The 120,954-nt window shown below is 43.3% G+C and overlaps 3 protein-coding genes and 1 pseudogene across 4 annotated transcripts; 2 read left to right on the top strand and 2 right to left on the bottom strand.

Annotated features, from left to right (window-relative positions):
• Positions 1–15,971: 15,971 nt before the first annotated feature.
• Positions 15,972–19,961, bottom strand: IFI6 (interferon alpha inducible protein 6). Of its 2 annotated transcripts, none has more exons than XM_047084770.1 (5): positions 19,881–19,961; positions 18,647–18,742; positions 18,220–18,306; positions 17,991–18,140; positions 15,972–16,193 (listed from the first exon to the last, which is right to left on the bottom strand). In XM_047084770.1, exons 2-5 carry the CDS (start codon positions 18,714–18,716, stop codon positions 16,078–16,080), a joined length of 423 nt encoding a protein of 140 aa, XP_046940726.1. In that variant the 5' UTR covers positions 18,717–18,742; positions 19,881–19,961; the 3' UTR covers positions 15,972–16,077. The 2 variants fall into 2 exon arrangements, with proteins under 2 accessions (XP_046940726.1, XP_046940727.1); XM_047084771.1 differs by lacking the exon at positions 19,881–19,961 and adding an exon at positions 19,028–19,205.
• Positions 19,962–25,542: 5,581 nt separating this feature from the next.
• LOC124514383 (60S ribosomal protein L27a-like) lies at positions 25,543–25,988 on the bottom strand (annotated as a pseudogene).
• Positions 25,989–44,836: 18,848 nt separating this feature from the next.
• FAM76A (family with sequence similarity 76 member A) lies at positions 44,837–67,684 on the top strand. Its single transcript, XM_047085108.1, has 9 exons — positions 44,837–44,990; positions 46,274–46,338; positions 49,634–49,688; positions 50,431–50,583; positions 53,212–53,369; positions 57,814–57,900; positions 63,361–63,496; positions 66,396–66,497; positions 67,485–67,684. Exons 1-9 carry the CDS (start codon positions 44,910–44,912, stop codon positions 67,569–67,571), a joined length of 924 nt encoding a protein of 307 aa, XP_046941064.1. The 5' UTR covers positions 44,837–44,909; the 3' UTR covers positions 67,572–67,684.
• Positions 67,685–77,697: 10,013 nt separating this feature from the next.
• STX12 (syntaxin 12) lies at positions 77,698–120,712 on the top strand. The gene is made up of 9 exons (XM_047083392.1): positions 77,698–77,908; positions 92,828–92,897; positions 94,408–94,507; positions 104,541–104,678; positions 110,400–110,443; positions 111,766–111,871; positions 116,540–116,612; positions 117,830–117,912; positions 119,200–120,712. Exons 1-9 carry the CDS (start codon positions 77,791–77,793, stop codon positions 119,290–119,292), a joined length of 825 nt encoding a protein of 274 aa, XP_046939348.1. The 5' UTR covers positions 77,698–77,790; the 3' UTR covers positions 119,293–120,712.
• The last annotated feature ends 242 nt before the right edge of the window (positions 120,713–120,954 follow it).

Raw genomic sequence — 120,954 nt, 5'->3', positions numbered from 1 at the left:
TGGTGCTATTTCTTGTGCACCTGCCCACCCAGCCCCCGGTACTGCCCTCGATTCCAGAAAGCTCTGGAGTAGTTTCCTACCATTGCCTTCTGGCTGCTTAAGTCCTTTTTATGTGACAAACCTTACCCTCAAAGTTGCCAGTTACTCCGTGAAACTCACCAGGTTGACCTGGGGTCAAGTATGGATGACCCGTGTAGAGTTACTTCCTGAAAGGCCACTCTCCCTGCTTTTGGATTTTGTAGTTTCTGCGTCAGTAGCACGATCCCCACCTCTCTGGTCTGTGATCACTGTGCTTTGTGAAACTGTGCATCCCTTCGTACGCAGCCTCTCTCAGTGTCCGTGGCATCTTTGTGGCTTCCCCACACTAGAGTCAGTTTTTCTGCCCAAACGAGTGAGACTCGGTGCCCTCTAGACTTTCCACACCTCCCAACGGTGGGAGAATTGTGAACCTTTCTGCAAGACTGCCTCCCTGGTCTCTCCATCCTGGTGTCAGTTTCTCTGGGTTTGACACAAGCCCATGAGATGTCCTCTAAAGCTTCTGATGGGCAACCCTATCTCCTCTCCAGCCCACTTTAGCTAGACTATGTCATTGTGAGGCCACCGGCCCTTTCGTCTGAATTCTGTGAATCTCCACCCGGCCTACCTTTGGGTGGAACCTGGACAGTACTGTCGCCTTCGTCTAACCTTCTTCCCTGCATCCCTGGCACTGGTTGTTTCCTGTGAAAGTGGCAGCGAGTTTTGAACTGGCCCTGAGGAAATGGGTCAGGGGTTGTGTGGCCAAAAGGGAAGGATGAGAGCCGTTGGGGAACTGAGAACGAATTTTTTTTTTCTTTTTAACATTTTTTTAATATTAGCAATAAATGCAGTGGGAAAAAAATATTTTTGAGAGTAAGAGTGTGAGTGGGGGACAGGAAGAGAGAGAGGGAGACAGAAGACCCGAAGTGGGCTCCACACTGACAGCAGCGAGCCCAACGTGGGGCTCAAACCCACCAACTGTGAGATCACGACCTGAGACGAAGTCAGTCGGTTCAACCAACTGAGTCACCCAGGTGCCCCAAATTTTTATTTATTTATTTATTTATTTATTTAGAGAGAACGAGCGGGGGAGGGGCTGAGAGAGAGAGAAAGAGAGAGACAAGCCCAAGCAGGCTCTACACTGTCAGTGCAGGGCCTGACGAGGGGCTCAAACTCACGAACCGTGAGATCAGGACCTGAGCCGAAATCAAGAGTCTGTTAAGTAACAGACTGGGCCACCCAGGTGCCCCTAGAGTTGCTCTTCCTTTTATAGGGATAGGGAAACCGAGGCCAGAGAGCTCCAGAGACTTGCCCAGGGTCATATAGCTAGTGAATGAGTAGAGCTGGGTTGGGCTCAGGGTCTACCCGAACTAACGCTGCCTTCTCTCCATAATCCTGATGTGGGCCACTAGACAAATCCTCATTTCGCCATCTATTGGCTGAATGACCTTGACCAAGTTGCTTAACCTCCTGAAGGCTCAGCCTCCTGATCTGTAAAATGGGGGTATTAACAAAATCTGTGTTCGATGATGAACTGAGATTAATGCATGTGAAGTGCCTGTTGTATTGTATTACCGTGCAGAGTAAAGGGTAGATAACGCCAACATTTGAAACATACGGAAGAGACATGGTCCAGCCCCGAGTTTGAAGGAAGAGACAAAGCAAAACGGCAGAAGTCACCCCATTTATAAGTTCTCCAGGTCCAGGGGAAGGGAGAAGACATTAACGCATATGGACCACAAGCTCCCAGCCCCGCCTTGCCCTTAAGCACTGCACTCAGTTACTTGAAGTGTATGTTATATATCAGCCTTTTCCACTGGACCCTTGAGAGCCTGGCCCAGAGCTGGCATCTCTCAGTGCTGGTTACACTGAAAAACGACATGTTTATTTATTGAGTATTTACAAGGAGCCAAGGGTGATGCTAAGGGCCTTCTGTGCATTAGCTCATTTAGATCTTCACAATGACCATGAAAGAGGGCACCCATTTTACAGAGAGGGAAAATGACATTAGAGAAGATAAGAGCTGGGTGTCTGGCACATAGCTGGTGCTCTTGACTTTTGCTCTGAAAGGCTGAACAAACGGATGGATGAATTAAGAAGGGGGAGGTGGGAGCAAGGAGGTCAAGGTCACAAGTGTTCATCTCTCCCCTCATCCATCTTTATTAGCTGCCACAACTGTGTCCACCACACCTTGTGCCTGGTCCCCCATCACCTGATGGACACAGTCCTAGGGAGCTGGCAGTTCTGCAGGGCCCGCTGAGATCCTCTGAGCCGAATAAAGGAGCAATCTCTCCTGCCAAGCATCTGGCCAGTGTGCCTCTGCCTGAGAACCTGACCTGGAAATTCCATGATGAGGGCCCATCTCCAAATCTCTGACAACCAACAAACAGTATAGGAAAACGTCGCCCAGCTGCTCTCTCAGAGGTCCCAGGGAACTAAGAGGAAATTCATTCTTTATTGTAGCAGGAGTGATTTCAGCTAGATTGCAGAAGGGACTTACCGACAGAGAGGGGGAGCAGATCTGGGATTCCTTACTAGAGTTAGAAAATGACACAGTGGTCCCTGTGGGTGGCTCCACAGGCTGAGCTGTGAACAAGGCAGACACAGTCTCTCCCGTCTTGGAACTTAGAAGGGGGAGGAGACAATCAACGCATATGTAATATCGAGGCTGATATATACTTTGAAGAAAGGTAAAGCAGGGAAGGGGACAGTGCATGGTGGCATTTGCGAGTCAGGGCTGCTTTTGATTTTATTTTTTTATTTTTTTAGGTGAGAGAAGGCCTCTGCAGAGGAGACTTGAAGCAGACATCTGAATGAAGTGAGGGAACAGCCAGTGCAAAGGCCCTGAGGTGGGAGTGTGCCTGGCAGGCTCTGGGAACAGCAGGCCGCCTGTCCGAGTGAATGAGGGGCACGAACCAGAGCTGAACGGAGAGATTTGCTTGCACTCTGGTGTGCACTGGTCAGCCATAGCATGATATGTGACTTTGTTATAAATGTGATAGGAAACCATTGGAGGGTTTTCAAGCAGGAGAGTAATGTGATTTGTGTTAAAAATAATTTTTAATGCTTTATTTTTGAGAGACAGAGAGAGAGACAGAGTGAGAGTGGGAGAGGGGCAGAGAGAGGGAGACACAGAATCTGAAATGGGCTGTAGGCTCTGAGCTGTCAGCACAGAGCCGGACGTGGGGCTTGAGCTCTTGAACCGCAAGATTATGACCTGAGCCAAAGTCAGATGTTTAAACTGACTGAGCCACCCAGGTGCCCCTAAAATAATCTTTTAAAAGATTTTATTTTTAAGAAATCTCTACACCCAGCATGGGGCTCAAACTCACAACCCCAAGATCAAGAGTTGCACACCCCACTGACTGAGCCAACCAGATGCCCCCAAAATAATTTTTGATTTAATTTTTTAAAGTAAGGTCTAGGCCCAACATGGGGCTTGCACTCGCAATCAAGAGTCACATGTTCTACTGACTGAGCCAGCCAGGCGCTCCTTAATTTATTTTTTAAACAGATAATACATTCATATGGTTCAAAGAGTAAAATATATTATGAGGCGCCTGGGTGGCTCAGTCGGTTGAGCGCCTGACTCTTGATTTCTTTGGCTCAGGACATGATCTTGGGGGCGTGGGATTGAGCTCCACGTCAGGCTCTGCACCGAGCGTGGAGCCTGCTTGAGAGTCTCCCTCTCTCTCCCTCTACCCTCTCTCTCTCCCCTTACTCTCTGTCGCTCCCTAAAAAAAATTAAAAAGCCCCCAAAATGCAAAATATTGTTCCCCTTCATGGCTTTATTCCCTTCCTTCCACCAACCACATGTGTTAGTTTCTTGATCGTCCAAGACTTCTTTACACAAACACAAGCATATATGTAATTAACATTTATGTGTTAACATTTATATGTGTCAGACCTTATTCTTATCTTTATTCTTTTTAATGTTTTATTTATTTTTGAGAGCAAGAGAGAGCATGAGCAGGGGAGGGGCAGAGAGAAATGGGGAGACACAGAATCCAAAACAGGCTCCAGGCTCTGAGCTGTCAGCACAGAGCCCAACGTGGGGCTCGAACTCACAGACCGTGAGCTCGTGACCTGAGCCGAAGTCGGACGCTTAACCGACTGGGCCACCCAGGTGTCGCTGACCTTATTCTTATCTTTAAAAGATTTAATCTCATTTAATCTTTATGACTCAACCCTATGACCTAAGTACTGTTAGCCCTACTTTACAGATGAGGAAACTAGGGCACAGAAAGGCTAAATTATTGCCCCAAATTGCACAGCTTTTGTAACCATATTAGTTCTCTAGGGCTGCTATAACCATAACAAATTACCATGAACTGGATGGCTTCAAACAACAGAAATTTTTTCTTTTTTTAGAAAAATATATTATTTATTTATTTATTGTATTTTTGAGAAAGAGAGAGAGAGAGTGCACAAGCAGGGGGGCGGGGGGACTGGGAGACAGGGAGACACAGAATCTGAAGCAGGTTCCTGGCTCTGAGCTGTCAGCACAGAGCCCAACATGGGGCTCAAACCCACAAACCGGGAGATCGTGACCTGAGCCAAAGTCAGACACTCAACTGAAGGAGCCACCCAGAAGCCCCCAGAAATTTGTTCTTTCATGGTTCTGGAGGTTAGAAATCCAAAATTGAGGTGCCAGCAGGGTTCATTGTTTTTAGAGGCTCTCAGGAGCATTTGTCCCATGCCTCTCTTCCAGCTTCAGGTACTTTCTTCCAATCCTTGGTTTGTAGATGCGTCTCTCCAATCTCTGCCTCTGTCTTCACACGGCATTTTCTACTGTGTGTCTGTCTCTGGGTCCAAATATTCCTCTCCTTATAAGGATACCTGTCATGATGGATGTAGGGCCCACCCTAATCAAGTATGACCTTAACTTGATCCGCAAAGGCTCTATTTCCAAATGAGGTCACATTCACACGTTCCAGGTGGACGTGAATTTCGTGAATTTCGGCGGGACGCTATTCAACCCACTACAGCACGGGAATGTGTATTTGAACTAAGGCAGTCTGGCTTCTGAGTCTGTGCTCTTAATCACTGGTTATGCTGCCACTCAGTAAGGTCACAAATATAGAGACATAAGAAAATATTAAAACTCTATTTCTACAGACAGTGGAATATCACATATGTTTCTCTGTACCTTGCTTTTTATTTTTCACTTTTTATTATTTTTTAGTAAGTAGAACTTACTAAAGTTCTACACCCAGTGTGAAGCTTGAACTCACAGCCCTGAGATCAAGAGTTGCATGCTCTACCCAGTGAGCCAGCCAGGTGCCACATACCTTGCTTTTTAAACGTAATGTCCCCTGCAAACTTGCCCTATGAGGACACACAGATCTCCTTCATTCTTTTTCATGGTTGCATAGTGTTCCAGTTAACGGGTGGACTGTCCTCTACCTAACCCAACACCTTACTAATGGACAATTGGGTTATTTTGAGTCTTTTGCTATTGTCAACAGTGCTGCAGTGAATAACGTTATACAAACTTCATTTCTCACTTGTGCAAGCGCATCTGAAGGATAAATTCCCAGAATCAGGACATCTGGATGCATTTAGAATTTTGATAGAATTTGCCAAAATGCCCTCTTGGGGGCCTGTACCGATTTATATTCACGTGCGTGAGAGCACTCTGTGACAGCACATACAAGAGTGTGGTTTCCTTACAGAAATAGCCACAGACTAGATTATTAAACTTCGGGATTTTTTTTTTTTAACAGAGAGAGAGAGAGAGAGAGCAGGAGAGAGGGGCAGAGGGAGGGAGAGGGAAAATCTTAAGCAGGCTCCGCACTCAGCACCAAGCCCAATGCTGGGCTCCATCCCAAGACCTGGGGATCATGACCTGAGCTGAAATCAAGACTCAGAGGCTCAACCGAGTGAGCCACCCAGGCAGCCCTAAACTTTGAGATTTTTTGCCAGACTGATAAGGAATGGTATCCCACTGTGGTTTCCCAGATTTTCATTTCTTCTGAGTTTGAGCTTCTTTTCACATGTTGAGAAGCCATTTCTATTTGCTTTTCTGGGAACTGTCAATTCATATCCTACGCCTGTTTCTATTAGGTTGTTGCTCCTTTTATTATTTTTTAATTATTTATTTATTTTTTTTAACATTTATTCATTTTTGCGAGACAGAGAAAGACAGAGCTAGAGTGGGGGAGGAGCAGAGAGAAGAAGACAGAATCTGAAGCAGGCTTCAGACTCCGAGCTGTCAGCACAGAGCCCGACGTGAGGCTCGAACTCACAGGCCGCAAGATCACGACCCGAGCAGAAGTCCCACGCTTAACCGACTGAGTCCGCCAGGTGCCCCTGTCCTTTTAACGAATTTCCAAAAATGCTTTATCAATTAGAGAGATGATCCTTTGTCTATGATCCGAGTTGCAAATATTTTCCTCTAGCTTGTCATTTGTCTCATGACTTGCTTTGTTGTGTTTTAGCTTGTGAAAGTTTTTGATTTTTATGTAGCTGACTTTAGCCAATCCTTTTTTATGACTTTTTGGGTTTGAGTCACGGTTAGACTTTTCCCACTATGAGATTATAGTGGGTTTTTTTTTTTTAACATTTAAATCTTTGATCCCTTTGGAAGTTATCCTCAGTGAGGTACTCAATGTGACATACAGATCTAATTTTTTTTTTCCAGTTGGCTACCTAGTTGTCCTAACACTGTTTACTAGTGTCCATTCTCCACTTTGAGACGCCGCCTCTATCAAATACTAAATAACTGTCCATTGAGTCTATTTCTGGACAGTCTACTTCAGTCCCTCGGTCTGCTTGTCTCCTCCTGCACCCAAATCAAATTGGTTTAATTACTGACGCTTTAAATATTACCTATAGTAGTTAAGTTAGTGGTGTCCTCTTCCCCCACACCCTGAAAAGTTTCTTGGTATTCTTTTCCCTTTTTTTTTTTTTTTCCTGAGGGTGGGGAACCTCAGGAGATCTCATAGGACTTATACTCTGTAGGGGAACAGACAATAAACAGTATTCATGTGTCGGGGTTCCCCGGGGGACTCAGTCAGTTAAGTGCCCGAGTTCGGCTCAGGTCATGATCTCGCGGTTCGTGGGTTCAAGCCCCGCATCGGGTTCTGTGCTGACAGCTTGGAGCCTGGAGCCTGCTTCAGATTCTGTGTCTCCCTCCCACTCTCTCTCTCTCTCTCTCTCTCTCTCTCTCTCTCAAAAACAAACAAACATTAAAAAAAAAACAATACTTACATGTCACGTGGTCGTGCCAAGAAAAACAACAAAGCAGATAAAAGGACAGAAGGCATGTAGGGAGTAGTATTTCGATGGGCAGCCAGGGAGGGCTCCCCCGGGGAGGTGGATACACCTTCGCGAGGGGATGGAGGCCACAGGGATACCTGGGGGGAGACAGTCCCAGCAGGACCAAGGACAAATGCAAAGGCCTGAGCCAGGAGCATGCTTGGCATGTTGAAAAACAACAAGGCAGCCGGTGCCCCTGGAATGGGGAGCTCGGAGGGGAGAGTGGGAGGCGATGAGGTAGATCGTGCAGAGGCCTTGCAGGTCACAGCAAGGACGCTGGCTTTTCCTTTGAGATGGGGAGCTATGGGAGGGGACTGAGCAGCATAGTGACATGTTCTGACCTCTCTTTTAACAGGATGGCTCAGGCTGCTGTGTGGAGAACAGACTGTACAGGTGAGGGCAGCAGCGGGGGGGGGGGGGCAATAGAATTTGGGATGGGTGAGTGGATTGTAACTCAATTTCCTTGTCCGTCTCCCCCACTAAACTGAGCTTTACAAGGACAGGCACGGAGCTTATTCAGTGATCTATGCACTGAGTAGGCATGGGTAAACATTTGTGGGAGGAAGAAGGCGGGGAGGATAGATTGGAGGAGGCAGGAGAGGCAGAGTCCCCTGGGGAATGGCTCTGCAAAGGCCACAGACAGTGGAGGGAGCAGATGTGATGACGGAGCCAGCTCCCCAGCAGGGTTGGAGGCTGAAGGGGGCAGAAGCCAGGAAAGCTAGTCCTCCCAAGCTGGTGTCCACCCAGCCCAGGATCTATGACCCCCATCAAGGACAGGCTATGTGCAGTTTATGCTCGAGTTTTGCTACCACAGGGACCCTGGAGGGGGGCTCTCTTTCTCAAGGTGAGAGGGTTCAAGGGTGAGGTAGCCTGGGAGAGAGAGCAGCTTTCCTTAATTCTAGCACACTGAGGCCCTGGGAAGGGATAATTTGTCCTCTTCACAGATGATAAATTGAGGCTTCGAGAAGGAAAGGAATTCACCCAAGGTCACACAGCAAATAAGTGGCTCAGCCCAGTTTCCGGGGCTTGGTGTCTATAAGACACCTCCTTGGCCACTGCCTAATTTTGGTCTGGGTTCCTCTGCAGTTTTGGGGAGTGACCAAGGGCAGAAGGAGGAGGTGACTCCTGGCATTCAGCCAGCCCCGAGCTGCTGCTCAGGCACAGCTACTGATGCCCCACTGGGGGTAGGACCCAGCTGTAGGGAACAGGAGAATGGGGCCCTTCAGGACTTTACGATGCTTTGAGCAGAATGGGCCTCAGAGCGCAGCAGGTAGATGAGAGGCACCAAACTAAGGGACGGAGGAAAGAGGTTGGGCTTTGAAATACATCTTGGCCTTGCCACTATCTCACTGTGTGACTTTAAGTAAATTGCATCTGTCCAGAAACCTCAGTTTGTGCATCTGTAAACTGAGGACAGCATCTCTCCCTTACAGGGCTGGCGTGCAGTTGAATGAAGCAATAGGGGTCCAATGCTACCTGAAAGTGCTTCCTTCCTGACCTTCCCCCACCCAGACCAGGGTGCTGGTGTCCCTGTCCCCAGGAGGGTGATCCACTGCTCCTAGGTGAAAGGGAACATGAGTTGTGACAGCATCTCAAGTCCCAGGCCTACAAATGGATCTAGACTATGTGGGACCTGGCCAGTGCTGATACCTATGTGCCCTGTTAGGGCCAGGTGAGCCCGCAAGAGCCCTTAGGACAGCTGGATCGTCCCTGGCTCTTCACCAAGTATCTCAAAGTACTTGTTCACTCTGGGCCTCAGTTCCAGGGAATCTCTTGAGCACTGGTTGGGGGTGGGCAGGAATTGGAGGCCTTCTATGGGGCAGATGGAGTAGGCGGCTTCAATCGTCGTGAGCTCCCTGTCTCTGAGGTATGTAAGCAGAGACTGGACAAGCACTGGGCAAGGAATCACTCATCAATGGACATTAGAGAGGGGCAAGAAAGTGGGTACTTGGTATGGTAGGGGCTGGCCAAGGACTTCTGAGAGCTGAAGGACAAATATGAGTAAAGTAGGGAAGAGAAGCATGTTTAGGTCTGAGAGAACAGCAGGTGCAATGCCTGAAGGCAGGCGAAAGCCCTGCATTTTCAAGGAGCTGAAAGTTTAGCATGACAGGAGGGTAGGAAGCGAAGGGCAGTGGCCGAGCTGGATGATGTCAGAAGTCACAAGTCCTCATCTAAAAGGGGACCCATCTTAGGGGTCAGGATCCACTCTGTCCCATGAGGGACATGAATGAGGAGTGAGCCAGGTGAAAGAAGATGGGGCAGAGAGGGAATCACCTGTGCAAACACCCAGAGAAGAGGAAAGACGGCTGAGAGGAGATCAATCTGACTACAGCCAGGCTGGGAGAGGGGGAGGAGGTGTGACTGAGACTAGAGACCCAGGTATGGCCTTGTGGGTCTTGCTGACTTGCCTGAAGGCCATCGGCAGTCCCCAAAGGGTTTTACATGGTGATTGGAGGGGGGTAGTGGTGGTGACCCAACCCCAGTCAGTAGAAACGTTGAGGAAGGTTGTCTGGGATGCCCTTTAAGGTCCCTGCAGACCCCCTAAGACCCCGCAGAAGCTCTGGGGAAGTCCAGCTCTCTTAGGCACGACCTCAGAGGCATCTCAAGGAGGATGAGGAAGTTCATTTGTCAGAGGAACCACCTAGAAAAGTGACACCTGGAGGTGAGTGAGGTCTGGTCTCAGCTCATCACTGATTCAATGACTCAGTAAATCTTAGCTCTCAGACCACAGGGGCTGGAAGGACAGTCTCTCATCACAAGATGCGGAAGTGAGGCCCCCCGGACGGAGGTTCAATGAAATCGCTCCAGACCACAGAGCAAAACTATGGCAAGGTCAGGGTCAGGGATAAGGAAGCTAGTATCTGCAAAGCACCTAGTATGTGCCAGTCCGGTGCTAGGCACCGCATACACCACATCACTGACTGCAAGCACAGCTTCATTTTGCAGATGAGCAGACTGAGGTGCAGATGGCATGACTCTTGTGCCAGGTCATGCAGAGCTAGGGCTGGAAACCTCGTCGTGCAGCACTTTCGGGTCTGCGTTTAAGGGGGGGGGGGCGTGTCCAGGAGAGTGAGAGGACGGCGGGGCTGTGTTTCTGGGACTTTCCTCTCTGAGGTCTGAGGCCTGAAATAGTTGCGCTCCAGTGGGCGCCCCTAGGCTTGGCCACACTATCTGCCCCGCCCGCTGCGGGGAGCGGTCTAGACACAGATCCCCTCTCCCCGCATAATGGCGCGAGCCTCGCCAAACGCTCGGAGCGACGTGAACGGGCCCCGGGGTACCCCGGCGCGCTGAAGCTGGCGCCGCTGCTGCGACGCAGCCTTGTGGCCGTCTACGGGGACGCCTCGGCTCACTCCTCCGCCTTCCTGCGCTCCCAGCGCAGCTACTCCCGACGGCAGCGGCGCAGAGGGTGGCTGCCGCCGCCCCGCGCCAACCAATCAGGAAGCAGAGGCGTACTCCGGGCACGCCTCCCCTATGACGTCACGCGGCTGCCCAGGAAGCCCCGCCCGGTGGCCTTACCTGGGAAAGGTCTTGGGAGCGGGCAGTGGTTGTGGGCTCTCGAAGGGTGAAAACAACCGCCATGTGAATCGCACACATTATACCTGCCCTGAGAAATACAGTCAGGGTAAACAGTTTCCTAATTTTAAAATGTGCTTATTCCCTGAATCGCTCTTCAACCACCCATCCATCCGTCTGTCCATCCATCTGGACCATCCACTCAACCATAGCTACTGGGCACCTCCTGGGTGCCAGGAGCTGAGCTGGGTGCTGGTGATAAATAACGAGGAACCTTGTGCTTGTGTTCACGGAGCTCGGAGGCTAGTGAAGAAGTCTGACAGTAACAAATGCTTATACCAATCATGCTTTTATTACAATCGTGATCCATTCTAGGAACATAAGGTACAGGCTGCTGGGATAACGGAGTGTTTAATTTAGATTGGGGGCTCGGGTCTCTGGAGAAGTTACGTTCGAGCTGACTCCTGAAGCAACAAAAGTGTTCCAGGCAGAGGGAAGAGCTTGTGGAAAGGCATTGAGGTTGGCAGGCACTTAGAGGGTTCTGGAAAGGAAAAAGAGGCCGGCATGGCTGGAAAAGAGTTGGGGGAGGGAAAGCGAGGTGAGAGAAGACTCTGGAGCTTTGGAGGAACAGATGATTCCAGACCTTGAAGACCAGAGTAAGAGAGTAGAATTGTATTTTAAGTGTGATGGGCTTAAAGCTGGAAGGGGCGGGGGGTGGGGGGGGTCACTTTTTCTCGCTTTGTTTTAAGATCTTCCTTGCTCTGTGTGGATAATAGACAAGAGTGGACACTGGGAGACCCATTAGGAAGACCTTGTAGGTGTCCTCTAGGCCTGAACTAGATGATGAGAGGGGGGCCATGTGGGTGGAGAGTCGTGAACAGACTCAAGAAATAATTAGGAGATAGGATCTACAGGCTGCCTGGTTGCTGGATTGAGTGCAGGCGGATGGGTGGGACCGAGGAAGATTAAGATTAAGTACCTTCATTGGACAATTATTTATACAGTCTTCTCTGGGTGCCAAGTACTGTTCTAGAGAGACTGTCGAGATTCAAATCCTGCCCCTGCCACTTGCTAGCTGTTTATTTTAGGGAAGTCATTTAACCTCTCTCTGCCTTGATTTCTTCATTTATAAAATGTGGATTCTAATAACACCCCAGAGGATTGTTGTCAGGATTAAATGAGTTATAAATGTAAAACCTTGGATCTGGAGGTCTGGGACTGGGCTCTGGGGCTCGGTTCTTGGACTTGGGGCTGAGTGCTTGGGCCTGCTTCTTGGAGTAATCAAGCCTCCATTTCTTTATTGGCCTTATACAAATGAACCTGCCCCTAACTTGACTCTCTTCTCAGTGGCTTCATAGCACATGATAAGGGTGTGACCCTACCTGTCTGCACTGTTTGCTCCACGGAGACCTCAGAAGGAAGGGAAATAGAAGGCTGCTCTGGGCCTCTTCATGGACCCTTTCTGGGGCCCCTATTTTTTTCTGCCTGAGCCAGGAAGCCCACACTCCCTTATCTTCTGCCCCTCCCCCACAGCCATCTGCTTAAAGGAAGTGGCTCTTTAGTTCTTCACAGGAAGCCACAGGCCTCCTCTGCTTCAGCTCCCTCCAGCTACCGCTGACCCAGGCCCTTTGCTGGCCCAGGCCCCCTTCAAGGCTGAGTCCAGAGATGCCCTGTACCTGGCATCATTCTCTGCTACCCAGTCAAGGAGACTGTTCTTTTCATTTCCTTGTGTGGACTGTTCTTTTCATTTCCTTTCAATCTCTGTGGCCCAGGTCTGGAAGCACAGGCTGTAGACCTGGAGGTGAGACCTGACTGTAGAGGGTCCTGAATGCTGTGCTCGGGAGTTTGGAGATCCCAGCCTTGGAGGACTAAGGGCCTGCAAGGGAGAGGAGAAGCAGGCCCTGCAGGGATCCTCAGGACTGACCATTCCCGTGAGCTTCAGGAGCTCCTTCTGTAAAGCAGGGGCAACGTCTGATTCACTTTGGTCTTCGGCATCCATGGTGCCGTCCGCCCCAGGGAGAGCTGTTGGTAATTGGGGAGCGGCTCAAGGATGATGCAGGCAGAGGGAGATTCAGGGTAGGACTGTACTGCCACCTGGTGGCCATAGCCGCACATAGCACCATGGGATGGTAGGAGGTCGGCTCCTACAGGGAGTGAGGGGACTTTCCAGGGTACCGACCGGGCCAGGAAAGCCCTTAACGAATAAAAGAAAGCCCTACGGATTTTATTAATTTATTAAAGAGAAAGACACCTCCAACTTGAGCGCTTGGGAAAGACATTCTAGGTCCAGATGAGAGTCTCACTGCTCCCCTCCTCCATTTCACAGACTATGACACTGAGGCCCAGAGAGAAATGATGAGGACAGAGGACCTCAATGCTGTTTTCCATAAAGTCAGCCACACAGATGGGATCTATTTTTGGACTTGCCTCAGGGTGTGGTCCCAGAGTGAGGATCTGCCCTGCTGGTTTCTAGTCACCCTCATTTGTGACCAAACATGGCATCCTCGACACCATCACCCACCTTAGTCACCAGAGTTGGCACCACAAGGTGGCTTTTGGCAGCTTCTAAAAATAAAATCCACTCTCAGAGGGCCTGGATCAGACAGGACCGAGAGGATTCCGAAGCATGTGCTTCAGACTCAGCAGTTTTAGGCCAGGAAGGACCTCAGAGATCATAATATCTGAGCCCCCTTGTTTTAAAAGCAAGGAAGCTAAGACTCAGAGAGGGCAAGTAAGCTGCCGGAGGCGCCCCCACCCTGTTGCTGGGCCGGGACTCAGCTTTTTGTCTCTCTGAAGGCCATTGCCAAGGAGGGGTCTAAAAGTGCATTAGCATCTCCTGACTTGCTGCCATTAATGAATTCGGGTTTGTGTTCATCATTCTGCCTCACACGTTGTAGACAGGATAATGGCGGTCCATGATGGCTAACAAGGGCCAGGATGGGTGAGAGGAGACAGGGGCAAGGAGGTGGTGACAGGGAGGGAGAAGGAGTCCATGGATACTTTGGGGGGGCTCCTAGTTTGTGCACTGTGGGCTCCAAGGAGGTAGGAACTGGGTCTCTTTCACCACAGTGTTCTCAGCAGCTGGCACAGTGCCTGATACAGACTGAGTGCCCAGGAAATGCCCGCAGAATGAAAGCAAGGAGTTATCCTGCACAGACCCGTGGGATCTTGTGGTAAGAAGAGTGTCCCCTTAGAGATGGGTAATTTTCAGTGTCATTCAGCCTGAGAAGTGCTGAGGCCTCAAATCTGAAATCCTGGGGGCAGAGCTGTCTCTCTCTGGCCTTGATGCTGTTCAAGGCAATAAGATGCCAAGGGAATAATTGTGTGTGTGTGTGTGTGTGTGTGTGTGTGTGTGTATGCTCCTGGGGGCAGGGCGCCAACACTTGGGAGAAAGGAAGAACAGGGTCTGTGAGTTCCAGAAAGTAAACCCTGACCCCCCAAAATCACATGATCTAGTTCCTGGTTGTTATTTGGCTATTTCCTCTCTGCTTTCTGCTCTAATCTTGCAAAGGAGGAAACTGAGTCGCACGATGTGACGGAACTCGTGTTAGGTCTGTAGGACTCCAGAGGGAATTCCTAGCTACTATGCTTCACTGCCTTATGTGAAAACCCCAGCCTCATCTATGCTGGAAAATGCTGAGTAAAAGGTTAGGGGCCTGGGTTTACTCAGACCACAGTGTTAAAAGGGGGTCAGGCCCCTCATCCCCAGGCCTCCATGGGAGTGACAGTGAGTATTATCAAGGGTCCCCAAGGGAAAGAACAAGAGGTCCAGTCATCCTCCCCATGAGATCTGGTGAGGGTGATGGGACAGACAGGCAGATGGAAGGACTGACCTCAGGTTCAATTCTACCCACATCTATTAGCACCTATACGAGGCCTGTCCCAGGCATTGGGGAGAAGAGACAAATTAGAGACAGCACTCTCCCCGAAAGTGTTGAGGGACACACATTCATGTCTCTGGGATATCAACCTTATAGACAAACTGGGGTGCAGGCTTCAGTAGAGTGTGATGCTTGAGACCCCGCCTTCCTCTGTAGGCAGAAGTCCGCTGTCTACCCGTCTGTGGACGGCCCCAGCCGAGGCGGGACTCCGCAGAGGTCCTATGGTAAGTATCAGGGGACCCAGCCCAGCTTTCGCTCTGGGACACAAACCACGGAGAGTGTGTGTGGAGCGGCTGGTGCCTCTACTACCTGTGTGCCTTTTCCACGAGCAGTGCTTCTCGGGGCCTGGGGCAAGCCAGCTGGGGCAGACAATTGCCATCTGCCCAGATGGCGTTAGATCTGGGGGCAGGAGCAGACAGGAGGGGACCTCTTCCCCGCCCACCCACACACATTGCTAATTGAAGATGAGTTTCTGGGTTATAAGTGGGGCGAGCTGGGGGAGGCCTGAGGACAGCCTACGTGGCCCTTTTGTGACAAGATGTCGTGGTTCGCACGTGACGGCTTCCCAGGGATGCGGACCTCCCAGGGAGGCCAGTCTGGCCTGGCAGCTGGTGTGCCCACTCATAAACCAGAACCAGGGCTGGGACCCTTCTGTCCTCACTGCCACTTGATTTCGAGGGCCTCTTTGGCCTCCCCCTACCTGGGTCCAGGCACCCAGGTTCCCCTGGACAGGACTCGCTAACTTCAGATCTCCCCCCTAGGTCTGGTCTGGCCTTCCTTTCCCACCCAGAGGGTGTAAAGCCTCCGTATGCCAACTGTCCACTTTATCCCACTTTATCTTGGAGGGAAGAAGACCTTGCCGAGGTCCCTCGAAAAGCTGCTGTCACACACTTCCCCGAGGCAAAGGTCTGGCCTATATTCTCCACCTAGCGCTTCTTCAGAGAATGGAGATCCAGCTTCTCCATCTCTGCCTCGTCAGAAAAGTAGCTGGAAGCTTCTCCCACTGAGAACAGACTGAGCTCTGCCTCCCCAGGCACCCTGTGAAATTGAGCCTGAGTGTTCACGCTGTGGCAGGAGGCTCTGCTGGGAAGGAATCCCAGAGGAGGGGATGTCTGAGCTGGGTTACGAGCTTCAGAAGGACATTCTAGGCAGAGAGAACAGCATGTGCTGAGGCCCGGAGACAAAGCCACCTGGTGGTGTTCCGGGAGCTGCGGTTGGCTTGAGGGGAGAAAGGGGTTTGGAGGTGTGCGGATGAGGCAAATTGGAGCCAGATCTTGTTGGGAGACTCACAGAACGACAGAGTGTTTTCTGACAGGATTTTATTCTGCTTTTCCACTTAGGTCATTGATGAGCGTGACAGAAAGCTCTCGACTACAATTGGAAGGAAGGGTTTCCTGGGAGCCTCCGCCTACTCCTCCTCCTCCACTTCCTCCTCCTTCTCCCGGCTGTTTTCAAGGAGTTTGTGGACAGTGTAGCCCAGAAAGGCACCAATCTTGCCCATGAGGGCACTGCCACCACTAGCCCCTGTAAAGCAAATATAGTCAGGTCACTTGGGGCCCAGGCACGAGGCCTGGGAATCCAAAGGTCTGGAAATCATTAGTTAAGCCCAACCTCTTTATTTCCAGTTAGAGAAACAGAGGCCCCGAGAGGGGACAGGAGTTCTGCAAAGTGAATCCTATTTCCCCCTTGACTTGCCGTCTCAAATCAGAGACGTGTTCCATAGAAGAAAAATACACAGGGGTGCCTGGGTGGCTCAGTCGGTTAAGCATCCACTCCTGGCTCAGGCCACGATCTCACGGTTCGTGAGTTCGAGCCCTCATTGGGCTCTCTGCTGTCAGTGCAGAGCCGGCTTCAGATCCTCTGCCTCCCTCTCTCTCCGCCCCTCCCCTGCTCGTGCTGTATCCCAAAAATAAATAAAAACGTTTAAAAACTAAAAATTAAAAAAAAGAAAGAAAAATACGCAGGTAACAGCTCATCTTTTCACGTCTGTGGTGAACACACAGTGTTATTAATAATGCTAATAACAGCCGCCTTTGTGGAGACCTCCCTGTGGGGGCTGGGGGTTCACAAGTAAGAGATTTCATCGTGGTCACAACCCTGTGATGTGCATGAGTGCGAGCACCTGACTGTTCCTAGCCTTGCCCCCACCCTACCTCCCCCACTGTTGGGGTGTGGCTTCCCTTCTGCCCCCTCTGAGAAGGGCTCTATTCTTCTGGGCTGGTTCTCTGAGCTTTTGTCATCCAGAATTGAGAGCAGATGGAAGGTTCAGGAAGGCAGAGGGGAGTCAGGGTCAGGGGCAACTTTTCTCCAAGATTTTGAGGCCTCAGAGAGAGAGAGAGAGAGAGAGAGATGGAAGGAAGCAATGAAAAAGAAAGGAGTGGAGGAGAGAAAGAGAGAAGTAAATGCACATGTTTTTTAATTTAAAAAAATTTTTGATGATCTCTATACCCAACGTGGGCCTCAAACTCACGACCCGAGATCAAGAGTCTCATGATCCCTTGACTGAGCCAGCCAGGCACCCCAATGCACATTCTTTCAGAAGGGTCATTCTGAACTCTAGCTTTTCCTTTCATGGTGTTCAGGAAATACAGTTCAAGACCAGGGTTGGTATGAGATTGAATTGAGTGGGTCACTCCACCTTTCTTTCCTCTTTTCTTTTCTCTTTTTTTAATGTTTATTTATTTTTAAAAGAGAGAGATTGAGCATGAGCAGGAGAGGAGCAGAGAGAGAGGGAGACACAGAATCCGAAGCAGGCTCCAGGCTCCGAGCTGTCAGGACAGAGCCCCACAGGCGCGGCTGGAACCAACTAATGGTCAGATGGTGACCTGAGCCGAAGCCCCACACTTAACCGACTGAGCCACCCAGGCGCCCCTAAGATTTATTTTATTTTTAGGTAATCTCTACACCCAGTGTGGGGCTGGAACTCACAACCCCGGATCAAGAGATGCATATCCACCGACCGCGCCCGGCCAGGCGCCCCTCTCTGCCACCTCTCTTTGCCACTCTGGCTCTCTGAGTTTGAGCAGATTCGTAAAATGTTACACTGAGGATGGTCATCCCCGTTAACAGATGAGGAAGCTGAGGCTTGTTGTGATCTGGCCAAAGCATCAGTGAGGCACCCCGCTTTGGTGGCGAAGAGCGAGGAGCCCGACTAGGTTCGAATCCCGGCTTTGGTGCCAACTGACGGGGAGCATTTGAGTAAATTACGTAATCCCTCGTTGCCTCGGTTTCCCCACTGCATGACGGAGATGGTAAGGACACCCGGCTCATGGAGTCACCTGGCCCTGGCATCCCCGCCCGCGGGCCCGGTCGCCCACTCACCGAGGCTCTGCAGCACGGCCACCAGCCCCCCCGCGGGCACACCGCCCCCGTTCGCCACCGCGGAGCAGCTCATCAACCAGGCGGCCACAGAGTTGGCGGCGATGCCCGTGCTCGTGAAGCCCAGAACGGGCAGCCCCGCGGCCAGGAGCCCTGGAGGAAGGCGAGGCGGTGAGGGAGCGCCCGCAGCAGGGGCCCCCACCTTCCGGAGCTTTCCGCCCTCTGGACCCACCTCCTCCGACAGCCATGTAGGTCAGGGCGCCCCAGACCCCGGAGCCGCCGTCCTCCGAGCGCTCTTCTTTTGCCTGTCTTCTTTTGCCTATCGGGAGGGGACAGAGTGGAACGCGGAGCAGGGTTCCCTGTACTGTGCCTGGTGCTCAGCACCACCCCATCCTTCCATTTCGGGGAGCCTCGCCGAAGGGAAGAGACTTCATCCAAGGCGCGGTGCCTGGCACATAACTGGCACTGAGCACACTTGGGTGGAATGGAGGAATTGATACGTAAGGAGTCGAACCTGGGACTCTGGCTACAGTGACCTGGAGCTGTCCACTGTCACAGCCCTTCTCGTCCCGGAGCCAGGGTTCCCGAAAGTCTACGCCGGGCTTCCGAAACTCTCGGTGTGTTTATCTCACAGCCCTCCCTTGCGCCAGGATGCTTACCTGCCTCCACCCCGCCGCAGGCGAAGAGTAGCAGGTGGCACAAGAAGAGCGATACCGCCTTCCGCCGCATGGTGGCGCCGCGCGCAGGCTTTGTCACTGGCCCAGAGAAGGGGGTGGGGAGATGAGTCTCCAGAGTCCTTTTGGACCCGCGTGGTTGTTTTCCCTTTCTATTCGTGGAGGAGTCCATAAAAAGCAGCAAGGTGCTCTGGACTGAGCCCAGGACCCCCTTGAGGAGCCGCGGGCTTTCGGTTTCCTCCTGCCAACAACAGTCACGCAGCAAATAGTTGCCGCCTAGACAAGCACTCAAGACTGTCGAGTTCAAACCTCATGCTCTTTCCATCGTAGCACAGAATAGGAAAAGGCGTATGCCCCCAAACTCACCTCCAATGTGATCTTTGTCCGTTCAGTGCCTTTTCCTCGAATTAAGAACAACCTCCCATATATTGAGGACTTCCCACTTTATGGCACGAGGTCAATTACACCCGTAAGAATCCCTTGAAATACATGCCATTGTTCTCAACCATGTGTTATAGATAAGGAAGTTGAAACCGGGTGAAGTCAAGTAACATTCCTAAGTCTGACCAGCTAGGAAGTGGCAGTCAGGATTCAAACCCACACTTGACTAATGCCCAAACCCACACTTTTTAAAAATGTTTATTTTTGAGAAAAAGGGGAGGGAAGGGGCAGACAGAGGGAGACAGGATGGCAAGCAGGCTCTGCGTTGACAGCCGAGAGCCTAATGCGGGGCTCGAACTCACTAACCTGAGCCGAAGTCTGAGCTTAAGTGACTGAGCCACCCAAGTGCCCCCCCAAACCCACGCTTTTAACAACCACTCCAGATACCTTCATCTGCCCTCAAAGATAAACTCACTGTCACGTTAGATCCTGCGTTAAAGGGGTTTCAGACACAGTCCCGTCCTTTGGGCAGGCAAGGTAGCTTGATCTCCATTTTACAGATGACAAGCTAAAGCCCAAAGAAGTGAAGTGCCAGGGTTAAGGCCGTAGACTGCTGCCTTGGTGCCTATAACCTAAGTCTGGGGTTTGGCACCCCAACCCCCTAAAAGCCCCAACCCACCTCCTCAGACCAGTCTTAGCCCAGGGCACTACAAGGGACCCAGGGGTATAGCCTCCCTGAAGAATGGGTATCGTGGCTCTCGGGGCATAAGGCTCACAGGCAGACAGCCTGGCAGAGGTTTGGCATCTGACATCCATACTTCCTGGCTTTTGGGTTTACCTTGGAGGAGGGGAGAGGAGGAATCTTCCTTCCCGGAGCCTGATGGTAGATGGGAACAGCAGTGAGGTTATAGCTCTGGGGCTGAAGGCTGGCTCTTTATAATCACATTTGGACTGCCTCCTCTCCTCCCCAGGCAACCAACCAATCCTTGTCAGACTTTCCATTTCCTGCACTCATTCTGTAGTTTCTTTTCTCTTTTCCTCCAGCTCTGCTCAGTGACAGAATCTCTACCGTATCCATTAACAGAAACATGTAATTCAAGCCAGGGATTTTCTGAATAGCTGAGAGTATTCAAAGCAGATCATGCTAGAGCGGAATCCATGGTCCTGCTGGGCTTAGTGAAGCCGGAACACCAGCTCCTCTTGGGGCGCAGAAGCCTTTCACAATTCAATTCAATTCAATTCATAATTATGCCTACCATTTATTGGGAACTTTCTGCATGCCAGGGCCTGTGTAAAATGCTCTATATACGTGATCTTTTTCCTATGCCACAACAATCCTGTGAAGTATCTATTGTTTATAATCCTCATTCTGCAGAGGAAGAGATTAAAGCTTGTGGAAATGAAATCACTCGATTCCGTGTATTCTTTGAACCTTTGGTTAGTAATGCCTGTAGAAGCACTATGGGTAACAAATACAACCTATGGTTGGAGTACATAACAATTCTAAAAATTTTCTTAACGTTTTATTTATTTTTGAGAGACAGAGACAGAGCATGAGCTGGGAAGGGGACAGAGAGAGAGGGGGAGTCACAGATTCCAAAGCAGGCTCCAGGCACCGAACCATCAGCACAGAGCCCGACGCAGGGCTCGAACCCAGGAACCATGAGATCATGACCTAAGCCGAAGTCAGCCACCCAACCGACTGAGCCACCCAAGCACTCCAAGTACATAACAGTTCTAGTAAGGATGAACCATTGCCTTCCCCAAAGTGGAACGGGTCGGGGTGCTGATATAACTGACCTGCCACCAGATGGCTAGCTGTTCTCCCTGACTTTTGTTGCTACACTGCTCCCTACCGTTGGCTATTTGCTGGTAGTTGCTAGATTAACTTCGCTGAGAGGGAGCCCAAGTTGGAGGGTCCAATCATAACCTCCATCTTTGCCACCATGGCCATTCTTTTACGAGTCTTTTGCAAAGCAATAGAGTTGCTAAATTTAGAGACTGGCTGACATCCACAATACGGGACATATGACCATCTGGCTGGACAGCCTCCTTTGCAGTAGATGGTCTCTGGTGAGCATTAATATGAGACACAAAGATCTGCATGTCTCGTGCCTGCTTGTATGAGTCCATCTGTATGCCCCTTACCCAGACCTGTTTTCCTTCGAAATTCTAATCTTGCTTTTTCCATGCCCTTGACCAACTAGCTAAGCCATTTGCCACTTGTTAGGAATTAGTGTCTGTCTGCACCTCAGTCCACCTCTTCCTCCATACAAAAGGGGGACTACAGAGTATGCTGCTCATAGTTTGGCCCCTGAGAGGATTTGCCACCGTCCAAGGCTACCCCAAATGGGGCTGTAACAGAGTAGTCCATTCCCAGCTGGTGCTAAAATATCATACTGACCTATCTGTGAAATGGGTTTGACTTCTTTCCTCTTTTTTAAAAAATTTTTTTAAATGTTTTATTTACTTTTAAGACAGAGAGAGACAGAACACGAGTGGGACTGGGGCAGAGAGAGAGGGGGACACAGAGTCTGAAGCAGGCTCCAGGCTCTGAGCTGTGAGCACAGAGCCCGACGCGGGGCTGGAACTCAGGAACTATGAGATCATGATCTGAGCTGAAGTTGGACGCTTAACCAATTGAGCCACCCAGGCGCCCCTTTCCTCTTTTTTTTTATTAAAAAGATTTTTTTAAGGTTTATTCATTTATCGAGAGAGAGAGAGAGAGAGAGAGAGAGAGAGCGTAAACGGGGGAAGGGGCAGAGAGAGAGAGAGAGGGAGAGAGAATCCCAAGCAGGCTCTGAGCTGCACAGAACCCTATGTGGGGCTTGAACTCACATATCGTGAGATCATGACCTGAGCTGAAACCAGAGGTCAGGCGCTCAACCAACTGAGCCACCCAGGTGCCCGACTTCTTTCCTCTTTTATAAATTGGTTGCAGGGAACCCTTCACGAGACCATAGGTATGGGTTAAAAGAGAGGTGTCAGATCAACAGAGTTAGATGCCATGGGAGTCTGAGCTGTCTATTCATTTGATTTACTTGTGTCTTCTGAACCCTATGAGCCCAGCCCTGAATTTACCACCTTCATCATACGGGATTGCTGCTCTGCCTGTCTGATAACATCTAGCTGAAGACATACAGCTACCCGGCATCCAGAGATCACATTGGGGCCCAGTGTGATCAGGACCTTTTTGTTCATTATGTTAACTGACTTGGATGTAAATTAAAAAAAAAAAGTAAATAATAGAAAAAAGTGGGGGAGGGGCGCCTGGGTGGCTTAGTCGCTTAAAGGTCCAACTTCGGCTCAGGTCATGATCTCATGGTTCGGTTTGTGAATTCGAGCCCTGAGTCGGGCTCTGTTCTGACAGCTCAGAGCCTGGAACCTGCTTTGGATTCTGTGTCTCCCTCTCTCTCTGCCCCTCACCCATCATGGTCTGTCTCTTTATCTCTCTCAAAAATAGATATAAAAAAAAGTGGGGGGAAAATGGACCTTTTTGTTCAAATGGACCATGGTGAGTAGTATGTCCTTACTCCAGAACCTCAGGAGTCCTCACTGCAGCTCTCCTTTTTGAACTCCCATAAACTCCCTATGGAAACGTTTTCTACCACAGGTGCCTCCAGCCACATTGTACCTGCAGGATCGTGTAATCTACTGGATGTAAGCTAAACTCCATCTATCACCTGGCCTCTCTTCGTTCCTACTCTAGCCAGAAAGCTATGTTGGTGCTCTGTGTCTCCTAGTTTCTGTGTCAGCGCAGACTCCGTGTCTTTAACGATCTTTGAAAATTCTGAACATTCTTCTTCTCCTAACGCACAATCACCCTGGCAAGTGGAAGCAGATCCCTTTGAGGAAGGATTGGAGGAACATTTACTATATGTAACTATGGTATGACTCACTTCAGAGTTGTTCCTTAATGGGGCAAGGCCTCTTCTATAGTCAAGGGGTTCTGATGCTGTGAACTTAGATCTAGGATCTGGATGAGGGACCGTGATTTTCCATTGTGGAATTAATGTCAGTCTTCTGCTTATCAGGTCTTGATTGCTCTCGATTTTTTTTTACTATTCCTTTTTTTTTTTTTTTTTTTTTTTTTAGAGAGAGAGAGAGAGAGCACAAACAGGGGAGGGGGGTAGAGAGAGAAGGAGAGAGAAAATCTTAAGAAGTTTCATGCTTAGGAGGGAGCCAGACGCAGGGCTCAAGCCCATGACCCCGGGACCATGACCTGAACCGGTTAAGAGTCGCATGCTCAACCTGAATGAGCCATCCAGGCGCCTCAGCTCTTGATTTTTTTTAAATTAATTAATTTATTTTGAGAGAGAGAGAGAGAGAGTGCACACATCAGGGAGAGGCAGAGAGAGGGAGAGAGAGAATCCCAAGCAGGCTCTGCACTGTGAGTATAGAGCCCAACGTGGGACTTGATCTCACGAATCACGAGATCATGACCTGAGCTGAAATCAAGAGCTGGACACGTAACCAGGTGAGCCATCTAGGCTCCCCAGGTCTTGATTTTTTTTTTTTTAATGAAAAATTGACATCTCTCTGGCTCAGTCGGTAGAGCATGCGACTCTTGATCTTGGGGTTGTAAGTTCAAGCCCCATGTTGGATGTAGAGATTACTTAAAAATTAGATATAAATAGAAAGATAGATAGATACTGAGAATTACCCAGTCTGTACAGATTACTTAAAAATAAAATCGAAGGAGGGGTGCCTGGGTGTCTCAGTCAGTTAAAGCGTCTAACTTTGGCTCAGGTCATGATCTCACGGTTTGTGAGTTCAAGCTCCATATCAGGCTCTGCACTGACATTGCAGAGCCTGCTTGGGATTGTCTCTCTTTCCCTCTCTCTGTCCCTCCCCTGCTCTCTCTCTCTCAAATAAATAAATAAATAAACAAACAAATAAATAAACTTAAAAAAATAAAATCGAAAGGGGGCACCTGGGTGGCTCAGTTGGTTGAGTGTCCAACTTCAGCTCAGGTCACGATCTCATGGCTTATGAGTTCGAGCCCCACATCGGGCTTGCTGCTGTCAGTGCAGAGTCTACTTTGGATCCTCTGTCCCTCTCTCTCTGCCCCTCCCCCGCTTGTGCTCTCTCAAAAATAAACATGTAAACAAAACAAATAAATAAACAAAACAAAATAGAAGGGCGCCTGGGTGGCTCAGTCAGTTGAGTATCTGACTCTTGATTTCAGCTCAGGTCATGATCCCAGGGTTGTGGGATCGAGCTCTGTGTCCAGCTCCATGCTGAGCATGGAGCCTGCTTGAGATTCTTTCCTCTCTGCCCCTCCCCTACTTTCTCTCTCTCTCTCTCAAAAAATAAAACAAAATCATATATATGTATGTGTATACACATATATGTGTGTGTGTGTGTGTGTGTGTAGAGAGAGAGAGAGAGGGCTACCCAGTCAGCTGTCCATCCCTCCATCCCTCCCCATAGTCAATTTGCCATAGGTCCCTGCAGATCAGGGCACCCTCATTGTCACTTTGAGCTTGCTGCATGATAGAAATCATATTGACCTGGCCTTGGATGCCACATTTGCCATTCTGGAATCCCAACATGACTATTGATACTAGGGATCCCAGTTCCACGGCATCATCTCCTACTCTTCTTCTCAGCCTACTGAAGACAGACACCACTGAGCTACTCAGAGATGCTGCTGTCCCCTTTCTCAGTGAACCCCTTATTGCCTTAGTAAAGAGAGTGTCCTCTGGGCCCTTCTAGAGAACATAGTCAGGTGCTGAGCTCTTAGATCTTTCATTCCCACCTCCTTGAAATTTCTTTCTTTCTTTTTTTTAAGTTTTATTTGTCTAAGTAATCTCTACATCCAACGTAGGGCTTGAACTCATGCTCAAGAGTAGCATGCTCTTCTGACTGAGCCAGCCAGGCACCCCTCTCCCTGAACTTTCTGACCTCTTCTTAAGCACTCTACCATGGAAGTCCTAGCATCTTGACCTCATTTGTTGTAAGCCATCATCCTGCTTTATGGAACAGCCCTTGCAAAGTATTAAACCATATTTCAATTATTTCTTGCTGAATAACAACCCCCCCCAAAAACCCCTTAAAGACGTAGAACAACAGCAATTTATCATTTCTCACAATTCTGCAGTCTGGGTTAGGCTTAGTTGGGTGTCCATATGCTTCATGTGGTGTTTGCAGGTCTTTGTGGGAGAAGAAATATCCAAGGTGTCCTTTTCACTTACACAAATAGCACTTCAACTGGAATGGATGGAACACCCAGGGACTGGTCAGTTATCTCTCTTAATATGGTGTCTCCACATGGCTGGCTTGTACTCCCTCACAGTATGAGGGTCTCAGTGTGGTTGGACTTCTTACATACATGGTGGCTGGCTTCTAAGAGGGAGGAAATGGGAACTGCTGATCTTCTTAAACCTTAGGTCTGGAACGAGAACAGTGTCACTTCTACCATATTCTCTCTCTCTCGCTCTCTCTCTCTCTTTGAAAAGCACTTGTTAGTATTTAATGAACCTCCCTCTGTTGTGGCTTTAAGTTCCCAGGACACAGGTGCCCTCCACACCTTTAATCTTCTCCTTGGCTCTTCTACTGAAGAATTTGGCCTTCACGAAGACGGGCTGTTTGGGGAGCTTGTCCTTTCCCAAAACTCTGTAGTAGCCCGATCGCACCACATCGATGCAAGGACCAGCTCCTGTCTTGTTTTTGGCAGACATGGGTATGTCTGCTCAAGGACCAAGGTCCACAGTTTATCAAGGTTGACAGTTGGGCGGAAGCTCTGGTTCCTCTCTAAGTGGTGAAGCCTCCTACCAACTTTTCCAAAGTAGCCTGGGTGATATTTGTCAAGGTTGATCCTGTCATGATGCATGCCACCAGCATGACCCTGGCCTCCTGGGTGTTTCTGGTGCTTGCTGATGTGGCCATGGCCATGGCTCACATGGCCCCGAAGTTTCCGGGTCTTCCTCAGTCTGGATGGCATATTGGCAGCCCAGACGAATGAGCTGCCATATTCTGTTAGTTAAGGCAGGTTACAAGGCCAATCCAAGTTCAAGGAGAAGAGGAAAACAGACTCCGTCTCTTGATGTGAGGAGTGGCGTGTATATTGAGGAAGGGAAGGAATTGATGGTGACCATCTTTGGAAACTATCTACCAGAGACCAGGTCTAGCTATCCTTGCAAGATTATTGAAGGCTGAGGGGCACTGGTTGGCTCAGTTGGTGGAACATGTAACTCTTGAACTCACCCTTACGGGTTTAAGCCCCATATTGGTTGTAGAGATTACTTCAAAATAAAATCTTTAAAAAATATATTGAAGCCTGAGTTACGGGACAGTGGTCCATGATGATGTGTTCCTTATTAGCCAGTCTTCTATTCTGCCATGCTGCCCCTCACTGCCATGTCCAAAACCCCCAAGATCCCTCCTACATATATTAGCTAGGTCTTTCGATTCCTCTGATGTGCAGCTTATTTTTCCCAGGTCTGGACTTAAGTTTTCCCACTCAGGATTTGCCAGGAACTGACCCTAGTTATTTGAGGAGGTAATGGGAGCAGGTTTTGAGGAGAATAAATGTCATCTTATGAGGTACCTGCTTCATGTGAAATTATTGCATAGTCTCAAGGAAAGGGGAAATTGTTCTTCCTTGGCAAGAGGGCAGGGGTGGCTCTCCCACCCAGGAAAACTCAGGAGAATTTACGAGATAAAGGCTCTTAGATTTGTCTACCCTAATGTCCCTATCCCGGGTGTCAGGGTCCTACTCTTTCCTTGTCAGGACCTTGACTCTGACATAGGAGGTGGGCTAAAGTTGCACATTTAGACTTCTTTGCAACCATGCCACTTATCACCTGCCTGATCCTGGATGTAGTTTTCTACCTACTCTTTCCTTCACCACAAGAGAAAGCTTTCATAACTGTGATGCCCACTGAAAGCCAAGGTTAGTACCACTGCACATGCTACCAGCAATGAGATCCCTACTGCCTTCACATAAGTGAGAAGAACCACCACAGACTCACACTCTGAAGGCCTTTTTTCTAGGACCTCTTCTGGTACTAAATGTCAGCCTATGTTCCCTAGAAAATGAATTGAAGCCTGAATTGAAGGTTGTATGCTAATGCTTTCTTGGGAGTTGCAATCCCCAAAGCCAGGGGAAAGGAGAAGTGAAACGGAGAAGGAAGGAAAGAAATACAAGCTAGCGCATCACTTCGCTGGCCAGGGTCCCACAAAAATCAAAGCCAGTTGTTCAGTCACGTGGGATCTCTTCAAAGAGGTCACACAGAGCCACCATGTCTTAGAATAGTCCATAAGAAGGAAGGATAGGGAGGAATTCACCTCTCAGCAATTTTTCATTTTTCATTGTCTAGTCTCATGGTCATGAACAGGGTCCTAACAGTCTGAGCTTTGGAATCGTGTGAACTCATTCCACTGGGCTGTTTCTGGGCAAGCCAGAGCCTTTATGGGTCCAGATGGGTCAGACGTGAATGCCAAAGCTTCTCTGATTCCACTATAGCAGGCTTACTTGAGTTCATGCCAAAGGCTAGCATTTGCCTCCTGATGATGCTGAGGCATCCGGTAACGCCTGGAGATGGGGCAAGGATATTGACCGCTGGGAGACATCTAAACTGAGTCTGGGACAGTTAGAATAAAGACTAGCATTTACTTAGAATGAGATGGGAAGGATTTGAACAGAGTGACATGTCTGGCAAATTTTAACAGGTTGACTGGCTGCCCAGGAAGGCACGGACAGAGTCAACTGCAAAAAGTCCAGGTATATTGACCAGGGTTGTATCAGAGAAGCAGAACCATTAGGAGCGATATAAAATTGAGGTTTTATTATAGGTATTTAACCTTACACAATTATGAGGGTTGGTTAAGCGGTTTCCACACAGTTGTTACTTGTGTATCCGGTGTTGAGCTAGAAATCAATAAGGTGGTTCTGAAAGATGGACACGAAGTCGTGGATGTCAAGGTCCAACTGGACCCCTGAAGATGAACTGGAACCCACAAGGACAAGCTAGGCCTCCTATTGGTCTCTCCTCACCTTCAAGCCTCCATTTTGATGACCAGTGATAGAAGCTGATGCCCTTCATAGACACACACAGTTAACCCTGGAGCTGGAGAAGCGGAAGGTAGAGAACCAGGGGTTGCTAGAGGACATGTGGGCCTGGCTGCTGCCTTACACTGACCAGGGGAGCCAGCAGATCGGAGAAAACGTTCATGAGCTACAGCAGCATCTGACCCTGTACCAGCCTTCCAAGAGTAAGCTTGGCCGCAGCCTCACTTCTGCCTCCAAATCCTGCCTAAATCTCTCTCTCGGGGGCAAATTCTCACCCAAAACTACACAAGAAAGGGAATTCTGGGAAACACAGTTCCGGCTCAGCCAAGCTGACAAAAACAAATTCCACCACACCAGGCAAGCAATTAGGATGGCTTGAACCCTAGAGTATTGGGAACAGGGGTGTGAGAAGTGCTTGAATTCTGGAGGTATCTTGGATATCCTCACTATTCTGAATCCATTTGCTTTCTGAGCTGGGGTGGTGAGTTCCGAGGGAAAATTAGCATGTGTTGAGTGAAAAGGAAATGTCCACCATTCACATCTACAGAGCCTGGGACAAAGGTGTAAATGCACCTGTTACAGGTCTAAATATTAAAAAATTCCAAATGAAGACACAACCTATCATTTGAAATATATTCCATCTTTATAGCTTAATAGACCTTCATAATGACAAAATAAGAAATATGTGTAGACCTATAATTTTTATATGAGTGAAAATCTATCAAAATAAACGCCTTTCATTATCATACCACCTATCTGGGTGTTCTCGTGATGGACTGGAAATATTTGGACAAGGAATAAAGAAAACATACACATAATTAATAAATTATTTTATATTTATTCCATATAAAAGAGAGAAAGGGCTGGCCTGTAGCTCACAGCTAGACCTTATTGAACATGAATGATCTCACAGAATACCAATCTCAGATGTTAGTCTGAGACCATGATGAGATAAAACAAGGCTACTTTATATTTTATCTTAACACAGACGACAACAAGTCACTGTGCCTCCCACAAAATATCAACCTACCCTTTTTCCTTCGCTAAAATGAGGGACTGCTACATCTTTTTTTAAAAGCTTTTTGAATGCTTATTTATTTGAGAGAGAGAGAAAACATGAGCAGGGGAAGGGCAGAGAGAGGGAGAGAGAGAATCCTAAGCAGGCTCCGTGCTGTCAGCGCAGAGCCCGAGGCAGGGCTCCAACTCATGACAAATCATGAGATCATAACCTGAGTCGAAATCAAGAGTCGGGGATGCTTCACTTGATCTTAGACAAAAGGCCGAGAAGCGATAAGAGAGTCGGGGATGTTTAACCGACCGAGCCACCCAGGCGCCCCGAGTGCTGCTACTTCTTAACGGTTAGTTTTACCCTTGTGCTAGTCTCCTATCCCTATGGATAAGATTTATGTATTGAGATTCCCAGTCACAGAATTGCCCTTGCTTTTTAACATCCAGAACATGACCACCTTGCTAGACTTTCCCCCAAGTCATTCACCACCAGGCCTGATCCTATAAAAGGCTATTTGTAGGGGCGCCTGGGTGGCTCAGTCGGTTAAGCATCTGACTCTTGATTTCGGCTCAGGTCAGGATCTCCCCTGTATGTGAGATCAAGCCCCACATCGGGCGGAGCCTGCTTGGGATTCTCTTCCTCTCTCTCTGCCCCTCCCCTGCAATACCCTGTGAGATATCCCATGATTCCCAGTGGTGTCACTTCTCACTGCAATCAGTAATAAATCCAATGTGTTTATCTAGAGGTGTGTTTCTACTGGTCTTTGGCTGAAGAGCATTAACATACTTAGAATATATTTTTCTTGATTTCTTTCATCAAAATTACTAATCTTTTTAAAAATTTTAAATATATATTTTTTAAACATTTATTTATTTTTGAGAGGCTGAGAGAGGCAGAGCACAAGCGGGAGAGGGGCAGAGAGAGAGGGAGACACAGAATCCAAAGCAGGCTCCAGGCTCTGAGCTGTCAGCACAGAGCCCGACGCGGGGCTCGAACCCACGAACCGCGAGATCGTGACCTGAGCTGAAGTCGACGTTTTTTTGTTTTTGTTTTAATTTTTTTTAACGTTTATTTATTTTTGAGAGAGAGAGAGACAGAGCATGAACGGGGGAGGGTCAGAGAGAGGGAGACACAGAATCTGAAACAGGCTCCAGGCTCTGAGCTGTCAGCACAGAGTCCGACGTGGGGCTCGAACTCACAGACTGTGAGAACATGACCTGAACTGAAGTCAGACGCTTAACCGACTGAGCCACCCAGGCGCCCCTGAAGTCGACGTTTTAACTGACTGAGCCACCCAGGCGTCCCTAATCTTTCTTTCTTTCTTTCTTTTTTAAGTTTTTATTTAAATTCTAGTTAACGTACAGTGTAGGTGCACCTTTTGTGCTCATGCTCAGTTCCTGGAAATCCCCTTGTGGCTTCTGAGCCAGCGTTGCGGCCAGGCCTTTCCTGTTCTGTTGGCCCTTAGAGGTCGCTCTGAAGGTGTGGCTGCTAACCCTCCAGGCGGCTCGTAGGGTATGGCCGGGATCTGCTCTATCCCTCCTCGCTCATGCCTAACTAACTGCCTAACATTAGTTTCAGGTGTACAATATAGCAATTCAACACTTGCATACATATAATACCTGGTGCTCATCACAAGTGTATTCCAATATTTCTTAATCATCAACATTTTCACATAATGTGTGTTCTTTTCGTTTAAAAAAATGTTTATTTGTTTATGGGGGGGGGCAGAGAGGGAGGAGAGAATCCCAAGCAGGCTCCTTGTCGTCCCTGATCTCATGAATCGCTGAGATCATGACCTGAGCCGAAATCGAGTCGGATACTTAACCGACTGTCACCCAGGCACCCCTAATTTGTGTTCCCTTCACAGCATTGGCAAGCGATAGCCTATAGGCCAAATCAGCTCTGCTGCATGTTTTTTTAAACAAAGTTTTATTGGAACACAGACACATTCATTCATTTGTATATTGTCAATGGCTGCTTTCATGCTACCATGGCAGAGTAGTGACAGAGACCATAATGGCCCACAGTGTCTAAAATATTTACAGTCTATCCCTTTACAGGTAAGTTTGCCAACCTCTGGTCTAAAAAAATCAAAATTAAAATGTAATTATTTTCCCAGTCACTGGAGCCTGGGGCTTTTGATCTTAGGGTTGTGAGTTTGAGCCCCACATTGGATGTAGAGACCACTTAAAAAGATAACCTTTAGGGGTGCCTGGGTGGCACAGTCGGTTGAGCGTCGGACTTCAGTCAGGTCACGATCTCACGGTCCGTGAGTTCGAGCCCCGCGTCAGGCTCTGGGCTGATGGCTCGGAGCCTGGAGCCTGTTTCCGATTCTGTGTCTCCCTCTCTCTCTGCCCCTCCCCCGTTCATGCTCTGTCTCGCTCTGTCCCAAAAATAAATAAAAAAACGTTGAAAAAAAAATTAAAAAAAAGATAACCTTTAAAATAAATAAATAAATAAATTTCCAAATATAATTATTTTCAAGACACAAAATTTGAATATATTTTTGTCAAAAAAGTAAAAATAAATACAAAAATTAAAAATAAAATCTCATATATATTTCAAAATTCAAAAATTACTCCAAAATGTTTACTTATTTTTAAAAATTTACTTATTTATTTTGAGAGAGAGAGAGAGAGAAAGAGCAAGCACAAGTGGGGGAGGGGCAGAGAAGAGGAGAGACAGAATCCCAAGCAGGCTCCAAGCCATCAGCACACATCCCAGTTTGGGGCTTGAACCCATGAGCCATGAGATCACGACCTGAGCTGAGATCAAGAGTCGATCACTTAATTGGCTGCGTCACCCAGGCGGCCACTCCAAAATATTTCAATCATCCATTAAAAATAAAAAAGCCGGGGGGCGCCTGGGTGGTGCAGTCGGTTAAGCGTCCGACTTCAGCCAGGTCACGATCTCGCAGTCCGTGAGTTCGAGCCCCGCGTCAGGCTCTGGGCTGATGGCTCGGAGCCTGGAGCCTGTTTCCGATTCTGTGTCTCCCTCTCTCTCTGCCCCTCCCCCGTTCATGCTCTGTCTCTCTCTGTCCCCAAAAAAATAAATAAACGTTGAAAAAAAAATAAAAAAGCGGGGGGCGGGGGGCGCCTGGGTGGCTCAGTCAGTTAAGCGTCTGACTTCGGTTCAGGTCATGTTCTCAGAGTTTGTGAGTTCGAGCCCCACGTCGGGCTCTGTGCTGACAGCTCAGAGCCTGGAGCCTGCTTTGGATTCTGTCTCCTTCTGTCTCTGACCCTCCCCACTGTGCTCTCTCTGTCTCTCAAAAATAAATAAATGAAAAAATAAATAAAAAACCAAACCAAAACAAAAAGCCGGATGCCTGGGTGGCGCAGTCAGTTGAGCGTCTGACTAGGTCATGATCCCAGGGTCATGGGATTGAGCCCCGTGTCAGACTCAGTGCTGGGCATGAGCCTGCTTAAGATTCTCTCCCTCTCTCTCTCCCCACCCCCCCCCCCCCCGCTCTCCTTGCTCACGCTCTAAAATAAAAACAATAATACAAAGAATAAAAATTTAAAAAGGAAGCTATACACATTAGTATAACATTTAAAATGAAAATTTAAAGCTGATATATTGTTTTTGAAATTTTTATCGGATCTTACTAATTTTTTTAAATTTGTGTTCAATATCCATCTAAACGCCAATAGAAAAAAATTGGTACTGTGCTTCACACATGCTACATCTAGATCTACGCATACCCAGGTGAGTAATAAGATTTGTTCAGTTGGAAAACATCCCTCAGCTGCCATGTGTAACTGTTGTGACTGCCAAGGTAATTTACGAGCATCTCCAGTTTTGAACTGAAACTGGAAGAGAAACAAGAAAATGGACACTAGGCAGTCCTGGAAAATGATATTTTGTTGTGCCATAATTTATTACATTCATGCTATCAGAGAGAAAACTTTTGGCACAGCAATTAATTTGTCGTTCTCTTACCTAAACTCTATCCTTCAGTCTCCTGCAGACGCTGAAGCCGTGTTTGTCTCTGATGTTGGCAGTGACACAACCTGTAAACCTTTACAGCAATCGACGCAACTCGCTTTTGTTTTGGAAACACAGGACACAAGATTTTAGAGGCATTCTCTGGGGCCTGACTTGTGCTAATACTAGATGTTTATGATTTGGGTTGTGCTGTGCCAGTACTGAGATTCAGATCCTGAGCAGCAGAAGCACTCATATGTTCTTTATCTGACGTGTGTTTGTGATACGCAGCGAAACACAGGGCTTAGATCTAAGGACGGTGGGAGTAGTAAGGTCTCAGATGTTGAAGGATATTTCAAAAATTTTATTTGTGTCTCTTTGGTTTCTGAGTTTAGATCACAGGAGTTCAACTAGCGAGGGATATGTGGTATTTCAATAGTAGAACCGATCAATAGCATTTACTCAGATCCGATGTGAGGTAAGAAAGGGAGGAGTCGAGAATGACACCAAGATCTTTGACCCAAACAACTGGAAAAATGGAACTGTCGTTAACTGAAAGCGAAAGTCCTGCAGAAGGATGTGGACATTTTTTTGGAGATCCTAAGTGTGAGATGCTTATTAGACATCCAAATAGAGATGTCAAGTTCAGGGGAGAAGCCAGACTAGAGACAAACTTCAAAGTCATCAGTGGTAGAGAAGCCAAGAGCTACCTGAGATCTCATAGGATAAGTGGAGAAAAAGAAGTCCAAGGGCTTTTTACATTCCTCACCAGTTGTACCCCACACGAACTGGCCTCACCATGCAGACACTGTAGCAACTCACTAGAAGAAATCCGGGTGCTTGGATGTCAACATGGAGCATAGCCACCGGCTGGCCTGGACCATTCGTCCTTAGACCATTATTGTCAGTTTCAGCTGCTGCAACAGAATACCCTAGACTAGGTGGCTTATAATCCACAGAGATGTATTTCTCACAGTTCTGGAAACTAGGAAGTCCAAGATCAAGGTACCAGCAGCATTGGTGTCTAGTTAGAAGCAGCTTCCTCGTTCCTGTCTTCCCACTGTGTCCTCACGTGGTGGAGGGGGAAGGGAGCTCTCTAGGGCCTCTTTTATAAGGGCTCTAGGCCTTCGTGGGGCTGAGCCCCCATGAGCTAATCATGTCTCAAAGCCTCCACTTCCAAATACATTAGGTTTCAACATGTGAATTTGGGGAGGACATAAACATTGTCCATCGCAATTATATTAGAGAAAAACAAACTTCTACCTTGTTCCAGCCACTGAATAATTTGTTCATTCTTATTGTTGCAGAAGCCTAGTCTCACCCTAAGTGGCAAACCTCACAAGGAGGTCCCTATACCCAACATAGCCCAGGAGCTTTGGACAGGAATGGTTGATGGGTGTGGCTCTTCATGCTGGAGGGAGGCGCAGGGAGCAGTGGGACATTTTCCCCAGTCACCTTGAGCAGAGCGGGTATGGCACATATCGCTGGCAGACATGAAGAGGCCTTGTGGTCTAGATGAGGAGGACATGGCAGCGAGCCACATGGACAAATGACTTGACACCAGATGGGAAAGAGGATGTCAGTATGGACAGATGACAAAGACTAGATGATCCTTCCACCTGTGTTTGTGGCTTAAAAACCTCCCAAGGGGCTCCTGGGTTAAGCGTCTGACTCTTGGTTCCAGCTCAGGCCCTGATGTCATAGTTTTGTGAGTTCAAACCCCACATTGGGCTCTGTGCTGATAGTGCGGGGCCCACTTAGGATTCTCTCTTTCTCCCCCTCTCTCTGCTCCTCCCCTACTTGCACTGTCTCTCTCAAAAATAAATAAACTTAAAAAAAAAACAAAAACACAAAAAAACCTCCTAGAACTTAGATGCAGCCCCTGGGGAATGTGTGGGGCAGACTCTAAATCATTTGTGCTGCTACTGTTCACGGTCAACTTTCAGCTTGTATGCTGGATCCCATCCCCACTCACCTACTCAAAGGCTTTGTTCCTGCAAGTTTCTCCTGCATCATCAATCTTCCCCTTTACTGTAATAGCCCCCAGTGAGGAAAAAAAAGGTAAATCTTCTCTTGACCCCCACAACCTTTTTAATTATCCTTTTGTTGTTGTGTTCCAAATCCTCTAAATGCTTCCCTATACTGACTGACTCCCACTTCCTCACCTCCCATTCTTTCTTCCTTTTTTTTGTTTTTATAGTTTGTGCTTTTCGTTTTTAAGGTTATTTTTTATTTTGAGAGAGAGAGAGAGAGCACACAAGCAGGGGGAGGAGCAGAGAGAGAGAGAGAGAGAGAGAGAGAGAGAGAGAGAATCCTAAGCAGGCTCTCAGCTGTCAGTGCAGAGCCTGACTCGGGGTTCGATCCCACGAACTGTGAGATCATGACCTGAGCTGAAATCAAGAGTTGGACGCTTAACTGACCGAGCCACCCAGGGGCCCCTCTATCTCCTTTTTTCTCCTGCCCCCTCTGTCTTTAACCAACCTCAGTCAGGTTTTTCCTCATGCCAACCCAGTGCAACCACTCTTGTCTGGGTTACCAAACATCCATCCCACCAAAGCTCTTAGCAGGTTTTACCACAAATGATCACTTCTTCTTCTTCTTTTCTTGAAATTTACTTATTTTACTCAAGCAATCTTTACACCCACCGTGGGGCTCGAACTCACGACCCCGAGATGAAGAGTTGCTCTCTCTTCCAACTGAGCCAGCCAGGTGCCCCAGTGATCATGTCTTTCTTGAAGCCCTTTCTGCACTTCTGGTTTTCTTTCTAACCTCATTGCATCTTCTGACTCTCATTTGCTGGATTACCACTCCCTCCCTCCTCCATCCCATCCCTCATTTAGGTGCTTGCTCATGTGCTACCTTCTCAGAGAAGCCATCGCTGACCATTCTACCTAAAACAGAGCTTCTCCCATTATTCTCTCTCCCTTTTCCCTGCTTAATTTTTTTTATCTGAGCCCTTAGCATCACCTGCAATTATATTATCCATTTGTGTACTCCTATATCACCTGTCTCCCTCACCCCTAGAATGGAAGCTTTGTGACAACAAGGACTTAGTCATATCTGTTGCTGTACTTTTTTAAAGTAATCCCCACTCCCAATGTGGCACTCGAACTCATGACTCCAAGATCAAGAGTCACATGCTCTACTGAATTAGCCAGCCAGGTGCCCCTTGTTGCTGTACTCTTAAGGCCTAGCACTGTGCCTGATACTTACTAGATTGTCAATGCAATCTACTGAATAAATAACGGAAATTAAATCCAGTTATATGTCAATTATACCTCAATAAATCCGGAAAAATAATATTTAAGGCAGAAAAGTAAATTACATTTGTGGTTTTTTTAAGTTTTATATTTGAATTTGTGGACCAACAATTCACACCTGCAATAGAAACCGGTTCTAATTTTTGTCAACTCCCCCTTCTCCACCCCACACCTATACCATCATCCTTCACATGAAGATTTTCTGGAGATTGTGAATAGGAGGTAGGCGGTGACACTCTAGGAGAGCTGACCCAGTTAACGCTAAGTGTCCCCTCTCTGGACTTTCATGGTACCCTAAGCACAGCACAATTTATTTATCTGTTATCCTGCCAATAGTTATTTCCTTTTCCTCCCCACCTTTTTTTAAATGTTTATTTATTTTGGAGAGAGCACTCACAAGTTGGGGAGGGGCAGAAAGAGAGGGAGAGAGGGAACCTCAAGTAGTCTCCATGCTATCAGTGCAGAGTGGGATGCAGGGCTCGCACTCAAGAACTGTAAGATCATGACCTGAGCTGAAATCAAGAGTTGGATGTTCAACCAACTGAGCCATCCAGGCACCCCATCCCCTTTCTTTTTGATACTATGAACAATACTGCTAGAAAATTCTCTTTTCCTATTGCTCCCTTAGGGTACACCCTGCTGCCGACACATGGAGGAAGACAAAGACACATGGAGGAAGACTCAATAAGGGAAGAGGACAAGTTTTGACAGGGTAGACATCAGCAAACACAGGTGTGTCCAAGTCAGTTCAGGAAACATCCATCATTGTCCTCACTTCAGTCTCCCAGCAGCTGATGACACTATTGACTAATGTGTCTCGCTCTTCTCTTGGCTTCTGTAAAACCACTCTCTCCTCTCTGCACTCTCTTGCTCCTGACTCCTCTACAGGCATCTCCTTCTGACCAGACCTCTGTTGGATGGACTTCCCCTTGACTTAGGAGGGAGACACTGCTCTCCTCTCTCTATGGGCTTCCAAGGTAATATCACCCAGTCTTAGGGTATTAAATACTACATATATACTGATAATGTCCCCCAAACTCTATCTTTGTCCCAGACCTCTACTATAAGAGATATACAGACTAGAGCCCACTGCCTGCATAATATCTCCTCCTGGATGTCCCACAGGCATCTAGAACTTAATACAGGCATACCTTGGAGATATTGCCAGTTTGATTCCAGACCTCCACAGTAAAGTGAATATCACAATAAAGTGAGTCAAATGAATTTTTTGGTTTCCTAGTTCATGTAAAAGTTATATTTGCACTATGCTGTAGCCTATTAAGTGTGCAATAGCATTGTTTCTAAAAATACAATGTACATATCTTAATACAAATATTTTATTGAGGGGCGCCTGGGTGGCTTAGTCAGATAAGTGTCAGACTTCGACTCAGGTCACGACCTTGCTGTTCATGAGTTTGAGCCCCGCAATGGGCTCTGTGCTGACAGCTCGGAGCCTGGAGCCTGCTTCAGATTCTGTGTCTCCCTCTCTCTCTCTGCCGCTCCCCTGCTCGCACTCTGTCTCTCTCTCATAAATAAATAAACATTAAAAAATATTTTATTGATAAAAAATGCTAACCATTGTCTGAGGTTGCAGTGAGTTGTAATCTTTTTGCTGGTGGGAGGTCTTGACTTTTGTTTTAGTTTCTTACAATTTATTAAATTTCTCCTGTTTCGGTAGTTACTTACCCCTTCTCACTTCATTTTTTTTACTTGAAGTATAAGTGACAATGTTATATTAGTTTCAGGTGTACAACATGATTTGACAATTCTATACATTATGCTCTGCTCACTACAATAAATGTAGTTAGCTTCTGTCAACATATAATGTTATTACAATATTATTGACTATACTCCCTATGCTGTATCTTTCACCCCTTGACTTATTTATAACTGGAAGTTTGTACCTCTTAATTCCCTTCACCTATTTTGCCCATTCCCTCAAACCCCTCCCCTCTGGCAACCACGAATTTGTTCTCTGCGTTTATGATTTTGTTGTTGCTTTTTTGTTTGTTCATTTGTTTTGTTTTCTTTTTAGATTCCACATATAGGTGAAATCACATGACATTTGTCTTTCTCTTAACTTATTTTTCTTAGCTCAGTACCCCCTGGTCCATCCATATAGTCACAAATGGTCTCACCTTGATGTTAACAGTTGCTGACTGATCAGGATGGCGGGTACTGAAGGTCAGCGTGGCTGTGGCAATTTCTAAGACAATGAAGTCTGCTGCATTGATTGCCTCTTCCTTTCACAAATGATTTCTCTGGAACCTGCAATGATATTTGAAAGCATGTTACCCCCAGTAGAACTTCTTTCAAATTGGAGTCGATCCTCTCAAACCTTGCTGCTACTTTATCAGCTCAGTTTATATAATGTTCTAAAGCCTTTGTGTCATTTCGACAGTCGTCATGTGAGGAGGAGATTCCATCTCAAGAAACCACTCTCCTTGCTCATCCATAAGAAGCAATTCCTCATCTGTTCAAGTTGTATCAATGGGATCGCAGCCATTCGGTCCCATCTTCAGGCTCCACTTCTCATTCTGGTTCTCTTGCTGTTTCCACCCCATCTGCAGGTACTTCTTCCATTGAAGTCTTGACCCCCTCACAGTCATCCATGAGGGTGGGAACCAACTTTTTCTAAACTATCAACGTTGGTATTTTGACTTCTTCCCGTGAATCATTAATGTTGTTAATGGCATGTAGAACGGTGAATGAATACTTTCCCTAAGATTTTCAATGTACTTTTCCCAGATCCACCAGAGGAATCACTCTCTAGGGGAGCTATAGCCTTAAGAAATGTATTTCTTGAAGCGCCTGGGTGACACAGTCAGTTGAGCATCCGACTTCAGCTCATGTCATGATCTCATGGTCTGTATGTTCAAGCCCAGCATTGGGCTCTCTGCTGTCAGTACAGAGCCTGCTTTAGATCCTCTGTCCTCCCTCTCTCCCCCCGTTCTGCACTCATGCTCTCTTTCAAAATAAATAAACTTTAAAAAAGTTTTTAGGGGCGCCTGGGTGGCGCAGTCGGTTAAGCGTCCGACTTCAGCCAGGTCACGATCTCACGGTCCGTGAGTTCGAGCCCCGCGTCGGGCTCTGGGCTGATGGCTCAGAGCCTGGAGCCTGTTTCCGATTCTGTGTCTCCCTCTCTCTCTGCCCCTCCCCCGTTCATGCTCTGTCTCTCTCTGTCCCAAAAATAAATAAAAAAAAAACGTTGAAAAAAAAATTAAAAAAAAAAAGTTTTTATTTATTTGTCTATTTATTTATTTTTGAGAGAGAGAGAGGTCGAGACAGAGAGGCTGAGAGAGAGAGAGAGAGAGGATCCCAAGCAAGGTTCTACAGCACAGAGCCCAAAGCAGGGCTCAAACCCACCAACTGTGAGATCGTGACATGAGCCAAAACCAAGGGTCAGAGGCTTAACCGACTGAGCCACCCAAGTTCCCCAAGAAATGTACGTCTTTTAAATTTTTATTTATTTGTTTATTTGTTTATTTATTTTTACTTATTTATGTATTTATAAATTAAATAAATAAAATTTATTTATTCATTTAATTTTAATTTAATAAAAAAATGTTTTTAAGTTTATTTATTTTTGAGAGAGAAACAGAGCACGAGTGGGGGAGGGGCAAAGAGAGAGAGGAAGACACAGAATCCGAAGCAGGCTCCAGGCTCTGAGCTGTCAGCACAGAGCCCGACACAGGGCTCAAACTCACAAACTGTGAGATCATCACCTGAGCTGAAGTCGGACGCCTAACCAACTGAGCCACCCAGGCGCCCCTCGAGAAATGTATTTCTTAAATAATAACACTTCAGAGTTGAAATTACTCCTTGATCCATGGGCTTCAGCACGGATGATGTATTAGCAAAACAACGTGAATCTCATTGTATATCTGCATCAGAGCTCTTGGGTGACCAGGTACATTGTCAATGAGCAGTAATATTTTGAAAGGAATCTTTTTTCTGAGTAGTAGGTCTCAACAGTGGGCTTAACATATTCAGTAAACAGGGGTGGCTGGGTGGCTCAGTCAGTTGAGTGTCCAAATTTGGCTTAGGTCCTGATCTCCTAGTTTGTGGGTTCTTATGGGCTCGAGCCCTACATCGGGCTCGCTGCTGTCAGCACAGAGCCACTTCAGATCCCCTGTCTCCCTCTCTGCCCCTCCTCCACTTGTCACTCGCTCGCTCTCTCTCTCTCTAAAAAATAAACATTAAAAAATCTATATTCGGTAAACCACATTGTAAACTTATGTGCTTTCATCCAGGCTTTGTTTTTCCATTTATAGAGCACAGGCAGAGTAGATTTGGCGTAGTTTTTAAGGATTTTTGGAACAAAAATGAGCATTGGCTTCAACTTCAAGTCACCAGCTGCATTAGCCCCTAACAAGAGAGTCAGCCTGTCCTTTGAAGCTTCAGAGCTGATCATTGACTTTTCCTCTCTAGCTATGAAAGTCCTAGATGCCATCTTCTTCCAGTGGGAGGCTGTTTCCTCTACGTTGAAAATCCGTTGTTCAGCGGAGCCACCTTCATCAGTTACCATAGCTAGATCTTCTGGAAGGCTTGCTGCAGCTTCTACATCAGCACTTGCTGCCTCACCTTGCACTTCAATGCTATGGACATGGCGTCTTTCCCTAAACCTCATAAACCAACCTTTACCAGCTTCAGACTTTCGTTCTGCAGCTTCCTCCCCTCTCTCAGCCTTCACAGAAATGAAGAGAGCCAGGGCCTTGCTCTGGATTAGGCTCTGGCTTAAGGGAATGTCGCGGCGGGTTTGATCTCCTCTCCAGACCACTCAAACTTTCTCCATATCCGCAATAAGGCTATTTTGCCTTCTTATTATTCACGTGCTCACTGGAGTAGCACTTTTCAATTCCCTTCAACAACTTTTCCTTTGCATTCACGACTTGGCTAACTGGCACAACAGGCCTAGCTTTCGGCCCATCTCAGCTGTTGGCAAGCCTTCCTCACTGAGCTCAATCATTTCTAGCTTTTGATTTAAAGCGAGAGACATTTGGCTCTTCCTTTCACTTGGACACTTAGAGGCCGTTGTAGGGTTATAAATTGGCCTAGTTCCAATATTGTTTCCTGTGTCTCAGGGAATAGCAGAGCCTGAGGAGAAACAGAGGAAGCAGCTGGTTCATAGAGCAGTCAGAACACACACATTTTTCAATCAAGTTTGCTGTCTTATATGAGCGTGGTTCGTGACACCTCAAAACAATTACAAAAAGGACATCAAAGATCATCGATCACACATCACCATAACAAATATAATAACAGTGAAAAGATTCGAGCTCTTGCAAGAATTACCAAAATGGGACACAGAGACCAGAAGTAAACAAATGTTGGAAGAATGGTGCGGACAGGCTTGCTTGACGCGGTGCTGCCCCAACCTTTCAACCTGTAAAAATTCAATCTCTGCAAAGTGCAATAGAGCCAAGTTCAATAAAATGATGCGTGCCTGTATGTCAAAAATAAAACTCTTGGTTTTCTGAGATCTGTCTTTCTAATCTTCCTTTTTGCTGGAAATGATACCACTATCCACATAGCTGGGTATATTTCTTCCTTTCCCTTTCCACCTTCTAAATCCAATCCATCCCTAAATCCTGTTGACTCTCTCTCTAAAACATGTCCTGAATCTATCTGTCCACTTCTCTCACTGCAACATTTTGATTTATTTTTTAAAGCTTATTTATTTGGAGAGAGAGAGAGTATGTGTGTGAGCAGGGGAGGGGGCCGGGGAGGGGCAGGGAGAGGGAGAGAATCACAAACAGATTCCACGCTGTCAGTGCAGAGCCCAATGTGGGGACTCGAACCCACAAACCGTGAGACCATGACCTGAGCCAAAACCAGGCGCTTAACCAACTGAGCCACCCAGGCACCCCTCCCTCACTGTAACATTTTAATGGTCACCTTTTACCTGGAGGACTGAAATAGCCTTCTCACAGCTCTATGCATTTATGCTGCCCCCCTACGGTCTATTGTCCTCATAGCACCCAGACAAATCTTAAAGTACAAACCTGACACTTGTCTGCTTAAAAACTGCCAATGGCCTCTTCCCCATTATACTACATACATTGTCCTTTGGAAAAAGAAACCCATGTCCATACCAGCGTCTATACATCTGGCCCCAGCCACCTCCGGCTGACCTCTCTCCTTGCCTCCATCTTGCTAAGCTCCAACTATAGTAGCTTCTTCTTCATTCTTAAACATGCCAAGCTCTATTCTACTTCAGGCTGTTCAGCTTTCCCTCTGCCCAGAACATTCTTGGCTAAGTCATATGGCTAAGTTCTTCTTGACCTTGACATCTTGGCACCTCCTCAGAAAATTGTTCCTTGGCCTTCTCTACCCAGGTGACTCCCCTTACCTTCTCCTGTACCCCAACATTGTTCTCTATCCCTGCAGTACGTCTCATCATTCATAGTCCTTGCTATTTGACTATCTTTGTTACTAGACTTTTGGCTTCACGAGCTCAGGATTCACATCAGTTTTACGCACCTAGTGCCTAAGCCAGAACCTGGTACATAGTGAATACCCAGTAAGGATCTGTTGAAAGAATGGATCAATTCACTCTGAACTGGGTAACGAGGATACAGAGACAACCAAGATATGGTCCTTCTATTCCATAATGCTATATAGTCTCATGGATGAAAAAAAGTGTAAATAGGCAATTACAAAACTGGTAAGTAATACATTGGAGATCAGAACCGGAACACAGAGAGGCCCAAAGCCCAGGGTGGGGTTATGTATGTGAGTAGAAGGGATGCTGTGTTTACAAATCCACCAGCATTTCCCTAATAAGAAACACAGTTTTTCTTTCTAATAATGAACATTTACCTAGTGTACCAACCTCCATGTACTGTTTCTGGTCTGTTTATTTTGTTGTTAATGTGACCAAAGTAGTACAGCTTCTAAGCGATAGAGCTGGGATTCAAAACCATGCAGTCTAGCTCCTGAGCCTACAAAGGCTACATTTTTTTTTAATGATTTAAGGTGAAATTCACATAATATAAAATTAAACATTTTAAAGTGAACAATTCAGTGGCAATTAGTCCATTCACAATGTTATACAATCACTCCCTCTATCTAGTTCCAAAACATTTCCATCACTCCAAACTAAAACACCAAACTTATTAAGTAGCTTCCCGTTACCTACCAGGTACTGTTTTTGATCCTCACAATGATCTGGTTGTACAACTGAGGAAAGTGAGGCCCTGAGAAGTTCAGTGGTAAGTCCAACGTTATATAACTAGTAAATGTGGGACAGGGATTTTGAACCATACTTAGTTTTCTGACCCCAGAGCCTAAACTTTTGATTAACACGCATCTTTGGGCAGCCCCCCCCCCCCCAAGAAAGGGGCTGGATTTGGGTTTCAGAGACAGTAAATTTTGTTGGGCCAGGGATTTAGAAACTATAAGTGCGTCCTCAATTGTTAAAAAAAATGCACGTTGAAGGAAAACTGCAATTAGTACTGTATAGGTGGTTGGCAGAACCAAAAATAATCTAAGCCCAGGAGCATCTACGGGGCAGGCACTTGGAAAGGTCAGTATTGCAGGAAGTTTTGCCAAAGTCTCAAGAACAAGAAGTTCATAATTCCTTGGGCAGCCCCTAAGTGTGCCAAGCTGAAAGCTGAAGAGAGGCAGAGTAGCCAGGAGGGTGTGGCTTGCCTTGGGGGGTGGGGGGTAGGGGTGGGGAGGGGGCAGGCACAGCCGGGAAAGCCCAGCTGGTTGTCTGCAAGAGAAGCTGGGGTTGCAACTGGGAACACAAAGTAGGAAGCAGGCCTTGGGCCAATTGCATCGCACTCTGAGGGAGGCCACCAGAGCGGAAAGACTGTAAGGGGTGGAGAGCCTCGCCTTAGTATTCTTCTACTTCGTCCCGGAGCGGCTGTCATCACTCTAGCATCCCTCTTTCTCAACACAGGGATCCTGTTTCTGGGGCTTCCCCCTTTCTCTCTGGAGGTCAACGATCCTACAGTCCCCCCTCTTTTTAGGGATCTCAGACAGAGGGCACCCCTTTTACGTTGTTTCTCATGGTTTCCTCTTCTCCCTCCCTAGTGCGGGCCCCTCCTGTCCAGATGATGGTGGAGTTTTCTCACAAGCCCCCCACCTTTCTCAGGCTCGGGATCTTGCTCGAGTTCTAGTTCAACAAGGCGCAGCTCTTGGCGCAACCGCACCCCTCCTACTCCCAGACGGCAGCTCCATGGAAACCAAAACATCACAACTCCGCTAAGGTATCGCGAGAGGTGCAGTTGCGATCTCATCAGGGGAGAGGCGGAGCGAGGGCGGGAACAAAGAGCGAAGTGGGAGGAGCCTGGGAGCTTCCGAGGTCCCGGGCGGGGAAGGTACCTCCTAGTGGCGCCCCCGCGTGACTGCGCTTTACATAATCGAGGCCGCGCGCGTCATAAGTGGCGTACTGCAGTTCAGGCCGAATCAGAATTGTCCCAAGCTCCGTGTTCTGCCCCTTTGTGCTTGATGGACGTCGAAATGAACCAGTGAAGGGGCGACCAGCGCCGCCGCGCCCGCCCAGATCCGCCCGCACTCGCCGGCCCGCCCGCCTGCCGCAGCCCGCAGCCTGCTGCCGCCGCCGCCGCCGCCGCCGCCAGCTTGTCCCTTAGACTGTCAGATAAAGCGGTGGGCCGGTCGGCTGGGCGGTGAGCGCGGCCCGGGCCGGACATGGCGGCGCTCTACGCCTGCACCAAGTGCCACCAGCGCTTCCCCTTCGAGGCGCTGTCTCAGGGGCAGCAGCTGTGCAAGGTGCGCGGGCTGGGGCGGCGGCCGGGAGCTGGGACGCTAGAGGCTCGGCCCGGAGCCCCCTGTTCTGCGGGGCCGCCCGGCGGGGTCCCCCGGGCAGGGCGTGGCAGGCCCGCCTAGATGAGGCGCCGCACCCGCTCCGCTGGGGGCCAGCGGGGCACGTGGGGGAGTCCCGGGCGCCGTCCAGGCCCCCGCGGCAGGCGTGTCCGGGTGCTTAGCAACCGCGAGGGATTGTTCTCGGACCCCGTAAGGTCTGGGGAGGGGACAGCGGGTCCCCGGCCTGACCCGGACCAGCCGTACCGAGCTCCCTCTTGGGCTGGCTTCCCCGCCGCTGGTTGCACACTGAGGGACCGCCTGCCTTGCCTGGGGACTGAACTCCAGAGTTGGGTGCTGCCTAGGACGAGTCTCCAACTCGGTCGCCTCACGGGCACTTTCCGGCCAGTCTGAGAGACGGAGGTAGCGAGGCTTTATAGAAAAGCCCCCAAATTAAGCGCACGAAGTAAAAGGATTTTTCAGCATCCAGTTGGTGACCTTCGATCCTGGCCCTAATCAGCTACTATTCAGTTTTTACCCTTGAAGGCCCAAGTTCTTTTTTTTTTTTTTTTTTTTCCGTTTGAGTTGTTTGCATCCTGCTTTGCCTTTTTAAATTAATAGAAGTGCTGTGAGGTGACAGTTAAAAGTCACGAAGCCGTCCTGCGAGTGATTTGAGATATTCTCAGATAATCCAGAGTTTGTCTCTGGTATGGGTAACTCGTAATTGTATGTCACCGTTGCCTCAAATGGCTATGACTTTGTCACTCTGTTTACTGGGTAGGAGAGAAGGCAAGTGTTTGTGTGCCTTTATTTTTTTGGTCTTTATATAAATAAAAATATATATACATTTGAGATATATATATACTGACTTTAAGGAAGTTTCATATAGGTCAGCAATAATGATTTTAACTTAGCATTTCATTTCACAAGTGAACCTGGTCAAAAATCAAACAGTGGAAGTGGCAGAACCGGAACTAGAATCCAGGGCTTCTGATTCCCAGTCTGAGACTTATTCATACATACTTTGGTTTTACAATTTATGACTAGTTCCACATAAATTCTTTCTAAACTTCCACATCAGTGCAGGGCAGTGATGCCAGTATTACAGAAGAGAAAAATAAGGCACAGAAAGTTCAAGTGACTCACTCAAGCACAGTGGCTATGCTGGGAATAGTACCCAGGTCTTCTGCCTCCTACTGAAGGCTGTTTCCATTTCTGACTGCCTTCTAAATTATATCCTCATTTCATTTCAGGAATGTCGGATTGCACACCCTGTTGTGAAGTGCACCTACTGTAGGACTGAGTACCAGCAGGAGAGGTACAGTTTTTATTGACCACGAAAGATGTTTGCAGGCTTTTTCCTCTTAATTAGTTGCTGTTCAGTGTACAGATCTGTAATTGATTGCATTATACCCGGATTCTGCAGGGTTTGTTTTTTTTTATTATAACACATTGATGAATATAAAACACACATATTGTTCCCTAGTTATTCATGGATTGCTTAAAATTTTTTTCATGACTTTTTAAAGTAATCTCTGCACCCAACAGGGGCTCGAACTCACAACCCCAAGACTGAGTCGAACGCTCCACTGACTGAGCCAGCCAGGTGCCCCTTGCTTAAGTTTTTAAAGTTACTTTTCCGATCCTTGATCATTTTAAATTGTGGTTATGATCTTTATGACACTAAGAAACCACAATTGTAAAACATGAGCCTTAGGTTTCAGTATGCTTATACTCAAAGCTTGAAGAATTTGTAAGCCAAAAGAAGACACTTTTGGAAATGTGCCTATTCTGATAAAGGGTTTTGTTAGCCTTAGCCACATTTGAAATTTACTTGCCTTATGTAAATCTCATTTTTAAAAATGTGAAAAACATTTAGTTGTAAGTGAACACATATCTTTGGGAGACTTTTTTAACAGCAGCAGAGTGGTTTATTGGTTTTCAATAGCAGCAAAGTTGTTTATGGGTATAGTTAAGTTCTGTGGGCCTGCAACTGTAGGTCATAGTTCCTTAAAGCAGGGTGGGGTCTATTTGTTAGCTCACACATAGACCTAGAAACCTAATTTTAATCAGCCTTATTTCAATTCTGGGAACATTTTCCCCAACATTTTATTATGGATATTTTCAAACCAGAAAAAGTTGAAAGAATTAAACAGTAAACACTCATATACCTACCACTTCGATTCTACGGTTTACATTTACTTTATGTGCATCATCTATCATCAATGTATTTTTTTTAATTTGAGAGAGAGAGAGAGAGAGAGAGAGAGAGCGGGGGAGAGGGGCAGAGGGAGAGAGAATTCCAAGCGGGCTCTATGTGCAGTGCGGATCCCTATGCAGGGCTTGATCTCAAGACCCTGGGATTGTGATCTGAACTGAAATCAAGATTTGGGTGCTCAACCAATTGAACCACCCAGGCGCCCCTTCAGTGTATTAATCCATCTTATTTACGATTCATTTTAAAGTTGTGGACATCAGTATACTTGATCCTAAATACTTAAGCATGCATTTCGTTAACAAAGTTTGATATTTGTTTACGGTCCTTTATTTTTTTAGAGGTAAAATTTGTGCACAGTGAAATGCTCAAATCTTAAGTACATCATTCGATGAGTTTCGCAAACAGTATATGGATCTGTAACCCTCAACCCTTTAAAATATAGAACATTACCGTCAGCCCAGAGTCCTCTCATGCTTCATCCCACTCAATCTCCACTCTTCTTGCTTCCCCCGTGCAACTACTGTTCTGATTTTCCTTCCCACCATAGATCAGTTTTACCTGTTTTAGCCCTTCATAGATACGGAAACATATAAAACATAATCTAGAAGCTTTATGTTTCAGCTTTTATATTTGGGTCCATGATCCACCTTGAATTAATTTTTGGGTGTAGGGTGAGATATGAATTTACACCATACATAAAAATTGATTCAAGATGGAGGCACCTGGCTGGTTCGGTTGTTGGAGCCCGCAACTCTTGATCTCGGGGTTGTAAGTTCAAGCTGCAGGTTGGGTGTAGACATGACTTAAAAAAATAAAATCTTAAAAAAAAATGATTCAAGATGGATCATAGGAGTGGTTTTCCTTTTTTTCTAAAGTTTATTTATTTATCTTGAGAGAGAGAGCACAAGTCGAAGAGGGGCAGAGAGAGGGAGAAAGAGAATCCGAAGCAGGCTGTGGCACAGTCGGTGTGCAGAGTCCGACGTGGGGCTTGAATCCAAGAAACCGCGAGATTATGACGTGAGCTGAAGTCAAGAGCCAGACACGTGACTGAGCCACCTGCGTGCTCCGAAATGACTTTTCTTTGTTTTCCAAGATGTCAGGAGCATTTGTATATATTGATACATATAAATCCCACTTCTTCAGTAATAAATATAAGTATAAACTAAAAGTTCAACATTCCAGAATCACCGATGTGAATCCTTTTTCTAGAGGTTTCTTTCGATATGCCTCACATCTTGTCCTGTCTCTTTAAAATAGCAGAAAATACGTCTGGGTGGCACAGTCGGTTAAGCATCCGACTTCAGCCAGGTCACGATCTCGCGGTCCGTGAGTTCGAGCCCCCCGTCAGGCTCTGGGCTGATGGCTCAGAGCCTGGAGCCTGTTTCCGATTCTGTGTCTCCCTCTCTCTCTGCCCCTCCCCCGTTCATGCTCTGTCTCTCTCTGTCCCAAAAATAAATAAACGTTGAAAAAAAAATTTTTTTTAAATGGCAGAAAATGGAAAATATTTTACTTGAATATCTCACTTTAATTTAAATGTTTTGTACTTTGAGGTCTTTCTTTGTTTTAACTTTATGGTCACTTTTATAGGACTTTATGGGAAAATAATCACAAAATAGCTAATAAGACTGCATTTTTATGTGATTTTATTTTCAGCCCCAGAATATTGTTTTAACTATTCTTGCACATCAAGCATTTATTGTACCTCTCTTTGTGAAGAATTAGACTTTATTTGAAGATGATTTTTTTCCCCTAAGGCAGTTTATCAGCTCAGATATTTAGGTAATACAGGTCTCTGGACCTTCACAAGACCGAAGACGTTTTTCTTTTTATCAGTGCTTAGTTCTTAGAGAAATTGGAAATATTGACAAAATATTTAGTCATAGCATCCATTTCCCCACATCTGGGATTTTCATATGCTTTTACTTACAGAGGAGGGTGTAGACAGAGTAAAGTCAACATGAATCTCTGAGTTAGTATTCCAAACGCATATACTTCATTCCTCACCTCAAGTTTCTCAGCTGTTCATCTAAATTGAGAATTAACTGCTAGTCCATTTCAGTCTAACACAATATTCTTTTGAGGGTCCTGTCCATATTTGCTAGTTTTGTTTAGTGATACTTAGAGATGTGATACTCAGAAATAACTCACTGTCCACTTTAACCAAAACCTTATTTTATCTGAGCTAATAAAATTAATAACCATAAAATAATTAATAAATAAAAGAGTTAGTGGCCAAATACTTAACTTTCAGTTAACCAGGTGTCCAGGCCAAATATCACCTTGGCACTTAGCAATGAGCAAATTCTGTGGGCTTAAGGAGGAATCAGTTTTCAGATATTGTAAGGGAAGCAACTTTTTTCTCATAAAAGCATTGTGTCTCTTTTTTCCTTAACAGTAAAACCAATACAATATGCAAGAAATGTGCACAGAATGTGCAGTTATATGGAACAGTAAGTAGAGTTTCTCTGTACCTGACAGTGAGTACTTGGGTCTCTTGGAACCTTAACATTCTGTGGATTATTTATATAACTACCATATTTTTATTAGAATATCTTATGTGTAAATACTTTCTCAGAAAAGTTTATCTAGCCCTTGAGCTTTTGAACCTAGCTAATACTTACTGAGAAGTTCTGTGTTTATGTTCATGATGGCGGGATTGTCGTTATAATTTTCCTTGAGAGCTTCGGAAACCAGTATGGAAAGAGGATGGGAAAGATGGATCCTACAATGTGACGTCTTTGTTTGGTAGCAGTTGACTGTTCGTTTTGATGACTTTTTGGGGGGGGGGGTCTCTCTGTGTTAGGGTTCTATATTATGTCCTTGCAGGCATTCTCCCAGCCTGTTTATACGGTGATAATGGCAAAGAGGCCTTTCCAGAAATTTGGAAGCACTTACTGGTTTCTCCAAAGAACTGGTTCTGTTGAATTTCTTACAGAAGTCCCAGCATATACTCTAGTGGGGTTTTGTTATTTGTTAATTTATTTGTTTTAAAATCAATAGTCCTGTGCAGAAAATCACTTTACATAGTATTAGGAATTGGGCTTCATTTGATCAGTGTAGAAGGAAATTTATGAAGTTGGGAATACATTTTTACAATGACTGATGAACTGTCTAATAGGAATTATTGCTTTAAAAAATGCAGTGGTATTTTATAATATACTTAGTTGACCCTTTTTTTCCCCTCTCTTTCAGCCCAAACCTTGTCAGTATTGCAACATAATTGCAGCATTTATCGGCAACAAATGCCAGCGCTGCACAAATTCAGAGAAGAAGTATGGACCACCCTATTCATGTGAACAGTGTAAGCAGCAATGTGCATTTGACAGGAAGGATGATCGAAAGAAGGTAAATCTCTGTGTTTTGTTTTGTTGATTTTTTTTTTTTCCTTTCTGAGAAATTAAGTTTGGTCAATTGTGTCAAAAAGAAATCACAACAGGGCTGCTGGCTGGCTCAGTCAGTAGAGCATGCGACTCTGGATCTCATGGTTGTGGGTTTCAGCCCCATGTTGGGTGTAGAAATCACTTAAAATCTTTAAAAAAAAAAAAAAAAAAAAGGACGTATAACAAAGAAATCTCCGTTCCTCTCCTAGTTGTTCTTGAACTTGAAGATTTTCAGCCTTTGTTTTCATTTAGCAAATGTGGACCATTATATTCTTTAAAATATATATATATACATAAAAATATATGTGTGTGTGTGTGTGTGTATATATATATATATATATATATATTTTTTTTTTTTTTTTTTTTTTTTAAAGTAATGTCTACACCCAACGTGGGGCTTAAACTTCTGACCCTGAGCTCAAGAGTCACATGTTCTGACTGAGCCAGCCAGGCATCCCTGGACCATTATATTCTAATATTACATGAGCTGGTATTTCATGAGAATCTTAATTAACAGTGATCTGTACCCTGTATAAGTAAAGCGATGATTGGCAAAATTCTATAGAACTCTGTAAAGGAGAGATTGTGACTTAGGATACACTTGCATTACCAGTTTCACTATCTGACTGTTTCAAGTGTTTCTATCTGTTGAAGTTAAAAATTCCAAGATGACATAGAAGAGAGCTCTGGGTGGAGTGATGGTACCTTAGTAAACTAAAAATGGTTTAGATTTGTTCTGTTTAAAACCCTCCAGTGGCTTCCAGCTGCACTTAGAACAAATCCCAACCCCCTTCCCTGATGTACATTGCCCATACCTGCCTCTCAGTCTCTCCTGACGTTAACGCCTCCCGCCTGTCACCTTGTTTCAGCCACACTGACCACCTTTTAGCCCTTCAAATGTGCCAGTTTCATTCCTACCTTTGCACTGGCTATCATTTTGCCTGATAACACCCATCAGTCTTAATTGGTTCCTCATGCTCAGATGCTACTTCCTCACAGAGCCCCTTTACTAACTCACTCACCCCCTATCATATTACCCTGTTTTGTTGTCTTCACAGCATAACATTGTGAGAAATTATCTTGTTTATTTGCTTATGTTTGTCCACCTTCACTAGAACGTGAGCTCCTTGTCCATCTTGTTCTCTGCCGCATTTCCAGTGGCCTGGCACATAGTAAGTGCCCAAAACAAACAAACATACATATATACATACACATATACACACACACAGGTACACACAACACACACACACATACATATATATGTATATATATATATTTACTTGTTTTGACAAGAGTCATACTTTATCGAGAACTATTTCTTCCCCCTCTTTTAGTCGTCTTACCTGACACTGTCAAAATATTAATCTGAAATATATCTCCAGCTGACTGTTTTTTACTGAGAAAAACTGTGCTTCTCATTTTCTACTTTTTAAAAAGTAAGTGAAGTGGGGCACCTAGGTTACTCAGTTGGTTAAACATCCGACTTCGGCTCAGGTCATGATCTCATGATCTCATTGTTCGTGAGTTCAAGTCCTGTGTCGGGTGGGCTTGAGCCCCGCTTTGGGCTCTGCACTGACAGTGTGGAGCCTGCGTGGAATTCTCTCTCTCTTGCTCTCTCTCTCTGCCCCTTGTAGGATACTCTTTCTTCCTCTCTCTCTGCGTCTCGCTCACCCATACTCTCTCTCTTTCTAAAATAAATAATTAATTAATTTTAAAAAGTGAAGTGATTATGTATTTTTTAAATTGAGGTATAATCAACATATATCAGTTTCAAATGTACAGCATAATGATTTGATATTTGTATATATTGGAAAGTGATCACCACAATAAGTCCAGTAAATATCTGTCACCATACACAGTTATGGGATTTTTTTCTTGTGATGAGAACTTTTAAGATCTACTCTCTTAGCAACTTTCAAATATGCAATATAGTATTACTAACTATAGTCACCATACTGTACATTACATCCCCATGATTTATTTATCCTTTAATTAGAAGTTTATACCTTTTGACTACTTTCACCCATTTCACCTACCCACCACTCCCCACCTCTGGCAACTAGCAATCTCTTCAGTAAATATTTTTTTTAATGAAGGAATGCAGTACAGAAACTTTTTCAGTGTCCAGAGGTACTTTTCAGAGATGCTTATGCTCATGAGAACTGACTCCTGTGAACCAAATTCATTAATTTATCATGGGAGGATATTAACTCTCCAGTGACCAGAATACTCCTGTCTGCCAACCAGAGCACCTTTTCCCTGAATTAAGATACTGGAGAAGCTGAATTAGGAATCATGAGGTAGCATATGATGATAGTCGGAGTATAAGCTCTGCAGTCCTACTGACCTGGGCTAGCTGAATGGTCCTGGACGAGTTACTTTTATTAGGCATCAATGTCATTACCTTTCCAGTGGGAATCACAGTAGCTGCTTCACAAGGACATAGGGGGATTTAATTGAGGTTGAGGACTTGCCTAAGTTCACACACCTCCTAAGTGGCAGAATTGGGACTTAACCCAGAGGTCCGGAGCTCCCAGTAGCTCCGTTCTGTACTACATTCTCTCTTCTTCATGTTTGTCTCCTTGTCTTTCAGGTAGATGGGAAATTGCTGTGCTGGCTGTGCACACTGTCCTACAAACGGGTCCTTCAGAAGACCAAAGAGCAGAGGAAACACCTGAGCAGCTCTTCCCGTGCCAGCCACCAAGAGAAGGAGCAGTATAGTCGACTGAGTGGTGGCAGCCATTATAACAGGTATCCCCAAGGTGCATGAGATAGGACTAGAGGTACCTATTGGTCAGACAGAATACACAATTAGCCATGGAAGAAACCATTTGGTATCAATTTTCCTCTTCTTTTCTCTCTAGTTACTAGCCTTAGGAGGAATCTCCTTTGTCACATTGGACAGTTCATGTATCTTCCAAGTGCCAGAGAGATTTCCATAAGGTATTAGGATTTACTGACTTGGTTTGTCTTGTGTCTGGAAAGTTTGTGAAATTGTTCTGCTTTGACTATAATGCTCCTCTCACCCTTGGAGTGGATTATCTCCTTAGAACACTGGGCATGTCACTTTCTGAGGGATGCAGCTTTTTTTAATGCATAGTTGGCCAGGAGGTTGGTAGCTGTTCTAGGTTTGTCCTGGTGGGAATCCAGTCAAAAAGATGTCCTTTCATTGTTGTCTTAAGCTTCCTTTCAGAGTATCTGTAATGTTGTTAAGAGTTCTGGCTTTCGATTGAATCCTGACTCTGCCAGGTTCTCTGTGTGGGATCTTGGGCAAGCTTGTTCATCTTTAAAATAGGGAAATAATAATATTACCTCATGGAATTGTGGAGATAAATTATATAGTGCATGAATAGTGGTTTGCTTTATAACTGGCATATAGGAAGCATTCAATATATTTTAATTACTGTTTGTTATTGTTACCATTATGGTTTTGTTTGTTCATTATTATTAAGTACTCTCATGGGCCAGTGACTCTGCTAGGAAGGCAGAGATGAATAAAAGAATCATGCTGCTCACCAAGAGTATGCAGTCTGGTAGGGAAGACAGACCTGTAATCAAATCATTGCATTATAATTCGATGAGCACCACAGTGGAAACATCAAGATGCAGGCATGAGAGGCAGTAGTAATTAACTGCCTTGGGGAGTCAGGCAAGAGAGGCTCAGAGAAGAGCTGGGTTGGGGCTGGATTTTAGGATGAGTTGGAATCATCAGATCACGGATGGGCAGAAGCATCCTAGGCTGAGGGAATAGTGTGTGCAGAGAAATGGAGGGCGTAAGACCACACGACCCTGAGGAGTTGCAGGTCCTTTTATGTTGCTGGAGCTTATGTTTGGGAGCCAGGGAATGGGAGAGAAAGGGATTCTGAAAACGTTAAGGAGCATGAACCTGACCCTGATTATTGTGGAGAAAACATTGGAAGAAAAAGAGACCGGAGGCTGGTTAAGAACCTGTTTTGTAAGAGTCCACAGTAAGAGGTATTAATATTAGAATCTCAACTGAGGCCATGGCACCAGAGGTCAAAGAGGCAGATTCATGGGGTGCCTGGGTGGCTTAGTTGGTTAAGCATCCGATTTCGGCTCAGGTCATGATCTCCCAGTCCATGAGTTTGAGCCCCACGTCGGGCTCTGTGCTGACAGCTCAGAAGCCTGGAGCCTGCTTCAGATTCTGTGTCTTCCTCTCTCCCTGCCCCCTTCCCTGCTCGTACTCTCTCTCTCAAAAATAAAAATAAAAAAAGAGGCAGATTCAGGAAGATACTTTAGAGGGAGAATTATGAGAAACTTAGATAATTTAATGAACAGGTAGATGGGCAGGAGTTGGGTGAGTAAAGAATCATTCTCAGGTTTCTTACTTGGGTGAATAGGTATATTCTTTAACTGAAAGAGAATACAGGAAGAAAAGAGAAGTTCAGTTGTTTTTTTTTTTTTTTTAAACTTGAGGTTGGAGCATCAAGAACAATTTTGTGGGAGCTTTAGCCTAAAACTCAGAAGAAAGGTTTGGAGCACATAAGAGTCAGTAGGAATAGAAGTTATTATAAAGTACAGATTCCTGCAACTTCATCCCAGAGTTTAATTCAGTAGGACCTAGGATAGAGTCCATGAATCTGCATTGTTTTACAAACATCCTGGATGATTATGGTACAGGTGATCTGGGGAGCACCATCTCCAGCCCATATGATAAGTAGTTGTTTAAACCATGCTCTTTGATGATAGAATTCAAGTTGGAGTCTGAGAACAGAATTCTAGAAGCACTCAAGAAGGATGGAGTGAATGTTTGCAAACCATATACCTAATAAGCGGTTAATATCAAAAATATATGAAGAATTCATACAACTGAATAACAAAAAAAGCGCAAATAATCCAATTAAAAAATGGGCAAAGGACCCGAATAGACATTTTTCCAAAGAATATATACAATAGATACATACAGAGGTGCTAAACGTTGCTAATCATCAGGGAGATGCAAACCAAAACCACAATGAAATATTACCCCACATCTGTTAGGATGGCTGTTATCAAAAAGTTAAGAGGGGTGCCCAGCTGGCTCAGTTGGTGGAGCATGAGATTCTTGACCTCAGGGTTGTGAATTGGAGCCCCACTTTGGGTGCAGAGATTGTGAAAGGAAGGCAGGCAGACAGACAGACAGACAAAAGATAACAAATGTTGGCAAGGTTGTGGAGAAAAGGGAACCCTATACACCATTAGTGGGAAGGTAAATTGGTGCAACCATTGTGGAAAACAGGATGGTGGTTCCTCAAAAAATTAAAAACAGCTACTATATATTTGATCTAGCAATCATTTATGAGTATATATATCCCAAGGAAATGAAATCAGTATCTTGAAGAGCTATCTGCACCCCCAGGTTCATTGCAGCTTTATTCATAATAGCCAAGATATGGAAACAATATAAATGCCCTATAATGAATGAACGGATAAAGAAAATGTGATACACACACACACACACACACACACACACACACACACACACACACAGTTTGTGGTATCACTTTTACAAGGAATCTTTTTAAAAAGCCAATTTCATAGAAACAGAGACTAGAATGATGGTCGCCAGGGGCTGGGGAAGGAGGAAATGGGGAGATTTAGGTCAAGGGTATAAACTTTAAGTTATAAGAAGATTAAGTTCTAAGGATCTGATATACAGCAGAGTGGCTATTCTTAATATGATACTATATACTTGAAAATTGCTGGGGCGCCTGGGTGACTCAGTCGGTTAAGCATCCGACTTCAGCTCAGGTCATGATCTCACGGTTCGTGAGTTCGAGCCCCGTGTCGGGCTCTGTGCTGACAGCTCGGAGCCTGGAGCCTGCTTCGGATTCTGTGTCTCCCTCTCTCTCTGTCCCCCCCGCTCATGCTCTGTCTCTGTCTCAAAAATAAATAAAAACATTAAAAAAAAATTGCTGAGAGTAGATTGTAAGCATTCTTGCCATAAAAAAAAAGTTATGTGAGGTGATGGATGTGGTAATTATCTTAATCTTGGTGATTATTCCATAACATACACGTTTATCAAAATGTTATGTTGTACACTTTACATGTATACAATTTGTCAGTTATTTCTCAGTAAAGTTGGAAGGGGGGTTAAGGATGGCATGGTCAGTGGTATCAAATATTGAAAAGAGATCAAGAAAGAAAGGGTCTTACTCGAGGGTGAACTCATTGAGTCTATAACTGATTTTTAGTGGTTTGTGGGACTCAGATATCAGTAGATTCACAGAACTATCCTGAAGAAGAACTGGATTAGGGGTTCAACCTGGTATCTAGTCCTCGCTTCACTATTGACTAGCTATATATCCTTGGGAAGGTCACTTAAACTTGATGAGCCTCAGTTTCTGCAGAGTAGAAATAGTGCCTTGTATATACCTCACAGACTTGGAAGATGTGCATGAAACATTAAATGTGAAAGTACTTTCTTAAACTGTAAGGTAGGTTTTACTTATTAAAAATTTAAAAAACATTTTTTTTTAACGTTTATTTATTTTCAAGAGACAGAGCATGAGCAGAGGAGGGGGAGAGAGAGAGGGAGACACAGAATCTGAAGCAGGCTCCAGGCTCTGAGCCGTCAGCACAGAGCCCGATGCGGGGCTCGAACTCACAAACCATGAGATCATGACCTGAGCTGAAGTCTGACACTTAACCGACTGCGCCACCCAGGCACCCCACGTCTTATTAAAATTTTATTGACTCTATGGGGCGCCTGGGTGGCGCAGTCGGTTAAGCGTCCGACATCAGCCAGGTCACGATCTCGCGGTCCGTGAGTTCGAGCCCCGCGTCAGGCTCTGGGCTGATGGCTCGGAGCCTGGAGCCTGTTTCCGATTCTGTGTCTCCCTCTCTCTCTGCCCCTCCCCCGTTCATGCTCTGTCTCTCTCTGTCCCAAAAATAAATAAAAAACGTTGAAAAAAAAATTTAAAAAAAAAATTTTATTGACTCTGTTCCCATAGTTGTTAATAAAGCAGATAATATCTAATTAAAGGTAAGAATTTTGGAGGTCTCTGGAAGTGAGCTACCCATGCATCCAGGACCTATGAAATCAACACCTCAGTGGATTTTAATAGTCAAGAATAATTAGCTCTTTCATGGAGGAGCTATGATATTACATTGGTCCTGTTTGAACAAACTTTTGTTGTGATGTTTTATAAATCTTTGATTTCTAATTTGTGTTTCTCTGTTTTTGCCATCAAAGCCAGAAAACACTTTCTACATCTTCAATTCAAAATGAAATCCCAAAGAAAAAATCCAAGTTTGAATCAATCACAACCAACGGAGACAGGTAAGCCAATTGGTATGTGTGCATGCTTCCATTTGAGTTACTGCATATACAGTTCCTGAAACAGGAATACATTCCAGGGTGTGCCTTGGACCTAGTCTAGGGTTGTTATTGAGCCTCCGAGGGTCACTCCGTTAGCCACTTGATATCTTATGAATAAGCAAGCAGTGCTGCTATTTGTTTATAACTCTAATCTTGTCATTAAAAGACAAGCACATATAACGATTTTAATAGCAACTGAATTCTGCGATCAACATATAACTCTCCCACACTAATTCTAAGAAGTCAGGAGCTATATGCTTTTCGTTGTGTTCTGTGCCTGTGGCCTCCTCCATGCAGGGCCAGAGTTGGTATTGAGAGGTGGAGCAGAGACAAGTTGGGAGTTAAGGCAGTGTTCTTAGTCTAATTCATGCTTCCTTAGCATGCAGAAAGCCCAGGGCAGCTACTGAATCAGCAGAGAATGAGATGCATTTGAATATTTTTACTGCATTTTAAGCCTGTCTTAAAAGCACATATTTACTCCTTGCCTTCCTCTCTCCATCTGAATGATGCTTCCTCTTGCAAGCTGCTCTGTCCTAATATCCAGAGTGTCCCATCCGTGTTGGTGCAGTGGGCTGCTTCCCAGCTGAGTCTTGGGGCCAACCATTTTCCTGTTTCTCCAGGCCCAGGCATCCTGCAGTGAGACACTGGCACACTCTTCCTCCAAAGCCTTGAAATCCTCTCCATTCTGAAAACTCCCAGTGTCAGTTCTCCCTCCCAGCAGGTGGTGGGAATGGGAGTAGACTTAGCACATAGGCTTGCCAGGACCAAATTTCATCTAGGGGTACACAAAGCATCTATGAAGTTTATTCTTTACGGTTACCTTTTTTATTAAGTTGATTTCAGATTCTACAAGGTACCTTTTTATCCACTAGTATCATTGATTTTATACTTGTTAAATGGAACCTTCTGGAAATGTTTAACTTGGATGTTCAAATTATATGGAGAAAGGAACCATAAAGACCATCAGCTTCACTGTTACTTGAGCAGATATCCTGACCATCATGAAGATTGTCCCATCACCCCTGCCAGCATGCCTGATCCTACAAAAACCATGTCAAGGAGTGAACCTTTCTGAATTCCCTGCCTTTATAAAGGTCTAAGCCAAGAGGTGCCTGGGTGGCTCAGTCAGTTGGGCTTCCGACTTCAGCTTAGGTCATGATCTCATGGTCCGTGAGTTCGAGCCCCGCATTGGCCTCTGTGCTGACAGCTCGGAACCTGGAGCCTGCTTCAGATTCTGTGTCTCCCTCTCTCTGCCCCTCCCCCACTCGTGTTCTGTCTCTCTCTGTCAAAACTAAATAAACTTTAAATAAATAAATAAATAAATAAATAAAATAAAGGTCTAAGCCAAGACCCACAGCCTTTAGATTCATCATTTCTGTTTTGTGCTCACTTATGACCCAGGTTGTATTTGAATGACCTGGAAAAAGTGCATTCTTAACTTTAGTTTAACCAGCCAGTCCTTAAAGCTTACCTTCTTTTAGATTATTTGTTCTTAAGATACTGCCATTATTCTTGCTGTCCATTGCTATGGATATACAAAGCTAAAAACTTAAGTTTTCTGTTCAGAGTGATATTTTAAAAATGTTTATTTTGGGAGAGAGAGAGGATGAGTGGGGGAGGAGCAGAGAGAGAGGGAGAGAGAGAATCCCAAGCAGGCTCCTCACTGTCGGTGCAGAGCCTGACGTAAGGCTCAGTCCCATGATTGGGAGATCATGACCTGGGCCAGAAGCAAGAGCCAAATGCTTACCCAATTGAACCACCCAGGTGCCCCTGTTGAGAGTGTTTTATCACTTCTAATCGCCAGCAATGATTGTTTTCCTCAAGTAGGAAATACTGATCCTTACCATGGTCTTTAACAATCTCATCTGGAAAAGATCTAAAAGATCATTTTTTTCTTGAAATGTAGATGCTAGTTTATTAAAATAACTTGCCCTGATAACTTGAAACTTTGGAAAACTTTTCTGCTTCTACAAAAGTTTTTTTCATATACATACAAGTTCCATTTGAATGTTCCTGCATTAGCAGTCTTAACTTACCAATTCCACTTGTTTGCATTTCTTTTAAAAGTTCATAGCAAAAGTTAAATGACATTTTTCCTTTATTTTTACTTTTGTTTAGTTTTTTCTTTCTTTTCCCTCACTTTGAAAACATTCTGACAAGCTGTTTTTTGATGGTCCTTTGTCATGTCATGCAAACCCCCATTTTTTTTTTCTTTTTTTTTTTTTTTTACTGAATATCTATCTTGAATTCAGTTCTGTACCAAAGGTTACCGGTCTTGTTTCTGAACTATCTATTGTAGCCACCTCTTAGCTTTCAGTTGATCGTAGTCCACTTTCCTGGCCCCACTTTGAAAATATCCATGTAGGCTCTTGTCCTTTCATTGTTATCCCTTTTCTGCAAGCTGCTCTCTAACAGCTTTCCATTCTCCTTTCTATTCTACCATTCTCCACTCTTGTTTTTTTTAATGTTTATTTGAGAGAGAGAGAGAGAGAGAGAGACAGAGCATGAGCAGGGAACGGGCAGAGAGAGGGAGACACAGAATCTGAAGCAGGCTCCAGGCTCTGAGCTGTCAGCATAGAGCCCAACGCGGGGTTCGAACCTACAAAACTGCAAGATCATGACCTGAGCCGAAGTCGGACACTTAACCAACTGAGCCACCCAGGCGCCCCTCCACTCCTATTTTTTAAATATTGAGACATATTTGATTTTTTTCCCCTCTTTCTTTTTCCATTAGTCTTCCATATTGTACTGCGAGAATGCATCACTTTAGGTTTTTTATAAAACCTTTTCTCGAATAGTTTTATACTTCTACAATGCCTCTGGGGGCGCCTGGGTGGCTCAGTTGGTTAAGCGGCCGACTTTGGCTCAGCTCATGATCTCACAGTTCATGGGTTTGAGGCCCACATCAGGCTCTGTGCTGACAGTATGGAGTCTGCTTGGGATTCTCTCTGCCTGCCTGTCTGCCCCTCCCCAGCTTGTGTGCGCACATGCACGTGCGGGTGCATGCTTTCTCTCTCTCTCTCTCTCAAAATAAATACATAAACTGAAAAAAAAATTTTAAATGCCTTGGTCATTTTTTTTTTAGTATCCCGCAAAATTCATAGCCTCCCTCTCATATTTTCTAGTTTGCTGAAATCGTAGCAAAAACTTTTATTTTAAGTTTATGTATTTTGAGAGAGAGAAAGAGTGCACATGTGCAAGAGAGGCAGAGAGAGAGAGAGAGAGAGAGACAATCCCAAGCAGGCTCCATGCTGTCAGTGCAGAGCCTGTCATAGGGCTCTCTCTCATGAAGTGTAAGGTGTTTTCTTTAATGTTTATTTTTGAGAGACAGAGGCAGAGAACGAGCAGGGGAAGGGCAGAGAGAGAGGGAGACACAGATGAAGCAGACTCCAGGCTCTGAGTTGTAGACACAGAGCCCGACGTGGGGCTCGAACCCAAGAACCATGAGATCGTGACCTGAGTCGAAGTCGTATGCTTAACCGACCGAGACACCCAGGTGCCCCTCGAACTGTAAGATCTTGACCTGAGCCGGGTCGAGAGTTGGATGCTTAACTGGCTGAGTCACCCGGGTGCTCCATAGCAAGAACTTTTCACTTTGAGAAAGATCTGAGTTCATTTCTAGCTTTCCTTCCCTGAGAAAATGTACCAGCTACTTTTTGATCTATTTGTTTGTTGTTCCATTGGCGATAAGGCATACCTGTTGATTGTTTCTAAAGGATATTCCTTTCCTTTCTTTGTAGTTTTTTTTTTTTAAGAGTCTTTAAGTAATCTCTACACCCAATGTGGGGCTCAAGCCTACCACCCCGAGAACAAGGGTCACATGCTCCGTGAACTGAGCCAGCCAAGTGCCCCTCCTCATAAAACCCTAGTTTTATTTTATTCTCCATTTGAAATATGCCTGAAAAATTAGACGTACTTTGTGTGGCCTCACCCTTTTGTTGGAGATACTTGGAAAGAGACTGGATCTGATTTTCTGCCTTGCTAACCTAGCCATCTGTTTTCATTTGATTTCCAACAGTTCTTATTAGTCAGAAGTTAGAGAGTTAGAAAGGTCAGGCCCTAACAGGACAGACGTGACTGGTTTTGTCAACAATAGTGGTATGGGAAAAATCCTCTCTTGAGAAGCAGGTGGGCAGAGCATTAGAAGCTTTCAGGAGCACAAGATGTATACTAGCCCATTACACTGTTTCATTTGTCACTCTAGTTATGGGTTTAAAGAAAATCTTTTGGATTGAGGGAAGACAGTCCCTTGGCAGGTATTGAAACTGGTAGAGGAGACTTTGATGGGTCCTTTCAGCATTTTCTCCTGCTTACCTTGTTTTATTATATTGCTTTTACTTTTCATCACCCAGTAATTCTGCATATTCATCAGTTAAGAAAGCACCGGTTCATTCTTCTTCTGATGTTCTTCTTACATGCCTCATGTAGATGAAGAGAGAATATTCTTAGCAGTCAACCATGTCTTCTAGCCATAGAAATGTTTGACTTGGTAACTGAGGATGTTCAGTGATTCCACTTGCTATTTGGAGTTTCTACCCATGTAGAGAAATGCTGGTTATTAGCTGTAGTTCAAGATGAACTAGAGTCATTGCTGTATTGATCTAGGGAGTCGCGAACCAATATTCCACTGACTGCTTAGGAAAAACAGGTTTGTGTTTTACTTTAAAGGTTGCCCTGGGAAGGGTAAGGAGGTTTCTTTGGGCAGTCTCTAGAGAAGGGCAGGACTTGACTCTTATGGCAGTGATTCCTTAACTTGTTTTGGGCCTAAGACATCTCTGACCAACCAGGGAACGCTGTGGATCCTCACCCTAGAAACCATCCATTGTATGTATACATCGAATTCTATATGCAACTTCAGGCATTCACAGATTCCCTGGAACTAGGCCTGGTTACAAAACTCTCCGAAAAAGACAGAGTTCACCTGGCACTTTAACAAAATGAAGTGCTCAGGTACTGTTACTGAGAAGAATCTGTTGAAACCCCAGGTTATGGTGTGACTCTGGATTTTATCACCTGTGTCTTTCCTGATTATCACTGGATTCTTGACATTGGAAGTGGTAGTCAACAGGCCAGTTGCAGTGTAGGGGAAGTTGGCTTCCTTCCTATTAATTTCATCTTTTTCTAATTTTTAAAAGGGACTGACTGCTCCTGGAATGGGATGCAGCAGCTTCTTAACAGCTGCGCCATACATGGTGCTTTGGAGCAGAACATAAAGAACCAAGATCTGATGATCGCCTCGCCTGTGCAGTTTAGCAAATGCTATTGAGTGTGGCGTGTGTGGAGCATTGTACTTCCTGCTGGGAATTCAAATAGTTGCTCCTACTCTGGAGCTTGTAGTCAAGTGGTCCATGGTGTGTCCTCAAGTGAAAAAAGGTTTATCCCTCCAAGTTATGATTTTTCCTTCTCCATTTTTCTACTCAGCTTTTCCCCAGACCTGGCCCTGGACTCACCAGGCACTGACCACTTTGTCATCATCGCCCAACTGAAGGAAGAAGTGGCCACTCTGAAGAAGATGCTGCATCAAAAGGATCAAATGATTTTAGAGAAAGAGAAGAAGGTACAGTTTTGTTAATGCCTCTCAGGCCACAATGGTGCAAGGGTAAGCATGTGGTACCATAGGGCATGATGCTAACTCTGTTTAACTGACACTTATTTGGTACTGACCACTGAAGCTTTGAGGGATCCAGTGTCAAGGTTGGGGTATCGTGGGAGAGGCTTACTGTCTGCCAAGGTGACTCGTGATCTGCTGTTACCGTGAGAGAGAACCCTCACTCTGCCTTGGTGAGGTGCATTTAGAAAGTTGACTTTTCTCAACATTTGGAGGAAGTTTCACTCATGTTGACCAGGCTTACAGAGATGATGTGTAAAACTACAGTGCCCCCCTTAATTCACAGGGGGGCATAACTGACTGCTACATTTCTCAGCATGAACTGCCTTGGAAAGTTGTAATCAGAAGGTGCTGAATGAACATGGAGTTGGGACAAGAGGAGATGGTTATGTAATTGGAATTTTTAATGCTCTCAGGCTGAGAACCTGATACCTCCGTCTCTGGTATTGGGATGGCCATGCCCGTGAGACAGTAATACTTAAAATATGTGGGCCAGGTCTCCCTCCTTCCTGGACAATGGTCAGGTAGGCCTTCCTCCATGACTCTTACATCACTTTGCTTCCATTACTGACAACTCCCTGAGTGACCCATTCTTTAAACACATTAACATCTTCAGTTAAGTTTTACCCTGGTCTAACAGTCATCCTCCTTCTTTAAGGGAACTTTTTACATCCTTCTTGAGATTCAGGTCTATTTCTCTTATTTTTAGGTTATTTTTCTTTTCTTTTTTATTTTAGAGAGACAGAGAGAGTGGGGGAGAGTGGCAGAGGGGGAGAGAGAGAGGGAGAGGCAGAGGGAGAGGGAGAGAGAATCCCAAGCAGGCTCCATGCTCAATGTGGAGTCCAACATGGGGCTCGATCCCAAGACCCTGGGATCATTGCCTGAGCCCAAATTAAGAGTTGGACGCCCAGCTGAGCCACCCAGGTGCCCCTCTTACTTTTAGGTTCCCAAAGAGTATCTTCTTTTTGTCTTAATATATTAGTAACAATAATAGCTAAACTTTTATTGGATACTTAAGTATGTGCCTGACTGTTCTAAGTGCCTTCTATGTATTAATCCATTTATCCTCATAACAGACCTTTGAGATAAGAATTACTATTGTCATCATTTTGTAGATGAAAAGTATCCTCCAATATTTTTTCTCTTAGAGTTCCAATCCTTCTCTTGGTTTTCTTTTTTTCTCTGAGGCTGTATGTTTTCTTGTGCCAAGTTTGGAGTGCTAGGATTCATTCTGAGTGGCTAACAAAGGCATTTATATTGTTAAAATATTTGCATGCATTCTGTCCATCTAATTTCGACCTCATTTTATAGATGAGGAAACGGACCCAAAGATATTAAATGACACATCACATCACACAATTAGTAAATGGCAAGTCTTCCTGACTCTACCATTCTTTCTACTAGGCTATGCTTTCTTCTGCCAGTAAGATAGAGATTCATGGGAAGTTCGAGACCAGTATACTTTCCACTTTACAACATGACTGTCAGATGAAGGCAGACCCAAGTATGTTTTCTTCATAGACAAGATCAGAATAGCACATAATAAAAGGGTTTTTGCAAAAGAGACAAAATGAACAACTTGTTTCTACTGATTTGCAAAGTGAGGGTTTTAAAAGGAGAAAAAACAAATAGATTGTTTCTCAGCACTTTCAGGATCAAGGTCACACTCCTTGGCTTGGAACACAGGCCCTTCTACAACATACCTGCCTATCTACAGCATCAATGTCACTCTCCATGCTCATCAGTCATTTGAACAAGCTGTCAGTTACCTCACACTCTCTGGCTGTGCCTGTACAGTTTCCTGTGCTTGGATGTCGTTCTCCTTACCTTGTGTGCCAGCTGTACTTCATGTACCTCGAAACTCAGCTCACACGTCACTTCCCTGACTTAGATATCTCCTCCCTGCTCCTTGAATAGCATAGTCAATAGAAGGCGGCCTGGGGTTTGAATTCTAGCTCGTCTCTAGCTAACATGTATGAGCATGGCCATGTTACTTAAGCCATTCTTTTTTTTTTTTTTTTAATGTTTTTTATTTATTTTTGAGAGACAGCCCCTGTGTGAGCAGGGGGAGGAGCAGAGAGAGGGAGACACAGAATCTGAAGAAGTCTCCAGGCTCCGAGCTGTCAGCACAGAGCCCAACACGGGGCTCAAACTCACGAACTGTGAGATCATGACCTGAGCCGAAGTCAGACGCTTAACCGACTGAGCCACCCAGGCACCCCAACTTAAAGCCATTCTAAGCCATTGTTTTCCCATCTGTAAAATGGGAAAAATAATATTGCCCGCCACAGACAGGTTTATCATAGGATTGAATGAAATAATATAATCAAACAGTTTGGGGTACCTGGCTAGCTCAGAAGAGCATGCAACTCTTGATCTTGGGGTCGTGAGTTCAAGCCCCATCTTAGGTGTAGAGATTACTCAAAAAAAAAAAAATTGTGTGTGTGTGTGTGTATAAATATCAAACAGTTTACCTAGAACAGGGTTAAAAAATTAGTAAATGGCGATAGCTGTTATTCTCCTGGCTTCTCACAGTCAGTCATATTGTGTTGTGTTGTAATCACTGATTTATTTGCAGGATTATTGGCAGGTATTAAATACATAAAATCTTTAAAACCTGTCAGTGATGAGGTATCAGAAATGGCTATGTCAGGATTTTGTGTAATTTTTAAGAAATCTTTAGGGTAAATAGGATACAGAATTCCCTGGCTTTGGCTTAGTTAGGGATCTTCCGAAGAGCCCTGGATTTCATTAATTTGAGGAACCATTTAGCTCTCTGCTGCCAGAACATTCATCATTGTACTGCACAGAGATTTCTTCAGTCAGTCTGCCTTTCCCCCCCTCTCAGATCACAGAGTTGAAGGCTGATTTTCAATACCAAGAATCTCAGATGAGAGCCAAAATGAACCAGATGGAGAAGACCCACAAAGAAGTCACAGAGCAGTTACAGGTGAGTCTGCCTGTTTGTTTGTTTTAATGTTTATTTATTTTTGAGAGAGAGAGAGAAACAGAACATGAGCAGGGGAGGGGCAGAGAGGGAGAGAGAGACACAGAATCTGAAGCAGGCTCCAGGCTCCAAGCTGTCAGCACAGAGCCTGACATGGGGCTCGAACTCATGAACTACGAGGTCATGACTTGAGCCAAAGTCAGACACTTAACCAACTGAGCCACCCGGGTGCCCCGAGTCTGCTTGTTTTATGTGATAACCCTGGTGTATTTAGCTGATTGTATTTTTTTTTTTAATTTTTTTTTTCAACGTTTATTTATTTTTGGGACAGAGAGAGAGCATGAACGGGGGAGGGGCAGAGAGAGAGGGAGACACAGAATCGGAAACAGGCTCCAGGCTCTGAGCCATCAGCCCAGAGCCCGACGCGGGGCTCGAACTCACGGACCGCGAGATCGTGACCTGGCTGAAGTCGGACGCTTAACCGACTGCGCCAGCCAGGTGCCCCAAGCTGATTGTATTTTAAGTGATTTATCTCTTAGATTTTTTTTTTTTGGTTTTCAAAATATTGACAAAATCATATTTAATCTACCTTATTAAGCTGTCTTTTACTATTTCGTTGTTGGGTGTGTTCTGATCTCTTTCCCTCAAAAACTGGAATTAATAAATGTGCGTTTTGAGTTTTGGATAAGCCAGATGTGATTCCAGATGTCTGGATTATAAATTCTGTTTATCCAACACGTTAAGGCACTCCACGGTTTGTTTGTGTTGCACAAAGCACCCTTTTGTAACAGTGGATCCCAGGAGATTGAAGTGTGCTGATTAACCTCTAGCAAATACTTCCTTCCCCTGAACCAAGCCCTAGAGCTTTCTGTTGATTTCTGCCTCTAGAATTTGTTCTCTTGCTGACCCTTTACGTTGTCTGCCTTAGCATCTGCATGAAAAACATGTCCTGTCCTGTTAAAATATCCTTGCACTGATTTTTTTGTTTAGGCCAAAAACCGAGAGCTCCTGAAGCAGGCAGCTGCCTTGTCCAAGAGCAAGAAGTCTGAGAAGTCAGGAGCTATCACCTCTCCGTGAGAGACCATAAGGAGGCTCCCAGCCAACAGCGAAGGGGTTCCTGGGTTAGGGTTGGTGACCTGGCTGTTCTCTGTGAATTGCAAGCTTTCTTAAGAAATCTCTATTTTATTACAGTTATCCTTCTTTGTGGGATTGTGGTGGGCTGAATGGAAACACCTGGTTTATGCTGTGTCATGACTGCATGCTTGGATGTTTGGGGTTCCAAGCTCTCTGTCTCATACTCTCACTCCCCCCAACCCCACCCCAAGTACTACTCTCTGTCTCTCTCTCTCTTTTGGCACTACTGTGTGTGTGTGTGTGTGTGTGTGTGTGTGTGTGTGTGTGTGTGTGTGTGTGGCAGTCACTGTTCAGTGTTATGTGCAGATTTTTTTTTTTTTTTTTTTTTTGGTCCATCACATCCTGCCATACCCATGAGCAAATAGTTTGGCATTAATTACATACATATCACTGCCACCCTCTGAACTTTGAAAACTGCCACCTTAAGACTTGGTACAACGGAAGAGGCTTTCTCTCTCCAATAAACCTTTTGCTTCAGGGTATACTCTTGGGTTTTTTTCCAGGTATATTATGTATGACTTTGTACTATGTATAGCCAGAGTTTTATTTATTTTTTAAAAAAAAGAAACTTTTTCTTGATAAAGGAATAATGGTAGCCTAGCTTGTTCTTGTAAAAGTGATGCCTCTTAAAAAGAAAAAAAAAAAGCCCTTCTCTCTACCTTTTAGTAAAGGAATAAGACCTTTTCTTGTTACCTTGGAGTCTTAAAAACTGATTGCTACGGTGCAACAATTCAGTGCATCAGTGTGGAGTTAAGTGCCTTTTGGAGGACTTCTTGGAAGAGCATTTAAGGAGATGCTTAGGGGAGGTAGCAAAGATTTGAACAGTCTGTCTTTTTAAGTAAGGGCAGAAAGAAAGGTTGTCCAGGTTTTACTGGACGTTTCCCTCCCCTACCCCTTTCTAGATTGTTTTATGTGACTGATTTTAAATTCTCACACTGCCACTTCTTTTTAAAGAAAAAAAATACCCTTATATCGGTCGTTACATTAGGCCATTGTCAGAGAGCTTTTTTTTTTTAATGAGCAGATTCAAAATGGATAATATTTGAACTACAGAGCATTTTGGGGGTTAGTACGAGCTGCTCAAGTGTGGACTCTGAGTCTGAGCGGGAGAAATGCTGTCACTGTACCTTCTCCCCCTTCCTCCTCATCCATCCCAGCCTGCACACTCCCTGCTTTTAGTGGGAAAAGGGCGTTTCTTGAAGACAGGTGCTTGTCAGAAGCAGCTTGGCCTCAGCCAGAATTGTTTGTGTCCACCTTTCCCTTCCTGACTGAGCAGGCACATGGGTTTACTTTTCCGGGAGAGGAGATAGATTTGCACTTCTCGCCATTCTCTCAGGTCCTCCATGGGATGTTTGTGAAAGAAATGAGGGGTGTGTGATGTGCCGTGAAACACAGTAAAATCAACTACCTTGGAATCATTAATGCAGAGGGGTCCTGAGGCTCGAGGTAACCATGAGGACAGATGAACTTTGTACCTCAGTGCACCAAAATTGTAAGCAGTCAGTTTAACTTGCTAGGCATTTCCTAAAAGCCAGTGCTTGTAATCTGTGATAACATTCTCACAAGTGGAGCCATGCACAGAATTGGACAGAAATGTGGAAATGGGTGGCTTCTTTCTGATAAAAGAAACAATGGACCACGTTGCTCATCTATCACTCTAGTAGGGGAGGTCATTTTCCCTTCCAAGCAAGGGAGACGACAGTGCTAAACACTTTTGTAACTTTTTGAATGAGAAACTTTTAGGTAAAGATAAACTGTCAGATAATATTTTTCAGATGCATTTACGTTTGACTCTGGGGAAAAGATTATGAAAAAAAGTTACAGTCGTGGTTTTGGGTTTGTTTTTTTTTTAATTTGGAAGACTTGAGAAATTCTGTTTCATGAAGTGACAATATAAAAACACATACTTAGTTTTATACTAAATCTTTTTTTAAGGCGTTGGCATTTAATACAAAGCAGATTCACACATTTTCTAACTTTCCACAAGTTCCAAAAAGTGAAGGAAGAAACCTCAGTCTTGAAGTTTTGGTTTTTAAAAATCATGACACTGTTTTACCATGAAATTGAGTAGCTAACTTTTGGTAACACCTTTTGTTTATTTGTATGTTTGTATAATGGACACTTTGAAACACAGGAATGTTTTGGTTTGTACAAACTTTGAAAAATGTGTGTTAATAAAAATTCAAATTGAGTCAAGTGTTGTTGGGTGATTGATTGATTGATTGATTGATTGCCGGTTTACCAGTAGGCATATCCCATTATGCCCTTCAGCCGAGAAAACAGTTTGTTTTGCTTGTAGACTTAAACAATTAAAAGCCTAACTGTGGTAATAGGGAGCTTCATATCCATCAGAGAATAAACCCATTCTCTTTTTTTCTTCTGTGATTTTATTTTCCAGTTTAAGTGCTTGCTTTGTTATAAACGCTATGCTAGGCAATGAGAATACAGCAGTGAAGAAAATTTATTTCCTCTTGGGGCTTCTATTTGGTGAAATATTGGACACCACCACTGTTCCTTGATTTTATATTCACCATTATGAGTCAAAATACAACACAGGATGAATCTTCATAAGGTATGAGTGAGAAGATTTTGAGATACCATCTCAAGGAGAGGAATGTATTAGTTTGAATCTTTGGTGCTGGTAATTTTTAAAATTAATAACAGGTGCCTCTCAGACATTGTCACTGCCACATCCTGGTCATTCTGTAGACTCAGAGACAACTTATTTTCTCTCAATAAACTGAAGAAAGTTTTATTTTGTAGGTACTATGGCCCGAATTTGGGGGGGTTCTCCCCCCAAATTGATGTGTTAAAATCCTAACCCCCAAAGACGATAGTATTAAGAGGTGGAGCCTGTCTTTGGAAGGTGCTCGGGCCCTGCCTTCACAAATGGAATTAGATACGTTATCTCTACCACCGTGTGAGAACCCAGCCAGAAGGCACTGACTGTGGACCAGAAAGAGGGCCATCACTAGAGCGTAACCTGGCTGGCCCCTTGATCTTGAACTTCTCAGCCTCCAGAACTCTTGAGAAATGAATTTCTGTTGTTTACAAGCTATGCAGTCTGTGAAACTTTGTTACAGCAGCCTGAAAAAGAAAAGGCGGTAGGCTATGTTTATGACCATCTTCATTGTGTAAATCCATTTATCCATTTTCTCAGCCTTAAAAATCACTGTAGGAGAAGTATAGAGTATAAACAGAGAAGGATATTTGGTTCTTCAGGAAGGTCTTCAGCCACTCAACCCTCAAAGTTTAGGGCTTTAGTTCCATTCTTTTGGTTTAAGATCATAAGTTACCTGCAGTATAGCTGTCTTCGACTAACGGCCAGCTCAAAGGTCTTGGAGGAGGGGCCGTTTTTGGGAAGGCCCAAACTGTCAGGAGTTGCAGGATATCCTGCTTATTGTTTCTATATAACAAACTACCCCAAAATTTAGTGGCTTAAAGCAAGCATTTAAATATGCCCACAGACTCTGTTGATCAAGAATTTGGACAGGGCACTGTGGGGCTGACTGGTCTTTATTCTACAATGTCTGGGTCCTCAGTTGGGAAGATTCAAAAGCTGAGGGATACTTCCTGGGGCTGGAATCGTCTCTAAAGGTTGTTTATTTGTATATTTAGTGCTCGGGCTGGGATTCTGGAAGTCCAGTAATGCTGACTGGAGCACTGACCTGGGACCCCTCCATATATAGCTTGGCCTTCCCCAGCATGGTGGGTCAAGGTAATCAGACTTCTTCCGTGGTGGCTCCAGACTCCCAAACACAAGTGAAGGGATTCAGTAAACAAAGCTGCAGATGCATACATTTTCTGACCTGTCCTCAGAAGTCACATTACCTTACTTCTGCAGTACTCTATTGGTCGAACAGAAGTCCATCCAGACTTGAGGGGAGCGGACATAAATCCCTTCTCTTAATGAGAAGATGACAAAGTAGAAGAGCACGTTGAATAGCTATTGTGGTGACTATCTTAAAAAACATAATCAGCCAAGAAAGGGAGTAGATTTTGGAACCAGACTAAAACCAAGAGAGCAAGGTAGAAGCTGCAATGTCTTTCATGATCTACCTTCAGATGTCACTCTCCATCATTTCTACAATAGCTTACTGGTTACAGAGGTCAAATTATTGACACTATTCAATGTGGGACGGTGTCACCCATGTGGGTACATACCAGGAGGTAAGAATCATTGGGGTCCATCTTGTAGGCTGGCTACCACACTGCCCTTTGGCCTATACGATTGAGTAAAACCTCTAGATTTTTTTTTTTTTCAACGTTTATTTATTTTTGGGACAGAGAGAGACAGAGCATGAACGGGGGAGGGGCAGAAAGAGAGGGAGACACAGAATCGGAAACAGGCTCCAGGCTCTGAGCCATCAGCCCAGAGCCTGATGCGGGGCTCGAACTCCCGGACCGCGAGATCGTGACCTGGCTGAAGTCGGACGCTTAACCGACTGCGCCACCCAGGCGCCCCAAACCTCTAGATTTTTAAGCCAAAAATGAAAGTTATCAATTTGGGGAAAGCAATTCGTATTCCTTAGCTCTTACTGGAATCAATGACTAATTTGCCTACTCCCGTTTGCCAGGTTGTCTCTGCAACAGGGTTATCAATTCTACTTGAAAAGTGACATCGTGTCAGGCTATGGTTAGCTCTGAAGTCAGGCTGCCTGGGTTTGAGTTCTGTCTCTACTTAGGGTTGTGAGGATTAGATAATATAAGAAGTCTTTAGGACAGTACTTGGCACATAGCATGCGCTAGATTTTGCAAGCGATTATTTTGGATGGCTTCTACAGAATCTACATTTTCTGTCTCCTGAGAGGGAAAGTAATAGAGTCACACATTGGAATAAACATGGATGTTCACTTGTTTTTTTGCTTCCATTGTTACCTTATCCCAAGATCACTTTTAGGCCCTCAGAACATTCATGCAACCCACAACTTGTATATCCTTTTTGCAACTCCACACTACCCACCTCATGAATGCCACTTCATTGCGCTGGCTCTTCTCATCGCACTGCCTTTTTTTTTTTTTTAAGTTTAATAAGATATAATTTGCATACAATAAAATTTACCCATCTTAGTATATAGATTAAGGAGTTTTGATGGATGTATACAGTTGTGTAATCACCACAATCAAGACATAAAACATTTCTGTCAACCTCAAAACTGCCCTTATGCCCCTTGGCAGTTAATCCCCTGCCCCCAACTCCATCCCACCCCGTAACCGTTAATTTGATTTCTATCCCTACAGTTTTGCCTTTTCCGGAATGTCTCATAAATGGAGTCACACAATATGATTGTGTGCCTGACTTCTTTCATTTAGCATATGCTTTTGAGATTCGTCCGTGTTGGGCATGTCTCACTAATCCATTCCATGTTTCCGTAGTCTGATCCTTTTTATAGCTGAATAGTGTTCCATTGTATGAATGTACCACAATTTGTTTACCTATTCAGTAGCTGATGGAAATTTGAGTTATTTCCAGCTTTGGTTTATTATGAATAAAGCTGTTTTACACATTTATGTACAGATCTTTATATAAAAATGTGTTTTCATTTCTCTTGGGTAAAATACCTAGGAATGGAATTGCTGGATCATATGGTAAATTTGTTTTCATCTAAAAAACTACCAAACTGTTTCCCAAAGTGGCTGTAAGATTTTGCATTTCCACTAGCGATGTATGATGAGTCCTAATTTGAATGCAGCCTTCACTGCAACCTAAGTGAACACTGTATCTCCATTGACCCTTCCTTCCCATTCCCTAGAAAGATTACCATATTGGTCATAATGACACTCTATTTTTAAAATATGAAACTTATTTACTGAAGCATAGCATACTTCAGAAGAGGACACATCACATGTATATGACTTGATGAATTTTCACAAAGTAAACACATACATATAATCACCACCCAAATCAAGAAAGACTGCTACCAGCATCTTAGAAGCTCACCTCATGTGCCCATTCCTAGTACTCCCTCTTGTTCTTTTTTTTAAAAAAAAATTTTTTTTAACGTTTATTTATTTATTTATTTATTTTTTTTTCAACGTTTATTTATTTTTGGGACAGAGAGAGACAGAGCATGAACGGGGGAGGGGCAGAGAGAGAGGGAGACACAGAATCGGAAACAGGCTCCAGGCTCCGAGCCGTCAGCCCAGAGCCTGACGCGGGGCTCGAACTCACGGACCGCGAGATCGTGACCTGGCTGAAGTCGGACGCTCAACCGACTGCGCCACCCAGGCGCCCCAACGTTTATTTATTTTTGAGACAGAGAGAGACAGAGCATGAATGGGGGAGGGTCAGAGAGAGGGAGACACAGAATCTGAAACAGGCTCCAGGCTCTGAGCTGTCAGCACAGAGCCCGACGCGGGGCTCGAACTCACAGACCATGAGATCATGACCTGAGCCGAAGTCGGCCGCCTAACCGACTGAGCCACCCAGGCGCCCCCTCCCTCTCTTTCTTAAAACTAACTACATACTATCCTGACTTTTAATAAAATGATTTTGCTCATTTTGAATCTAAGAAAAATGGATTGATACAGAATGTACTCATTTTTGTCTGGCTTCTTTGGCTATGCATTATGTTATTTTTTTATTTTTTTTTTTAAAGTAGGCTCCACACCCAACGTGGGGATTGAACTCACAACCCAGAGACCAAGCGTTGCATGCTCCACTGACTGAGCCAGCCAGGCGTCCCACTATGTATTATGTTTGCATGAGTTCACCCACGTTGCTCACATAGCAGTAGGACATTTATTTTTGTGTTCTCTAATACTACTACAATTTATCTATCCTACTGTTGATGGACACTCAGGTTATTTCCAGGTGGGAATTAGTAAAAATAAATGCTTCTCTGGCCTTCTTCATAATAGCCTCAAACTGGAAACAGTCCATATGTCCATGAATAAGAGAATGGATAATCAAATTGTAGTATATTTGTATGATAAAATAGTACCCAGCAATAAAAAAGACCAAACCACTGATATATGCAATATCATGGATAAGTCTCAAAAATCTTATGTTAATTGAAATAAGCCTAACACTAAACATACATAAAATATGACTCCATCTCTACGAAGTCCAAGAATAGGGAAAACAAATCTGTAGTGATAAAAATTAGAAAGTGATTTCTGGGGATGAGGGAAATTGATTAGAAAGGAGCACAACTTGATAGAGCAACATGCATAAACCTGAAGTTTTTGATGTTTTTGTTTTGTACATTTGCTACATTCCTCCCCCCCCCCCCATAAAATATGTGATAGAAAGGAGCACAGCTCAAGGAAACTTCCCTGGATTATGAGGAAATATTCTATATCTTGATATGGGTGCTAGTTCCATGGATGCCTACAAATGTCAAAATTCACTGATTTGAACACTTAATATCTGTACATGACATTGTATGGTATGTCAATTATAACTCAATAAAAATAAATTCATAAAAATGCTTAGTCCTAAAAAATGCTATTATGAACATTCCTATACTTGGTTTTTGGAACACATAGGTATTCATATCTGTTGAGTATTTAGTTAGGGGTAGAATTGTTGTGTCATAGAATATGTATGAATCACAGCTCTGAACTTAATAGCTGTATAGCATTGGGCAAGTACCCAGAACCTCCAGAGAACACCAGATTCCTTATCTGTTACCAAGGAGTTAATCTCACATTGATGGGTGCAAACCATGAGAATTGTTTTTGTCAATTAACAAAAGGACATAATGCAGAAAAATCACAGATTTTCAGAATATTTGCCATTTAAAAGATCAGTAAGAATGGAATATTCCACTCCTGCCTGGAGGATTTGAGTTACTTTGACACAGAGGAGCAGCCTCGATTTCCAACCCAGGTGCAGAGCTTCAGATAAGGGGTTTCCAGATACAACATTCCACATTTATCCTCACGTTGTAGTTTCCAAGGAAACAAGATCCCGAGTCCTCTTGTTAGCTCAGGCCTGATGATAATCCCCTTACATGTAGCCTGCTGTGCTTTGAGGCTATCAAAACACTGCTTCTTTTAAATTTTACCTACACTCCATCTTTCCCCCAAATCCTAGAATAACTCTATCTCCTCCTGTGCTAGGTGAGATGCCCCGTGATTTCTCTGGTGTGCAGTCTCCCTTGCAGCATTAAGTTGATAAGCCTAAGTTTGTCAGACCACAGGTGGTCTTTATCAGATAGGCTTTATCTTGGGGGTTACCGATAAGAATTGTAAAAGGTGTTCACATTGCCTGGATAGGTATTTAAAAAATGGTAGTTATTTTTTATTATTTATGTATAAATATAATAAATGTGCATTTGACATCTAGTATTTGCAAGACATAAATGTATTGCTTTGGCAGATAGCACACAATAGCACAAGACACAGATAGAAAACCACTTTTTATTGAGATGGAGAAAATACAGGCACCTGGGTGGCTCAATCAGTTGAGTGTCCAACTTCGGCTCAGGTCATGATGTCACAGTTTGTGAGCTTGAGCCCTGCACTGGACTGGCTGCTGTCAGTACAGAGCCCGCTTCTGATCCTCTGCCCCCGCCCCCTGCTCCTCCCCCCCAGCACTCTCTCTCTTTCTCTCTCAAAAATAAAACATTAGAAAAACACAAACAAAAAAACAACAATAACAAAACCCTACGTCTTCAGTTCCTAGGATTAAAACATACCTTTACTGAAGTTCACCTTAAATAGAGTCAAATGTAAATGAAAAATACTCAAGACTATTTTATAGGTAAAAAAGCACAATTGACATGATTTGCTATAAGATTTGACATATGGATCTAAGAAATGGTAGCGTTTTACTAACCAGAATCAGAGCCCCCAAATGTCATCTGCACCTTTCTGTACAGAAAGAAATGCTCTTATAAATGCTGCACAGAAACAGCTTCGCTTACAAAATCTCTAAGGCTGAACGCAGGCTCATTCCCTCATTTGGGGTCTCCTCCCAAACAGGCAAACAGCTTCCTCTCTTTGACCTTTCCCAGACATTTCAAAATAGGCTGGGGTGGGGATGGGTGGAGAACTCAGGAAATAAACACTGCCAGTTCCCCCTTCACTTCTCCCTATCTTGATCTCTTCCCAAACCAAAATCCTACCGACGTCTGCCCATTTACGATAAGCTCACAAAATGCAGTCTTCTGTGGGAACATTGAGGTCATACATTCCAAATAACTTACAGAATGATTTTTAAAATTTGAGAGTCTAGTTCTCCCCAAAATCCTGGTTTGAGATACATAGTAAATTAAGAGGCTATTTGGGAAAGATTTAGATGGAGAATGAGTTTAGGAATATGAGAATGCATTTTAGGGAAGAAGCAACATGAGGATGGAGTTGTCTTAGTCTTTGGGTTTTGCAGTCAAATCTCAGAAAAGCAAATTGACTGCTGTGGTCTTAATTTTCTAAGTTTTGCAAAAGAAAAGAACTTACTTTGTCGAAATACTTTGCTTCAACATTAAAAAAAAAAAAAAGATTGTCTATTATTTATCCCGAAGGTAAAAATATAGTTAGAACATTGTCCCTTGCTATGATAGAGCTTATGAACAGCGAATTGCAGTGAAGATTCATACGTAGTATGTTCTCAATAAAAAATATTATCATCGCTTTATTGTTTAGATTAGAAGAGGGGTGGAGGAAGAAATAAAAGCCGTCTGTAAACCATAAAAGTGCTCCGCAAATACTATGAAAGCCCTAGAGGATGGAAGTAGAGTGAGGGATTTCAGGAGTTTGGTTACGGATCTGAGGGTCAAGGTTGTCGAATTCTCCCATATTTGGGCCTGAATTCTCAGACTAGGATGTTAGGGCTGAGATCATCGGTACAATTTTATGCTAATCGAAAATTCTTGCCTCCTGTCACCGTGCTCTGGCGAGCAACAACACTGTCACACCAGCTCCTCCAATCCGAGCCCCAACCGTATGACGTCATCGCCCCGCCCCGTTTCTCCAAAGCGGATGCGTCCTGTCTCTAAGCTACTGTCCCGGGCACCAGATCCAGCGCCGCCTGCGCAGTGGCCCGGGGCGGGACGGACGCATGCGCGCTGCGTGGAGGTGGGGCTAGTGCGCACGCAGCCCTAGCCCCCTCCCCCGCCCTTTCTCTTCTCGGTTTCCCCGTCAGGGTACGGGTCCAGTCTGGTGGCTGCTTCCGGTAGGAAAGCGCTGCAGGGCGAGTCGGCCTCAGTTCCTCATCATGTCTTACGGTCCCTTAGACATGTATCGGACCCCGGGGTCCTCAGGGCCCCAGCTCCGGGACTTCAACAGCATCATCCAGACGTGCAGCGGCAACATCCAGCGGATCAGCCAAGCCAGTGAGCCGCGGTACAGGGCTGGGGGGCAGGGGCCGTCCCGGGGACAGGCCTGGGTGAGGGTGCCGGGACGCGGAGCCCGGCCGAGGCTACGGCCAAGGCCACACCTGAGGCCGTCTCGGGCTCTCTCCTGTGGGGGCGGCGGGTTGCCATCCCCGAGTCTATCAGGCCCAGCCTCCCCGAGGGTCCCGAGCCCCAGCTGAAGCTTGAGTTTCTTCTCTGGTGTTCTCCTCTCACGGTCTTGGGGCCGAAACAGCAGTCCTGACAGCCCTAGGGTGGGAGGGGTGTGTGTGTCACCTCGGGAATAGTGAGTGAGTTGACTTGGCGCAGTGGTCAGCCGAGTTTTTCCTGTCATCCGCCTTCCCCCCACCCACCTCTCTTTCCTCTTTGGCCAGTTTGGATCAGGAGTTGTTTACTGATGTAGATTTTAGGTTTACATTCCGCTCAGCTTCTTGCTCCTTGGAAATTAGCAGCTTTCAATTAAGGGAAGTGGAGAGGGCATGTGTTTGGGCGACTTAATACCCAGCTCTCCCTGTGATGAATTTGGAAATCAGATACAATAACTTGTATTTGAGGGACGAGGTGACATCTGTTTTAATAAAGAGAATTCACCGAAAACATTTGGATTTACATGATTTTGTCTTTTGTAGCATAAGATGTGCACGTATTTTTGGATTTCAAGCCGATGAAGTTTTTGCATTCCTTCCCTATTTAGCCGCTTTTTTGAACAAATCTCGTACACAGAGAAGCTCAGGGACTTGGCCACATTCACACAGCAAGTAAGACATGATAGAGTTAGTGGCGGATTTCAGAATGTCATTGCTTGTCTTAAAACCACCTCCCCATCATTAGGTTCTGAGTAGGACTGATTGAACTGATTGAGTCAAATACAGCCTATTTCTTGTGCTTGAAAATCATCTCAGAGCCTTATAAACAGGTCAGCAGCACAACTTGACTTGGAAAGAATCCTCATTTATTATTGTGTTTTTGTGAGCTTGGCTGTACTCTTTTAATAGGTAGAACTCAGCTGGTCCTGAATTATAATTACGTTCTATATAAAAAGGGGGGAAAGTTTCTGATGAAGAGTGTGAGACTGGGTGATATGGAAGTGGAAGGAAGAATAAATATGTGGCCTGTATATTATAGAAATTAAAAAAAAATTTATATGACCACTGGTTAGAAAGTATAGTATTTTGTGTTGTAATTCCTCCTTTTGTGAGGGAGCTGTAATACCAGTTAGGTCACAAGAGTCTACTTCAAGGCTGAAAGTTTATTGTTGAGGCTAAATGTAATCTTAATGTCTGAAATATTCATCCTACGTGGGGTTTTTTTGTTTGTTTTGTTTTGTTTTTTTTTTTTTTTGAGTATTAGGCATGTGGTAAGTGTAGGAACTGGCAAGGATTCTTTCAACAGGGAGGCTGTGGAGTTGTAACAACTGAAATACAAAGTTGCAAGTGATCAGTACTACAGAAGAGGTATATAATAACATTGTGCAGGTGTTCAGGGGAGAATGATACCATTTTCATTTGGGAGGAACCTGGGAAGGCATTATGGCATTTGAGCTAGGTCCAGAAAGTGGTGGGAAGGATTCGAATTTTAGACAGTAGAGAAGGGAATAAAATGCACAAGGCATGCTGGTGGGAAAGTATGGGGTATATATAGGAAAGTAGAGTGATTTAATTTGGCTGTGGGAGTGGACTCCAGAAAGTAGTGGAGAATTGGGTTGGAAAAGTTAATTTGGGGCCCAAACCTGAAAGGCTTTAAGTGTTAAACTAAGGGGGCTTGGATTTAATTCTTTAGGAGTATATATATTGAATTGGAAGGGAGAGACTGGAATTAGAGACACCAATTAGGAGCTGTGAAAATGAAAAGGAAGGAAAGGATAGGCTTCTTTGGTAATAGACTTGACAGGATTTAGCTGTTGGTTGGGTGTTGGGCTCAAGGGATCATTGGAGTCAACTGTTAATAACATTAATAGGTTATTTTTGAGTACATGCTGTGTGCCAGGCAAAAAGTGCTTTATATGCATTATCTTATTTTTTTTTTTAACTACTCTGTGAAGTAGCTACCAATATTATTTCTTTGTATGGGTTAGGAAGCAGACTGAGAAAGTTTAAATAATTACCGAGCTAATAAATGGCAATACCTGAATTTGAAACCACATCTGTCTCTTATGACCAGTAATTAGCTTTTTTATAATTTTTAATTAATATTACAGTTTGTAGCAGCCCTTCAACTTACAAGTGACCTTTTTTTTTTTTTTTAACTCTCCATAGGAAAGTGGGGAATACCTGAGGCCATAGAACTTTCTCATGTGGTGTGTCTAACCTCCCTTGCTAGATTGTTAGCTCCTTTGAAGAAGCATGGGGCATGACTTATTCATCTTTATATTTCTAGTACTTATCTCAGTCCCAAATATATGATAGATTCATACATGTACTGTTCAACAAATATTCTTTGAGCACCCTCTGTGCGCTGGGATTGGAGTGATGAACAAGACAGAATTGCTGCCCTGAGAATGTGTGTGTACCTATGTGTGTGTATATACATATATAAATATCCAGTAATGATTAAATGCCATGAAGAAAATAGGGTAAGGGGATGGAGAATGAAGAGAGAAAGAGGGTGGGTGTTCTGTATTTTAGATCAGATGGTTAAGGAAGGGCTCTGTGAGGAGGTGATATTTGAATAGACACCTGAATGAAGTGAGGGAGAGAGCCATGTGAGTAGCTGGGGGAAGGCATTCCAGGCAGACGTTATAGTAAGAGCAAAGACCTTAGTGTGTTCAAAGAATAGCAAGGAAGCTAGTGTGGCCGGACTGCAGTTAAAGAAGGGGAGCATAGTAAGAAAAGAAGTCAGGGACGTAGCCAAACATCGTATCATTTAGGGTCTTGATGCCTTTTAAAAAAAATTTTTTTTAATGTTTATTTATTTTTGACATAGAGAGAGAGAGACAGAGCATGAGCGGGGGAGGGGACAGAGAGAAAGAGGGAGACACAGAATCAGAAGCAGGCTCCAGGCTCTGTGCTGTCAGCACAGAGTCCGACGCGAGGCTCGAACTCACAGACCGCGAGATCGTGACCTGAGCTGAAGTCGGACGCTCAACTGACTGAGCCACCCAGGCACCCCTAGGGTTTTGATGCTTAATAAATAGTATATTTAAAGTGAATGAGGTTTTTCTACCATCTTTGAACTCTTACTGCCTCAGTTTCCTTGTACTGGGTGGTACCTACCACATCTTATGACCCTAGGCAGCGTGAGTTGGAATTCTTCCCTTAGGGTTGCTAGATGAGGAATGGGGAATTTGCAATTAGTAGGGTGACATTGCTTCTACCCTGTTATGAGGTTGGTGACTTTCCCCAAACCTCTCCCAGACATGGCAGACATACTAAGTATACACTCTGAAATTGAGCTCACAGACATATACCCATGTCCAGAGAGCCCTGCAAGCACTCTACCCATTGAAAATTTGAGAGAATAGCTATTCTTTTTTCTCAGCTGTCCTGCCACAGATGTAGGTTTGGAATTACTGAGCATATCAGCTGAAATATGGCAGGCCACCATGTGAGTTGATATAGATACAGCTAAGGCTGACTGCCTGGTACAACAAGGGTTGTTATCAGTATGTGTGGGGTACAGAAGAAATATACTTAATTCTGCCTATTATGGAGTGAAGGGTCTGGGCAAGTATTGCTGTGTCAGATATAGGAAAAGACCTAATAGCCTCCAAGTTAGCTTTGCTTCCAAGAACAGCATTGCTGTTCTTTAATATTGCTTATTTATTGATACAGTTTTTTAACTAAAAAAAAATAAACAAAAGGCAGTTGAATTTTTAAAACTGATTACTGTGAAATCCCATGGGTTGTCTTTCAAAGTTATTTTCGCATTTGCCATTTGCTTTTTATTTCATTGCCGTCTCGTAATTCTTCATGATGTCAACATGTGTATCGCAGCAGCAAACTCTCAGTGTCTCTGTTTCCATTCGTATTCATCCTGATAATGTATCAGCAGTATGTCTAAAATCCTGGCTTGTTTTTTTAAGTATATTTACTTATTTTGAGAGAAAGAGAGACAGCGTGAGTGAGGGAGGGGCAGAGAGAGAGGGAGACAGAGAATCCCAAGCAAGCTCTGCACTGTCAATGCAGAGCCCGTTTCAGGTCTCAAACTCATGAACTGCAGGATCATGACCTGAGCTGAAATCACTGACCAAGCCAGCCAGGCGCCCCTAAAATCCTGTTTTGATTATACCACTCACCTCCTCAAGAGCCTGTGGTGGCTCTCTGTTGTCTGCTGCATCATATCTTAACTTTCTTTGTTTTCACTCTTTGTCATCATTTTTTTTTTTTAAGATTTTATATTTCAGCCATCTCTATACCCAAGGTGGAGCTTGAGCCTACCACCCCAAGATTAAGAGTCATTTGCTCTAGGGGTGCCCAGTTGGCTCAGTAGGTTAAGCGGCCAACTTTGGCTCAGGTCATGATCTCACAGTTTGTGAGTTCAAGCCCTGCATCAGGCTCTGTGCTGACAGCTCAGAGTCTGGAGCCTGCTTGGGCTTCTGTGTGTGTGTGTGTGTGTGTGTGTGTGTGTGTGTGTGTCTGTCTCTGCCCCTCCCTCACTCACACACTCTCTCCTTCAGAAATAAACATTAAAAAAATTTAAAAAGAAAAAAAAGAGTCATTTGTTCTACTGACTCAGTCTCTGTCATCCTAACCCAAATTAGCCGTATTTTCTACTTATCTTCACTCTTTGCTATAAGCAGGTTATTTTTCTTAACATCCTTAAACACTGGTTTTTGCTTCAAGTTTTTGCACCTTCTGTTCCTCCTTTCTTTAATATCTTTCCCTACCTCACTATCTAAATTATACAAATCCTCTGAGTTGTGCTTAAATCCTACCCCTTGCAACTAAGCCTTCCTTTGCTTTTGAAAGAAAGTGAAGTCAGAAGGGGCATGAGCTTTCAGGTTAGCCCTTCGGTGACTGAGCCCTCGCCCCTCTGTGCACTGTTAACCTTGGGCAGCTTATTTCCCTTTTTTGTTGCAACCCCAGGTGTGAAATGAATGGAATTGTTAAAATGGGGCATTTGAAAGTAGAGTGCTTGGCACATAGTAGACATTCAGTAAATGGTGATATTATTGGTCGAATCTCCTGCCCCACTATGCTTTAGTAGCTAGCTGAGCAGTTTCAGGAGTCACACTGCCCGGGTTTGAATCCAAGATCTGCTTCTTACTTACCTGTGTAGACATACTGCTTTACCGCTCTATTTCTCAATTTCCTCATCTTTAAAGTAGAGTAAAAAATAATCTACTTCATAGGGCTTTGAGAGTTGAATGAGGTAATTATGAAAATTGCTTAAAACAGCACCTGCAACATAGTAAATGTTTAAGAAATGTTAACTATCCTTTTATGTTGTTGTTTTTCTTTGAATTTACAGGCACTTTTCTTTCACAGTTTAGCATTTATTTATATTCAGTATTCTTTAACTCGTTTTTGTTTTTTTTTACCTTGTCATTCTAATTAGAGAGATTACTTTTAGTTTACTGGGGATAGAGACAGCATGCATTGTATAGTTCTCTTTAGCTCCGGTGTCTGGCACAGCAATGGTTATGTCGTTGGCATTCAGTATCTACTTAATTGATGTTATCATTGCTGAGTATGTTGTTCTTGGTCTTGAGTCTGATAATAATAGCTATCCTTCATTGAGTTCTTTTCTGTGCCAGACACTGTTCTAAATTTAGCCCCGTATTATCTTATTTTATTCTCTCAAAAACCGTATGAGAGTTCTCTTGTTATTCCCATTTTTTAGGTGAGGAAACTGAGGCACAGAGGAGTGGAGTGTTTTGCTCAAGATAGGAAAGCCGAGTCGGGGCGCCTGGCTGGCTCCGTCAGTGGAGCATGTGACTCTCGATCTTGGCATCATGAGTTCAGGCTCCACGTTGGGCATAGAGCTAACTAAAAAAACAAAGAAAGAAAAGAAAAGATCATAACACTAAGGAGTAGTGGAGCCAAGAGTAACACATAGGCGGTCTTAATTCAGAGCCTGTGCTCTTAATTGACCATTACATATTTTGACCTTTGATATTTAGTGCTCATGTTCACTTTGGTTTAGAGCTTTCCTATTATAATAGAGTGGCTACTTTTTTTAAAGTCAGGTCATTTTCGTTGTATGAAAACAGAATATAAACCTAATTTTCAGAGTAACACTGAGATGACTTTATTGTCTTAATCACCACATAGGCCTTCATTTTCCCATTTGGTGTAAATAATGTTTTTTCTTTGAATTTATATTTGTTTTTTTAATATACTATGACAGTAGTTGCTTTGATATGACTAGACCTTGATTTGGATTTAGGTTCATTCGGAGATTCAGATTCTGCTTAAAACTGATACCAGCTGAAAGTACATAAAGAGTGTTCAGTATAGAGTAGTTTGCAGTGTGGATATCAACTGTGATGTATAATAAGTTGATTTGTTTTGTAGTCTTCATAAAAGTTTTAGCCAGGACATGCTTTTATTTTTTTTTATTTTTTTATTTTTTAAATTTTTTTTTTTCAACGTTTATTTATTTTTGGGACAGAGAGAGACAGAGCATGAACAGGGGAGGAGCAGAGAGAGAGGGAGACACAGAATCGGAAACAGGCTCCAGGCTCTGAGCCATCAGCCCAGAGCCCGACGCGGGGCTCGAACTCACGGACCGCGAGATCGTGACCTGGCTGAAGTCGGACGCTTAACCGACTGCGCCACCCAGGCGCCCCAGGACATGCTTTTAAAAATAGGATATCGGTGATGGAACTTGAGGTCTAGTTTTAAAAATAACAAAATTGCTTACACAGAACTGAAGGACTTGTCTTTCCATTTGGCCTAGTCATCTGGTTTCCAGGATTATGCAGCATTTCATAGAGGATTCTTTTCATCCAAAAGGTTGTAGCAAATCAGTCTAAGGTAAAACTTTTATTTACTAGAACGCTTAGAAAAAGGGTTTTCTCATTAGTCAAGATGACCAGAAAACCCTTTTAGATTCAACCCATTTAATAAAAATCTTTCCAAAAAGTATCACTTTACTTTTTGATATTTTATATACACTCCAGTGAAAATAACTATATATGTGAACAATTCTATTCCTTTTTGTGCCTTAAGCTCATTAAGGGGTGAAATTCTTCAATGGAAACTAGATGGCTCATTGAGTCATTATTTGTGTTTTAATGTTTATTTATTTATTTTTGAGAGAGAGAGAGAGAGAGAGAGAGAGAGAGAATTCCAAGCAGGCTCCCCAAAGCCAAGAGCCTGACCCAGGGCTCGAACTCACAAACTGAGATCATGACCTGAGCCGAAACCAAGAGTCAGATGCTCAACTGACTGAGCCACCCTGGCGCCCCTCATTGAGTCATTAGTTTTTAGTAACCCCTGGTGTTGGTGGTTATGGAGGGCAGTATACAAAAAATTCTGTTTCTTTGGATTCTAGTAAAGTAAGACACTACTCCCCTTATAATTTGAGTTTTGGGGTATCTGATACCTGAGTCTTGCTGGAAACTTTTAGGAAAATGCTTTAATATTCAGGTATTTAGAAAGAATTGATGGAGGCATAGATTGATTTTGGTGCTTAGCTAGCAAATGGCCTTATAAGTCCCCCTCTCCTGCACTTTCATAACCCTCCCCCAACAAATTCAGGTAACCTCAACAAACAAGAGAAGTCAGGAGAATCTAGATGAAAAAGTTCTCAGCTGAGAATACACAAAGAACAACTGATTTTAATTGATTTTCCCCCCATGTGCTAGAAAATTCCCACTGCTCTCTAGGGTATTTAATAAAGCTTAAAAAAAATTTTTTTTTACATTTACTTATTTTTGAGAAACAGAGTGAGACAAAGCATGAGCGGGGGAGGGGCAGAGAGCAAAGGAGACACAGAATCTGAAGCAGGCTCCAGGCTCTGAGCAAGTGGTCAGCACAGAGCCTGATGCAGGGCTCGAACCCACGAACTGGGAGATCATGACCTGAGCCGAAGTCGGGCGGTCAACCGACTGAGCCACCCAGGCGCCCCTATTTAATAAAGTTTTTAAAGTTTATTTTGTTTTTCAGTGGTCACTACACCTAACGTGGTGCTCTAACTCACGACCCTGAGATCAAGAGTTGCATGCTTGTCTGACTGAGCCAGCCGGGTGCCCTGGGTATTTAATAAGTTTTGATAGATGATTAATAACTTGATACTTTGACATATCTCTAGCGTTTCTAAGGAGAGTGCTCTACTTTATAAAGACAGTCAATGATAGGAGCTCTGTTTCCTTGAACTTTTTAAAGATCTACCTTAATGTGTCATCATATATTCAACCAACTATTTTCTGGAGGGGGGAGTGTGTGGGAGGTGTGTGTGTGTGCGCGCGCGCGTGGTTACACAAATACAAAAATGAGTAGAATGTGGTCCCTGCCCTCCAGAGGCACAAACTCAGTCCAGTCTCATCTGTACACACGTGGAACCTCTCTAAGCCAAACTCTGGCTTGCCAAAAACATTCCTTGGTTACATAGCATCGTTCTGGGACTATGCTTATTCATATTGTTGAATTTTAGCATTGAGGAGTGATGGGAATACTCGGAGATCATTTCATCCTCACATAGTTGTAAATATTTTATGAGGAGGGGCGCCCAGGTGGCTCTGTTGGTTAAGTGACTGACTGACTCTTGGTTTCGGCTCAGGTCAAGATCTCACAGTTCTTGGGTTTGAGCCCCACATCAGACTGTGCTGACAGCACACAGCCTGCTTGGATTCTCTATCTCTCCCTCTCTCTGTGCCTCCCCCACTAATGCTGTCTCTCTCTCTCAAAATAAATAAACTTAAAAAAAAAGGGGGGGGTGCCTGGGTGGCTCAGTTGATTAAGCATCTGACTTCAGCTCTGGTCATGGTTCGTGAGTTTGAGCCCTGTGTCGGGCTCTGTGCTGACAGCTCAGAACCTGGAGCCTCCTTCAGATTCTGTGTCTCCCTCTCTGTCTGCCCCTCCCCCACTCACACACTCACTCTCTCTCTCTCTCTCTCTCAAAAATAAATACTACAAAATGTTTAAAGAAAAAAGAAAGAAAAAACGAGATTTTATAATGAGAAAACACTTCACCCCCACAACTAGTATTATAACGATAGTTAGTACTCAATATATGCAAGTTAAACCTGAATGCCACAGACATTTGGTGAAAAGAAACCCAACTACATGAAATGAACTTGGTTGGTGCCATACATCTAGTTAGTGGTCAAATCTGGCATAGAGGTCAGGTCTCAATTATTCCTCGCTCATGTTCATTCATAGCTTTTGTCTTAAATAAAGTGTCATGATATAAAAGGGAGGTTAACTCAGTCAACAATGACTTATGTACCCACTGGGTGCCTGGCACTCTGCTGGACTCTGGTGAGTACACAGGAGTGTTCCCAAAGGTGGGAGGGAGTTGGGAAGAGAACAGGTTAGAGCAAGGGCATCAGCCTACCTGGAGCAGAGAGCTGTTCAGTTGGGGAGTTATCAGATAAGCAGGGTGGGGCTAAGTGGAACACTGGAATTGAGACCTGCCCTGTGTTACTTCATTCTGTTTCCATTTAGCGTCAGCCTTTTGAGAAAACATAATGTGGCACGAAGAATATAGCCGTTGGAATTTGCCCTGGGCTTGAGTTCTGGTTATTATGATACTCCGTGGCTTCCCATTTCATTACAAGTTGAAGTCCTTGCTCTAGTTTACAAGGCCCTATATGATCTGGCCTCTGCCTCTTTGTCCACTTTTCCTCTCTCTTGCTTGCTCTATTTAGCCACAATGGTCTCCTCACTGTTCCTCCTTCACAGGAAGCACTCTTGCCTTGGGACTTTGCCTTAATACTCTCTTTGTTAGAAAGCTTCTCCCCCATATATTTGCATAACTTGATCTTTCACTTCCTTTAGATCTCTTCTCTGTGTCACCTTCTCAGAGAGGTTTTCTCTAACCACCCTATGTAAAACGAGCACTCTCTCCTTGCCCTGTCTTTCCAGCCCTTACCTGAATTTATTTTTCTTTATAGTACTTATCACCACCAGATATATACTTATTGTCTCTTTAAAGTGTTAGCTTCTCTTTCTAAAAAATGTTTATTTATTTTGAGAGAGATCGAGAGCGAGCTTGGGGGAAAGGCAGAGAGAGAGAGAGAGACAGAGACAGAGAGAGACAGAGAGAGAGACAGAAAGGGAGAGAGAGAAATCCCAAGCAGGCTCACGCTATCAGCACAGAGCCTGATGTGGGGCTTGATCTCACAAACAGTGAGATCGTGACCTGAGCCAAAATTAAGAGTTGGAGGCTTAACAGACTGAGCCACGCAGGTGCTCCGAAAATGTTACCTTCTTGAGAGCAGATTCTTCTAGAGCATAGGACAGTGTAAAGTAGGTATCCTGAATGAATGGAGAGACGGATGGATGGATGAATAAATCAGTGTTGTTGTGCTTGTGAGCCTCAGTGAGCCCATCTATAATATTGAGAGCATAATGCTTATTCAAAGGGTTTTTGGAATCAAATAAGATAATGCTTATCAAGTGTAAAGGAAAAATACTCCTGTGTTTCCTCCACTTTAAATACTTCTGACATCAGATGTGTGGGTTTTCCATACACCAGACAATTCTGAGATTCTTCAAACACCAGTTGGATTTCCTACAATTTAACTCAATTCTGACCCTTCTACCTGGAGTTAATGTCAGATCCCACAGGTTAAGGACTGGGTCCCATGTGACTATCCCTTTTCAGATATCAGTTACAAGTTCGGTTGTCACATGTGCTTCTGACGAATGGGCTGTAAAATCAGAGGTTCCCATGAGCCCCTCCTTGAGTTTGATTAATTTGTTAGAGCACCTCACATAATTCAGGAAAACATTTGCTTACTTGATTACCAGTGTATTATAAGAGAGCATAATTCGGGAACAGCCAGGTAGAAGAGATGCCCATTCAAGGAAGGGGCTTGGACACCCTCTGACACCGTCTGTGTAACCTCAGCTGTTGACCAACCCAGAAGTTCATCAAGTGTACTTGAAGAGTTTTTATAGAGCTTAATCTGTAGTGCCTATCACCCTCCCACCCCCCATTTCCCTAATGTCTGTGGGTGGGGCTGAAAGTTCTAACCTTCTAATCACTTGGTCATTCTTCTGACTAGCCCCACCCAGCGTAAGGCTATCTAACTTTAAGTCACCCCAGGAGCATAAACTCAGTGTGCTCAGAAGGGGGTCTTTATTGGGGCGCCTGGGTGGCGCAGTCGGTTAAGCGTCCGACTTCAGCCAGGTCACGATCTCGCGCTCCGTGAGTTCGAGCCCCGCGTCGGGCTCTGGGCTGATGGCTCAGAGCCTGGAGCCTGTTTCCGATTCTGTGTCTCCCTCTCTCTCTGCCCCTCCCCCGTTCATGCTCTGTCTCTCTCTGTCCCAAAAATAAATAAACGTTGAAAAAAAAAAATTTTTTAAAAAAAGAAGGGGGTCTTTATGAATAACAAAAGATACTCCCATTGTGCACAAAATTCCAAGGGTTTTAGGTGCTTTGTGCCAGGATCTGGGGACAAAGACCCAATATATTTTCTATTATATCACATCAAGTACTTAACCAATTGTCTGGCACAGAAGAAATGCTCAATTAATGCTAATGCCCTCTTATAAATTATTTGTATGGATAGCCAGTTGATAGCTCTAGTGGTATCCTAATTCCTATTTGACTGAGATAAGGGGAAATTCCATATGTTAGTGATGAAAAATTTTATCTTGTAGGATGCTGTCTTAGCAAAATTATGGTGTTTACATTTTCCTGTGGAACCATTAAGCTAAAAGGAACCCTCATTTAATAGAATAAATATATTTTATGAAGTTGGTCAAAAGGCACAATTTTAATCACTTGAACACTATATTTGTTATAAAATTGGAGTTACGTTTTTGCTAAAAACAAAAAACAAAAAACAGTCCCAAAATAAGATAAAATCATAATTTGAAGTGCTACAAGTTTATATATTCTTGACTTTGGAATTTTTTGTTTTATAACACGTATGATACAGCGATTTTGGCTAGAGAGAAGTAACTTGTACATATTGCTAAGGATGAGTTTGTTCAGTTTCTACTTGGGAGTAGAGTCACCCAACAATCAGATTTGGCTTAATCATTGTTTCTAATCAGACTTGGAAGCTATTAGTTTATCAGTGTTTTTGTAAGGTAACTGGTACTTAATAAACCTCAGCTTGCATTTTTACTATTCTTGGTGACCAAATTAGGGGCACGATTAAGACCTAGCCCCACTATCAACAATAGCCAAAGTATGGAAAGAGCCCAAATGTCCATCGATGGATGAATGGATAAAGAAGATGTGGTATATATATATACAATGGAGTATTGCTCGGCAATCAAAAAAGAATGAAATCTTGCCGTTGGCAACTATGTGGATGGAACTGGAGGGTATTATGCTAAGTGAAATTAGTCAGTCAGAGAAAGACAAATATCATATGACTTCACTCATATGAGGACTTTAAGAGACAAAACAAATGAACATAAGGGAAGGGAAACAAAAATAATATAAAAACAGGGAGGGGGACAAAACAGAAGAGACTCATAAATATGGAGAACAAACTGAGGGTTACTGGAGGGGTTGTAGGAGGGGAGATGGGCTAAATGGGTAAGGAGCACTAAGGAATCTACTCCTGAAATCGTTGTTGCACTATATGCTAACTAAGATTGTAAATTTTAAAAAATAAAAAATAAAATGAAAAAAAAAAAGACCAAACCCCAAATTTTGTTATTTTAAGGAGCACCCTATCATAAGAAAACAGTAATTTTTTTAATTTTTAAATTCTTCTGTCTTCTAATCTTTTTTAAATGTTTATTTACTTGTTTTGAGAGAAGGGGAGAGAATCCCAAGTAGGCTCAGTGCTGTCAGCACAGAGCCCAACATGGGGCTGGATGCCACGAATCAAGAGTCAGATGCTTAACCATCTGAGCCATGCAGGCATCCCAGGAACTACTAATTTTTATTTTTATTTTTTATTTTTGTATGTTTATTTTTGCGAGAGAGAGAGTGGGGGGGGCGGGGGAAGAGCAGAGAGAGAGGGAGGCAGAGTATCTGAAGCGGGCTCTGCACTGATAGCAGAGAGCCCAATGTGGGGCTTGAACTTACGAACCATGAGATCATGACCTGAGCTGAGGTTGGACATTTAACCAACTGAGTCAACCAGGTGCCCCAGGAACTACTAATTTTTAAAATTCAAAGTTCTAGTAAGTGAAGATTCTTTCTTACTGGATATGGTAGCATTGTATACGTTGCCCCTATAATATATATTATATACTTCCTCCTCATCTTCCACTAAGCCAGTCATTTAGCAGTCTGATATCTCACAAGTGAAACTTTGGCATTAATACTGAGAGAATAGGAAAGCCCCTCACAAAGGAAACTGTGTTTTGGTTGGAGGAGTCATACCTATTGTGTTATATTATCTCTTAAAGTTCTGGTGAAACTTGAATATAACCACGATTCCTCTGGTAAAAGAATACACTGTTATTATGTTCTATACCCCAGCAACTTGGAATAGAAGATAATGAATGCTCTTAAGCAAGCAAGCAAGCAAGGGGCGCCTGGGTGGCTCAGTCGGTTAGGCGTCCAACTTCGGCTTAGGTCATGATCTCACAGTTTGTGGTTTCGAGCCCAGTGTTGGGCTCTGTGCTGACAGCTCAGAGCCTGGAGCCTACTTCAGATTCTGTCTCCCTCTCTCTCTGCTTCTCCCCCCGACTTGTGCTCTGTCTCTGTCTCTCTCTCTCTCTCTCTCTCTCTCTCTCAAAAATAAACATTAAAAGAAAAAAACAACAAGCAAGCAAACAACAGAAAATAAATAAAACAAAATCCCAATCTCTTCAAGCGAATGAATGAATGAATCTATTTTCTTTATCCTCCCTGCCAACCAGCAAAAGAACAGAGAGCAGGATAAAAAGGAAATCAAAGGGTCAACTACACTTCAAAAAAACCCACAAAACCCAAAAATATTTAGAATAAGAAAAAAAGAAAAGAAATCAGCGCTCTACTTCTGTTACACAAATCAGTAAGGTATACGGGGCCATTCACATTCCCAGGCAGGCTGGTGTTAGAGTCTTTCTTCTTATTGATAGATGATCACTTCCTCTGGACCTCTGCTTTCCTAGTCCAGGGTTAGAGGCCTAAATATCTAGAATTTAAACATGAGCTAGTGTTAGCAAAATATCTAGGAAAAGATAGAGAACGTTATGTGAACAAAAACACATATTTGACTATAAGACAACATAGGTAAAAGAACATAGGCCTTAGAGTTTGATGTACCTGTGAGTGAATTTTTTGCCTTAACACTTATTGTGTATCTTGACATAATTAACTTCTGTAAATTTAACTGATATAACTTTTCTAAATGTATTTCCTCATCTGCAAAATGAAGATATATCTACTTCGGATTGTTGCTATGAAAATTAATAAAATAACGCCTACAAAGCTCCTGATATAGTGCCTGGCACATAGAGGTGCTCAGTTAATAGTAATTTATTATTGATAACAAATGTACATTGTCTTTCCCAAAATGTTTGCTATAGAAAAATTGTTTTATGAATTTAAATTTTCATTGTTAGGAGTTGATATTTGGTATTAAGGCCCCTTCCAAAGGTATTGAAATATTAAACCAGCACCATGGGAAATCTAGAAAATTTTGGAAGTTCTTTGAGAATGATGAACGAAACTGCCACCCCCTACTTGGTGACATAGCTACTCTATAGGAGAAAGGTGAACCTCGGTTAGTTTCAGAAGGGAATGTATATGCCAAAGTTTTGATCACAGCATGCTTTTTGTTAGTTGCATGAACTTATTCAGGATGTGGAGAGAGACCAGCGATCTAAGAAGTACGGTGCTCATGATGAATGTATTTTTCTTTTAAATAAATCTTTTTCCCCCTTTCCCTAGCTGCTCAGATAAAGAATTTGATGAGCCAACTAGGAACTAAGCAGGACTCAAGCAAACTACAGGAAAATCTGTGAGTAGCTTCCTAACAAGGTTGGGTTTGGTGAGGGCCCTCTAGGATGCACTTACTGTCCTTGCTGCATGGCAGCTCACTTAGGTTTCAGGCCTATGGAGTCAGAATGACAGGCAGTGGGACATGAAGTAATAGTTGGATCTAGAAGAGGGGCACCAAAATATATTCATGGTTTGTGATCTCCATTGCCTTTCAAAATCCTTGAACTCCGATTCTTTCTTCCTTGGGCAGTTTAGGAATTTGAGGAAGTAGAGAAGGGAACTCCTACCACTGTTAAACTATATTCTGCCTAAATGAGCCTCCTTGTTGGCACAGGACTCCTGATGATCTGCAGAGGTCATCTAGTCTAGTGGGATTTCCAATTATAAACACTAGAAAAATGTATTCCGAATGACCGGAGGGGCGTCTGAGGGAGAGGAGAATGGACTGGTAGTAGGGACTCATGAATCTTTTTATTACATCCTCCTTGACTCCATTTCTGCTTTCGGAAATTTTATTCTTCATCTTTAAGATATGTTGAAGGATATTCTGTGTTTCCTGTCCTTGATGGTGTGAATTGAGAGACTGACTTACTACTCTGAGCTTTTTCTAGGGAGATGTGAAAAATCTTTGTGTTGGTCATGTGTTAGTCATGTCTGGGAGGTTCAGGCCCTTAATTGACTGCCTCTTGTTTTGACTCCCTTGTCTTTTAATCTTGGAGGCCCCTTTGCAGTGAAAAAACACTAACGATTAGTAGTGTGGTTTCTCTGTCCTCCCTTAAAACCTTTGTAGAAATGGCAAGAGAGTAGAGGAAACCATGACTAAAAGGAGCTCTTTTAGGGTTTCCACTACTTTCCAATCCCACTTAATATAATGTATATTCTTTCCTCTTTAATTTCCCTTCTCTTATACTCCGTATGTGTTTTTACACAGTACAGGGCTTCTTTGTTTTGGAGGGAAGAGCCAAAAAGTCAAGCATGAAGGACAGTAGGGAGCCAAGTTTAAAGCTGAAAAAGCACCAGCTTTAAGCAAGAACGTGGGTGTAGATCTTTGGAGGTTGTTCCCTAGGGTGGATACTGTGCTTTTAGTGCATATTTCCTCCAACCCCCAGTGTCTGGATTTTGTCTCCAGTCAGTGGCCTGTGACAGGCAGCAGCTGTGCAGAACTGCCGGGCAGTTCAACGTAAGTTTTGTGAGAACTCAGTGTGTTCCAACTATTCGAGTTAGGTGTGGGGGCAGCTGCTCTTAAATTTCTATCAGAACTGCTGATAGGCTTTTCTTGTCTCCGTGAAGAGTTAAAATACCTGATCCGCAGGTTTCACTGAGGCAGGTTCTTTCTACTGAGTAACATGGTTTTGACTGAGTCGTATTTGTGGAATTTTGTGTGTGGGGGGACCTGGGCCTCTGGGAACCCATTCCTTCAAGTACTGTTTCATTCCCCGCATCGCAAGGCACTGTGAGCACAAGCTGGCACAAAGTGTGACGGCTCTTGAGCGGTGGGAATACCCTGAATCATGTCTTTTCTCTCTCAGGCAGCAGTTACAGCACTCCACAAATCAGCTTGCCAAGGAAACAAATGAGTTACTGAAGGAGTTAGGGGCCTTGCCTCTTCCCTTATCTGCTTCGGAACAGGTAGGTATTTTCTGGGGTGTGTATGTGTGTATGTTTGTTTAATAGGAAAAGACTTCATGAGAGAGAAAAAGTTTTCCAGACAAACAAAAATGAAAGGAGTTTGTGACCACTAAACCAGCCCTGCAAGAAATTTTAAGGGGGACCTTCTGAGGGGAGAAAAGATGAAAATATATATACATATATGTAAATACCAAAAGCAACAAAAGATTAGAAAGGACCAGAGAACACCACCAGAAACTCCAACTCTACAAGCATCATAATGGCAATAAATTCATATCTTTCAGTACTCACTCTAAATGTCAATGGACTCAATGCTCCAATCAAAAGACATAGGGTAACAGAATGGCTAAGGAAACAAGATCCGTCTGTATGCTGTTTACAAGAGACCCACTTTAGACCTAAAGACACCTTCAGATTGAAAATAAGGGGACGGAGAACCATCTATCATGCTAATGGTCAACAAAAGAAAGCCAGAGTAGCCATACTTATATCAGACAATCCAGACTTTAAAATAAAGACTGTATCAAGAGATGCAGAAGGGCATTATAATCAAGGGGTCTATAGACCAAGAAGACCTAACAATTGTAAACATTTATGTGCCAAATGTGGAAGCGCCCAAATGTATAAATCAGTTAATCACAAACATAAAGAAACTCATCGATAGTAATACCATAATAGTAGGAGACTTTACCCCACTCACAGCAATGGACAGATCATCTAATCAAAAAATCAACAAGGAAACAATGGCTTTGAATGACACACTGGACCAGATGGACTTAACAGATATATTCAGAACATTTCATCCTAAAGCAGCAGAATATACATTCTTCTCCAGTGCACATGGAACATTCTCTAGAATAGACCACATACTGGGACACAAATCAGCCCTCAGCAAGTACAAAAAGGTCAAGATCATACTGTGCATATTTTCAGACCACAACGCTATGAAACTTGAGATCAGTCACAAGAAAAAATTTGGAAAGATAACAAATACTTGGAGACTGAAGAACATCCTACTAAAGAATGAATGGGCTAACCAAGCAGTTAAAGAGGAAATTAAAAAGTATATGGAAGTCAATGAAAATGATAACACCACAACCCAAAACCTCTGGGATGCAGCAAAGGTGGTCATTAAGAGGAAAGTATATGGCAATCCAGGCCTTCCTAAAGAAGGAAGAAAGATCTCAGATACACAACCTAACCTTACGCCTTAAGGAGCTGGAAAAAGAACAGCAAATAAAACCCAAAACCAGCAGAAGACAGGAAATAATAAAGATTAGAGCAGGAATTAATGCTATCGAAACCAAAAAAAACAGTCTAACAATGAAACCAGAAGCTGAGTCTTTGAAAGAATTAACAAAATTGATAAACCACTAGCCAGTTTGATCAAGAAGAAAAAGGAAAGGACCCAAATAAAATCAAGAATGAAAGGGGAGAGATCACAACCAATACAACAGATATAAAAATAATAAGAGAATATTATGAGCAATTATATGCCAATAAAATGGGTAATCTGGAAGAAATGAAAAAATTCCTAGAAACATATACACTACCAAAACTGAAACAGGAAGAAATAGAAAATTTGAACAGACCCATAACCAGTAAGGAAATCGAATTAGTAATCAAAAACCTGCCAAAAAACAAGAGTCCAGGGCCAGATGGCTTTCCAGGGGAATTCTACCAAACATTTAAGAAAGAGTTAACACCTATTCTCTTGAAACTGTTCCAAAAAAATAGAAATGGAAGGAAAACTTCCAAACTCTTCCTATGAAGCTAGCATTACCTTGATTCCAAAACCAGAGACCACACTAAAAGGAGAACTGTAGACCAATTTCCGTGATGAATATGGATGCAGAAATTCTCAACAAGATATTAGCCAACTGGATCCAACAATACATTAAAAAAGTTATTCACTGTGACCAAGTGAGATTTATACCTGGGATGCAGGGCTGGTTCAATATCCACAAAACAATTAATGTGATTCATCACATCAATAAAAGAAAGGACAAGAACCGTATGATCCTCTCAATAGATGCAGAGAAAGCATTTGACAAAATACAGCATCCTTTATTGATAGAAACCCTCAAGAAAGTAGGGATAGAAGGAGCATACCTCGAGATCATAAAAGCCATATATGAACGACCCAACACTAATATCATCCTCAATGGGGAAAAACTGAGAGCTTTCCCCCTAAGGTCAGGAACAAGACAGGGATGTCCACTCTCGCCACTGTTATTCAACATAGTATTGGAAGTCTTAGCCTCTGCAACAGACAACACAAAGAAATAAAAGGCATCCAAATCGGCCAGGAGGAGGTCAAACTTTCACTCTTCACAGATGACATGATACTCTATATGGAAAACCCAAAAGATTCCACCAAAAAGCTGCTAGAATTGATTCATGAATTCAGCAAAGTTGCAGGATATAAAATCAATGCACAGAAATTGGTTGCATTCCTATACACCAGCAGTGAAGCGACAGAGAAATCAAGGAATCGATCCCATTTACAGTTGCACAAAAAACCATAAAATACCTAGGAATAAATCTAACCAAAGAGGTGAAAAAGCTATACACTGAAAACTATAGAAAGCTTCTGAAAGAAATTGAAGAAAACACAAAAAAATGGAAAAAGATTCCATGCTCCTGGATAGGAAGAACAAATATTGTTAAAATGTCGATACCACTCAAAGCAATCTACATATTCAATGCAATCCCTATCAAAGTAACACCAGCATTCTTCACAGAGCTAGAACAAATAATCCTAAAATTTGTATGGAACCAGAAAAGACCCCGGATAGCCAAAGCAATCTTGAAAAAGAAAACCAAAGCAGGAGGCATTACAATCCCAGACTTCAAGCTATACTACAAAGCTGTAATCATCAAGACAGTATGGTACTGCCACAAGAACAGACACTCAGATCAATGGAACGGAATAGAGAACCCAGAAATGGACCCACAAACGTATGGCCAACTAATCTTTGACAAAGCAGGAAAGAATATCCAATGGAATAAAGACAGTCTCTTCAGCCAGTGGTGCTGGGAAAACTGGACAGCGACATGCAGAAGAATGAACTTGGGCCACTTTCTTACACCATACACAAAAATAAACTCAAAATGGATGAAAGACCTCAATGTAAGACAGGAAGCCATCAAAATCCTCAAGGAGAAAGCAAGCAAAAACCTCTTTGATCTTGCCCACAGCAACTTCTTACTCAACACGTCTCCAGAGGCAAGGGAAACAAAAGCAAAAATGAACTGGGACCTCATCAAAATAAAAAGCTTCTGCACAGTGAAAGAAACAATCAGCAAAACTAAGAGGCAACCGACAGAATGGGAGAAGATATTTGCAAATGACATATCAGATAAAGGGTTAGTATCCAAAATCTATAAAGAACTTATCAAACTTAACACCCAAAAAACAAATAATCCAGTGAAGAAATGGGCAAAAGACATGAATAGACACTTCTCCAAGGAAGACATCCAGATGGCCAACCGACACATGAAAAAATGCTCAACGTCACTCATCATCAGGGAAATACAAATCAAAACCACAATGAGATACCACCTTACACCTGTCAGAATGGCTAACATGAACAACTCAGGCAACAACAGATGTTGGTGAGGATGCAGAGAAAGAGGATCTCTTTTGCATTGTTGGTGGCAATGCAAGCTGGTGCAGCCACTCTGGAAAACAGTATGGAGGTTCCTCAAAAAGCTAAAAATAGAACTACCCTATGACCCAGCAATTGCACTACTAGGCATTTATCCACAGGATACAGGTGTGCTGTTTCGAAAGGACACATGCACTCCCATGTTTATAGCAGCACTATCAGCAATAGCCAAAGTATGGAAAGAGCCCAAATGTCCATCAATGGATGAATGGATAAAGAAGATGTGGGATATATATACAATGGAGTATTACTCGGCAGTCAAAAAGAATGAAATCTTGCCATTTGCAACTACATGGATGGAACTGGAGGGTATTATGCTAAGTGAAATTTGTCAGAGAAAGACAAAAATCATATGACTTCACTCACATGAGGACTTTAAGAGACAAAACAGATGAACATAAGGGAAGGGAAACAAAATATAAAAACAGGGAGGGGGACAAAACAGACTCATAAGTATGGGGAACGAACAGAGGGTTACTGGAAGAGTTGTGGGAGGGGGGATGGGCTAAATGGGGAAGGAGCATTAAGGAGTCTACTCTCCAGAAATCACTGTTGCACTATATGCTTACTAACTTGGATGTAAATTTTAAAATAATTTAAAAAAATAGGAAAGGACTTCGTTTTAATGGGAAGGCAGTGTGTGAAACTAAAGTGACTTGGCCTTTGGTGCTAGGTAGACCTTCTCTGACCCTCAGTTTCCTTATCTGTAAAATGGGGTTATGTGACTGTTGTGACGACAGGAAGAATGTATGCACCAGATCTTGCAGAGTGCCTGGCAATTAGTAGCTACTCAATATCTGTGGCTATTTTTAATAATAATGTTGAATATATTAATAAAATGAGCTTAACTGGAAAGGAATCTCAGCATTTGCATCTCTGGGGTTTGGCTAGCAGCTTTATGTTTGGTCCTGCTTTGTTTTGCATGCAGTCTCTGTAAATAATTTCAATCAGATGTTTTTCCTTTCTATTTTGCAGTTACTTTCACGTCCCATCATGAGTCACTGATAGGCCTCAGGTTGAAGAAATGCTCAGGGGAAAAGATGTCTCTTTTCAAGTTATTTTATTCAGTGGTCATTGAAATCCTTTAAAAACACACACTTTTTACTGGAGTTCATTGTTCCCTTGATGTGCCAGGTCTTTTCTTCACAGGTTCCTGAAGTCAGTGTGCCTCCTTCTTTATTGTGGTTTGACCTGTTATTCCCTATCATTCATGGTCTACCTCAAATCCTCTCCTCCTAGAAAAAAACCTTCTCCATCTACCTTAGCCTACTGTGATTCCATCTGGCTTTTTATTATTGAATTTTTTTATGATGTTTTATCTCTGATGGCTCTAAAGACAAGGCCTACAACTTCCCTATTCTGGATTGTTTTTCATCTTGTGAGTTGTAGCTAGGTGGAGCGTGAAATAATCCTAGTGTGCTGTGATCATTTAAAAAAATGAAATAGAGGCACCTGGGTGGCTCAGTCAGTTGAGCGTCTGACTTCGGCTCAAGTCATGATCTCTCAGTTTGTGAGTTTGAGCCCCACATCAGGCTCTGTGCTGACAGCTCAGAGCCTGGAGTGTGCTTCGGGTTCTGTGTCTCCCTCTCTCTCTGCCCCTCCCTGACTCGCACCTCTGTCTCTCTGTCTCTTTCTCTCTCAAAAGCAAATAAACATTGGGGCGCCTGGGTGGCGCAGTTGGTTAAGCGTCTGACTTCAGCCAGGTCACGATCTCGCGGTCCGTGAGTTCGAGCCCCGCGTCGGGCTCTGTGCTGACTGCTCAGAGCCTGGAGCCTGTTTCCGATTCTGTGTCTCCCTCTCTCTCTGCCCCTCCCCCGTTCATGCTCTGTCTCTCTCTGTCCCAAAAATAAATAAACGTTGAAAAAAAAAAAAAAATTAAAAAAAAAAAAAAAAAGCAAATAAACATTAAAAATGTTTTTAAAAATGAAATAGAGTAGAAATATCAGAATGTATACCATGTATGGGTACCTGGGTGGCTCAATTGGTTAAGCATCCGACTATGGCTTAGGTCATGACTTCACGGTTCGTGAGTTCAAGCCCCGCATCAGGCTCTCTGCTATCAGCACAGAGCCTGCTTCAGATCCTCTGTCCCCCTCACTCTCTACCCCTCCTCAACTAGAGCACATGTATGCATGCTCTTTCTCTCTCTCTCTCAAAAATAGGAGCACCTGGTGGCTTGGCTGGTTAAGTGTCTGACTTCAGCTCAGGTCATGATCGCATGGTTCATGAGTTCAAGCCCTGCGTTGGGCTCTCTGCTGTCAACGCAGAGCCTGCTTCAGATTCTGTGTCTCCCTTTCTATCTGCTCCTCCCCCGTGCTCCCTCTCTCAAAAATAAACATTTAAAAATAAATTAATTACTTAAAACATGAAAAAACATGTGTGCCATGTAATAAAGGGAAATATATATTACAGAAAGCTTCCATTTCATACATATATGTATATATGGCAGTAGGTCAAGATGTCACACTCTTCTTTTTTTTTTTTTTTCAACATTTTTTTATTTATTTTCGGGACAGAGAGAGACAGAGCATGAACGGGGGAGGGGCAGAGAGAGAGGGAGACACAGAATCGGAAACAGGCTCCAGGCTCTGAGCTGTCAGCCCAGAGCCCGACGTGGGGCCCGAACTCACGGACCACGAGATCGTGACCTGGCTGAAGTCGGACGCTTAACCGACTGCGCCACCCAGGCGCCCCTCTTCTTTTTTTTTTTATGTTTATTTTTGAGAGAGAGAGCTGGTAGTGGGGGGTGGGGTGCACGCATGAGCTGGGGAGGGACAGAGGCGAGAATCCCAAGCAGGCTCTGCATTGTCATTGCAGAGCCAAGATAGGGGGTTTGAACTCATGAACCATGAGATCAGGACCAGAGCGGAAATCAAGAGTCAGATGTTCAACCAACTGAGCCACCCAGGTGCCCCCCCAAGTTGTCTCATTCTTACTGCATGTCTCCATCAAAAAGTTTGAAAATGTTAGTTTAACCCATACCTGAAGCCTATGTTTAGTCTTTGGAGTTTTGGCGCCCCCTTGCACAAGAGAGGAGCCAAGACTAGGTGCTTTGTCGTGCTACAAAGTAGCTAGGATAAAAAGTGATCTTAATGTAATCAGCTTTGGTTATCCTTGTGTGTGCTGCTCAGTTGTTACTCATACTGATATTTCACTTAGGGACCAGTTCCCCTTGCCGTCCAATATCCCCATATTGTTCCCAAATTACCCCTTTCCTCTTCCCAGCTGGGTACTTACGGAAAACACACTTGTAGATGGTTTTAGTAGTAATGAAAAAGGAGTTAAGGGTTTGATGAAAGCTGAGTGTTGAAAGTACTGAAGAGTTAAATAGTAGCCTAAACAAAAATAGTTAAATCCGCTACCAAAAAAAAAAAAAAAAAGGATTAAGTGTATTTCAAAATCAAAAAGAAGTTATTTTTGGATCATGCATGCTGTTGTTCCCTTCCATTATCTTGGGTCATTAGGAACACAAAATAGATCTACAATTGTAATTCCTTGATTCCCTTCCCCTGTTGTGCTGAATACCCTTTTCCCTTTCGATTCTTTTTTCATCTCATCAATCTTAGCCTTACCACCATCTTTTTGCTGCAGTTCTGTGTATCAGACCATATATCCTGCTTTTGGTCTTTTTTCACCCTCATGTGCTATCAGCAGTGATCTTCTATTTGCCAAATATAGTGGCCTTTTTTGAGTTTTGGTTTTTTTTTAATTTTAGAGAGAGAAGAGGGAGCATGAGCAGGGGAGAGGGGCAGGGGGAGAGAGAGAGAGAGAGAGAATATCTTAAATAGGCTCTGTGCTCAGCATGGAGCCTGATAACGGAGCTCGATCCCGCGACCCTGGGATCATGACCTGAGCTGAAATCAAGAGTTGGACACTCAACCGACTAAGCCACCCAGGTGCCTACCCCCTTTTTTCTTTTATTTTTGTTTTAATGTTTATTAATTATTGAGAGAAAGAGAGAGAATATGAGCATGGAGGGACAGAGAGAGGGAGAAACACAGACTGTGAAGCAAACTCCAGGCTCTGAGCTGTCGGCACAGAGCCCAATGTGGGGCTTGAACTTGCAAACCGAGAGATCGTGATCTGAGCCGAAGTTGGACGCTTAACCGATTGAGCCACCCAGGCACCCCCCCCCACCGCTTTTTTTGGAGTGTTTAGTCACTCTTCTGTTTCATTTGAAACAGCCCATCTTGCCTATACTGAAACTTTCTTCTTCTTTCCATGATCCCCTTTCAGTCTGTCCCCCAACTCTGGTATCCCTTGCTGGCTTCTTTTCTCTTTCCCTAGATGGAGTCTCAGCCTCCTTCTCTGACTCTTGGTCTTCCTAGAAGTGGGCATGTCCCAAGGCTCTGCCATTGACCCTCTAATTTTCTCAGCCTCTGCTTTCTCCTTCAAGAGGCTTATCCACTTTTATGAGCTCTCTGTGACCTTTATGAACTTGACCCCCAGATCTTTTCCCAGCCCTAGCCCCTAACCTCTAAGGACTAGGCCCATATTGCCAGTTCCTGTTCTAATATCCCACTTTAATCTGCTTTTATCAAAAATTATGTGTTGTCTTATACTGAATTCCTCCCATTTGACCCAAACCCCTTAACTAAGCTGATTGATAATACTTGTTGTCATAAAGAAGTTTGTGCCTTTTCACCTAATATTCCCATTCTTGCAAATTTATCCTAAGGAAAAAAGTTTGAAGAAAAAAAAACTATAGTCTGGAGACGGAGTTTTTGGATTTGCAGTCTACCCCTTCCACTTACTGACTGTGTGATCCTAGGCAAATTGTTAACTTCTCTGTGCCTTGGTTTTCTGATCTGTAAAATATATATAGTGCCTAATTTATAGGTTGTTGTATGAGTTAAGTGAGTTATTATGTAAAGTACTTATAACCATACTGATACATTGTAAACACTGTATTAATATTAGCACTTACAGTGGGGCTCACATTAACTTTATTTATAATAGTTAAAAACTGGGAACAATCTAGAAGGAATGTTTACATAAAATTTACTAGATCAACCTGGTAGAATATTATGTAACGAAGACCATAATTATGAAGAGTATGATAACATGGAAAATGTTTATGATATACTTAAAGATAGTATTTTTATGGGGCACCTTGGTTGGCTCAGTCGGCGGAGCATGCACCTCGTGATCTCAGGGTTGTGAATTCAGGTGCCACGTTGGGCATGGAGCCTACTCAAAAAAGAAAAAAAATTAGTTTTGGATAGTGAGATTAGGGAATTATGGCTTTTCCCACTTATTGTTATAATGTTTATGTGAAAATAAAAAATCCCAGAAAAGGAGAAACTTTCTTCATCTAAATTTGCTTTCAGTATTACCATAAGTCTCCCATGTGTGATATTTGAGTCATTCTTGACTTTAACCCCTTGCTGCACAGCCATTCACTAACTCATAAAATTTATTAAACTCATGTCTTTGCGTTCCCATTACTGATACAATGTCCTCCTAACCTTTAACCTAGAATATTGCAATACTCTTTTTGACTTGTTTCTTTTTTCCATCCCATCTTGTACACCGTGACTACTTTTTCTTCTAAATTATCATTTTGTATCCATCACGTTTCTTGCTCAGACATTTTTGTTGCTCTGTGTTCTTCAGAAGTTGAATCCCAAACTCATTAGCTTGGCATTTATCTTTGACCACTTGAGTTCTTACTGATTATACCTGCCTCTGAAGTCCTATAGTATTAATTGATTATAGCAGTTATTTATAATGAGTTGTGACTTGTGTGTCTGTATCCTTTATCTGTAAGTAGATGGTAAGCCGTTTGAGGTCAGGGATGAGTTTTTACTTCTGTGTTCTCAGCACATAGCAAGTCCTTTCAGTATGTGTTTTTTGAGACATAGAATCAGTAAGCTTAGCAAAGAGAGCCTGTAATAAAGTAGTTTTCAGGTTCTCAAAGATTTTAAGCCTCATTACAGTATAAAGGAAAATGATTATCATAGTTGGGGGGGGAAGGTATGTACTCCATATAGATGAATAGTTTTAACATAAAACAATCTCTTTGGGGTTCATTCTGGGCCTAAAGTTATTTATTCCGCTTTTAGATTCTCCAGGGAACCAAAATTCTCAATTGCAATTCTCTCTGAAATTACCTTACAAGGTAAATGACACACAGTTTCCAGGTTTGTCAGAGGAAAGAAGGAAAATTCAAACTTGGCCTATGGTATTAATAAGGGATTTAAATTAGCAAAGAACAAATGTATTCATTTAAGGAAGACCTTATTTTATAGTAATTTTTTTGGTTAGAAATCTTGAGGGGGACTAGTTTTGCTTTTGATGGGAATTAAAACCCAATTATTCAGGGTTAATGTGAAATTTCAAGTCCTTATTTATTTCCTTAGCGCCAGCAGAAACTTCAGAAAGAACGCCTCATGAATGACTTCTCTGCAGCCTTAAATAATTTCCAGGCTGTGCAGAGAAGGGTATCTGAAAAAGAAAAGGAGAGTATTGCCAGAGCAAGAGCTGGATCTCGTCTCTCGGTAAGTTTATTCCCAAAAGAAGGCCTCTGCAATTTCATGATGTTCTTTTCCATGTTGTTGGGTTTTTTTTTCCTCCTGACTCTGACCATTTTGACCATTAGCTTTTGTTTATTATCCCCATCCCCCCCACACACACACACCTCAATGATAATAAACAGAGACATTAGCTGCTATGAAAATGCCAGATTGGTACAACCTATATAAAAAAATATGTATGCAGGGTGCCTGGCTGGCTCAGTCAGTAGAGCATGTGACTCTCAATCTCAGGGTCATAAGTTCAAGCCCCACGTTGGGTGAAGAGCCTACTTAAAATAAAAACTAAAATAAAATATGTATGCATATGGTCAAAGACCAGAAAGGAATATGCACAAAGTTTTGAAAAAGTGACAGGTAGAATTGCATGTAATTTCTTTGCTATTATATTTGTCTTAAAGACTTAAAAAAAGAAAAAAATGAATCTATTTTCTAGAATATAGCAGGCAAGGTTATTTGGACTAGACCTCTCTTTGAAATGAACTAATACTAAATTTTATCAGAAGTATAAAAGAGTCATGAAAATATTAAGGTCAAAATCTAAGAGAAGGTGAGATCCATAGAGAGAGGTAAGCTGAGCACTAAAACTGCTTTTGCATGGAGTACATTTACGGACGACAAACTTGAACTTCAATTTTGATGTTTTTATGGCATGAGGAGGAACAAAAGTCAAAACCCAGAGTACACACAAGGTGGGGAATCTAAAAGAAGGTGCTACTCCAATTAAACTGGACCCTAAAAGGCTATATTCTTTTAGGGATGGGTATGCCAAAAGTAAGCCCTTCTTTCCCACAAAAAGATTGTATTAGCACTGAGCTGAGCAGGTGGTGGAGGACAGCAGGGGAGAGGGGACATTCAGACAATAAGTTGTAGCACAAAGGAACCTTGAAGCAGATTTACTGCCCAAATTCATACTACATGAATGGCCCCAAAGCCTCAAGCTTCAAGTAGTTCTGCAATGTAGAGTACTTAGGTGCCAGGCAGAAGCGAGTACACATCCTTTCTGGTTAGATAAGCCTAGCCCTGAAAGAATACCCTCAAACAATTTTGGTAGCATAATGATCAGCACTGGGTTAAAAATAACCAAGTACACAAAGAAGTAACTCTGAACAAGAACTAGTAGGAACAACAGTGAGGTGAAATAGACCTACAGAGACTTCATATATTAGAATTAGAAGATAACTGTAACTTACTGTGTTTAAAGAAATAAAAGAAAAAATTTTTAAGTCATTATTTTTTTTCTAATGTTTTTCTTTTTGAGAGAGAGACAGAGCACGAGTGGGGGAGGGGCAGAGAGAGAGGGAGACACAGATTCCGAAGCAGGTTCCAGGCTCTGAGCTGTCAACACAGAACCCAATGGCGGGGCTCGAACCCACAAACCGTGAGATCATGACCTGAGCCCCAGTCGGACACTTAACTGACTAAGACACCCAGGCGCCCCAAAGTAAAAGAATTTTGAAAACATCTACAGGAACCAGGAAACAATACAAAACTTTGGAAAAGAGTCAATATTTTCTAGAATTGAAAAATATGGAAACTAAAAACTTGATTGATGATTTAACTAGAAAATAGAAGATATTTTCTATCTTTTTTTTAAAAAAAATTTTTTTTAACGTTTATTCACATTTTGAGAGACAGAGTATAAGCAGGGCAGTGGGAGAGAGGGAGGGAGACACAGAATCCGAAGCAGGCTCCAGGCTCTGAGCTGTCAGCACAGCACAGATGTGGGGCTTGAACTCACGAACTGTGATCATGACCTGAGCCGAAGTTGGACTCTCTACCAATTGAGTTACCCAGGTGCCCTGATATTTTCTATCTTATGATATTATGTATCAGCATGTAGGACGGGGTTAAGAAGTTAAATAGGAAGAAAGATTATGAGAAATGGAGAATGAAGTGAAGGATCTAACCTAGTTTCAATTGGAGTTTCAGAATAAGAGCGGAGCAAACTTAGAACAGAGGTGATATTTGAAGAGATAATGGCTGGTAATATTTTAGAACTTATGAGAGGCACTAATCTTCAGTTTCAAAAAGGCAAACAAATCTCAAAACGAATAAATAAAAGACTTGCATGTAGATACATCAGAGAGAAACTTCAGAACTCCGAAGAAAAAGGAAAATTGTAAAAATAGCCAGGGAAACTATAGAATACCTTCAAAGATGCAGTAGTTGGATTGGCAGTTGATTTCTCAATATCAACAGTGGAAGCCAGTCAAGGACTGTCTTTAATGTCCTAAAGGACAATAACTGCCTATGTAGGATTCTAAACCCAGTGAAAATAGATATCCAGAATGAGGGCTAATTAAAGACATTTTCAGTCAAAAGTGAGTTTACTCTCAGCACACCTTACTTAACATTCTAAAAAATGTACTTTAGGGAGAAGGACAGTGAGCTCAGATGGAAAGTCTGAAAAGCAGAAAGGAATGAAGAGCAAAGAAAGTGGTAAATATGTGAAAAGACAAACCACAAACAGAGAGAAGATATTACTATATGTATACCTGACAAGGGATTAGTAGTAACCAGAATATAAAAAGAATTCCCATGAATCAATATGAAAAAGATATAACCCAATAGAGCAGTAGTTTCTCAGACTTTTTGATCTCAGGACCCTATATTACACTTAAAATTATTAGGGACGCCAGAGAGCTGTTATTTGTATGAATGGTATCTACTGATAAATACTAGAAATTAAAACTGTGAAGTTTTAAAAATGTTTATTCATTTACAAATAATAAACCCATTACATATTAACGTAAATATAAATTAGATTTTCATTAAAAATAACTGCTTTTGGATGTACTCTGGTACATCCAAATCTGTTGGTCTGTTTTGTATTTTGATTGGATCTTTTATCCACATATGATTTTTATATCATGTATTTATCATTTGGAAGATATTGATTCCCCAAGTTATGCAGGTCTTCCAAATGTTGATATACTTCAGTATACAATATCAAAAGGTAATATAGTTATCTTCAGTTTTATCAGAAAAATCTTTAAGAGACTTTGAGAGAGTTGTGAAACTCTTAAGTTCACAAGTGGTAGATACAAATTTTCCAGCATTCTGGTTTTTTTATTTGAAAGCTAGATTTTTTTTAAGTTTATTATTTATTTTGAGAGAGAGAGAGAGAGAGCGAGCGAGCATAAGTTGGGTAGGGCCAGAGAGAGGGAGAAAGAATTCCAAGCAGGCTCCTCCGCGCTATCAGCTCAGAGCCCGATCAGGGGCTGGAATTCACAAACTATGAGATCGTGACCTGAGCTGTGATCAAGAGTTGGATGCTTAACTGACTGAGCCACCCAGGTGCCCCTGGAAGCTAGATTTTTTATCACTGGCAACACACACTGTCCGTTGTTGTCCTTGAGGTGACAAGCTTACATTGTTTATCTTCAAGAACTTATCTGCCAGGGGCGCCTGGATGGCTCAGTTGGTTAAGCATCCAACTTCAAGTCAGGTCATGATCTCACAGTCTGGGAGTTCAAGCCCCACATTGGGCTCTGTGCTGACAGCTCAGAGCCTGGAGCCTGCTTCGGATTCTGTGTCTCCCTTTCTCTAACCCTCCCCTGTTCATGCTCTGTCTCAAAAGTAAATAAACATAAAAAAAGAAAAAAAGAACTTATCTGCCAAATACCCATGTGAATAACCATAGGTTGTTATACATATATCACACATACAGAAGTTTGTAATTATATATATAGACAAATTTTATGAAAAGTTTACATATTTTTTAAAGTTTGTAACAGTTTTATATATAAATTATATTAAATATGTAAAATGATGTCCCCTAAAAGGAAGTAGCTAGTTCAGCCAGCAGCTCAATTACACATGTGCTTTTCCTGGAGACAAGCATTGGATTTCTGTACAGCACAGAAGTGCTTTGTGTGTACGTCAGGTCTCATACGGAATGTTTTATTTTATTTTATTTTTTTAATTTTTCAACATTTATTTTTGGGACAGAGAGAGACAGAGCATGAACGGGGGAGGGGCAGAGAGAGAGGGAGACACAGAATCGGAAACAGGCTCCAGCCTCCGAGCCATCAGCCCAGAGCCCAACGCAGGGCTCGAACTCACGGACCGCGAGATCGTGACCTGGCTGAAGTCGGACGCTTAACCGACTGCGCCACCCAGGCGCCCCTCATACGGAATGTTTTAAAGACCTGTATTGAGGTCTTGAGATATACTTAGTTTATAATTTTAATGGCTTCATTAAGGACGAACTGGCTTTTTTGTGTATAGTGATGAAGAATACAATAACAGTAGTGCAGTTTGGTGCCATTGCCTTGCATTTGCATTAAAATGCCAGCAGTTTTATCCACCATTGTTTTTGTTCCATGAGTGTAAACATCAACACAGTGAAAACGGCAAATAACATCTTAGTATTATTTTAAATAATGGTCAAATGGAGAGGTACTCAACTTCTTCAGTAGCTATGAAACTGCAAATTAAAACCACAATGAGGTCCTATTTCATGTCCAAAAGTAGGGCAAAAATTTTAAATTCTGTGAACACTGAGGGTAGTTGTTACAGATACGATACAACAGGAACTTTCCTACCTGGCCAGTTATAGTCTGAAGTGAAGCAACCCCTGGAAAACATTTTGCCTGTACCTTCAGAACACATCAGTTCTATCCTAGAGAAAACTGTAAATTTTTATATCAGGATGTATGTATTAGAATGTTTACAGCAGCATTTTTTGTAGCAGTCAAAAATTGGAAACCCCCGAATGTCCATCTGTTGTAGAACAGATAAATGCATTATGGTGTGTTCACATACTATAATATACAGCTAAGTAAGGAAATGCATGAACCACAGTTACATTCAGCATCAGGAATGGATCTGGCACAATCTGGTTGTGATCCAATCAAAGCATGAAAGAATACAAACAGTGTGTAACTCCATGTGAAGTTCAAAATCAGGTAAAATGATATTAAATACGGATATATATCACTGTATTAAAAATACAAGAAAGTGATCACCATAAAGTCAGGGTAGTATTACTTTAAGGGCAAGGGAGGGGGTTTGTAATTGGAGAAGGGCACATAGGTAGGCTTGAGGACACTAGCAAGGTTTTTGTTTCTTTCTTGATCTGGGGAAAGCATAAAAATTAAAAAAAACAACCAAAAAAACCTCACAGTGTTCCTCTGGATGGGTTGAATTTTGAAATTTTCTCCATTTTGTTTGCTCTTTTAATTATTGCTATTATAAAAAGGCAATTTTTTCTATTTGGAATAGATTGCTCTTTTAAAATCTTTTCTTGTTTTTAATATATGCATTAGACAGATCTTTGAACTGAGTCTGCCACTTTAGTGCCTGATATGCCATAAATGTCCATTTAAAAAAATCTTCACATGTTGTGAAAGTTTGTTTCTTTGAAAGTTTTCAACTCTTTCCCTTATTCTGCCTCCATATAGATTGTAAAATAGGTTATCATGATTACTGTTTACTCCTCTCTCCTACCCATGTTCTCTCTGTCCTGTTCAGTAGGGGTGCCGTTCTGAGCCCAGATATGCTTTTAGCTACTTCACACCCATTTCCTAGTCGAGACAGATTGCCAGAGGCCTGTGTCATCTTACAGATCCTGTTGGAGCCAAGGAATGTTGCTTCTTTATACTGTAGCGAAAGGAAGCATTGTTTTGTGTGTCTGTGACGTATTTCTGGATAACAGCAGCAATAATGCCATCTGCTTTCTAGGCGGAGGAGAGGCAAAGAGAGGAGCAGCTCGTCTCATTTGATGGGTAAGGAATTATCCATACAGCCTGCTGGCTGGTAGAGATGGGATTCTGTACGTTTTACTTACCTCTAATTTTAAAAAACAATACAGAAAAGAAGGAAAATAAAGGGAGATGTGGGGTGAGTAATTTATAATCCACCAAATAAAGTTAAAAAGTCAAAACCGTGGGCTTTTCTAAGATCTTTGAATTAGGGAAGGAATAATTTCAAGGTGAATAAAAAAGCCAAAGGAATCCCTGATGTCTTTGTGTCGGGAAGAGAGCTTGGCTCCCTAGGTGTGAGTATTAACACATGAATCTACAGATCAGGATTTTACCTCTAATTCAGATTTAAGTTTTTCAAAGTTCTTGGGTCTCTGTTTACCCATCTCTAAAGTGGAAGCAACTCATTCTTTTAGGAGCAGTACAAGAAAAAAAGCAAACAATTTGCACCTGAAAGACGTCTTCTTTTTTCACTTCTCCAAACTGAATTAACCAATTTCATAGAAATGTATTTGTGGTATTCAGAACTTAAAATGCTTTATCATAGGTACGTATCTGTCTCTCCCCACTACACTGTGAGCACCTCAAAGGTGTGCCTGGTGGGATCTATTTTATTCAGTTTTGTATCTCTAGCGCATGGAGGAAACCCTTTAAATACTGCGGAGATGATGTCTGATTTATGCCTACTATTGGGAAAATGGTTAATACTGGATTTCCAAAGTGTTTTATGTCTAGTATAATATGTAGTGTGCCTTTTTTCTAAATATGGTACCTGAAAAGAAGAGTTAAAACATTTCACTAGCTTTTTATTTTAGTTTTCTTTTGAGAGGCATTTAACCCAAAGCATAACCTCAAGGAATTTTCTGAAAACCAGAGGATGTGATTCTGTTAGACAAATTGGAAAAGCACTGACAGATCACTTAGCCTGCTCTCCTCCACCCATTTAGTACCCGGGAGACCAACACAGCTGGCACTTTGAGAGGGGATGGGCCAGTATGCTTCATTGACTCCAAGTCTCTGTCCGCTTTCCTTGTCTAGTAAGCCCTGGCAAGATTGCAGAATGTGTACCCCCAGCTGGAAAACAGCAAGGAGTCCCGTCCCTTATAATCTTGCTTCATCTCTGCCCATCTCATGCCCATGGGAGCTGAGACTTTGTTTTCTTGGTGTTATCAGCTCTTCGCCTCCAGATAGGAAGAACATGGCCCTCAAGGACTTTGTATTGATACCAGAGGCGTTCGAGCCCTAGTAGTGTCCTTGGATAGGCTCTGCTGGTAGTCGAGATGTTGTAGGCGTCTCGTGTACACCTTAGAGAGGAGGAATCAACTAATGTGCTTGTGTCCTTGCAGCCATGAGGAGTGGAACCAGATGCAGAGCCAGGAGGATGAGGTGGCCATCACTGAACAGGATCTGGAACTTATTAAAGAGAGAGAAACAGCAATTCGGCAGCTGGAGGTGAGAGTCAGGTTGTGTTGTTTGTTTGACTCCGTGTATCTGCACTCTAACCCACCTGGACTTTCTCTCAGTGATTATGAAAAAGCATGAAATGAGTCCTTATGTGATTTGTATATTATATCTCAGTGTAATCATGGCGAATTTGAACTACTCTTACGACAGTACCGGCCACGGTGCCCAAAAAGACTCAAATCCTTTCTTCAATTACCATATCTTACATGGTGTCCACGAGAATGACAGAGCAAGGCATGAAGAACAGAGCAAGGCAAACATATATTTTATTGCTCGTTAATACTTTGCCCCTAGACCTCTGTGTCAACTTCTAGATCAGGTAGGAGTCTATGGAGAGAGCCCCTTTGCTTAATCTGAGTACCTCAGAATAAAGGCAGACCAAAAAGTTTGCTTAATTTTTGTGCCTCCCAAAGTCCAGTCCCAGGTTGTGGATATGAGTTCAGTGCAGAAAAACAGGAACAGTTTTTGAGGTGGGGGTTGAGGGAAAGGTCTCGAGGCCTTTCTTACCTGATTTTCAGGTTAACCTTAACTTATGTAGCGACCAGCATATTCTTTTTTTTTTTTATGTTTATTTATTTTTGAGAGAGAGAGAGAGAGAGAGAGAGAGCATGAGCACACACAAGTGGCGGAAGGGCAGAGAGAAAGGGGGACAGAAGATCTGAAACAGGCTCCGCACTGACAGCAGACAACCAGTGTGGGGTTCGAACTCACAAACTGGGAGATCATGACCAGAGCCAAAGTCGGATGCTCAACCAACTGAGCCACCCACAGCAACCCCATGACCAGTATATTCTTAAACTTAAGGAGTTTTCTCCTCCACGCAGCTAGAAGACTGCCATCCCTGGGGGCAGTGGGGAGAGGGGGGCTGTAGAGAGGAGAAACTTGGAGCGCCTCTATGACCTTCAGCTGTGGCAGTGGCTCTGAACTCTGACTGTACCTTAGTGTCACTTGGAGATTTTTTTTCCAAATGCTCAGCTGTCCTCCCTTACCCACCAACTATTAGTTTCGATTTTGTGAAATTCCTATTTTTTGTATGTTAAAAATGGGCAGATATCCACAAGAAGCCCTGGGCATGGATTTTTTTTTTTTTTTTTTTACAAACCTACCAGGTGATTATAATGGACATTCAGGGTAGAGACTCACTGCCGTAGAGACTATTGGTATTTGTGTTTTTTTTTTTTTTAATGTTTATTTATTTTTGAGAGAGAAAGCATGAGCAGGGAAAGGGCAGAGAGAGAGAGAAAAAGAGGATCCGAAGCAGACTCTGGGCTGACAGCAGAGAACCCAATGTGGGGCACGAACTCACAAACTGAGAGATCATGACCTGACCCAAAATTGGACACCCAACCAGGCGCTCCTGTGTTTTATATATATATATGTATGTATGTATGTATGTATGTGTATGTGTATATATATATATATATGTTTATAATAAAAATATATGTATATATATATATTAAATATTTATTTATTTTTGAAAGAGAGACAGAGTATAAGTGGGGGAGGAGCAGAGAGAGAGGAAAACACAGGATCCAAAGCAGGCTCCAGGCTCTGAGCTGTCAGCACAGAGCCTGACATGGGGCTTGAACTCATGAATGGTGAGATTGTGACCTGAACCGAAGTTGGAAGCTTAAGCGACTGAGACACACACACACACACACACACACACACACACACGTATATAATTTTTACTAATTTTTATTTGTAATTTTTTTTCACTTTTTATTTTCTTTTTTAATTTTTTTTAAGTGTCTGTGTTGAGATGGAACAATTCATCCTCAACTGTGATGATTTTATTGTCTTCAAAGATGTCTTATTTTTTCTCTTTTTCACCTACTGCAACTAATCATCAACTTGGTTCTCTGACATTAGAAATACTGTTCTAGCAGAGAGTCGAGTGAGACATGGAGCTAAGGAAAGGAGTGTAAGGTGGTGGATGTCAGGAGCATAGTGGGCACTTGACAGATTCAGGAACATTAAGTCCAAATGCCTTAACTGGGGCTGGATTTTCCTCTCCAGTCATTTCCTACATCTACTGTACAAACCCTATTCTTTTTTCTTTTTTTAAGTTTATTTATTTATTTTGAGAGAGAGCGTGCGCGCACACGCGCACACACGCACACGCATGCACACAAGTGGGGGAGGGGCAGAGAGAGAGGGGGAGAGAGAGAATCCCAAGCAGGCTCTGCACCATCAGTGCTGAGCCCAATGCAGGACTCAAACCCACAAACCGTGAGATTGTGACCTGAGCCGAAGTTGGACACTTAACAGGCTGAACCACCAGGTGCCCCACAAACCCTATTCTAATGGAAAAACAACACAGTGTTGTGTCTCCTCGACTCTCACACTGCACTTCTAACATTTCTGGCCACCAAACGTGGGCTTTATCCACATGAAGCAATTCTGTAACACCAGCTGGGTGTTTTACAATTTAACCCAATTCTGACACTATCTACCTGGAGTTAGCATCAGATCCCACAGGTTAAGGGCTCAATCCCACAAGACTGCATCCTCTCCACAACTTGGGAAGCCAGTTGTAAGTCTAGGTTGTTACCTGTGCTTCTGACAGGCTGTCAATTGGAGGTTCTCATGGCCTTGGCTTTGATTAATTTGCTAGAGCAGCTTAGAGCTTAGGAAAACAGTAGGTTACTGCTTTATCATAAAAGGTTACAGCTCAGGAGCAGCCAGATGAAGAGATGCGCAGGGGAATGGGTGCGGAGCTTCCATGCCATCTCCACGTGCACCACTCTACCAGGACCTCTGTGCTCACCAACCAGCAGTGTTCTCAGTCCTGCCATTTAGTATTTTTGTGGAGGCTTCGTTATGTAGGCATGGTTGATTAAATCATTGGCTATTGGTGGTTGAGTCAACCTCCAGCCCCTCTGATGAGAAGATTGGTTCCCCTGGCAACCAGCCCCCATCCTGAGGGGCTTTCCAAAAGCCTTGTTCTTTTTTTTTTTTTTTTAATTTTTTTTTTTTTAACGTTTATTTATTTTTGAGACAGAGAGAGACAGAGCATGAACGAGGAGGGTCAGAGAGAGAGAGAGGGAGACACAGAATCCGAAGCAGGCTCCAGGCTCTGAGTTGTCAGCACAGAGCCCGACGCGGGGCTCGAACTCACGGACCGCGAGATCATGACCTGAGCCGAAGTCGGCCGCCTAACTGACTGAGCCACCCAGGCACCCCCAAAAGCCTTGTTCTTAACATAAGCTCAGGTGTGGTTGAAAGGGGTTTCTTATGAATAACGAGAGATAATTTTATCTCTCTTATCACTCAGGAAATTTCAAGGGTTTTAACAGCTCTGCTCCAGGAACAGGATGAAGACTAAATATATACTTCTTATTATAAATCACAATTGCATACCTGTGTTGTAACCAAACTGGGCTCTTTGCTCTTTAACTCTGTTAACTTTTTGTTTATATGGCTTCTCTTTTGCTTTAAGGTACAACTCAAGTCCTACTTCTTCTGCAAGCCTTTCTCTACACTCCTTACTGTACTATTTACTAGTCACTTCCTATATAATGACTTATAAAGAAAAGTACTGATCCCACCCTCTTCCATCCCACCCCAGTAGCTAGTCAGTCTTTCTGTATCTACAGCAACTAGCAGACTGTCCCAACTACAGTAGACTCTTAGAAAGTAATTGAGGTTTTGAGGTGCTGGTAAGAACTCGTCTTGCTAAGCTATGATTAGGAAGTCATGGCTTTCAAGGCATTGTTTTTTATTGTGCCATTCTGAGAAGCAGTATATTGCAATTGAAAGAGCCTGGACTTGGGGCACCTGGATGGCTCAGTCAGGTAGGCGTCCGACTCTCGATCCCAGCTTAGGTCTTGATCTCAGAGTCATGAGTTCAAGCCTCGTGATAGGCTCCATACTGGGCTCCGCGGAGCCTACTTATAAGGGGAAAAAAAAAAAAAAAAAGAGCGTAGGCTGTAGAGATATTCTGGCCCCAACGCTTAGTTTCCTCACTGATCAGCTTTGTGACCAGTTATATAACCTCTCTGAGCCTTATTATCCTCAGAGATACTTGACTTCATACAGTTACTGAATAGTTAATGTAAATATCATAGAGGCATAGTAACATAATGAAAATATGAACTTTTCGTTCTCAGCTCTGCCACTAGCTATCTTTGAGACCTCGGGACAAGTCATAAACCTCTCTGAGCCCCAGTTTTCTGTACAATGGGGATAATATATGTTTCATTTTGTTGTCATGGGTACCAACTAAGTAATGATTAATAATAGCTAACACTTATGAAATGCTTATCACACAGTTCTGAGAACTTTATATCAATTTATTTAGTACTTCTGTGCTTTAGTATGAGATGGGTACCGTCATTATCCACACTTTAGAGGGGCTGGCCCAAAATGGTACAAGACTGTGGAAGATTAAATTCACACAGCAAGACTGTGGGTCCTCTCTAGCTGACATTCAGACTCTAAGAGTCTGTGCTGAATTATCTACCTGGTATAGTTCTTGGCACATAGTAGGCATTTAGTAAATGTTAACATTATTTTCATTTTCTGTTTGTGGAGAAAGCATGATTTATGAGCCTGAGAAACACGTGTTATGTTTATAGCCAAAATTTTAGCTAAGTAGAGGAACTGAATTGTCTAAAATGTTGCCTAATATTAATTATTTTTTGTGTTGCTTAGGCTGACATTTTGGATGTCAATCAGATATTTAAAGATTTGGCCATGATGATCCATGATCAGGGTGATCTAATTGGTATGTATCATTGATACCTTTACCATAAGGTGAGTTAATAGTAGTATTTGTGTATGAGGAAGTCAGTAAGATGTGTCTTAGGAATTTAGGAATGCCATTTAAAAATTATTAAATTTGGGGCACCTGGGTGGCTCAGTCGGTTGGGCATCCGACTTCAGCTCAGGTCATGATCTCATGGTTCACGAGTTTGAGCCCCGCATTGGGCTCTGTGCTGACAGCTCAGAGCCTGGAGCCTGCTTCAGATTCTGTGTCTCCCTCTCTTTCTCTGCCCCTCCCCTGCTCGCACTCTGTCTCTGTCTCTCAAAAATGAATAAATGTTTAAAAAAATTTTTTTAATAAATAAAAATTAAAATTATTAAATTCATTTTCTTAGCCCTTTTCTTATAGTGTCAAATGTAGATGCAAAAGTGAGACCCCCGTGAGTACTCAGCTCAACTTGCCATAGCCTCTTTTTATTTTTATTTATTTATTTATTTATTTATTTATTTATTTATTATTTTTAATGTTTGTTTATTTTTGAGAGAGAGAGAGAGACAGAATGTGATCAGGAGAGGAGCAGAGAGAGAAGGAGACACAGAATCCAAAACAGGCTCCAGGCTCTGAGCCGTCAGCACAGAGCCCAACTTGGGGCTCGAACTCACAAACCGTGAGATCATGACCTGAGCCAAAGCCGGACGCTCAACTGACTGAGCCACCCAGGCTCTTTTTAAGTCTTTGGCTGTTTAGGAAAATAGCTGTTGGCTTCCCAGCTTTTATCTCCAGAAACTTGCACAATTTTGGGATTAGTAACTCTTTTTTTAAGCTTTTTTATTTGGAAATAATTTCAAGTTTAGAAAAGTTGCAAAAATAAAAATACTACAGGAACTCTTTTGTAACCTTTACCGGGATTTACCTCTTAATAATGTTCTACCCCATTTGCTTTATATTTGCTCTAAGTCTTTCTCTCTAAATATATATGTGTATACATGATTTTTTCTGAAGCATTTGTGGGTCAGTTGCATACTTCATAACGCTTTACCACAAAAAGAGTTCAGTATTTATTTCCAAAGAATAGAGCTTATTCTCTTACCCAGTTAGTAACTTTTGATTTCATGGCTGTTGATAGCTGGATAGATGGTGGTCAAACCAGAACCCACAATATCAGGAGTGTGTTTAATTTGCCATCTTGAAACATCGAGTGTGGTAAAAACATCCACTGCCCTTCTTTTTCTTTGCAGACAGCATAGAAGCCAATGTGGAAAGCTCAGAGGTACATGTAGAAAGAGCCACTGATCAGTTACAGCGAGCTGCCTACTATCAGGTAAAAGCAGGTACCAAAGAAAGTCACTGTGCTGCAGATTTATGGGCCATCACAGCTCATTGACACGTTCAGAACAGCTGCAGCCTTTTGCCTGTTAGGTTTGAGCTGGAGGCAAGTGGTCATAATTGCTGTCCCAGTTCCGTTTTTAGTATTTTCCTCCACAGAGAAATCTACAAAAAGACATCAAACCTTGAATAAACTTACACAGGAGCTTCACTGCTACGAGGCTAACCCCATAAGGTAGCATGATACCTAAATCTGGCATAAGGCTAATTTTATATTCTGAGCAGCTAAAATTTGTTTCGATTAGTATAGGAATAGGTACAAAGTAGGACTTTGCAGATACTTTATGTTCACTGTTGCCACCGAGGATGGACATAAAATCAATTCCAGCTGCTATTTGTGAATCATTAGGGGTTTATCATTTGGGGGTTCTTTTTCTATGAATAAGTAGAAGTTAATTGTTGTACTTTGTATGAAATGATACTCTTTTACATATTAGCTGAAACTCCGGATTTGTGACATTTATCTGGATCTTTGTCTCAAACACGCTGAAGGAGCTACTGTTCATTTCCTCTCTGTTTGGTGCTATATTGCTTTTTAGACATAGACAGCATTTCAGCCATTTTCCATGTTCCTGGGTTAGTTATATTTTACCTAGAAATGTTCTTAAAGAAATCTGTATTTAATAATAGTGTTTCCTTTTAAAAACTGAGTGATGGCAACTTTAGTGTCAAACAGTAAAGGAATTATGAAGTAAATTACACACATCCACTCAATATTATATTGTGTGGGAATTAAATTTTTATGCTAAAATGTTAAGTGAGAAAAACATCATACAGTATGATCCCAATTCTGTCAAATAACGATATGCATCGATAAAAAAGATCATAAGGAAATAGAATCAAAATGTCAGCAGTTTTATCCGTAGGTGATTATTTTCTTTCTGCTTGTCTGTATTTTTTACAACAAACATAAAATTTTATAACAGGCATAAAACGTTTATTAAAATACACATGCACAAGTAACTTACTTTATTACAACTAATGCCTAGCAGCAGAGGTATAAACAATCCCTTTGCAAAAATGTGTTAGGAACTAGAACTCGTACTGTTGCCTCCTGCTGCTGATAACTGTCGAGATTTGGGGCATGCCTCTCTCCGTATTCATGCATGGATAGAATTCATTTTGAATTACAAGGAGGCAGATTTATGAAACACCTTGGAGTCTTAGATAAGAAGAATTTTACTTGTTTCACGAGTGTCTCCTTACCTATTTTTCTCCTCAGAAAAAATCTCGCAAGAAGATCTGTATCCTGGTGCTTGTCCTGTCAGTGATTATTGTAATCTTGGTACTTATTATCTGGCAAATTTATAAATGAAGTGATTGCCTCAGAGCCGCCTTCTGCTGAGCTGTTTTCAAGGGCACGTGCTTCATGGAGTCTTGCCAGAACAAACCGATCACAAGAAGAGAGCATACACCAGAACGTCCTGTAATAATTTAGTTAGAAAATAACTACTAACTAGTCCTTGGAATTAGTGACCTATGGAGACAGTATTTATCAATTTGTGTATACATTTTATTGATTTCTCAAATTCAGAATTAATTTATGTGGATTTTGCTTTCTCTTGTGTTCTGATCACCCTTCATCCCAAGTGTTTACTGAAAATTCCATTCTAGATGTTCTTGTTTTGACAGGTGACACTACAGTCTTGTAATACTGTCATTTTGTGTGTATACTAGATTCACCTTTTTACTAGCAACTGAGATAGAATTTCTTTCTGACACCCAGCGCAGCGGAGTCTGTGAGAAACTATATTATAAGCCAGTACTTTTTATTATTTAACATTTTAATTTGAATTCCCAAGAAGCCTATTCTCTTTCTGCTTGGAAAGATTATGACAGTGTATTTAACTGGAAAGTGAAACACTGCACATTTGATCCAGATTAAAAGTGTCTATGTGAGCTGGCCACTTATTGGGGTTCCTGTTAGTGGGGCTTAAAGTTTACTTTATTATTTCCTAATGTCATCCACAGCAGTTCATCTGTACACACACTAAACCATCTTGTTCACTTTGATAAGAGGTTAATTTAATTAACATTACTGTGCTCTCTGGGGTCCCTCTCCCCATGTCTGTATAGAAAGGGAGAATTAGACAAAGCATGCTTTTGGAAAGCAAATAGGAATTGTTTGGAATGATTTAAACTTTTTGTTGTTGTTCACTTGTGGTTCTACATTCCTGGCGAATGATGAATGTTGCTGTCAAAAGGCTGCCCCTTACCCATGAGGGTTGCGGGCCGTTTGATGGCAGGAAGATTTTTAAAGGCTAGACTGAAGTTGGTTTAAAATTTATTTCCATGAACCTGGTGATACAGAAAAGGTTCATTTTTGTAAATAATACTGGTTTGGAATAGTGATGTTAGACTTACCCTAATTTATGAACAAGAGATTAATCTCCATGCGTAGTTTTAGACAAAAAAAAAAAAAAGTTTCAATAAAAGATTGCTGTCTTGTAATATAAATGTTGTCCACTTCCCTTTTCCACACAGGTCTAGAGAAGTTAAAGGGAATGTAATTTCTGTAGACTCACACATAAATGTGTTTTGGGCCAATTTCAGTTCATCCTTTAGTGAATTAGAGGATTGGGCTACCCTGGATATATTTATATTCATTTCTTCCACTCCCTTTAATGTTAATCTCCTTTTACCAAACTAATGTGAATAGTAGGGAAACAAGGGCCCAGATGCCTAAGTTTCTTTGTACTCTTGCACTCCTTAATACAAATAAACATTTTAAAAACTTTTGTAGTAAGTTTTTATGAGTTAACGTCTGATGCGGTAGCTATGAGGTTATGTGCTGTCCTGAGAAACGTTGAGACCCGCAAGAAGCTGGAGATCGGGTGAGGGCTGGTTTGGAGGTGGAATAAGGGCCGCTGCTGCCCATTCCTTGAAAAACAGAATGGAGCTACTGCGGTGTCAGTGGCCCAAGCGGCAGCTTCAGGGCTAATTGCTTGGTTCTACAATCATGGCCCCTTCAGCTCCA

Source organism: Lynx rufus, unplaced genomic scaffold (genome assembly GCF_022079265.1).
Source record: "Lynx rufus isolate CCGP_SWC_20201006 ecotype Redwood Valley unplaced genomic scaffold, mLynRuf1.p SCAF_2, whole genome shotgun sequence".
NCBI classification, from domain to species: Eukaryota; Metazoa; Chordata; class Mammalia; order Carnivora; family Felidae; genus Lynx; species Lynx rufus.
The sequence above is the reverse complement of the archived record's forward strand: the minus strand, read 5'-3'. Positions and strand labels throughout refer to the sequence as shown.

Coding starts and splice junctions, on each gene's coding strand:
- STX12 (XM_047083392.1), top strand. CDS start 77,791: ATGTCTTACGGTCCCTTAGACATGTATCGGACCCCGGGGTCCTCAGGG. Junction 111,872..116,539: donor CAGCAATTCGGCAGCTGGAG/GTGAGAGTCAGG, acceptor TGTGTTGCTTAG/GCTGACATTTTGGATGTCAA. Junction 116,613..117,829: donor TGATCAGGGTGATCTAATTG/GTATGTATCATT, acceptor TTTTCTTTGCAG/ACAGCATAGAAGCCAATGTG.
- IFI6 (XM_047084770.1), bottom strand. CDS start 18,716: ATGCGGCGGAAGGCGGTATCGCTCTTCTTGTGCCACCTGCTACTCTTC. Junction 18,141..18,219: donor CTACATGGCTGTCGGAGGAG/GTGGGTCCAGAG, acceptor GCCTTCCTCCAG/GGCTCCTGGCCGCGGGGCTG. Junction 16,194..17,990: donor GGCCGTGCTGCAGAGCCTCG/GTGAGTGGGCGA, acceptor TTTGCTTTACAG/GGGCTAGTGGTGGCAGTGCC.
- FAM76A (XM_047085108.1), top strand. CDS start 44,910: ATGGCGGCGCTCTACGCCTGCACCAAGTGCCACCAGCGCTTCCCCTTC. Junction 63,497..66,395: donor TTTTAGAGAAAGAGAAGAAG/GTACAGTTTTGT, acceptor CCCCCCTCTCAG/ATCACAGAGTTGAAGGCTGA. Junction 66,498..67,484: donor AAGTCACAGAGCAGTTACAG/GTGAGTCTGCCT, acceptor TTTTTTGTTTAG/GCCAAAAACCGAGAGCTCCT.